Genomic DNA, 144,179 nt, shown 5'->3' with positions numbered 1-144,179 from the left:
TAGTAGATTGGCGCTTGTTTACATTATTGATTGGGTCTTGAAATAGGGCCCTAAGTCCGCAGCACACTACAGTTCCTCAAGAACCTACTGACCAATAAGAACACAGCCAATGGCACTGTCTATTAGATCAAGGGAAAAACTAGTGAGCAAGCTGAGGAACTCATGACAATCTACAAGTTGAAGGGTAATGTTGCACTGTGGTTCCTCTGTTCTAGTATTTATAGGGGTCCCAGTTAGCCCCTATGTTGCTGTTTAATGGCATATATCCATGCCATGTTTCAAGATATAAAAGGTTGTGCCTTTTTTTGTGGGCTGATGTGGAATGGAAAACTGACCCCTTCCTCCACAAGATAGGGGATAACTAGCCTACCAGAAGGGTCTGCCCGCTGGGACCTCCACCGATCCTGTGAATGGAGGTCAATTGTTCCCTGAGTAAATAAAACAGCAGCACCAATGCTCAGTAACTCTTCTATTTACTGTGTATGGGGCTTCTGAACATAGTTAAATTTAGTACTCCCATAAAGAATGATTGGAGGAGGGGTTGAGCTTGCATGCTGCTGCAGCATACAGACGGCTGTGTGCTTCCCCCAGTAGTATATACCCCTTGTGAGCTGCCCCTAGTAGTATATACCCATTGTGTGCTGCCCCTAGTAGTATATACCCCTTGTGTGCTGCCCCTAGTAGTATATACCCCTTGTGTGCTGCTCCAATAGTATATTTCCCTTGTGTGTTAGCCCCCTCCCATAGGCATCCTTAGTATTTTTCCACCAAAACCATTATAATTTTGCCCTGTCAGATTCCCTCCCCATTTGGTTGAATAAATACTGACGGAAATACTATGTGTGAACATAGCTTTATGCTCACCTGATGTCCATGCCTTTTCTCCTCTGGGCACACGGCGCTCAAGTGATGTCACTCAAGCGCCTGAACACCAGGAAGAGAGCGGCATTTTGTGACCGCAGGCAAAACACTACCTGTGGTCAAAAGAGTGACTGACAGGGAGGGAGCAAATGCCTCCTGCTCTGTCAGTGTTGTTGCACCTAACTATGAGTGCTCAGACCGAGCAGGTGCAGCATCAGGGGGCACTGATGTTAGCTCTGCAGAGGGCATCATGGATGGGTAAGTAGATGAATTAATTACCCTTCCTGAATGCGCCCCCCCCCCCCCACCCCCTCCATAGTCTGAAGGCCGACACTCTAAGCAACCGCACTGGTGGCACATAGCTAAGGCCGGCCCTGTTCTTTTTAAAGGAGCAGTCCGGCCCTTTTGAAAAAAACAGCAGGGGCAGGGGGAAAGTTAATGACAAGTACGAACTTACCTCTCATCGTTGAGAGTGGCGGGACCGGCCTCAAGACCCCCGCCAGGCTCCAGGATGTCCTCTGCTGTCAACGTCACAACCCAGTTGATTGCCAGCCTACACAGCCAGTCACTGACTGGGGGAAGGATGCTGCTCAAGTCACTGATTGGCTCAGTGGGCTGTCCAACAGCATTTTCCCCCAATTGACAACGTCATCACAACTCGTGGAAAAATGACTTCCGGTGGGGGTCCCAAGGCCGGTCCTGCCGCTCACCACGGGCACAGGGAGAGGTAAGTGCGCACTCGTTATCAAAATCCCCCTGCCCTGCTGGCTACCAGATTTTCAAAAAGGCCGAACTTTTCCTTTAAGCTTTCATTCCATACTTAAAGACCTCTTTAAATCAACCAATAGTGTTATATTTTGCTACAAAAGTGATATTCACTCCTGTAAGGCCCAGTTTATATCATGTTTTGAGTCTCTGCCACTGATATGCACTGGTATACATAGGAATACAATCAATAAGGTGGCCTCATGCATACCTATAGGCTAATGGCTGTACATCAATATGCATTTTAGTTGCGACAAACAAAAAAAACTTGGTAGACTCTGTATACTTTTGAGTACCTTAAATGAAACATAAACTAGCATATGACAAATATAGTAAATATTAGACTAATACATCTAGTAACAGGTATGAGTATAGCTTGTAAATTATACATTTCTGACAGTATCCCAACATACACCAGTGACATGAAACCTTGATAGTCCCTGCTGTAGTGAGGACTGTGTGCTGCCATGTGGTGGCTCGCTGCTCACATTATTAAACACACCTTCAGCGGAGAATGCAGCATCCAACTAAACATGGTCATTTGTTTTCTGTTGGTTTTGCTCATAAGCTCCATGCAGCACACAGTAGTAATACACTTGTGTGCATAAGGCCTAAATTGAGCTGTTAAGGTTGGACACCATTTGTATACAGATGGCAGCCCTCTGCTTGTCTTTTCGATATAATTGTTTTGTATTAATCCTATGTCAGCGTTTCTAGGGTTAACTCCTTCCCTAAGCATTTGGATACCTGACTTGTATATTTATGCGACTATTGTTAGAAATCACTAATTGGGTTTGATTAGCTCCAGTCATTAATATTCTGTCCATAATTTCACATGCTTCAATAAAATACCCTAAAGTTGTATAGTGATTAGATTTCAGGAATATGTGTTTTGCAATTACCTTCCTCTTGATTTTGATATGCAGATTAAGGAATGGTGGTCTCATTTAAGGGGAAAAAAATTGCCCTTATTAACTCAGCAGCAGACTCTGAAGATTAGCGACAAAGCCGACGCTTTCCTCTCTGTATATGTGTTTCAATCAAGTCTATGTGGGCAAATCAGATGTGATTAGTGGAAGTTCACCGTCATCCCATCTGAATGAATAATGTGTCACCTAACATTGCAAAAATGTGATTAATAGTTTATCAGTTAATTAAAAGGAAGATTTTTTTATTTTATTTTTGCTCTTTTTTTCAAAGTAATGCAGCGCAGGTAGTCTACATGTAATCATAAATGCTAATTATTTTTTTCTGTGAAAAAATGCAATTTATATATTACAGATGCTTGATGTGTGAAGACACAAATACATGTTATTCCAGGAGTTGTAAAGCATGATTATATGTTATCTTACGATGTTACATAAAATAATTTTTAGTAATATAAATGTTTGTTATGTAATACTAATACTAATGCTGGTTGTTATTCATTTTATTATTTTTATTATTTTATGATTATTAAATGATAGTATATTACAGAAAAAAATGTAGAAAAATTGCCCAGAGCTGCCCAAGTATAAAGTTTTGTCGTTTTGTGTATTCATTTGCATTGTTCCAAGGAAGCCCAGGAGGCCAATCCATGTCTTTGTTGTTTTATTTAGGGGAAATAGTCAGTAGCCCTATATACCCCATCAACTACACACTGTTTATTTAATTTTTAACCTCAGAACCTAACAGTCAAACTGGGATAAGATGGAGTCATAGGACTGGTAGGAGATAGAGTCATAGAACTCTATGGCACAGCCTGTTAATACAAATGTTGGTAGTTTTGTTATCACACTGTCCCTGCCTACCTGGACAATCTGCCCTAGGCAAAACCACCCAGGTACGGAAAAGCCACAAAACATACACCAAGGGATAGCCAATAACAAGCCAGAAGTCACAATCAGGAGAGCAATACCTACATTTACACATTCCTGAATTTTTCCAGACCATATATTATGTCTGCAATTGTGTGCAATCTTAGTCCACAATCCTAAACAAATACATCTGTAATGCATCCGTAATCTGTTATTTTTGCAGATCCATAAAAGCGGAAAGTCGCATGTTAAAAAGGCTGACAGGAGGAGCTATCCCTGTGATATCAGAATTACAGATCCATATTTTGAAAACATTACGGAAAATTCTTCCATAACGCCTGCAAATTACAGATACTCCCATAGATTTCTACGGAACAATCCATGGCGCCAATAGGGCCCATACTAGGTCTTGTCAGTAATTTTTGCTGCACGGATTACAGGCTATTTATGGATATGTAAAATTACGAACATGTGAATAGCCCAACAGCAATGAATAGGTCCTTAATCTTGCGGATCCCTAATTACGGACAAAAGTACAAAACATGACAATGCCTACAAAGACAATAGGAATAAGCAGAGCCCAGGTCAAAACACAGACATTAGGGTAGTACACAATAATGATCTAGCTCTGCCATAGGCAGAGAAATGTCTGTATTACTGCAAGTGCTTTTTGACCTTTTGAGCAGCATGGTGGCTCAGTGTCTGTCAGTTACTTATATTATAAAATAAACTAGTTTCAAGAGTTTTATCTGTTTTCGGTCTACAAACCGCACCAAAAACATACATGCTAGGAGTAGAGATGAGCGAACCGGCTTCGGCTTCGAGTCGATCCTAACCCAATCGTTCGGTATTTGATTAGCTGGGGCTGCTGAACTTGGATAAAGCTCTAAGGTTGTCTGGGAAACATGGATACAGCCAATGACTATATCCATGTTTTCCACATAGCCTTAGGGCTCTATCCAACTTCAGCAGCCCCCGCTAATCAAATGCTGAAAGTTCGGGTTCGGATCGACTTGAGCATGCTCGAGGTTCACTCATCTCTAGCTAGGAGTTGTATGTCAGGAATGTGCAGTAGCCTGGTGTAAACTGGGCCTAGTTTTTGCTTTTGTGTGACACACCCGATTGCTTCTCAGCTTCCGGCAATGCAAGAGTTACACTGAGCTCTGCTAGACATTGATATGGCTATTAGGGTTCATACCATGATCCCTGTCTATTCCTGCGATCCCCGTTCCTAATTCCACTGCTTGCTTGACCTGTTATCTGACCTCCTGCCTAACCTTGGACTATCCGATTGTTTACTGATTTTGAACTGTTGCCCGTTTGGTTTTGACTTTGGCTTGTTGACTTTCCTTTGTGTTTGTTTGTCTGTCTTGTTCTGTGTTTTACTTACACCAGAGCAGGAACCGCCTTTGTGGTTGTCGCAGCTACCTAGGGCCGTTTGAGGCAAGTAGGTAGGGACAGTGGGTGGGCTCAGCATTAGGGCTCACCGTTGTGTCTTGCCCCTACCTCCCCTGTCTTGACATTGTAGTCCTGGATTAGATATACACTACAGTAGCCATCCTACAGGTGGGTGGGGGTTAAACGAGCCAGGATTCTGTTGCAAGTTTCCCTCAGCAAGAAATAGAATAGATAGGTAACTGACATTAGGTGAAGTAGCATCTCTCCTCCATATTAGAGACATCAGCAGCACTACCCCACCAGTGTAGATCTTTACAGTAGAATTATAACAATATTGCGTGTTTATTTATATAGTGACAACCCATTGTGCAGTGCTGTACAGAGATTGTAGTCACTTATATTGGTCCCTGTCCCCAATGGGAATCACAATGTCTGGAGTGTGATCAAATCCATGCAGACATTAGGGGAAAAACATGTAGCTGTTATCCTTGGAGGCATTTGATCCCAGGACTCCAACATGGCTTACCTCTGTGCCACCCACATAGCTCATCAGCTCATCCTCTCCTCCATGCCATGCTGTCCTTACTGCTGCAGTTTGTACTGGGCTCAGACGTTGGCTCCTCCTACAGGGGTGGGGCTAAATCAGTATGGATGTGCCGAGGCCCAGGGTGCTGAGGTGATATACAGCAGGTGGGCTCTGGTGTTTTCACTGGGGCACTTTTCATGGTGGCCAGGACACCCCAAACACACTGGGCTGTGTAAGGGTAGGACAAGTGTGGGTGCAGGTGTGGTGGAGAAGAATGAGCACAGAGTCCAGCACTTAAACAATTAACAGCTTTAGAGCCAGTTCACACTGAGGAATCAGCGAGGAAAGTGTTCCGGTCAGAAAGTGTTCTCACAGAATTCTGCGCAGAATCCGTGAGGAAAGTGTTTTGCCCAGAATCACCTCTGGCGAAATTCCGTGCAAATTAATTTTTATTTAATCAAATTCATCAATTTTTTCCAATTCCGCACTGAATTTCCGTGTAGAATCTGCACTGAAAAATTTCAGAGCAGAAACTCACTGTTCAATTCATTTCAATGGGATTCCGCCAGTGGAAAGCGGATCCGCTGCGGAGAATTCCACACAGAAATTCTGAGTGCAAATTCCATTAAACTAGTGACTTATAGTAGAAGGTAGTAGAAGAAGTGTAGCATAACTAAAGATAGGTTTGGGGGCTGTCATGGAGACCTTGCCTAATTAGGACAGTACTCTGCTTGGATAGTGAAGGGTGTTTCTGAAGAAATCCTTATACTTATGGTTAGAAGTAGAGAGCTGTATTGAAGACCACCTTTTGCCAAACCAGGCCAGAGACTGTCAGGTGTGGTGGAATGAGTCCCAGGCTCTTTGTCCCACTGAGGATCAATCCCTTGACTTTGGCATACGAAGGTTGACCTAGGTGACATCTTTACTTATAACTTATAAGAAAAAACTGTGTCTCTGTCTCACACCAACTCCACTACTGACTAGAATCTAAAAACAGAGAACCCAGGGCCCTGGCCGAAGACATCCGTTATTTCAAAACCAAAAATCAAATAACAGTAATTATTTGTCACTAAATGGCGTCCATCCACTAAATTTCAACAGTGTGTGAACATAGCCTTTCTGCGTCTTAATCTGCTCCTGGTTTTGGTTGCAAAATACTGAGCAAAAATACTGTGTGGGAACATAGCCTTAGAAAACAATTTTTTTTCTAATAAAGGCAATTTGTTAAGGCTTTGTTCACATATATTATTTTGGTAATTAATTTCAACCAAAACCAGGAGCGAGTAGAAAACATACAAAAGGTGTCAATCTTTCTATTATAGTTTTTTTCCTTAGGTTTGACTCCTTACTGAAATACTGACCAAAATATTGAGCGACCCAGCCTCATAGTGATTGTGATTGAGATTACAAAACATGACTTCTTTCTTACAGAAACAGTGCCACTCCTCTCTATACTACTAGGTCTAAAGATAAAGAAAAAAACACACACAAGTTTCTTGAAAATTTGTTCACACAGTTCCATAATCTTGTTAGGACTGCGTGCAGTGTCTTGCTAGCTCCGGAGATAAACATGCATATTACTGGAGATAAATCCCCCATCATTTCCTTATAGTAAAAACAATCCTATGTTCACACACAGTAAAATAAATGAAAATATGACAGGCTGCTTTTTTTCCATAGACTTTAAGGTGATTGTACCATCTGGTACATTCGCTTTATGTGTAGCATATCAATAAAATGGCGCCGGCGTGGGGAAGCATGCATGTTCTAAACATCTCAGCTACATGGACCTTTAATCTGAAGCTATATTGCTGTTTTATGATCTACTGAAATAAACATTTTGGGTTTTATTTGTGGTTTTGGATTGTCTTTTGTTCTATGATTCTATTATTAGTACAACTTTAAAAGCAAACAGGAGTACATGTGCTTCAGGTCCACATCTTAAAGGGAATGTCTCGTCTATTTTTTTTTTACTGTTTAAGGCTATGTTCACACTACGTATGAGACCAGCCGTTCCGTGACCGTACTGTAGTACCGGCCGGATGATTTTTTTTGGCCGTAGTGTTCTGATGCAGGCGCATCAACGCGCGCTCGCATCAGAACTTGCCACTGCACACAATGAAGCAAGCGGCCATAGCCGCTCGCTTTCATTGTGTGAACTGACAGGCTTTCCTACGGCCGCAATTCACTGAATTGCAGCCGCAGAAAACTGACTGGGATCCCAACCAGAGCGTATACGATGTGTTTACGCTCCTGCCGGGATCCCATTGAAGTAGAGGCAGTGTTGCTGATGGCAACAACGGCCATACTTTTACGTAGTGTGAACATAGCCTAAAGACAGATACTGAAATGTTTTAATTTTTCTGATTGTAACAGATTGTACATTTCATTTATAAAAATAAGTTAAAAATATGTTTAACCTAAACCTTGATTTCAACAATAGGTCATTTCTGATGACACATTCCGTTTAAAGGGATTATCCAACAAACTGCTCTCCCATGTCATTTTTAGCCTTTCTTTCCTCCTCTGCAGCTCTGGTCTCTTCACTTTCTCTGGGCAACCTATGCGACCAGAAAAAGGCTGTATTTCCCAGGACTGTTTTGTAGTTTTCACAGCTCACCTTCAGGCTCCCTCCACTGAGCTGTATACAAAGTGGTTTCTAAAAGTGATATTACATGACCTGACCCGTGGTGGATCGCCAATCTGCTAGATCAGCACTTGATTACAGAGCCTATTACATGGCTTAATGATCGTGCGGCCAGTTCTGCACAAACATCTCTAGCAATGTTTGTGCAGCTCTTTCCATTAATGAGCTGTCGCCTGCACATCTTCTATTACACGGGACATTCTATGTGGGACATGGTCGATTATTTTTTGACAGGAATAAGGTATGCGATTAGCTGATGAGTAAGCATTTGGTTGCTCATCGACTGATCGTGGGCTCCATTACACGGGGCAACATATGCCTTATTTTGTATAAAGTTGCTCTGTGAAGGCGACATTTACACATCTGTAGCATTGTCAGCAGACTGCAAAAACTAGCAGCAATGCAAATGTGCACCTGCAGCTATCAGCAACCCGTCTGTATAGGCATGGAACCCTTCATTCACTATAGGGGATCTGTGATACAAAGTTATGGCTCCAGTATATTTTGTGGCATGGATGCTGGCCCCAACACACATCCATAACACACAATGGGCATTGTTTCAGAGATTGTGTCAGAGAAATATAGCTAAGGATAGCCTGGCTAATGGCCCTATTCCACGGGTCGTTTGCTCCTCGTTCGCCGCTCGCTGCCGCCGCTATTCAACGCGGCAGCAGCGAGCGGGTGAGTGCGGGAGGGGCGGCGGGGAGCTGCGGGGGGGCTGCTCGGAGGATCGCTGATCGTCCGGGCAGCCCATAGGATATAGCAGCGTCTGCTGCCGATGCTCCTATTCAACGGAGCGACGGCAGCAGATCGCTGCTATATCAGTCGCTTGTTTTTCAACATGTTGAAAAACAAGCGACTGCAACGATCAGCCGACATGAACGATGTCGGCTGATCGTTGCACTCTATTCCACGGAACGATTATCGTCCGTAGCGGTCGATATCGTCCGAAAATAGGGCCATTATCCACAGCTCCTGCTAAGGATACCGAATCAGTCTGAAGAAATTCCTCTTACTAATACCTTATAATTGTGTGGGCCAATACTCAAAACTTAATGTTTAGTAGATAAATTATAATACTAGCTAAGGGTGAGTTATAAAGTACACATGATGCAAAAACACAACTCTCTTACTATACATGTGTATACTTGATGAATATATTAGGTGTAATAAAACTTTCAGTGCAATTATAAATAAGGGGTTTCAACTACAGCTCACATTAGCAGCTCATGCACAGCACAAAGCTCTATTTCGGAATTTCGGCTGTTTATGCTGTAAAAACATGGCTGCAGTTTTTGTATTACATATACCCCTTATCGCACATCATTCTCATTTACTCTCATTTCTCATCTAATGGTGCGTTTACACAGAGAGATTTATCTGACAGATTTTTTAAGCCAAAGCCAGGAACAGACTATAAACAGGGTGCAGGTCATAAAGGAAAGACTGAGATTTCCTGTCTTTTCAAGTCCATTCCTGACTTTGGCTTCCAAAATTGGTCAGAAAAATCTGCCTGTGTAAATGCACCATTACACGCATTGCTGGGAGTGCATATTATAACACCATATACACTTTGCCCTCCTTACATTTTTTACCAAATAATTGGCTTAAAAAAAAAAAAAGAGGCAACTAAACCCAAAATGGTGGACACAATGGGGGAGATTTATGAAAGGGTGTAAATATACACCTGGTGTAACCTGCCCACAGCAACCAATCACAGCTCCTCTTATATTCTACCAGAGCTGAAAGCTGAGCTGTGATTGGTTGCTGTGGGCAGTTTACACCAGGTGTATATTTACACCCTTTCATAAATCCCCCCCAATGTGTTCATGTAAGTTAAGCCTATCATTATTGATGTGGCAGTCTTCCTATCACAATGCTTTCCACAGATTTACAACTAAATGTCAGCCAATGTGTTCAACTCACAAATACAACCATTGATATCTTTGCCACATACCCAATAAGTATTTAAAAATCAATCCAACAATCAAGACACCCATTCCTATATTTAAAGTGACACTGTCACCCCCTTTGTGCATTATAACTTATCTACACAGGTATAAAGGGTAAATTGTGCAGCTTTCATACCTTATTTTATATCATATGTCATGGTGCTTGTTCCAGTAAAAGTTGTTTTTTAGCATCTGCGGATTGCACCTGGGGGGGGGCTTCTCGGCCGAAGCGCCATTTAGCCACGCCCACAGCTACACCATATGTCCCGCCCCTGTGATGTCATCACTATATAGGCCCCGCCCCTCGTGGCAATCCCAATAGTCACCAAGGGGCGTGGCCTATGTATCAATAACGTCATGGAGGGGCCTACGTCGTCAATGTGGATGGGGCTAAGTGGCACCGCAGCTGTGAAGCCCCGCCCAGGTGATGCAATCCACAGATGATAAAAAATGATATTAAAAAAAGGTATGAAAACTGCGAAATTTACCCTTTACACCTGTGTAGAGAAGTCATAATGCAAAAAGTGGGTGACAGTGTCACTTTAACTTCTGACTGCAAGGACAGATGGGAATGTCTTGGGACGTAGAAGTCAGAGTGTTCGTAGTGCTACAATGTGCCTGTGCCCTGTGCTTATAGCTCTCTGAATCATTCTATCTCTGCACATAACATACTTCCGTACATGTGCACTAGCCAGTGGGGCTGGATGTTTTTTCTTTATTCGGGACTAGGCACCTGGGTCGCCCTTGCCCATACAAGGAGGCCAATGCTATAAATGAAGCATTTTAGTCGAGGAGCCCTGTGATGTATTTTGCACTGGGCCCACTGGCTTCTAGTTATGCGTCTGGCAAATACACTGACAAAAGAACCGCTGTACAAAAAAGACATACAGTGGTACCTTGGTTTAAGAGTAACTCGGTTTAAGAGTGTTTTGGTTTAAGAGCTCACAGTTTTTCAAAATTGTGACTTGGTTTAAGAGCATTGCTTTGGTTTGAGAGCTCCCTTTACTGGGTGGGAGCGCGAGTGGAGGAAGGGCATGGTCTGCATAGCGGGGTCTACAGCCCTGTACTTTGACCCAGGAAGTCTCCCTCACCTTCCAAATCATAGCAGATCCACTTCAGGCTGGGGCTTGCATCAGGGGACAGGACTGCAGTCTCTGTCAGCACTTGTGTTTCCCATCCTCTCCATTACTGTACAGTAACTTATAATATCACATATTCTGCTGTTTATGAATGTTTGTTTCATGTTTGTTTGTTTTACATGTTATTCAGAATAATAAATCATTATTTTTGGGGCATGGAACCAATTGTTTGCATTTCTATGATTTCTTATGGGAAAATTTGCTTTGGTTTAAGAGTGGATTTGGATTACAAGCACTGTCCCAGAACGAATTATGCTCGTAATCCAAGGCACCACTGTATTTGGTTTCATTCTTGCACCCGACCATCACATGCCCCTAAAAATGTCATCAGTCCAGACACTATGCATGGTGTGCCCCAATGGACCAACCACATTCATCATTTGTTCAGCCCCCTTTCACTGTGCCTGGCTAGAGGAGTGTGGGAGAGCTAGCGGAGCCACTCAAACCACTGTGACCACCACAAACCACCACCCTAATCATCTCAGTTATAGCCACTGGGCCTCCGGGCACTGCACCCTTCATCCCTGGGCTGCTATATTTTCTATAATACCACTAGGTGCCCAGCCATCTTACTTCCTCCCCCATGAATATAATTTGGTTGCCATGGGCAACACTGCAATTATTGTATGTCCTTGCTTTTATACTTGTCATGACAATGAATTCTGCCCAAGCAAGAATAAGGGCATATAATATCAATAAATGCATGTAAATACTGTAAGAATGACCCCCAGTCACCTCACATTAAGACCCGCACATGAGTTACTGGATTGCAGTTGCTCCAGTTTAAGCCCCCCTCTCCCAACCTCACACTGAGTTAATATATGTTAATTCACACAAGAGAAAGCAGCTGTAATTACAGGATCCCTGTCTACTAAATATGGGAAGCGTGGATCACGGGTTCATTACAAGCAGCAGCCTGACTGTGTATACATGAACCTTATTACAAGTAATCTATCATGGCAGATAGAATTCATTCACTATAGAGGTCTGCCAAAGCTTCCAGTCCCCAGTTACCTGCCCCAGTTTGGAAGTACAATTTGGTATCCTATATATAAAGGGGTTGTCTGCTTTATGCCTTGTTGAAACATATGCAGCTAATAAAGAGACTTGGGAGGGAATAAGCATCCACCTAGACGATGGGTACTAGAGATGAGCGAATTTACAGTGCAAACAAATCAAACTGCTTCTTTAGTTCTCCAATGGGCTTATCAGCCTGTTGCCTTTGAAGTCTGTGCCGCTCCACTCCAGGTGCCTGGGAAAGCTGGATAAAGTCCAGGGATCCAGCTTTTCCAGACACACGGCTCAGACCTCAAAGGCAGTCTCTACCATCAGTGTTAAAGTGCTACAGAAACATGGCCCCTTTCTTTCAAAGACAACAGGACGCTTGTCTCCACTTCAGGTGCGGTTTGCAATTAAAGGGGTTATTCAGCGCTAAAAAAACATGGCCACTTTCCCCCTACTGTTGTCTCCAGTTTGGGTGGGGTTTTGAAACTCAGTTTTATTGAAGTAAATGGAGCTTAATTGCAAACTGCACCTGAACTGGAGACAACAGTAGGGGGAAAAGTGGCCATGTTTTTGTAGCGCTGGATAACCCCTTTAAGCTCCATTCACTTCAATGGAACTGAGCAGCAAAACCCAGCCCAAGCTGGCGATATTGGTGCCATATCTAATTGGGAGGCTAAAAAAAATGGGAAGCTAAAAAAAGGTCCAATGTGGACTATCTCTTTCTTTTACAGGAGCCTCCTTGCAGAAGTTAAATCAGAAAGCAGTGTAGCTTTTTCCCCAGCGCGCGCACACACACAGGCACACACTCACGCACTTGTGCACACAAACATGCATGCACTCACACACATTTGATGGATTTTTGGTTGCAAATCGCACATGACTTTGCTACCATTGACTTCAATGCTAATGTGACTGCAATTTGCCTTGGTTCCACAACTTGGATGAAACTGGTGCTCATATCGCCATGTAGTCCCAGCCTTACCCCGTACAGTGTGTGGGATCAATCACATTGTCATTTTTATGTGACAAAGGAATGACTCTTTTATGCAAATTTTTTTTTTTTTTTACTTTTTGTTAAATACTGCATTTTTGGTCCCTAAAAACAGGGTAATATGTTTGGAGCTGGTCCTAATTGATTGTCTATATATGTGTTGATCCCTACAGGTTTATAGTTAACAAAGATGTCCTAGATCCACTGGCGGAACTACCGCCGTAGCAGCCGTAGCGGCCGCTACGGGGCCCCGCCGTATCGGGGGCCCGTGGCGCGGGCCCCCGGAGCTCACATAGCCTGTAGCACCCGGCGGCCGAGCAGGCCTCCCGGGTGCTACAGCTGTTTGGGGTCCAGGCAGTGGCCACGAAGGGGGGCCCGCGGGGCCCTCCCGATCAATCACTCTTGTGACCGCAAGCATTGTTTTGCTTGCGGTCACAAGAGTCGAGCTCCGTCTTCCCCTGGCTGCTGCGCGGCTGCCGGGGGTGTCGCGTCTTATCCCCGGCAGCCGCGCATCCCAGAACTCCCTGCGCGCCTTGGGCCCTGACTTCCGGTTCCGGCGCGCAGGGAGCTCTGGGATGCAAGCGCTGCCGGGGATAAGACGCGACACCCCCGGCAGCCGCGCAGCAGCCGAGGACAGACCAGGAGAAGTGAGGATCGACGTGGGAGCGTGTTGTCAGGTGAGTTAAGTTTTGTTTTTTTATCAGCCTGCAGGGTGGGGGGGAAGGATGGGGGCATCTATGAGGGTGGGGGGAAAGAGGGGGGCATCTATGAGGGTGGGGGGAAAGAGGGGGCATCTATGAGGGTGGGGGGAAAGAGGGGGGCATCTATGAGGGTGGGGGGAAAGAGGGGGGCATCTATGAGGGTGGGGAGAAAGAGGGGGGCATCTATGAGGGTGGGGGGAAAGAGGGGGCATCTATGAGGGTGGGGGGAAAGAGGGGGGCATCTATGAGGGTGGGGGGAAAGAGGGGGGCATCTATGAGGGTGGGGGGAAAGAGGGGGGCATCTATGAGGGTGGGGGGAAAGGGGGCCATCTATGAGGGTGGGGGAAAGGGGGGGGCATCTATGGGGGTGGGGGGGAAAGAGGGGGGCATCTATGAGGGTGGGGGGGAAAGGGGGTCATCTATGAGGGTGGGGGGAAGCAGGGGGCATCTATGAGGGTGGGGGGAAGGAGGGGGCCATCTATGAGGGTGGGGGGGGAAAGAGGGGGCATCTATGAGGGTGGGGGGAAGGAGGGGGGCATCTATGAGGGTAGGGGGAAAGAGGGGGCATCTATGAGGGTGGGGGGAAGGAGGGGGCATCTATGAGGGTAGGGGGAAAGAGGGGGCATCTATGAGGGAGGGGGGAAGGGGACCATCTATAAGGGAGGGGGAAGGAGGGGGCATCTATGAGGGTAGGGGGAAAGAGGGGGCATCTATGAGGGAGGGTGGGGGGAGAGGGGGCCATCTATAAGGGAGGGTGGGGGGAGAGGGGACCATCCATAAGGGAGGGTGGGGGGAAAGGGGGCCATCTATAAGGAGGGGGGAGAGGAGGCCATCTATAAGGGAGGGTGGGGGGAGAGGGGGCCATCTATAAGGAGGGCAACATGGGGGGAGAGGGGCCATCTATTTGGGGGGGGCAACATAGGGGGAGAGGGAATACACAGAGGGGGGCATATATTATTAGGGGGTCACATAGAGTCAGGGCTACCCACTAAATGAGAGTGTAAAAGGGACAGTACAGATGTGCAGTGTGTATAGAGATGAGGATGGTGACAGAGTGAGGAGTCTAATATGTCTGTCTGGCAGATTCTGTGGATTCGTGGCTCAGAGAAGTTCTCATAATGGCCCAGGACGGATGGAGAAGATGAAAAGGAAAGAACTCCGATCAGAGAAGACGTCCCCTGTGAGTCACTTAATATAACTGTACTGTAATTTATATGGTGTACAGAACCTGTGTAGAGCTGAGTGTGTTTATGGCGTAGTGGTCGATTGAGGGGGTTGGGGCCCCAATCAAAAGTTTGCTATGGGGCCCAGCCATTTCTAGTTACGCCCCTGCCTAGATCATTTTTAGGGTATGTTCACAACAGGGGCATTGCTAGAATCCTAAAACATCCGAGGCATGGGGAGTTGCATCGACACAGATAGTGGGCGGTGGGACACACTCAGGGACGGCCTTAGGGTAGATGGCGCCCACATAAACCCCCTTAAGGACACATTTTAAGTCTCCCCACCCACGATATAATGCCTCCCTTAGTGCATAATACCTAAATAACACTGCCACAACATGACCACTATAGACCCTATGCAAGTGTACAGTTACATCCAATGACTCACAGGTCAGTATTACATACAGGGCTGGCGTCAGCACCTCAGGCAAGGGATGGGGCCCACAGGGTCTCTAGAGGCCCAGAGAGGGAGGTAGGCTCAGTGCTCTAATGTTTAGCCTGCTCACTGTAGTGGGCGGACCTGTCAGCATCCTGCACAGAGAGAAAAAGGGGGTGAAGGACCTGATCACATGACCCGTGGGTCGTCAACCGTACAGTATGAAGATCAGCATTGAGAGAAAGATGGAGAAGACTGAGCTGTAAGTGCTGTGTGTCAGTCAGTCAGTAAGTGCCTGTGTCAGTAATGTCTGTGCCAGTAATATCTGTGTGTCAGTAGGCTCTGTGTCAGTAATTTGTCAGTAGGTGTCTGTCTCAGTAGGTTTCTGTGAGTCACTGTCTATGTTAATAAGGTGTGTTTGTGTATGTCAGTGGTGTCTCAAGTGATTGTGCATAGTCTGTGGATGATGGGTGCATAGTGGATGAGGGGCCTGCTGGGGCTCTTTCGCCCAAGGGCCCGCAAAAACCTGGGGCCGGGCCGGCCCTGATTACATTTGTTCCTATACATGCCCTGTACCCTGTACAGTGCATAGAAACATATGTGTTGTGCACAGGTCTTTGTAATTGCAATTGGGGAAGAGTGTGAGCCCTGCATTGTAATACACAACAGCCAGATACAATGTATTTTACTGACAAGTTATTCCTTGTTTAAGTGCTGGACTCTGTGCTCATCTTTCTCTGCCACACCTGCACTCACACATTTTGCTACCCTTTACAAATCCCAGTGTCAGTGTGTCCAGGGGTGGGAAATGCCACTCCTGGCCACCGTGAAAAGTGCCCCAGTGAAAACACCAGAGCCCACCTGCCATCTTAGCATCCCGGGCCACGGCATATATATATATATATATATATATATATATATATATACCTTCACCGGCCACTTTATTAGGTACACCATGCTAGTAACGGGTTGGACCCCCTTTTGCCTTCAGAACTGCCTCAATTCTTGGTGGCATAGATTCAACAAGGTGCTGGAAGCATTCCTCAGAGATTTTGGTCCATATTGACATGATGGCATCACACAGTTGCCGCAGATTTGTCGGCTGCACATCCATGATGCGAATCTCCCGTTCCACCACATCCCAAAGATGCTCTATTGGATTGAGATCTGGTGACTGTGGAGGCCATTTGAGTACAGTGAACTCATTGTCATGTTCAAGCAGAAATCGAGACTCATCAGACTAGGCAACGTTTTTCCAATCTTCTACTGTCCAATTTCGATGAGCTTGTGCAAATTGTAGCCTCAGTTTCCTGTTCTTAGCTGAAAGGAGTGGCACCCGGTGTGGTCTTCTGCTGCTGTAGCCCATCTGCCTCAAAGTTCGACGTACTGTGCGATCAGAGATGCTCTTCTGCCTACCTTGGTTGTAACGGTTGGCTATTTGAGTCACTGTTGCCTTTCTATCAGCTCGAACCAGTCTGCCCATTCTCCTCTGACCTCTGGCATCAACAAGGCATTTCTGCCCACAGAACTGCCGCTCACTGGATGTTTTTTCTTTTTCGGACCATTCTCTGTAAACCCTAGAGATGGTTGTGCGTGAAATTCCCAGTAGATCAGCAGTTTCTGAAATACTCAGACCAGCCCTTCTGGCACCAACAACCATGCCACGTTCAAAGGCACTCAAATCACCTTTCTTCCCTATACTGATGCTCGGTTTGAACTGCAGGAGATTTTCTTGACCATGTCTACATGCCTAAATGCACTGAGTTGCCGCCATGTGATTGGCTGATTAGAAATTAAGTGGTAACGTGCAGTTGGACAGGTGTACCTAATAAAGTGGCCGGTGAGTGTATATTTGTCTCATACAGTCTAAAAACATTAAAAAATATTTTTTTCAGTGATATTGTCCCTTTTAAAGCAAAACTAAATACACCCACTGGCGGACAACAAACCAATTCTTTAGCTGTATGGTGGTGGTAGTGCACAGAGGCTATGGAAACAGGCAATGGTCTCAACAAAGTTTCTACATTTCTATGCAATGCATGTCATGCAAATGTCTTATGAAACCCCCCATCTTCAAAAGGGTTTCCAATGTCCATCGATATTTCTTGCAAGCCATTTACAATGTCTGGGAAAGCTCTATCTGCACCTATTTCCAACATAGGCTATGGTCTTTAATAGGCTGTTTGACAGATATTTATTTTGTAATGACAGCCATTATTTGTATAATCACGTCCGTCATATTGAAATATTGGCCGTTATTCGGTCTCAAAGTGACGGCTGTCTTAAAAAACTTTGGTCAAATGTCCAAAAAAAGACCATATGGGAACATAGCCCTAGACTGTGTGGCTGTCTCAGGCCTGTTTGATGCAAAGCCTGATGAAAAACTGACTTCCTAACATGCAGCATACTTACATTCTGTGTAACATACCCTCCATTGCTTTAAGTCTGGTTTGAGAACAATGCCTGTGTACAGCCGTAGTTTCTATAGATATCTGATCACTATCGCAAATGACTGCATGGGGTTACACAATTTCAAGTACAACAATCCCTCCTTAATGATTCCTTCTCCATTTGTTTCTTTCAGGTTTCTCGCATTTTCAGTCTCATGTCAGACACAATTTTAAGTCTTGCATTTGACAAAATGAGCAAAAAAATGAAAAAAATAAAATAAAAAATTTTAATCACCCAAGACAGAATCAGTTCAAATGTTGTTTACGAAGAGTGAACACGATTCATCATGAGGCAGGTATTGTCACAGCGTTTATATCATCTGTAATTTGTGGACAGATGATGGTACATTAGGTTCCTGCTAACCCTGGGTGGCTCCGCATTAACTAACCATATCCTGTTCACTAATATTAATCATGCATCTGTTCACGGCTTGTAAACAAAGGCGATCAAAAATTACAGGGTCTGCCGGCGCACGTCTATGGAGATCACTGTCACAGGATTGTTTGTATTAAAGGATAAAAGCATGGTGTTTGTGTATGTGTGTTTGAGGACAGCAAAAATGGAGACCAACTCATCAGGCAATAGGCACAGGCCTGAGATTTTTGGCACAGTGCTGCCCCGGATATCAGGGTGACTGCCACTTTCTACTGCATCTGTGTTTTGAGGGCAGAGACACATCTGAATACTAAGGCAGGGCAAGCCACTTTAGGTTTGCAGCCTATAAGACACCAGGACAGACTATGGGATGATGCCGTGGTGTCACTGTATGGGCCTGCACCTGTCTGTGGATCCAATCCCAATGTTTCATGTTGTGGTATGAGAGCTACGTAAGTATTTTAGTTTTGGAAACATACAGATTGGTGTGCGTTAATGGGACAGAGATGCTGATTGTGAAAACTATGAGAGGAGCCATTATTGAGTGTTCAGCAATAAAGGGGTGCCAGTACAAAGTGGGGGAACGAAGAGGATGGGCAGTCACTTATCTCTTTCTCTCGCTACCTTCTTGCACTAAATAAAACAAGATTTTGTATACCATCTACTTTTCATTCTTGATATAAGTACAGGCCTTAATAAATATTAAGCAATTTTTGCCCGTTTTTGTGGCTCAAAAAGGCTAACAATCTACGCCAGGGCACAAAAAAAATTGCACATAAATCTGGCTAAAAAAATAGCTACTATAAACCAAGCCCCCTCCGAGGGAAAATTTTCAATAAAGAGTGATACATGTGCCCCTTAATGTGTATTGCCATCTTAAAACACAGCCAAAGGGTATGTTCACACTGCAGAATACGCACAGAGACTTCAAGTGGATTCCGCTGCGCAGCCTTTGCTTGAAGTTCTACCTGTCCCATAGACTAATAATATTTGCCTCTTCAATTCTTTAGGCTGATGTGGAATTCGCAGACGAATATCACTGAGCGCCTATGGGACAGGTGGAACTTAAAGCAGAGGCCATGCGGTGGAACCCGCTTCAAGCGTCCGTGCGTATTCCGCAGTGTGAAAATACCCTTATACACTCTGCTAAAGTAAATGTTGCCATATAGCATGCAAACATACAATACCCATATAACAGCTCTTACATAAAGTAGTCTAATAACAATGCTATATTCAAATTGTAGACACAAGCCTAAGGTGCTAGGCCATCTGTACTGACCCTTTTAGCAAATATGGCAGATGCTTCCTGTACTTTCTCAAGGGGCACACATATCTAACATCAACCCCTAGAGGGTAAACATAGTTAGCTAGAAATGAAACAAAAACTACTTATGACTATATAATTGCGAATTCTTATTCTTTTCTAGTTCTTGCATCTCTATAGAATGTTACTTTAAGGCCACTCTCTGCCCCCCCTCCCCCCAGTCTCTCTGTCAGTGCTATAGAGCTGTTTTATGACTAAACAATACTCTCTTGGTCCACATTTAATGTGCCATTTATGCATTTAAAATAGGGACGTGGGACAGTAAAAATGACACATGCAGCACATTAACACGCTCAGTTTATGATCAAATATCCCAACCGAGCTGTTTGGATGTGTGACCCTCCACCAGCGCCTCTGTGGGGCGTACAGCATTACTGAGGCAGAACGCAGCCTCGCAGGCTACATTTTGCATTTTTCCAATTAAAAATTTTGGGTTACAAAATAACAGCAGCATTATCATAATCAATGAGCGGCTGGAACATCACATTATGCTGGATTAAGCCAGGGCACAGGATCTGATTGTACAGCCCACACAGACTGCTGTGCTGCATATTAGTTGTATTCCTTATACCAAAGACAGACCACAATCCTATAGATCTAATGGAAATAAGACATGCTTTTTTTTTTTTGCCCCCTTCCAAGATAATTGCTTGGGAGTGCTTACAAGGGTAAAAGAGAAAAAGCGTCCGCTTTTCTTAATAAAATCACGTCTGTTATTACCGCGTTTTAATTTACCTTAATGGAATGCACACAGTTTATTAAATAACGGACATTGTTTGTACGGACGTCAAAATAATGATGACAATTATTCGTGGACGTCTTTTGGAAACACTGGACGTTATTTTTTAGTTGTTAACACACTGTTCACCAATTGTAATGATGTTCATTCAAAACGCCCCATCGATGGTTACTGCAGAGCATTAGGCTTGGACTACATGTCAGTTCTGGCAATGACAGGTTGGGCATAACTAGATAACTGCATGCCACACCTAATACAAGTAAATGGGTTACAGTGGCCACAATCTGATAGTCCCAAGAAAATCCATATATGTCTATGCTTAGCACATAAGGGAGCCGGGAGCTTTACCTACATTTCTGCTAACTGTATGATCAGTAATGGAATGTGCTGTTTGCCATTTATTGATCAGCATCCTTCTGTTCAGTGACCCTTTTTTGCTGTATGTCACTCATTGCCCATTTAGTGCCTTCCTGTTCAGAGCTGCTTTGGTGCCATTTTACCATCACCATCAAAATGATATGTAAAGGATTTTTTCCTGCAGAAGGAGATATAAGGCTAAGCTACCATCTGTGTTGGTGGCTCGGGGTGTGCCTTTGTCACAGATGCCCCTTTATTAGGTTGCACTTTGGGGTTATTTTTAGAGGGGTACACCAGAGTAGTGGTCACCCTTCTTATCTCTCCTTTTCCATATATATTATGTCCGATGGTGGTTATACTTCAACTTTGTTGGTGTCTCCAGCATTTGGCCATCAGTGACATGAGAGTCACGGTTGTTTTTTGTTTGCTTGTATTAAGTGGGAAACTGTGTGTTTTATTGATTAATACAAGTAAATGTTAAGTTTTAAGCGTTACACCCCAATTTGTGATTTTAAACTTAGCTTAGAGCTATTTAGATATGTTTTTCTGGGCCATTTTGGACTAACTACTGCGAGTGAGTATTCCAGGTGTGGTGTCACTAGGCCTCTATGAACTGGGATCATAATCTTCCTCTTCCTACTGGTTATACTTATAGCTATACAGCCCATTATTCAATTACCTTTCCCTACTAACAAAAAAAAACAGATTAGCTTTCCCTACTGCCTGGTTGCACTGGTGACTCATTGTAAGACTGAAATCACTACCCCTAAATCCTTCTCTTCAGAAGTCTTCCCTAACACAGAAATGCTAATATACTACTCTCCTTCTCCCCAAGTGCATTATTTTACATTTGAAAACAGTGAACTGCAGTTTCCATTATTTATACCACTTATCTAGTTATGCTAAATCATTTTCCATATTACAGACACCTCTAGGACCTTGTTTCACACTTTTGTGTCATCAGCAAACAGACAAACCTTACCTACCAATACTTCTACGATGTCACTTACCAACATAAGAAAGAATAGGCCCCAGAACAAAAGTTCCTAACCTGTACTGCTGAGAGTCACCCACCGCAGATTCCGCCCAAAGAATGAGCAGGTTCATTCTTCGGGCAGACGGCAGAATCTGCCAAACCATGGAATGAAGCCTATGGGACCAGCGGAGATGTGCACAGCGGCGAGCTGGGGTGATACGCTGGGGTTCCGTAGTGTGGACATACCCTTACTCCACAATCTTTTGGAAAGCATTACCAAATGAGTGGATGCTGTTATAGCTACAAAATAGGTGTCAAACAATATCAACAGCCATGATTTTGGAACAGGATGTCTGTCAGATTGATATAGGTGTAATGGTCAGGGGTTTAAATTCCTTTTTTCATATAGTGCAACATCAACTAAAACATGAAAAGGAAAAGTCAGGCTGTAGTTACCATTTTTTTAAAGTACAGTGTTTAGTATTGTCCCATGGACAAACATAGAAAGTAATGACAGGGTTCTTGAAACGAAATCTCAAAGTGCCAATATAATCAGCCACAGTGAGCTACTCACCAGTATGAACCATATGCACAATAAGAACTACTAGGATATTACCCTATGTAATAGTAAGTAATACATGTAGCAGTCCTCATTAATGATATGCATAGGACAATCTCTTCTGTCAGGTTGTTAAAAATTTGTACCTATATATTTTCCTGAGAAAGCCTGGTGACAATCATTACAGCTATAGGATCCTGAATGTCAAAACTGACCTGGATATTTAGGAGTTTGGGAAAGCTGAGTGACAACCCCTGAAAGAGGTGATATTCATGAATGTGGTTTTACAGCAGCGGGTGATTCTTCACTGCCCTAGTAATTGACCTGCATCACCCAAGGTAAATGCAATGCTCAGTAATGCAGTGTGTCCTGTATCCCAGGCCAGAAGTGCAGCGTTCCCAGCCCCCGGCATCTGACACTGAGCCTGGCTCCCACTATCCATGAGAAAAATAGAGCTGTGTATAATGGGCATGGAATAATTCAAGACCAGAGGGGAATTAGAGGCAGTGGTGGAATATAAGTGTGCTCTTGAATTAATGAAATGAAAGTAATCTTGATTGGCCTCATTTGCTGTAGTTCAAAAGCTGCCCATCATCACTAGGGCTGGAACGAGGGATCAGCGATGGCATGCCGCTCTCACCGCTCACCTACAACATCCCGAGTCAAGTATCCCAGAGTCCTGCTGTAGAGATGGATGCATACATGCTGCTATGTGGGGATGCTCCAAAACAAGGTGTATCACATGCTACAAAACTCACAGGCACCAGCTCAGCACACAGTATCACATGGATATGATTACAGAAGACTAGCAGATCATATCACACACGATAGGCTAAGGTCCTTATTACACAGGATGATTATCGTTATATCGTTTGAATTTAAACGTTAATCGTGTAGTGTAAATGCAGGCAGCGATCAAACGACCAACGAGAAATCGTTGGCTTGGTGCTGACACCAAAAATCATCATTAATTGTTCGCTTATTGTCGCTGTAATTCCGCATTTGTTCTCTAATCGTTCAGTGTGATTCCACATCGTTCTTTCATTTGCTGGGATCAGATGGAATAAATGATTGTAGTAACCATCACAAATAACATCTGACGTTCTGTGTAATATGGTGAACCATTTCAGATTATTGATAAACAATCTCGTTTGCGATCATTTATCATAAAAAATCACTTTGTCTAGGACCCAAGACGAATAGGACGTATAGGATCCTTAGATACACCAGATCAGCAGACAGTAGCACACGCAATAGATTTAGATACGGCAGATCAGAAGATAGTATCAAACACTATAGGCTAATGGTGCTTTTACACGAAACGATAATTTGCCCGATCGTACGATTAACGATGTCGGAGTAACAATTTTTTTTCCATAACAATCAGCGCTTAGACGGTACAATATATATCGTACGGAATAATCGTTTTGCGATCACGCCCCCGCAGCCCGGCCCGCCCGCAGCCCGGCCCCTCGCTCATCCGCAGCCTCCTTCGCCGGCTCAATCACCACCCCCGCCGCTCTGATCGCCACCCCCGCCGCCGCTACGGTCGCCCCCCCCCCCCGCCGCTCCGATCGCCACCCCCCCTCCCGCCGCTCCGATCGCCACCCCCCGCCGCTCCGATCGCCATCCCCCACGTCGCCGCTCCGATCGCCCCCGCCGGCCTGCGGGCATACGTTACCTGCTCCGCACAGCAGGTCTTCCGACATCCCAGGCTCCGCTCTTCAGTGCACTGATTGGCTGAAGAGGGGAGCCGCAAATTTCAAACTGCTCCTCTTCAGCACTGATTGGCTGAAGAGGAGCCGTTTGAAATTCCCGACTCCCCTCTTCAGCCAATTAGTGCAAGGCAGCACTGATTGGCTGAAGAGGAGGCAACTGAAATTCCCGCCTCCCCTCTTCAGCCAATCAGTGCACTGAAGAGCGGAGCCGGGGATGTCGGAAGACCTGCTGCGCGGAGCAGGTAACGTATGGTCGCGGGCCGGCGGGGGCGATCGGAGCGGCGGTGGGCCGGGTGGCGATCAGAGCAGCGGGGGGGTGGGCGATCGGAGCGGCGGGGGGGGGGGGGTGTCCGGAGCGGCGGCGGGGGTGGCGATCGAGCCGGCGCAGGGGGCTGCGGATGAGCGGGGGGCCGGGCTGCGAGCGGGGGGCCAGGCGGCGGGCGGGGCTGCGGGCGGCCGGACTATTTACTGTTCCGGACTATCTACTGTTCCGCGACTGTTTACGCGGAACAACGATTTGATGACATGTTGAAAGATCAAAAAGAACGATTTCTCGTTCGTCGTTTGATCGTTCGCTGCGTTTACACGTATGATTATCGTTCGAATTCGATCGTTATCGCGCAAATTCGCACGATAATCATTACGTGTAAACGCAGCATTAGATGCAGCAACTGAGCAGATGGCATCATACATGAAAAGCATAGAGACAGCAAATATTTTATAGGGAAATTCTTGCAGCAAAAGATGATTTATTTCATCCAATCCTGTATTGTTTTCCTCCTGAGCTAAAAAGTGCTGGATATGCGTGAATATACATTTCCAACTTGTCAAAACGACATGACGACTAGAGATGAAAACAACTTGAGCATGCTCGAGTCTGATTGACCAGTGGCCTAAGCAGCCCTAAGCTATGTTCACACAACACAAGCAAAGTATTAATCACGGCCGTTGTTGCCGATTTGCAACACGGCCATGATTAATACTTTTACTTACATTGTGCTGCAGCTAGAGGGAATCCCGGCTGGATTGTATACACATAGGGGGACATTTATTAAGTCTGACGTTTTTTACGCCTGACTTAAAAATGTCCCCGCATCTCCGGCGCTGCGGGGATTTATGTAGAGGCGGACTGCCTCTACATAAATCCTGTGCGCTCAGGTGCGCACGGCCGAAAACCTACGCCAGCTGAGGACTGGAGAAGGTTTTCAGCGTATCTTTTGGTGGAACGAATGGTGAATCGTGCGGAGTCTGCGCCCTCCGTTCCGCCCCCTTCACACCCGCTCTCCGCCCCGCTGCGTAGCCGGCGGAAAGTGCTGATTTGCGATGCGCCTGCATCTGAATTTAGCAGAAGTAAACATCATCCGGCCGGTACTGCAGGGATGATCTCCGGTAACACCGGCCATTCTATGATCTGGCTGGGTCACAGAACGGCTGGTGTTTTTCTAAATGTGAACATAGCCCTAGGCTGTATCAATGTTTTTCCAGACTCCATAGGGCTGCATCCAACTTTTTAAGCCATCGGTATTCAAATGTAGAACAATCAGACTTTTGAGAGTTACAGGACTTTATCCCACTAGATGATGATAAAGCTTTTTCAGTGAAAAGACCTTTGTCATTTCCTTTCTGTGTCACCATTTTTACTGCCCACTTTCATCTGTCATGTGACCCTCAGCTTTAGATGAAACCAGTTTCCACAGATAACAGTTGGCTAAAAGTCACTCCTGGTTGACGACTAGTCAGAAAACCGGGTCAGTGGCGCCATCACTTGGGGACCTTCTGCCATCTTGTTAATTAGTGAGTGACGCAGCTCTTCTAATCTCTAAACAACAATGACAAGTCCATTAGCTGAAATGTTAATGTGTGTGGCTGTGACAGTGAGTGGATGAGATGACAGCGGGGCTTCAGCCATACACATCCCCCTGCAGGCTTTACCCTTCTGTTGATTAAAGCTCTACACATCCAATAATTGCTCCATAGGGAACCAGGTCCGTGGTGTATTCACCGAGATACAGCTAGTCTGGCAGATGTAACAGAGCTGGTCACTATTCCATGGGTGGTCTGGTCTCATATGGTGCTGCCTTATCTATTCTGCTTTAGGTTTCATGCTGTAGAATCTTGTTGAAAAATGTATTAAAGATGCAAATAGTTAAAGAAGTTTTCTGTTTTTTTAGGGGCCCATTTCACACTGATTCCTCTAATAAGTTGATTAAGGTTTAGGAGTGTAGGGATGGGTAGGAAGCATCCTGACTGTTATCCTACACAGCCAGGGGCATAACTAGGATTCTAGGGGATAACTATGATTCTAGTGTCTATGGGGTAGTGTATGTGAGAGCAATGTTGCGCTGGGAGAGCCGCTTGGGGGGGGGGGGGGCCTTTCCCCATTTGTGCAAGCTGTGGCACAGGCCTCACAGCAGCTGCATGGCCTGCCTCCATGGTAGCTACGCCACTGTACACATCTGACATACGGTAAATGGAAAACTGATAAGATAAGGGTCAAACTGTCCTGGGTGTAGACAGCTCCATATTTGTGTATATACCAACTAGTCACATACCTGGTGCTGATGCCAGGTCAGGTATCCAAACAGAGGGACCACTCCCTTCTTTCATGGAAAACTATTCAAGAATGATGGAAGGTTATTTTATTTCTCCCAGTCCTTATATAACTAAACAAGCTAATACTAGGTCAAGGTGCATAACCTGCAGCCTTCCAGTTGTGGCAAAACTACCTTATCATGCCTGAACAACCTTTCTCTAAACAGGAATGATGGGATTTATAGTCTTGCAACAGCTCCAGGACACCCCTGCACTAAGCCGACAGTGTCCTGTAAAAAAAGGGACACTAGCATATACCGTGGTCGCAGACCACATGTTTCTGTCCCACAAAATGAATATATGTGTTTGGAAATGCATCATAGTTACCAATTTATTTGTACTGCTCCATGCCATTAGAGCAACCTGATTATATGCTGCATTATCCATTGCCACGAAACCCAGTGAATTGAATTTAGGGTCAAAAAATGATCCATGGTACAAGCAATGTGACAGTCCCTACAGTCTTTTTTATCAGATCAGGCCCTCTAATAGCATTTTATTAGACATTTAATGTTAGCAGTCCCTAATACAATCGGCTCCATAAGCAGAGCACCACCTTTAATTAGTTAAAAAATTGCCTGACAATTTTAAGTTTGTTTAATCCAGAAACAAAAAGACTGAAGTATCTGAGACTACAGGGGCAGGAGTGGGAAAGAAGAGAGAATCAACTTCTTGTCGCCATCTAGTGTCCAAATTGTAGATTACATACAGCTGTGCATAGAGGTTATTTACATTTCTTCTATAATATGGATATTGTTATAATAAACTATGTTATTTAATACAAAAAAAAAATTGGCAAGTATAGAATCCATCTGCACAAAATCTACATAAAAATGCTACTTTGCCTCTGTTTCAGGTCCAATTTGTGTAGTTGCAGGATCTAATTCTGTTAAAGTTTTTTTTTTTTTTTTTATTGAATTAAAAAAAAAAAAATCATGAGGGAGGAGATTTGATAACCTTTGACCCGCTAAATTCTGCTGGGAAAAATCTTCCTTTGAATCTAAAAAGGTCACAAAAATAGACTAATTAATGAAACTTTGTTTACACCTCTCCCTAAAGATTTGTCATCTTTACAGTCTGAAAATAATTATACCTATTAAGACTATGTTCACACACCGTAAATTTAAGGTAAAATACGTGATTTATACTCATCCGGTTTCCACGTGTCTCCTCTTCTCTGCAAGCAGTGCTCGAGTGACTTCACTCACATGCTGGAACACCAGGGAGAGAGCGGCCTCTTGTGACCACAGGTAACTGCCTGCAGCCACGAGAGTGACTGACAGGGAGGAAGCCAATGTCTCCTGCTCTGTCAGTGTTGCTGCATTTAACTATGCATGCTCATTCCATTCTAAGTGTTCCAAGCAGGAGTCGTTGAGTCAGAGTTGGAGTCGGAAAAAATATACCAACTCCGACTCCAGCTCTAAAAAAAACTTTCATAATTTTATAATTGAGTTTTCATAGGAATTTTATAAATGTTACTCATCAATATATTTTATGTTTTTTCAATCTAAGGACCTTTGTTCCATATATCAGTAATAAAGAACTGACCCTATTAGATAAGGGTAGTTGGGAAGAGGTTGTCGGTCACTATTTGGCAGTTTGTTTCTGAGCTGGAAGAGTCCATTGTGTGGGGGGAGATCGGTGTTCTTTCTTTCTGGATGCTGGATGATTGTATATAAGCAGCAGTGTAATATAAAGATATCCTGTGTAATATAAGAAGAAGCCATAAGTAATGTAGCAGTAAACTACTGCAGCCAATGTGGTATTTACTCTCTGGGAGAAGATTGTGTGTTTTCCTTTTGTGTTATATGGCTGCAGCAGGGTCTCTGTTCTCTGTTGTGCAGCGTCACCGCTCATGGTCCCCGGCGGGCTCACGATCCTGTGATGTCATTGCCTCACTCAGAAATGCCCGCTCAGCCAATCAGTGAGTGAGGCGGGGCACAGCTGTAGTCAGTGACTGGTTGAGCGGGTAGTTCCTGTGGGGACACGAGGATTCAGGAGTGCAGACGCTGACAGAGAACTGATAAATCTGGGCCTATGTCTGACCTTTCTTCATCACTATGTCTGACCCCTCTATATCACAGGTATCTAGCATTGTTAGCAGTGTTTCTTTGTGTATGATGAATATTTAGTTAGAAACATAGAAGATTGTCAGTAGAAAAGACCACCTGCTCCATCTGGTCTAGCTCTGAGTTCCTTAGGACATGGAGGCTGGAGACTGGCTGCATCCACTGCACACACACACACGAGAATTTGCTTTATATCTTCGCCTTATTTACTCAGATGTCGCCCCAGGATAACAGAAGACATTAGGAAGAAGCTGCTGAGCCAGATCTTCTTTACACCAGTGTGATAAATAACACCACTGGTGTCTGACTGGCGATTAATGAAGAAGCTGGAGTCGGAGTCGGAACCTGATAAAATGAGGAGTCAGAGTTGGAGCTGCGGCTTACCAACTCCACAGCCCTGGTTCCAAGCAGTGCTGGCCTTAGGGTACATCGTGTCTTGTGTGGAATTTTTCCCTTATCACCATACAGTGATTGCATATTGCCTCCAAACTACTCCAAACAAAATAGAAAGATATTTCCAGTGATACTATTACATAATACATACGTTTTCCAAAGTTTCCATTCTAAGTGTTTAGGCCATGTTAACATAACATATGTTTTTTATAAATCACGCAGTATACGCTCCGCCTGGGATTCCATCTGGCTGCACGAAAAACTGACATGTCAGTTTTCTGCAGCTGCTATTCATTAAATAGTGGCCGCAGAGAGCATGTCAGTTCACACAATGGAGCACGCTCCATTGTGTGCAGCGGTGAATTGGGATGCGGGCACACACAGATGTGCCCGCATCCGAATTCACCAGAAATAAAGATCATACGGCCAGTACTGCAGGTACTGATCTTCTGTAACCTGGCCGGGTCACAGAAAGGCCAGTGTTATACGTAGAGTGAACCCAACCTTAAAGTGTTCAATTCTATGTGTTCATAGTGTCCCATTCTAAGTGTCCCAAGTTTTCCATTGTAAGTGTTCCAAGCAGGGCCGGCCTTAGGGTAGATAGTGAATTTTCTCTTACCACCATACAGTGATTGCATATTGCCTCCAAACAAAACAGAAAGCTATTACCAATGACACCATTAAATAATACCTAGATATTACCTAAATCAGACCCCTGTGTGCAGCCCCAATGTAGTATAGTCCACTGTGTGCTTCCCCAGTAGTATAGTTCATTGTGTGCCTCCCCAGTAGTATAGACCCCTTGTGTGCTGCCCCAATAGTGTAGACACCTTGTGTACTGCCCCATTAGTACAGACTCCTTGTGTGCTGCCTCATTAGTATATACCACTTGTGTGTTGCCCCAGTAGTATATACCTCTTGTTTGATAGTCCCCTTCCCATATCCCCCTGGTAGGCATCCTTTATATTAAAAGAAAAAAAACAAACATTTATACTCACCCTGTTTCCACGTGTCTCCTCTTCTCTGCAAGCGGCACTCAGGTGACTTCACATCACGTCAGTGTTACTGCATGTAACTAAGAGAGCTTGTTACCAGCATTCATAGTTATGGTGCCAGGGGCGGGGGACGCTGATGTTGGTACTGTAGGGGGCAGCAAGGATGGGTAAGTAAATTAATCACTTACCCATACCAGTCTGGCACTTACCCCCCTGACAGTTGCCAGGCACCTGGCGCCCTAGGCAACTGCACTGGTCGGACATAGCTAAAGCCGGCCCTGGGCTTTTTGTAAATAGGGGCAATTTTAAAATGTCACATGTTAGTACATAAAAGGCAGTATTATATTATAGAAGATGCATGATTGTAATTAGGAGCCAGCATTTTAATGGTACAGTGTTGCATCTCAAGAGAATAGTTGACTGCTTTTGTGCCTCACAGCACAATGTAAATGACAAACCCAGCTCTGCTACATCTAAATAGATTAGAATGAAGGTCTTGTACAATATGTATATGGTATTTTTCCAATTCATCTTATTCCTATGGCTCCTCCTGAACCTACACTTGCTCCTAATATTTAAGGCAGAAAAAAAAAAAACATTTCTCATCAGAATTTTGTGCCTGAGAAGACAATTTGGCTTCTTTGCACGTCAGTCTTCATTCCTAATGATTCAATCTCCCCATGTATATTTTAAGAGAACTAATTAACCTTGTGAGATTTGCTGTGAAAATTAAAGTGGTTTTCATTTGACAGGAGATGTATGTTTGAAGTTCACTCTGTAACATATGGCATGTAGAAAAAAATGAAGATGATAGAAAAAGTAAAATCTTTTGGCAGAGGGGCTCAGCAAGACATGATTGTACTGAAAACTGATGCAAGTGGCCCATATCACTAAATACAAGACAATACTCATCTTATACCAGATATATATACAGAATAACATAGCATGATCCATATCATTGTACAGCTTACAGCAGCTGTACATATGCATTGCTTTCTGACATTAATCTGTTACCCTTAACCTTAACAGAAGCCCCCAAATGGGTATTAATACCCCTGTGTGATGGTCGGACTGGTGGACGTTTTAATAACTAAACTAATAAATAAGACACACACATTAAAAAGATACTATTAAAGGGGTACTCTGACATCAGATAAAAATAAACATAATGATAAAAATAAACATAATGGGGAGATTTATCAAACTGGTTTAAAGTAGAATTGTCTTAGTTGCCCCTAGAAACCAATCAGATTCCACTTTTTATTTCTCACAGACTCTTTGAAAAATGAACGGCGGAATCTGACTGGTTACTAGGGGCAACTAAGACAATTCTACTTTACACCAGTTTGATAAATCTCCCCCAATATTGCTCTGTCCGTCCCAGTTCTGAAATTACAAAATTCCATTTGTTCTGTACTACAATTTCCAGAATGCATTGCTTTCCCTCAGATCTTCATGAGATCTTCATGTTCTTCTATCCTGCTCATTCCCTTCTCACAGAACTCCCACCAGTTCCCCACCCAAAGCTACTGCAGAACATTTCAGTACCAGCAGACCATTACTCTGCAGGCATTAAATCTGTTGCACCTGTTGTATCCATTCCTGGGTCCGGGGTTGTCCACCGATCCTGGGTCAATGTGCCAGCTCATATCTTTATAAACGCCACATCTGTATTGGTTCCTCTGTGCCCTCATATGGTGTTTAGGCCCAACTCTGTGCCCCTAAATCATATTAGGTCCCCTTTACACCCACATATTGTATAAGGCCCCTCTGTGCAGCTGTCATATAGTAGTCATGCAGCTCATGCAGCTCCCATACATTATTACAGTAACTTTCCAATAATATAATGCCTCTCTGAGCAGGTACCATGTAATATTAGACCTCTCTGTGCAGCATCCATGTAATATTAGGTCCCTCTGTGCATCCCCGATATAGCAGATTTCATTTTCTGTGCACCTATAGTTTATGGCCCCATGTAGTTCTCCCTTTAGTAGGTGGCCCCCTGTGTAGTTCTCCCTTTAGTAGATGGTTGCCAGTGTACTACCCCCTTTAGTAGATGGCCCCCTCCTGTCTAGTGTTCCCTCTAGTAGATGGACCCCTTGTGCAGCCATCCTTCTTTAGCATATGGCCCCCATGTAGTCTCACTGTTAATATATGTCCCCCTGTGTAGTCTTCCCGTTACTATATGGCCTCTTGTGTAGTCTCCACAATACTATATGGCCCCTTGTGTAGTCTTCCCATTAAAATATGACCCCTTGTGTAGTCTCCCTGTTATTATATGGCCCCCTGTGTAGTCTCCCCATTAATATATGACCTCTTGTATAGTCTCCTCAATAATATATGAATAAACGTCCTCCAGGAAGCATCTGTTTGGGGCATTGCGGACAATATTTTTTTTATTTTAGTTTTGAAAAAGGCATATGAGGACTCTTTGGTACCACTTTGCAATGCACTGAAAATAATTATGGTTGAACTGCCATGGCCCACTTTTCTGCCCTACCATAAGTCCTGGAGTACTCAAAGGCTTTGTCAGAACCCAGAAAAAGCTCCTGCTAAAGGTGAAGCCTGATTCCGCAGTCTAGTGACTTGTCAGCGTTGGTACAATTATGAAATTAATTAGGAATGAAAACAGCATCACCCATGATAGGCTTAGATACAGTGCCTCAGCATAGTATCACCCACTTGGACGTAGATACAGCAGCTTAGCAAATAGTAAAGCACATTCTAATATCGCTTTTTGTTACTTTGTAGCTTTACACAAATTCTCTTACATTCATGTGCCATTCTCTGCACGCCACCAAGCTAACTCTAGCGGTAACAGGCTTATTGCAGTTATAATATATTCCCCTTATACGGTTGGAAGCCAATTTTAAGCTGAAATGCCTGGTACATTGTACTACTGATACATATTTACATCGTCCAATAAAACAGGATTTATAACCTCAAGAAAAAAAACACTTATCTTGGACACTGCAAGGAATAAGAGTGAACTAGCTCCCTGGAATGCAGCAAACCTGAGGCTTCATTTATCCAGAAGCCTAGCAGACAAAAGCTGGACCTTGGGTGCATATTACTATATGCTACACAATCCTATGTTGACAATAGAGAAAAACACCATGAATTTCTTTCAAAACATAAAAAACACAAAAAATAAAAAACACAAAAAAATATGATACTGTTGTTACTTCTCCCATTCTGGAATTTAATTTAATGGTGACTATTTGATGTTAATACACTGCTCAAAAAATAAAGGGAACAGGGGACGTGGCTTGCCTATGGCGGAGTGAGCAGCACGGCGGCTGAGCTCCTAGGCCCGACTTCACTTCCTCCCTCCCTGACCGCAGCTAACGGGTACTAAAGCCGACTAAATCTACCATGGGGAAGACAGGCAAGAACAGGGTGCCCCCCGAGACTGATCCCCCCGGGATTCAGCAGTTTTTCGCTGCTACGCAGCAAGGAGCCAGCACCTGGAAAGACTCCAAGATGGCGCCGAGGGCGACACGCGCTACTTCTCCTCACACCACAGCTAGCCAGCGCTTCATCTCTCCTGCACTGAGTAAGGACGCTGACAGCAGGGAAGCATTACCGGAGTCAGAAGATGAAGACTGGAGCCTGAGAGATTTGGGCAAGTACATTAAGTCGTTACCGACTAAGCAAGACTTTGAGCATTGTGTACATAGAATTGAGGAGACTTATAAAAAAGAGTTGCGCACTCTGAAAAAAGATATTGGCATACGCTTTGACGACATTGACAAGATCCATGAGGGATTTCACTCGCATTTGGCCGCTCAGCGCACAGTGATCCAATACCATTCTATGAAAATAGAGGAACTGTTAGTGCGTCAGGAGGATGCGGAAAACCGCAACCGGGGGAGTTTTGTTGGTTTTCTTTCCGTTTTGGTTTCCACAAACCCAAGGGCTTACTCGTCACTCTGACGAGTGTGGTGTTGAGTGCGGTGCTCTTCACCGTTCAAAATTTAGCCACGTGACACTGTATGTTTGTTGGTTCTATGTGTTTTGCATATGTTTCACCTACTTGTTCCTTTTTTGTTGTTTTGGGCCTGTCTGTCTCTTCCTCATGTTCCTTCCTTCCCTCCCCTCCCCCCTCCCTCTTACCTCTCCTCCTCCCAGCTTCCCTTTCCTCTACTCCGCTCTGCTCCTTTCTCCTTCCACTCTTGTCTTTCTTTGGAGCGCTACTCCCCTTTGGGCTTCTACTTCTCTTCCCTTTCTGAGTGATGGAGACGTTTAAGTTTTGTACTTTAAACGTGAAAGGCCTAAATGTCCCTTAACGTAGACGCCAAATTGCGTACTCACTTCATAAGCAGCGGGTGTCTGTAGCTTTTTTCCAGGAGACGCATTTCGAAACGGAGCATGTTCCCAGCTGTGCCTCGTTTTTCTATCCGACATGGTACCATAGTTCTAATCCACTGGGGAAGTCTAAGGGTGTCTCTGTAGCATTTCATAAATATTTCAACCCCACTGTTCTTTCTTCTCTTATAGATACTGATGGTAGATTTCTATTCCTTCAAATCTCCTGGCAGGACCGTCAATATGTGTTGGCTAATGTGTACTTCCCCAATCAGGGCCAGGACTCGTTTGCCCGAATGGTCCTGGGTAAGCTGGAAAGGTTTGCTGAATCCCTCCCCATCATCCTAGGTGGTGACCTTAACTGCATCTTAGATCCACGTCTGGACTCCTCCTCTGGTAAGTCCGCTCTTTCCCGTTTGGCAATACGCAAGGTTCAGGTCCTATTGCAACGTCTCCACCTAGTGGATTTATGGCGCACCTTACATCCGAATAAGAAAGATTATAGCTTCTATTCCCCGGTTCATTCCACCTACAGTAGAATTGACGTCCTTTTAATCTCTCATGGTCTGCTGGATGCCTCCCCTAAGGCCCATGTAGATAAGATCTTATGGTCGGACCATGCCCCGGTCCACGGTTCCCTCTGTTTACAATCTTACTCTAAACGCCCCTTTTCCTGGCGCCTTAATGAAAATTTGCTGGAGGATGTGGCGTGCATGGCAGACCTTCGGAAAGCTATTGCCACCTTTAAGGAGGCCCATGATACGGGTGCAACTGCTGCCCCTATGAAATGGGAGGCCTTAAAGGTGGTCTTGAGGGGAGTCCTCATTGCCCATGGCTCGCGGCTAAAGAAGGAGAGGGGTGCCACTGTACGTAAATTGGCAGACCGTATTGCTTCTTTAGAGGTGACCCATAAAAAGTCCTTTGCCCCTGATACTTATGCTGAGTTGTTACTGGCACGGAGTAAATTACGAGAGATCTTAGATCAGCGCTCCGCATGTCTCCGAGCCAAGCTACGGGCCCGGTACTATGAATTCGGGGATAAGAGTGGGCGTCTCTTGTCCAGAGCCCTGCATCCCAGAGTGCATAATACCTTTATTCCTTCAATTGCACGTCCTCAGGGAGGCAAGGCGTATGCTACTAAAGATATCCTAGTACAGTTTCGCGACTTCTACGCATCCCTGTACTCGCTGAAAGGTCGCTTGGCCCACTTGCCACCTGAGGAGGTGCAACGTCGGATTCGGTCTCATATGTCCAGATCTCCTATCCCTCGCTTCCCAGCAGAGATCATAGATGATCTGGAAGCTGATATTTCCCCTGTTGAACTGGCTTCGGTCATTAAAGAGGCAAAACATGGTAAATGCCCTGGACCGGACGGTTATTCCGCGAGGTTCTATAAACTTCTTGAGGGTGAACTTTCTCCCGTGCTTCTCTCTGCTTTTAATGAGGTATGGCAAGGTGGGTCCTTTCCCTCCTCGGCACTTCTGGCTCACATATCTGTGATCCCCAAACCTGGGAAATCTCCAGAGTTATGTGGCAATTATAGGCCAATATCCTTAATCAATCTAGATATCAAGTTCTACTCAAAGATTTTGGCGTCTAGATTGAGTCCTCACCTGTACCACATCATAGATAAAGACCAAGTTGGTTTCATGAAGCAGAGAGAAGCAAGGGACAATACTATCAGGACACTGACTCTCATGGAACGGGCCAGGGTGGCGGGGGCCCCCCTGTGCATCCTGTCACTCGACGCAGAAAAAGCATTTGACAGGGTACACTGGGGGTTCTTAAAGGCTGCTCTAGAACATATTGGCCTGGGACAAGCAATGCGAGGAGGCATTATGGCTTTGTATAAGGGCCCTTCGGCCCAGGTTAGGGTTAATGGAATACTTTCTGACCCCTTCCCGATCTCGAATGGGACACGGCAAGGATGTCCCCTTTGTCCCCTGTTGTATATCATAGTTATGGAATTTCTGGCTGAAGCCATTAGGAACAATGACTCTATTAAAGGCCCCGTGGTGGGAGGTTGGTCCCAGAAAATCGCTATGTACGCGGACGATGTTCTCCTATATATTTCTCAGCCACTGACTAGTCTCCCAAACATCATGGATGAAATTCATCGCTATGGAGAAGTCAGCAACTTTAAAATTAACACCGCAAAGTCTGAGATTCTCAATGTTTCCTTGTCTAGCCCTGCCGTGTCCCATTTGAGATCAAATTTCCCTTTTAAATGGCAGCTCTCCTCCCTCAAGTACTTAGGGGTCCACCTAACCCCAGACATAGGCTCTCTATATGCGTTGAATTTTGCCCCGTTACTAAAAACTCTGGAAAAGGATCTGGAGGAGTGGCGTCGCCTTAACCTCTCTTGGTTTGGCCGCCTGGCAGCAGTCAAAATGGATGTTTTGCCCAGGGTCCTTTATTTCTTTCAGACCTTACCGATGGTGCCTATAGGCCCATTCCTACGAAAGCTGAAATCGCTGTTAAACAAATTTATCTGGGGTGCCTACCCTATAGATTGCTTGCCAGGCCCAAATTGAGAGGAGGCACAGGTCTGCCTGATTTTAGAGTTTATCATCAAGCTGTGCTGGGTTCATGCATACTTGATCTGATCCACTCTAAAGCCTCTAAACAATGGGTATCTTTGCTTGAGGACTTGTCTGTACGTCCCCCTCTTGCTCTTCTCTGGAAGGAACCCGGGACTAGACCTGCTCTAGGCAACCTCCCGGCTCTTATTAGGGTCCTGTTGTCCTTTGGTGATAATGTGGTCAAGACACTTAAGTTGTGGTCTAGACCGGGCCCCCTGACCCCCTTGCTGGAGTATGGTGCCCTTCCTCCTGACTTAGAGACCAGATTCCGTCGTCTGGGCGAAAAGGCTTTAGATTTACAGTTTCGTCACCTGTGCACCAGCAGGGGGGTGCGCCCCTTCGCTGAGCTGGTTGAGGCGGCTGTTCTGCAACCCACGGAGTGGTTGGCTTATGATCAGCTCAGGGAGCTGTTTCTCACCATTAAAGATAGTTGGGGTGTCATGGGGGAATTGACCAGTTTTGAGAAATTGTGTGCTGGAACTGCTCATCCAGGGCACGCAGTATCTCTACTGTATGCGCTGCTTCTGGATGTCAAAGATGGTACTTACACGCCTGCGTATGTTGCCAAATGGGAAAGAGGACTTGGGAGGCAGCTCACAGAAGGTGAATTGAACTCGATTTTTAGTCTGGTTCATAAGTCATCCCTTTCCAGTTATGCCCAGGAAAAGAATTTTAAGATTCTGTCTCACTGGTATTATTACCCTGAGAGACTTCATAGACTGTTTCCTTCTGTGGCTCCTGAGTGTTGGAGGTGTGGTGTCGGAGAGGGAAGCCTCGAACATGTTTGGTGGTCCTGCCCGGAGATTTCTAATTTCTGGACCTCAGTCTTTGCCCTATACAATAAGGTAAGCTCTGATACTGTTTCCCCCTCTATGGGATTGGCCCTGTTATCCTCCCCGGTGGACTCCATAAAGTCCTTCCGAAAGGGCCTCCTCCGCCACTTTCTGCATGCTGCCAGACAGGCGATTCCACGTAAGTGGAAATCAACTGTACCCCCTACCTCTGGGGATTTCTTAGACTGTCTCCTGGATATTAAGCGTATGGAGGGTCTTTCAGCCCATTCTGAACGTGATAAAACCCTATTTACTAAGACATGGTTCTGTTGGGACGTGTTCAGTGATTCAAGTGACGTTGTAACCTGGATCTCGCACCATTGGCGCTAGCCTTCTCTCAGAAACGGTCTCTCCACTTTATCTGTTGCTTGGTAGTGCTTCCTCTTCTTTTTCATCCCCCTTTTCTTTTCTCTTTACTTCCCTTCCCCTAGTCCTACTGTATGTCCCCCCCCTCCCCCCTCTTTACCTCATGTTTCTAGTCTGATATGGCCCAACGTTTTGTTAATTTCTGCTAACTACTGCCTCTTATTATAAAGGCTGCTTAATCTACTGTGATATTGTGGAGCATACAGAGTGGTTCTGTGTTGCTTACTCAGGTCTCCTATTTCTTTAAAGTGATTATTGTCATCTTCGTGATATGATGTGTCATACTTTTCTGGCTATCCTGATGATGTTCTATCTGTTTGACCTTTTATGATGCTGGTCTTTCAATAAAACTAGATTTACCAAAAAAAATAAAGGGAACACTCAAATAACACATCCTAGATCTGCTTGAATTAAATATTCTCATTGAATACTTTGTTATGTACAAAGCAAAATGTGCTGACAACAAAATCCCACAAAAATCATCAATGGAAATCAAATTTATTAACCAATGGCCTGGATTTTAAGTCACACAAAAATTAAAGTGGAAAAACACACTACATGCTGATCCAAATGTCCTTAAAACCAACTTTAAAGTCAAAAAGAGGCTCAGCATTGTGTGTGGTCTCTACATGCCTGTATGACCTCCCTACAACGCCTGGGCATGCTCCTGATGAGGTGGTGGATGTCTCCTGAGGGATTGCCTCCCAGACCTGGACTAAAGCATCCGCCAACTTCTGGACATTCTGTGGTTGGTGGATGCAGCAAGACATGATGTAAAAGACATGCTCAATCCGATTCAGGTCTGGGGAACTGGTGGGCCAGTCCATAGCTTCAATGCCTTCATCTTGCAGGAACTGCTGACACACTCCAGCCATATAAGGTCTAGCATTGTCCTGCATTAGGAGCAACCCAGGGCCAACCACATCAGCATATGGTCTCACAAGAGGATCTCATTTTAATACCTAATGGCTGTCCCACGACTGCATATGATGTGGGAATGCGACCAGTTGGAAGACTTCTGGAAGGGAGTTGCGGATGTAATTACCAAAATTTACGGTATTACTGTGCCAATGGAACCCAAAGCTTACTTGCTGAGTATTCTTACCAGGTTAGACCTGGAGGACTGTGATAATGTAGCCATACAGAGAATTTTGTATCAGGCCCGAAAGACCATCGCCTCCAGATGGATTCAGACTGACCCCCCTACTATACAGGAATTTATTGCTAAGACGAAATGCATAATCAGGTTGGAGAGAGGAGTGTATATTAAACGCAAGTGTGTGCACAAATTTGAAAAAATATGGGGACGTTGGATAGATACGGCAGGGCTGCCCACTAGGACCTTGTGGGATAGCTGCAGGAACCCGATACAGGTTATGTTGAACCAGATGCGAAATAGTCGCTAGCGAATTGTGAGTTAGTTGGGAAACGCTACAGCCTCACTCACACCCACCGTAACAACCTTTTCATTAATGTTTTGAAATGTAATAGCACTGATGTCTTACTCTCCCCCCTTCCTCCGGTACTAAGCTCTATGACTTTTGGTTTTGTATTCTTCCTTTCCCCGGCCTTTCTTTTCTTACCGGGGCATGGTTCTCTGGGACACTAACTGATGACTGTTGACCGTTGTGTATCCTTATGCTGTTGATTCCCCCCTGATAAGGGGTTCCAACATTGTATGTTTCCTTTTAGCGACTATTGTCATATTGCCATGGTGTCCTACCTTTTTTCATACGTGACCTTGCTATCAAACACTGTTATGTTTTTCTTTGAAAAATAAAAAAATCTAATAAAAACTATCTGATTAAAAAAAAAAAAAACTAATGGCTGTGAGGTTACCTCTGCCGAGCACATGGAGGGCTGTGCGGCCCTCCAAAGAAATTCCACCCCATTACTGACCCACTGCCAAACTGGTCATGCTGACGGATGTTGCAGGCAGCAGGTCACTCTCCACAGCGTCTCAAGACACTGTCACGTCAGTCACATGTGCTCAGTGTGAACCTGCTTTCATCTGTGAAGAGCACAGAGCGCCAGTGGCGAATTTTCCAATCCCGGTATTCTCTGGCAAATGCCAATCTGTACGGTGTTGGACTTTGAGCACAACCCCCATCTGTGGATGTTGGGCCCTCATACCATCCTTGTGGAGTTTCCACCTCATACCATCCTTGTCGGTTTCTAACCATTTGTGCAGACACATGCACATTTGTTGCCTGCTGTTGGTCATTTTGCAGGGCTCTGGCAGTGCTCCTCCTGTTCCTCCTTGCACAAAGACGGAGGTAGTGGTCCTGCTGCTGGGCTGTTGGCCTCCTCTACGTCTCCTGGTAATGCCATACCAACGATCTCCTGCCTAGTGTGAATGGTGTTCAAGGAGAGCTGACCAAATTTGTCTTTTTTTCTGTGTTCCAGATGGGGGGAGTGGCTGCCTCTACTTGGTCATGCACTCCACCCATCCCACCCAGGTTGTGCAATTATTTTTGCAGGTTTAAGACGGATCTTGCATGCCCAGAGCACAGGCGTATCGTACGCCATGGAGAGGCTATAGTACAGTGTAGGGTCCGCCCCGAGCATGAGGCTACCTTATCGTGGTGGGGTGGTTTACACTGTTTGCAAATGGTAACCAAAAGCCTTATTATTTTTGTGGGAATTTTTTTTAGCAGTTGGGAGGGCTGCTTTTTTTTTGCAGTTGGGGGGGCTGCTTTTTTTTTGCAGTTGGGGGGGATGCTTTTAACTATTTTCATGTCTGTATTAGGTCTACATCTTGCTATGGCAGTGAGCTGTTGCATTTTTTTGTGTTTTTGTGTTTACAATTTCAGCCATAGCAACGTGCTCCTGCCTAGTATGAATGGTGTTCAAGGAGAGTTGACCAAATTTGTCTTTTTTTTTGTGTTCCAGTTGGGGGAGTGGCTGCCTCTACTTGGTCATGCACTCCACCCATCCCACCCAGGTGGTGCAATTATTTTTGCAGGTATAAGACGGATCTTGCATGCCCAGAGCATAGGCGTATTGTACGCCATGGAGAGGCCATAGTACAGTGTAGGGTCCGCCCCGAGCATGAGGCTACCTTATCGTGGTGGGGTGGTTTACACTGTTTGCAAATGGCAACCAAAAGCCTCATTATTTTTGTGGGAATTTTTTTAGCAGTTGGGAGGGCTGCTTTTAACTATTTTTATGTCTGTAGTGGGTCTACATCTTGCCATTGCGGTGAGCTGTTGCATTTTTCTGTGTTTTTGTCTCCTGGTAATGCCTCCAGCCTCTGGACACTACGCTGACAGACACATCAAACCTTCTTGCCACAGCTCTCATTGATGTGCCACGCTGGATAAGCTGCACTACCTGAGTTACTTGTGGGGGTTGTAGAGTTGTCTCATGCTACCACAACTGTTAAAGCACCACCAACATTCAAAAGTGACCAAAACATTAGTCAGAAAGCATAGGTACTGAGAAGTGGTCTGTGGTCCCCACATGCAGAGCCACTCCTTTATTGAGTGTTTCTTGCTAATTGCATGTGAAATTGATTGTCAATCAGTAAAGGTGCGTTTACACGAAACGATAATTGGCCCGATCGTACGATTAACGATGTCGGAGTAACGATTGTAAACGCACCATAATGCTTCCTAATGATGCGTATACACAGACAGATTTATCTGACAGATCTTTGAAGCCAACACCAGAAACAGACTATAAACAGGGATCAGGTCATAAAGGAAAGACTGGGATCTATCCTCTTTTCAAATCCATTCCTGGCTTTGGCTTCCAAAATCTGTCAGATAAATCTTTCTGTGTAAACGCACCCTAAGTGGACAGTTTGATTTCACAAAAACTTGATGTATTTGGAGTTATATTGTGCTGTTTTAATGTTCCCTTTTTTTGAGCAGTATATGTTATATTGATTAACTGATTGATAAAGTTGTAGTGAGGGTGTTTTGCTCTATTGTGTTTTATTATATGAGTCAATCTTTGATTAGATCATAGTATATAGTGTAATGGCACTACAGTATCCTTTTAACAAGGCCAGTCACAGAGCCTTATACAGTGCCAGCTGTGAAGGTTGATATAATGCCATGCAAGAATCTCCCTATCATAGAATGCCAGCTGCTACAGAGACCCATACATCTGCAGCTGCAAAATTAAGCAGCTATAGCCTGAAAACACGTTGAGGCACAGTGTTTTAACAGTGAGGTCAACATGGCTCCCTTGGGTGCAAGAATAGTGCCGGTTAGGAGAAGCAGCTAAAAAACTAGTTCCATTTTAAAAAATCTTTGTCTCTTTCTGCCACTAGGGGGAACTTTCTTAAAGACAGATTTATACAGCTACGTATTAGTTCAGTAAGTGTTTGCAGTGCCTGCTAGCAATTTTATTTGAAGGGAATTTGTGATTATATAACAATCTATTGTAGACTATCATTAAACATATTTTTCAAGAATAAGGCCTTATTCACACATCTCGCACAGTTGCCTGTGAGTGCGGAATCAAAATCATAGATCACCTCAGTGGCGTAGCTACCGCAGTGGCGGCGGTCGCGGCGGGCCCGCCACGAAGGGGTGGCCGGGGGGCCTGCGAGGCCTTCCCGATCAATCACTCTTGTTCCGGCGCCCAGGGAGCTCTGGGATGCGCGTGCTGCCGGGGATAAGACGCAACACCCCTGGCAGCCGGGGACAGACCAGGAGGAGAGAGGATCAACGTGGGAGCGCGTTGTCAGGTGAGTTAAGTTTTTTTTTTTTTTAATCAGCCTGGGGGGGGGGGGGGAGAGGGGGGGCATCTATGAGGGTGTGGGGAAAGAGGGGGGCATCTGAGGGTGGGGGGAAAGAGGGGGCCATCTATGAGGGTGGGGGGAGAGGGGGGCAACTATGAGGGTGGGGGGAAAGAGGGGGGAAACTATGAGGGTGGGGGGAAAGAGGGGGGCAACTATGAGGGTGGGGGGAAAGAGGGAGCCATCTATGAGGGTGGGGGGAAAGAGGGGGGCATCTGAGGGTGGGGGGAAAGAGGGAGCCATCTATGAGGGTGGGGGTAATAGGGAGCCATCTATGAGGGTGGGGGGAAAGAGGGGGGCCATCTATGAGGGTGGGGGGAAAGAGGGGGGCCATCTATGAGGGTGGGGGGAAAGAGGGGGGCCATCTATGAGGGTGGGGGGAAAGAGGGGGGCCATCTATGAGGGTGGGGGGAAAGAGGGGGGTCATCTATGAGGGTGGGGGGAAAGAGGGGGGCCATCTATGAAGGTGGGGGGAAAGAGGGGGGCCATCTATGAGGGTGGGGGAAAGAGGGGGGCCATCTATGAGGGTGGGGGGAAAGAGGGGGCTATCTATGAGGGTGGGGGGAAAGAGGGGGCATCTATGAGGGTGGGGGGAAAGAGGGGGGCATCTATGAGGGTGGGGGGAAAGGGGACGATCTATGAGGGTGGGGGGGAAAGAGGGGGCCATCTATGAGGGTGGGGGGGAAAGAGGGGACCATCTATGAGGGTGGGGGGGGGGGGGAGAGGGGCCATCTATAAGGGAGGGTGGGGGTAGAGGGGGACATCTATAAGGAGGGGGGAGAGGAGGCCATCTATAAGGGAGGGGGTAGAGGGGGCCATCTATATGGAGGGGGAGAGGAGGCCATTTATAAGGGAGGGTAGGGGAAGAGGGGGCCACCTATAAGGAGAGCATCATGGGGGGAGAGGGGCCATATATTTGGGGGGGCAACATAGGGGGGAGAGGGAATACACAGAGGGGGGCATATATTATTAGGGGGTCACATAGTCAGGGCTACCCACTAAATGAGGGTGTAAAGGGGACAGTACAGATGTGCAGTGTGTATAGAGATGAGGATGGTGCCAGAGTGAGGAGACTAATATGTCTGTCTGGCAGATTCTGTGGATTCGTGGTTTGGAGAAGTTCTCATAACGGCCTAGGACGGATGGAGAAGATGAAAAGGAAAGAACTCTGATCAGAAAAGAAGTCTCCTGTGAGTCACCTGATATAACTGCACGGTAATGTATATGGTGTATAGAACCTGTGTAAAGCTGGGGCCACCTCTATATGACTGGATGAGGTGATTTAGTATACTGGATTTGGTCAGTAACAATATGGTGGTGATGGTAGTGGTTGTGGTGTGGAGGTAATGTTTCCTTCCTATATACTGGTATTACTAGTCTCAGTATACAGGATTTGGTCGGTAACAGTATGGCGGTAATATGTACAGTGATAATACTTTCTCTTCCAATATGCTGGTGTTATTGGTAATATCTGTCTTGGTGTGTGTGTGTGTGTGTGTATATATATATATATATATATATATATATATATATATATATATATATACACACACACACACACACACACACACACGAATAGCATTACTTGGTCGTGAAAGGAGGGGGGGGGGGGGGGGCCTCTCGCACCAGGGCCCAGGAGACATTAGCTACGCCCCTGGATCACCTTATTGTCCATTGATTTCTATTGGGCTATTCACAAGGTCGGCTTTATTGCAGATTATCAATAGAAGTCTATGGTATCTGTGTTTTTTTGCGGACATCACAGATGTCACATCCGTGGATCAAATCTAAGCTAACTTGTTACATTTTTTTAATCAGTTCAACATTTTTGCAGATGCAGATGCAATTAAGGACAATTTTTTAAGGATCACAGAGTACAAATAGCAAACCTATATGTGGACCAGAAATATCACTAAACGTGTAAATAACCCGAAAATCCTGCAGTTTCAATATGGCTGCTAGGTCTAATATTAAAGAAGAAGCCTCAGTAGCAAGCTTGTGCACATACTTACCCAACGTTATTTACATTTTCCAATGCCATTTGGGTCCTGCTACTGCCCATGTTACCTCTCCTCTGGCTCTCCCAAGTCTACAGAGGCTAGAAGTCACTAGTGGCCACTCAGCTGACAGGCCACTCAGACGCTGCTGCTGCCACCGGGATCGGGAAGCTGTGGAGCACAGGAGAGAAGACTGGGAGTGGGGAGAGGTAAGGTGTCAGGTGTTTCGGCAAGTGCTAACAATGTCCATGCAGCCCTTACTTCCCGATTATGTCTAGTAGACCTAATAGGTCTAGCAGATCGGTCCATTAAAACAGCTCAGGTAAGATGATTCCTACCTTAACTCATGTACGCCCTGGCCGCCTGTCACCAGATGACCCTGGGCGTAGATGTATGTCTTGAGTGTCTAAGGTTCTTTAAAGCGCACTTCATAGCAGGTGGGGGGCGGCTGTCAATCAGCAGCCGGACCCTCACAGTTAATGACAGGCTGCACGGATCATGCTGCAGCCTGTCATTAACCCCTTAAACGCTGCAGCGTTTTTTACATGACTATTTTTAGGGTGTCTTTTAGGGCAGCGGATCTCGCTTCGAATCCGCAGAAGTGAAATCAGCTGTGGATCCGGTAGGTGTGAAGGCACCCTTAGACAGTTTTGCAATTTGTTAGACCATAGAACATAGAAAGTGTCACAGTCGTTTTAAAAAACTTTTGACATGTCAACAGTTTTGATTGGTCTGCGTCCAAGTTAGGGCTGGGCGATATTGGCCTAAATCAATATCGCGGTTTATCGCACATGTAGCCGCGGTAACGATAATTGAACGATAATTATGACACACCCCTTTTTTGAAAACCACACCCACTTGCCGTGCCAAACTGGCGATATTTAGATTCAAAAAAGTAAAATAGAACTCACTGAGCAGCAACCCATGGTTAGTCTATTATCATTATTATTATTATTTGTCATTATTAGGGGGTCTCAGCAGAGACCTGGACATTTGTGTATACAGGTATACAGCCTCTACAGGGTATACACAGGTCACAGAGGGATAGGTGTGTATGACTATATGGGGGGGATGAATTGGGGTGTATTACTATACAGGAGGTTGGGACCAGGTTACAGGACTATACAGGCAGCGCATAGGGATAGGGGGCGGATAGGGGTGTATAACTAAACAGGGAGGGCAGATAGGGGTGTATGACTATACAGGGGGGGCGGATAGGGGTGTGTGACTATACAGGGGGGCGGATAGGGGTGTGTGACTATACAGGGAGGGCGGATAGGGGTGTGTGACTATACAGGGAGCGCGGATAGTGGTGTGTGACTATACGGGGGGGCGGACAGGGGTGTATGACTAATAGAGGTGTATGACTATACAGGGGGGGGCAGATAGGGGCATATGACTATACATAGGGGGGCGGATAGGGGCGTATGACTATACGGGGGGAGGACAGGGGTGTATGATTATAAGAGGGGGCGGACAGGGGTGTATGACTATACGGGGGGGCGGACAGGGGTGTATGACTATATGGGGGTGGGGGTGGACAGGGGTGTATGACTATACGGGGGGGGGGGTGGACAGGGGCGTATGACTATACATAGGGGGGCGGATAGGGGCGTATGACTAAACAGGGGGGCGGACAGGAATGTATGACTATACAGGGGGGGCGGATAGGGGCTTATGACTATATGGGGGGTGTGGATAGGGGTATGTAGCTTTACAGGGGGCACATAGGGATGGCAGGCGGATAGGAGTGTATTATACAGGGAGGTGCATGCTGGGACCTGCAGTCCCCTCAGTAACAATATAGAGCTGTAACTAGAGCTGGGCGATATGGCCAAAAAATAGAATCTCAATTTTTTTAAAAAAAATTTGGACGATTCTCGATTTAAATCTCGATTTTTTTCTTTTTGCTAAATAAACAGAACATTTTTCTCCCTGCAGCGTCAGATACTATTTTAATGACGTTTGAGACAACAACTGTATTGCTTCCCAGTGTAACAGTGCTCCCCATGTAGTAGACAAGTGTATAGGAGATATAGTATAGGAGATCTTCTTTGTGCCTCCATCTAGGTAGGGTGTAGTAGTGGAGGTATAGTGGATAAGTGGTGTAGTAGTAGTAGTACAGGTAAAGATGAGGGGTGTTTTAGTAGTACAGATGAGGAGGATTAGTAGTACAGATATCGATGTGTGCTGTAGTAGTACAGGTAAAGATGAGGGGTGTAGTAGCAGTACAGGTAAAGATGGGTGTAGTAATACAAGTAAAGATGAGGGGTGTAGTATTAATACAGGTATAGATGAGGGGTGTAGTAGTACAGGTAAAGATGAGGGGTGACTGGGGGAAACTGAGGGATCTGCGGGTGACTCGGGCAAACTGGGGGGGGGGGGGGACTGAAGCAAACCGAGGTTGACTGAAGGGGGACTGGGACAGGAGTTGACTGAAGGATGGCTGGGGCAGACATGGGGGACTGGGGCAGCTGGGGGGGACACAGGGGGACTGGAGCAGACACCAGGGGATTGGGGCAGCTGGGGGGGGGACACAGGGGGACTGGAGCAGCTGGGGGGGGGGACACAGAGGGACTGGAGCAGCTGGGGGGGGACACAGGGGGACTGGAGCAGCTGGGGGGGGACACAGGGGGACTGGAGCAGCTGGGGGTTCACAGGGGGACTGGAGCAGCTGGGGGGGTCACAGGGGGACTGGAGCAGACACCAGGGGGACTGGGGCAGCTGGGGGGGGGGACACAGGGGGACTGGAGCAGCTGGGGGGGACACAGGGGGACTGGAGCAGACACCAGGGGGACTGGGGCAGCTGGGGGAGACACAGGGGGACTGAAGCAGCTGGGGGGGGGGGGGGACACAGGGGGACTGGAGCAGCTGGGGGGTACACAGGGGGACTGGAGCAGCTGGGGGAGACACAGGGGGACTGGGGGGACACAGGGGGACTGGGGCAGCTGGGGGGGGGGACACAGGGGGACTGGTGCAGCTGGGGGGGACACAGGGGGACTGGAGCAGACACCAGGGGGACTGGAGCAGCTGGGGGGGGGGGGGACACAGGGGGACTTTGCCCTCCTCTTATTCAGGCACACAGGTTCCCCTCCCGGCCACACATGCAGGTCCCGGTCTCTGGAGGAGGCTGCAGAGACTCTAATGGTGATACCGTCGCTGCCATTACTGGAGCTGTAGAGCGGGATCGGGGGATGCAGATCCCGCTGTTCAGCTCCAGGACCCGCAGGACGCTATCACCATTACAGTCTCTGCAGCCTCCTCCAGAGACCGGGACCTGCATGTGTGGCCGGGCGACGGGACGCGATATGTACAGCTGGTCAGCCGACCTGCACCTCACTTCCCGGCACAAGTCCCGTCCGAGCGGGGCGGGGAGGGCAATGCTGTGTGTGCAGGGACGCCGGACGGGACCGGACTTGACGGGTGGGCGCATGGATGGACAGGTGTGGCGGGACGGGATCAGTGAAAAAGTCAGGCTCCATAGACTTACATTAGGAGCCCAACTCATCACGTTACACTGCTTAGCACAGTCTTCTCCCGACTCGTTCCCGCATTCGGTGCAGGTCTGAACACTCAGACCCAGACCAATCAAAACTTTTGGGATGTCTCTATGACGTCAAAAAATTTTTAAACAACCGTGACATTTTAAACACACCAAATCTTGGTATACAATTAAACTAACTAATAAACTGTGCAAACAACAACGGCAATAAATTTGTAAATAAGTTTACGCTGTTAGGGTATGTTCACACTAAGCAAATGGGGCGGAATTTCGCCTGCTTCAGTGTCAGACCGCATCTCTACGGGAGGGCTTGTGCGCCTCGGTTCTCTGCTCAAAGAATTGACTTGTCAATCCTTGGAGCGGAGAGCAGAGGCGCCAGAGCCCTCCCATAGAGATGCGGTCTGACACTGAAGCAAGCGAAATTCTGCCCCATTTGCTCAGTGTGAACATACCCTAAGAATTAGTGTAAGAAAAATGTAAAATATGGAAACTGGAAACACACAAGTTAAAGGGGTTTTCTGGGCAAAATGGACTGATCTATACACAGTGCTACCCCAGGTCTGAGCTACCGAGTGCACCTGCAGCCTCGCCACTACTCACAGAACAGACCCGGTGGTCGATAACCTAGGCAAAGAGCTGTCAACAACAGCAGCAAAACTAAGCAATTTTGCAACTGAAAGCATATGAATTATCTGTTAGTTTAAAAACAACTTTACAGGGTTTGTCCCGCATAAAATCATAGACAGCACTCAGCACTATACTGTGTTATCGCAGATTATGAAATTATGTTAGACAACCCCTTACCTAACAGGTAACACCTTTAAAGGACCCCTCGATTATCACCTGAAAATCCAGTAATTAACCACAAACTGGCTAATTAATTGATGGTCAGATCTGGAAACTTGATCCAAAGAAGGCAGATATAAAATATGATGTTAACAGTAGGAAAGTGTTCAATAGCTATATTCACACATTCATAGTACAGCCCAAGGACCACACTAAGAATTGTGCATCCGTAGTGCTACGTGTTTCACAGAGCACTACATTGAATTAGTGATATGTGCTGAAAATGTGGGTCCGTGCTACAACCTGTACTTTTTTTGTAGCACGGATCACAGCCCCGTACAAATGTACGGACATATGAACAGGGCCATTAAAATACATTGGTCCAATGTTCTGTTCGCAACTGCAGCCTTTCTCTTTAACTTCTGTGGCAGTTTTACCTTAGGAGAAGGAGAATTGTTTACATTCGGCCTGTGATAAGGATTTATTTATTCATACATTCAGTGACTCTCTCTCATGCCTGATTCCCCTCACTCCAGTCTGCTACATATACTTTATTGGCGCCTCTGTGTGTGCGTCAGTGGGTATGTTCTAGAGTTGTACCCACCATAGGCAGTAAACATAGGTAGTAAGCACTTTCGTTTTAATGTGACACAGTGCTCTCTGCTGCCATCTCTGTCTATGACAGAAGCAAATAACCACAGAAAACCTCTTCTTCTGTGAACAGTTTCTGTCTCGGACAGAGGTGGCAGCAGAGAGCAATGTGTCAGACTGGAAAGAATACAACACTTCCTGTAGGACATACAACAGCTGGTGAGTATGGGAAAAGTTGAGATATTTTAATAGAAGTAAACTACAAATCTATATAACTTTCTGAAACCAGTTGGCTTAACTGAGGAAAACACGTGGAGGACTTGCGGCAGATTCTGCCGCCTGTCCCCTGCGCGCTCTTGCTTCACTCTCTGCCTGTGCCATAGACTCTATTCTATGGTCAGGCAGATTCCACTGTCCGCCCAAAGAATGAACCCATTCATTCTTTGGGCGGACAGCAGAATCTGCCTGATCATAGGCACTCTCCCAACAGGCACACACTACAACTCTCATTCATACATTCTGCAAAAAAAAAAAAAAAATCACTTCAATTCAGACACATTCACAGACAAACATAGACTTAGGGCCCTATTACAAACAATTATCGGCTGTTCCAGCTAAAATCACTTGGTGTAGTTGTGCATGACCCCACAATTAGTGCAGGGATGGTCTGCTGCTCGTCGCTTCGTGTAACAGGAGTGGCAGCAGCAGACTGCCACTGATTTTAGTGGGCAGCCCAGACCATCTTAGGATCATCCGCACAGCCCCTCCCACTGCTCCCCACTTGCTGTCTGCATGTAATAGTATAGGAAGTGATCGGAGAATGAGGGGGAAGTGAGCGTTGCGTGTAATAGGGGCTTAAGTACCCGATTTAAACACCATATGGTTGCACTTTCAGGATAGGGACCAGCTTTGGAAGGAAGGTGCTACCATTCTAGTTTATTCTCTCACTGGTGCTCTCAGACACATAATGGAAGTGTGACACTTACCAGTAATTGGTCCTCTGTGAGCTCATGACATTGCCTTTTATATTTCCAATCTTTTATTGATTGATTGTTATATTATTTTATTTTCTATTGCTGATGGTGGCAAAAAAACACTTCTAGTAATGGGGTGGTTCTCTGGTGTATATCATGAATTGTTAGTTGTTTACATGTTGTCCTGTTAAATAGTGTCATGGATCTTGTTGTAAACTGAGGAGAAAATGAGTGTTGACACAGCGATCATTCCTGATTTCTTTCCAGGGTCAAAGATGGTTTCTCTCATCTGTCAATATTGATGTTTTATGCAATTTTTTTATTTACAGATTATCATGTTTAGTATGGAAACTAGAGAAGAGGGAGGGTATGTATTATCCGGCTCTGCCTCTTCTTTCTCATGTCTTCCCTGTATATGGGGGCTTTTGAAGATGATGAAAGTTTCACCTAAGTGATGGATCTTGTGGGTGCTGTGCCCTCGCTGTGCCGCCTCTGCTCTGAATCATTGACTTGTCTTTTTTCTGCAGTGATGGAAGAGACGAGCAGCTTATCTGAGCCAAGTAATTAGGCAGCAGAGTGATGAGCGTCTGATAATTAATGTTTGCAGCTTTATTGGAGATCACAATTGGTTTTGAATGTGGAAATATAAACTTGGTCTGGTCCATTACCTTTATGATCAGCTCCAAACTCTGTACGTTTCCCTGCAGCCTTTATAATCCGCACGAGAAGACATTGAGTATGACATTATGGAGGTGCTTACACAATGTGCAGCGGAGCGGGTGTACACCCCCATTGTGTGTTATCCAGAAGCCATCTCCTCACATCATAACTGCAAAATAAGAAGAAATGGACCTTTTACAGTGGTTTACAGGGTTAATGCCCCCCCTTGCAGGTGATAAGTATCCCAGATTCAAAAAGAGTTCAGTGTTTGTCTGCGATCACTTATAAATGACTGTATTCTAAGTTATGCATGCCATTCACATTAAATTAAAGTAGAATTCCCTTAAAATTAAAAAACAGTAGGAATTAAGGTGCAGGAAAATAATAAACAAAGTATTCTTACCCGTCCCAATGTTCCGTAGTGCCGCTCCCAGGTCCCGCTGACAACTGCCGGCTACTTGCAGCTCTTCCAGCTGCAACGTCACGTACCCGAATTTCAGCCAAAAATGACATTGTGTTGCAGTCAGCATGACCCGGGAGCGGCACTATAGAGGCACAGGAAGGGGTGACTTTACTTTGTTTATTGTTTTCCCACTTCAACTGCCTTCCTCCTCAATTTCACAGGATTTCTCCTTTAAAGCGGCACTATCAGCAGGTTCTGCCCAGAGAACCTGTTGATATGCCGCAGAAGCTGAAAAAACCTTAGGAGTAAATTGCTGTTACTAATAGTCTTCTTGCCCTTGCATTCTTTGTTAATTCCCTAATTGCCCTTATGCAAATGTCCTGCCTAAGAGCATTTGGGGCGTCACCCTCCGGCCCTGAGCACTACCGCATCCCGCCCGGTCCGCCTCCTCCTGTCCCTATATGAATATGCATAGTGGGCTCTATATACTGCGGCTGCGCATGGTAGATGTCCCATCGGAGACGGGCTCCTTCCTGAGCATGCACGATTCATCCGGGCCGCTGCCAATCCTCCCAGAGGTCACACAAGATGTAAGTATAAGGGCCCTATTCCACGGGCTGATCAACAATGTAAATGAGCGTTTACTGGGCATATTCCACGGCCCGATTATCGTTTTCTCTATTCCACCAAGCGATAATCGGCCGAATCGGGCCGATCTGGCCGATTATCGCTCCGTGGAATAGGCCCCTGAGATGCAGAATGTCATCAGGCCTAGTGATGACATTGCTGCGCTCAAAGATAATTCCCGCATACACTAAGGTTCCTATTAGACAAAGCAATTTTTATTGATTACCATCACAAATCAGAGCTTTTGGGGAAAAACCTGAAATCATTCACCATAACACATGATAGTCAGTAGTTATGATCATTACTACGATCATTAACACCTTCTGATCCCAGCAAAAGAACGAAAAATGTGTACATTTGGTGAATATTTGCGAACCACTATATGATTTTATGGTCAGTTTAAAACGTGAACAACGACACACGAACAATTTTTTGATCTTTGCCTGCATGCACACAAAACGATTATTGTTTGAATTCAGACTATATAACGATTTTTCACACAATAATTGCAAAACTGTTAACATGTCACAATAGGGCCTCAGCCAGCAGCTGGAAAGTCCCCAATCCAGAATTGTGGATGTGTCACAATGGTCCCCAGCCAGCAGTGGTCTGTTGCATGTCTCCCTCTAATTTTTATTTTTAAGAATGTTGATAAGTGCAAGGGAGGACAGAGCGAAGATTATCCTATGGCTATGTTTGATGTCAGAGATGAGCAAATCTGCTCTCCACTCATCAAACCTCCGGCCTTTCAGCATTGCTCCTCCCAGGATGCCGGGAAAACCTGAATACATACCTGGGAAAGTTTTCCAGGATTGGATCCAACTTTTTCCTGGCACCCAGGAATGAGCAACACAGAGTGAAGCAGCGCTAACAGGCAGGCGGCTTGATGAATGGATCAATAGGTTCTGCCATAGATCCAGAAACTGTTTTCTAAAGAGCCAATTATGCATCTGTAGCTGAGGTAGTTGCATTTAACAGCCTGGAAAGTTGATTGTCCGGAGACATTTCAAAATTAAATACCGGGTTTATCAGCAAGAGTCAGAAAAAGGGGATAAGACTATAAAGATAGATGCTCAGACAGAATTTCTTGGCGATCTACATTTACATGTAGGGAAACGGATCTCCGGAAGGGAAACAGCAGGTCTGTGCCGATAACTTCCTGCACCTCACCTTTCCGGCAATGATGTTCTTTCCTTTGTCGGCTCCTGCGTTTTCAAGAACTTTTATCAAAAAGAAATATGTCAATGAGCTCATTAGGAGCACTGGGGTTTTTCCTCAGCACCCCAGTGCATCGTTCAGCCACCTACCGCCTCCTTCCGTCACACCTGGCCTGCTTATGCACAATTGAATATGCATAGGGTATGCGTGACCTATAAGAAATCCAATGCCCAAACAGTTTTGTTGTGCTTTTTCATCTTTGCATTCTAAGGCTATGCTCACACTACGTAAAACAACGGCCGTAGGTTTCACCACAAAACTACGGCCGTTGTTTTGAGGATGGGACGATATAGCAATTCGTACGAACTACAGTCGTACAATGCACATAGCGTGTAAGACTACGGCCGTAGTTCGTACGGACCAGTGAAAAATTAACAGATCATTTATTTGCGGCCGGTAATGTTACTACTACAGCCGTGAATTTCAATGCGGCCGCACGCTTAAAATTTACTTCGGACAAATTCAACTTGATTTTAATGTAAAAAATTTAATGATTGGTTTATTCGGCTAGTCGCAGTGTTTCAATTAAATGACATGTTTTAGCCCGATTAAAAACATGCTAGGAAGCAATATTGAACAACGGCCGTATGCTCTTAATTCTACGGCCGTTGTTTTGACCGCAAAATTCCAGCCGGTGAAAACAACGGCCGTTGTTTTACATAGTGTGAACATAGCCTAATGGTGTGTTTACCCAGAGAGATTTATCTGACAGATTTTTGAAGCCAAAGCCAGGAACAGACTATAAGCAGGGAACATAAAGGAAAGAGTGAGATTTCTCCTCTTTTCAAATCCATTCATGGCTTTGGCTTCAAAAATCTGTCAGATAAATCTCTCTGGGTAAAGGCACCCAAGGGGTATATGTATCATTAGCGGATTTTTTTTTTATTTTTTTTTGCGACTACACAATTTTTCCATGCTGCGCAAAAATCTCCATTCCATGCACAAAATTTGTCATCAGGCATATGGGCTTAGATAAATCTGGCTAAAAAGCTAGCCTAAACCACGCCCCAAACAAACTCCACCCACTCCCAGCTAAAAATCTATAAAAAAAAGGCACAGCCTCTGTAAATTGCACAAAAATAGGGCAAACAGCTTGATGGGAAAAAGTATATGTTATGCACAAAAAAAACGTTGCGCCATCGGCTCCCTCCCTGTCAGTCACCCCTCACTGGCCGCAGCGGTCACAAGAGGCCACTCTTTGCCTCTGGTGTCGGCGCTCGAGTGAAGTCACTCCGCCGTTGCCAGGGCAAGGGGTGAGCGGCCTCTTGTGACCCCTGCAGTGCAGCCACAGGAGGGAAGAGAAGAAGAAAGCAGGGACCGAGGTGAGTATAAGTGTTTGGTTTTTTATGCTATATGGGAGGAGGAGAGCGCACAGGGGGCTATATCGGAGGGGGAGAGCGCACAGTGGGACTATATACTACTGGGGGAGAGCGCACAGAGGGGCTATATACTACAGGGGGAGAGAGACCAGGGGGGCTATATACTACAGGGGGAGAGCGCACAGGGTGCTATATACTACTGGGGGAGCAACAGGGGGGCTATATACTACTGGGGGTGAGAGCACAGGGGACTATATACTACTGGGGGAGAGCGCACAGGGGGGCTATATACTACTGGGGGAGAGCGCACAGGGGGAGAGCACAGAGGGGTATATACTACAAAGGGAAAGAGCACAGGGGGGCTAAATACTAGAGGGGGAGAGAGCACAGGGGGGCTATACACTACAGGGGGAGAGCGCACAGGGGGCTATATACTACAGGGGGAGAGCACACAGGGGGGCTATATACTACTAGGGGAGAGCACACAGGGGCGCTATATACTACTAGGGAAGAGCGCACAGGGAGGCTATATACTACTAAGGGAGAGTGCACAGGGGTCTATATACTACTGGGGTAGCAACAGGGGCTATATACTACAGGGGGAGAGCGCACAGGGGGGCTATATACTACTAGGGGAGAGAGCACAGGGGGGCTATATACTACTGGGGGGGAGAGCACAGGGGGGCTATATACTACAGGGGGAGAGCACACAGGGGGCTATATATTACTGGGGGAGCAACAAGGGGCTATATACTACAGGGGGAGAGCGCACAGGGGGGCTATATAATACTAGGGGAGAGCACACAGGGGGGCTATATACTAATGGGGGAGAGTGCACAGAGGTCTTTATACTACTGGGGGAGCAACAGGGGGCTATATACTACTGGGGCAGTCACCCTCTTTGTACCTAATTTCAAAGGGCTGGTGAGAGAGAAAAAATGCCAGTTTTCCCACTAATAAGCATCAATTCTGTATGCAAACAGTTCAACAACATTTGTGAAAAGTTGACAAAACACGTTTACTACTGATGTTCAGCTCGGACCTTCACCTGACAAAAGACCCCGGTAAGTGGACCTTCACTAAAAGTTGTTGAGTACCCCTGTACCCATCATAACCAAAGCAGATGCCACATTAAGTGACTGGGCACAAGGGCAGCTTCACTATCAAGTTTAACCAGCAAAATTAATTTGGGGGAGATTTATCAAGCAGTGTTACAGTAGGAAGACTCCTTGCTGCCTAGAACAACCAATCACAGTTCAGCTCTCAAATACTCATGAGCCCTGGTAAAATAAAAGCTGAGCTGTGATTGGTTGCTATGAGCAACAGAGACCGTTCCTACTGTAATGGTGTGTTTACACAGAACAATTATTGTTCAAATTTTTGCAATAACGACCGCATTTGAGCAATAATCGTCTCGTGTAAACAGCGACTGATCAAGCGACGAACGAAAAATCGTTCATTGTGATCTTTCAACATGTTCTCAAATTGTTGTTTGCTAAAAATTCACAGATCGCTTTGTGTAAACAGTCTTTTGCCAATTCAACTTATGTGTGAGATGGACCTAAGCGATCTTAACCCCTTAAGGACAGAGCCAATTTCGATTTTTGCGTTTTCGTTTTTTCCTCCTAGAAACCCGTATAAGCCCTTATTTTTTGCGTCACTAATTGTACTTTGCAATGACAGGCTGAATTTTTGTATAAAGTACACTGCGAAACCAGAAAAAAATTCAAAGTGTGGTGAAATTGAAAAAAAAAAAACGCATTTTGTTTATTTGGGGGAAATGTGTTTTTACGCCATTCGCCCTGGGGTAAAACTGACTTGTTATGCATGTTCATCAAGTCGTTACGATTAAAATGATATGTAACATGTATAACTTATATTGTATCTGATGGCCTGTAAAAAATTCAAACCATTGTCAACAAATATACGTCACTTAAAAACGCTCCATTCCCAGGCTTATAGCGCTTTTATCCTTTGGTCTATGGGGCTGTGTCAGGTGTCATTTTTTGCGCCATGATGTGTTCTTTCTATCGGTACCTTGATTGCGCATATACGACTTTTTGATCGCTTTTTATTACAATTTTTCTGGATTTGATGCGACCAAAAATGCGCAATTTTGCACTTTGGGATTTTTTTTTGCGCTGACGCCGTTTACCGTGCGAGATCAGGAATGTGATTAATTAATAGTTCGGGCAATTACGCATGCGGCGATAGCAAACATGTTTACTTATTTGTTTACTTTTATTAATAACCTGGGAAAAGGGGGGTGATTTAGACTTTTATTAGCGCAGGGGGATTTTTATTATTAACACTTTTTTTTTTAACTTTTACACTTATACTAGAAGTCCCGCTAGGGGACTTATACTAGTATAAGTGCTTTGATCTCTCATAGAGATCTCTGCAGCATAGATATGCTGCAGAGATCCATGAGATAGGCACTCGTTTACTTCCGGCTGCTGCAGCCGGAAGTAAACGAGTGCCGAGCTGGGGACGGCGCCATCTTGGAGCGGTCCCCGGCCGGCTTCAGTTACGAAGATCGCTCCTCCAGGATAACATCCCGGAGGAGCGATCTCCCCACTAGACACCAGGGATGACGCTGCGTCCGGTAATCGGATGCAGCTGTCATGTTTGACAGCTGCATCTGATTACTGTTATTAGCGGGCATGGCGATCGGACCGTGCCTGCTAATACCTGCGGTCCCGGGCTACAAGCGGCACCCGGGACCGCCGCGGTTCATATACGCCCTATGTCGTTAAGGGGTTAAAAATTATCGCAATAACAATTTTTTCTAACAATTTATTCGTCTAAACGCTGATCGTTATAAAAACCAAATAGTTGCTTCAAAATTGTTAAACAATGGATTGGGCGAATTATCGCTTCGTGTAAAACGTAGCATAAGGGCCCTATTCCACCGGACGATTATCGTTCAGATTATCGTTAAATCGTTCGAATCTAAACGATAGTCGTTCGTTTGAATAGCAATTCGCGATTAACGACTGAACAAGAAATCGTTGATGGCTTTATGAGGGCCCTATTCCACAGGACGATTATCGTTCGCATAATCGTTAAAGATTAACGATCTCAAACGACCGCTATTGCGAAAGACCTGAAAACGTTCACTCATTTCCATGGAACGATAATCGTTACTTATGATCGTATTTGCGATTGCTTTTTCCGCGCTATTTCTTCGCTATTGCGTTCGTATCTTCTGCGAACGACCGAACAACGTCTTAATAAATGCGAACGATTTGCAAACGAGCAACAATAAAAGTAGGTCCAGGTCTTATAAAGCGATCAACGATTTCTCGTTCGGTCGTTAATCGTTAACTGCATTTCAACCGAACGATTATCAATTCGATTCTAACGATTTAGCGATAATCTGAACAATAATCGTCTGGTGGAATAGGGCCCTAAGACCTGGACCTATTTTTATTGTTGCTCGTTCGCAAATCGTTCACATTGACGTTGTTCAGTCGTTCGCAGTAGATACGAACGCAATAGTGAAGAAAAAATATGATCGCAAATACGATCATAAGTAACGATTATCGTTCCATGGAAATGAGTGAATGTTTTCAGGTCTTTCGCAATAGCGGTCGTTTGAGATTGTTAATCGTTAACGATTATGCAAACGATAATCGTCCGGTGGAATAGGGCCCTCAAGGCCCTATTCCACAGAACTTTTTCGAACGATTATCATTCATAAAATCGTTCAAACGACCGCTCGTTAACGATATTCGTTCTGTGGAATAGCTGTAAACGAGCGAACGACAACAGCGAAGTTGTTCACTATTTTTTTTCAACATGTCGAAAAAAATATCGTTGGTCTTTCAACAATAATTCACGAATCTTTTCGTTCAATAAAAAAATCTTTCAGTCGTTCTTGAAATGTCTACCTACATTTCCCGTTTTAAACGACCATGTAACGACTGCAAAAAAATCGTTACACTACAGATATCGTTCACGTTCCCACACCTATTATGTGTTATCGTTCGCTTAAAAAAATCGTTAAGTGCTCGTTAACGAGCGGTCGTTGGAGCGATAATCGTCCAGTGGAATAGGGCCCTTAGACTGCTTGATAAATCCCCTAATGTGCTTATTTCCTTACTTCAGTCTTTCCAGCATGCCTCCATTTTCTATCTACAATGTAAATGCTGGTGTGCATTCCCTCCGTGCACTGCACTTCCACTAGACAGGCATGCTAAATATACAATATTTTTCTACCAGTGTAAAGCGCTAACCATCCCCCCAGCCTCTCCTCCGTGTACACAAGACAATGCAAAGTAACGCAGCTCTGCCGGATGGTTTACACCTTTAAATCTACCCGCCCGCGCCTCTTTCAAAAGGCGCGCAATACAGGAACCATACGATTTACTGACGCGCTTCTCTACCGCTCTTTTTCTATCGACCCACGTCACTGCGAGACAGCGGCGCAGGAAGCCGGGCTTATATATGCTATGGCCGCTCCCCTTCAGTGACGTAACCGGGAAAGGGGCGTGCACGCAGGTTGGCGCTGTCAACAGCTGTCAGTGCAGTCACGTGAGTAAACAGAAACACGTTGCTGAGAACCACGTGCTGACGCGTCTAGCCAGCGGGGGAGGAAGAGCCGTCTATCACAGAATACGGAAGTGGCTCAGCCAGTTAAGTTGCTGGGAAAGTTTACCAGCCAATCAGAAGGCAGGAAAATGTGACATCGCGCTAGGAGCCTCAGTGAGTACCGCTGTGCTGACGTCATTGCTGCTGAGCTTTCTGCTCACGGATTATTCTCGTCTCACTGTAGATTTAGATAGGTTTTAATGGTGACTGAGGGGGCTGATTATGGGCTAGTGCTGGGGAGCTTTCTTATCATGGATACAACTTATAGTTACAATTATTGATGGGAACCTCAGTCTTTCCAAACTATAGAAATTCCATATAAACTATAATGTAATGTGTCCATATAGACTATAATGTGTCCATATAGGATGTAATGTGTCCATATAGACTATAATGTGTCCATATAGGATGTAATGTGTCCATATAGGATGTAATGTGTCCATATAGGATGTAATGTGTCCATATAGGATGTAATGTGTCCATATAGGATGTATTGTGTTCATATAGGATGTAATGTGTCCATATAGACTATAATGTGTCCATATAGGATGTAATGTGTCCATATAGACTATAATGTGTCCATATAGGATGTAATGTGTCCATATAGACTATAATGTGTCCATATAGGATGTAATGTGTCCATATAGGATGTAATGTGTCCATATAGGATGTAATGTGTCCATATAGGATGTAATGTGTCCATATAGGATGTAATGTGTCCATATAGGATGTAATGTGTGCATATAGGATGTAATGTGTGCATATAGACTATATAATGTGTCCATATAGACTATAATGTGTCCATATAGGATGTAATGTGTCCATATAGACTATAATGTGTCCATATAGGATGTAATGTGTCCATATAGGATGTAATGTGTCCATATAGGATGTAATGTGTCCATATAGGATGTATTGTGTCCATATAGGATGTAATGTGTCCATATAGACTATAATGTGTCCATATAGGATGTAATGTGTCCATATAGACTATAATGTGTCCATATAGGATGTAATGTGTCCATATAGACTATAATGTGTCCATATAGGATGTAATGTGTCCATATAGACTATAATGTGTCCATATAGACTATAATGTGTCCATATAGGATGTAATGTGTCCATATAGGATGTAATGTGTCCATATAGGATGTAATGTGTCCATATAGGATGTAATGTGTCCATATAGGATGTAATGTGTCCATATAGGATGTAATGTGTCCATATAGACTATAATGTGTCCATATAGGATGTAATGTGTCCATATAGGATGTAATGTGTCCATATAGGATGTAATGTGTCCATATAGACTATAATGTGTCCATATAGGATGTAATGTGTCTATATAGGATGTAATGTGTCCATATAGGATGTAATGTGTCCATATAGACTATAATGTGTCCATATAGGATGTAATGTGTCCATATAGACTATAATGTGTCCATATAGACTATAATGTGTCCATATAGGATGTATTGTGTCCATATAGACTATAATGTGTCCATATAGGATGTAATGTGTCCATATAGGATGTAATGTGTCCATATAGGATGTATTGTGTCCATATAGACTATAATGTGTCCATATAGGATGTAATGTGTCCATATTGGATGTAATGTGTCCATATAGGATGTATTGTGTCCATATAGACTATAATGTGTCCATATAGGATGTATTGTGTCCATATAGACTATAATGTGTCCATATAGGATGTAATGTGTCCATATAGGATGTAATGTGTCCATATAGACTATAATGTGTCCATATAGGATGTAATGTGTCCATATAGGATGTAATGTGTGCATATAGGATGTAATGTGTCCATATAGACTATATAATGTGTCCATATAGGATGTAATGTGTCCATATAGGATGTAATGTGTCCATATAGACTATAATGTGTCCATATAGGATGTAATGTGTCCATATAGGATGTAATGTGTCCATATAGACTATAATGTGTCCATATAGGATGTAATGTGTCCATATAGGATGTAATGTGTCCATATAGACTATAATGTGTCCATATAGGATGTAATGTGTCCATATAGACTATAATGTGTCCATATAGACTATAATGTGTCCATATAGGATGTAATGTGTCCATATAGGATGTAATGTGTGCATATAGACTATAATGTGTCCATATAGACTATAATGTGTCCATATAGGATGTAATGTGTGCATATAGGATGTAATGTGTCCATATAGGATGTAATGTGTCCATATAGGATGTAATGTGTCCATATAGACTATAATGTGTCCATATAGGATGTAATGTGTCCATATAGACTATAATGTGTCCATATAGACTATAATGTGTCCATATAGGATGTAATGTGTCCATATAGGATGTAATGTGTGCATATAGGATGTAATGTGTCCATATAGACTATAATGTGTCCATATAGGATGTAATGTGTGCATATAGGATGTAATGTGTCCATATAGACTATAATGTGTCCATATAGGATGTAATGTGTGCATATAGGATGTAATGTGTCCATATAGACTATATAATGTGTCCATATAGGATGTAATGTGTCCATATAGGATGTAATGTGTCCATATAGACTATAATGTGTCCATATAGGATGTAATGTGTCCATATAGGATGTAATGTGTCCATATAGACTATAATGTGTCCATATAGGATGTAATGTGTCCATATAGGATGTAATGTGTGCATATAGGATGTAATGTGTGCATATAGACTATATAATGTGTCCATATAGGATGTAATGTGTGCATATAGGATGTAATGTGTCCATATAGACTATAATGTGTCCATATAGGATGTAATGTGTCCATATAGGATGTAATGTGTCCATATAGACTATAATGTGTCCATATAGGATGTAATGTGTCCATATAGGATGTAATGTGTCCATATAGACTATAATGTGTCCATATAGGATGTAATGTGTCCATATAGGACTATAATGTGTCCATATAGACTATAATGTGTCCATATAGGATGTAATGTGTCCATATAGGATGTAATGTGTGCATATAGGATGTAATGTGTCCATATAGACTATATAATGTGTCCATATAGGATGTAATGTGTCCATATAGGATGTAATGTGTCCATATAGACTATAATGTGTCCATATAGGATGTAATGTGTGCATATAGGATGTAATGTGTCCATATAGACTATAATGTGTCCATATAGGATGTAATGTGTCCATATAGGATGTAATGTGTCCATATAGACTATAATGTGTCCATATAGGATGTAATGTGTCCATATAGACTATAATGTGTCCATATAGACTATAATGTGTCCATATAGGATGTAATGTGTCCATATAGGATGTAATGTGTGCATATAGGATGTAATGTGTCCATATAGACTATAATGTGTCCATATAGGATGTAATGTGTGCATATAGGATGTAATGTGTCCATATAGACTATAATGTGTCCATATAGGATGTAATGTGTGCATATAGGATGTAATGTGTCCATATAGACTATATAATGTGTCCATATAGGATGTAATGTGTCCATATAGGATGTAATGTGTCCATATAGACTATAATGTGTCCATATAGGATGTAATGTGTCCATATAGGATGTAATGTGTCCATATAGACTATAATGTGTCCATATAGGATGTAATGTGTCCATATAGGATGTAATGTGTGCATATAGGATGTAATGTGTGCATATAGACTATATAATGTGTCCATATAGGATGTAATGTGTGCATATAGGATGTAATGTGTCCATATAGACTATAATGTGTCCATATAGGATGTAATGTGTCCATATAGGATGTAATGTGTCCATATAGACTATAATGTGTCCATATAGGATGTAATGTGTCCATATAGGATGTAATGTGTCCATATAGACTATAATGTGTCCATATAGGATGTAATGTGTCCATATAGACTATAATGTGTCCATATAGACTATAATGTGTCCATATAGGATGTAATGTGTCCATATAGGATGTAATGTGTGCATATAGGATGTAATGTGTCCATATAGACTATAATGTGTCCATATAGGATGTAATGTGTGCATATAGGATGTAATGTGTCCATATAGACTATAATGTGTCCATATAGGATGTAATGTGTGCATATAGGATGTAATGTGTCCATATAGACTATATAATGTGTCCATATAGGATGTAATGTGTCCATATAGGATGTAATGTGTCCATATAGACTATAATGTGTCCATATAGGATGTAATGTGTCCATATAGGATGTAATGTGTCCATATAGACTATAATGTGTCCATATAGGATGTAATGTGTCCATATAGGATGTAATGTGTGCATATAGGATGTAATGTGTCCATATAGACTATAATGTGTCCATATAGGATGTAATGTGTCCATATAGGATGTAATGTGTCCATATAGACTATAATGTGTCCATATAGGATGTAATGTGTCCATATAGGATGTAATGTGTCCATATAGACTATAATGTGTCCATATAGGATGTAATGTGTCCATATAGGATGTAATGTGTCCATATAGACTATAATGTGTCCATATAGGATGTAATGTGTCCATATAGGATGTAATGTGTCCATATAGGATGTAATGTGTGCATATAGGATGTAATGTGTCCATATAGACTATATAATGTGTCCATATATGATGTAATGTGTCCATATAGGATGTAATGTGTCCATATAGACTATAATGTGTCCATATAGGATGTAATGTGTCCATATAGGATGTAATGTGTCCATATAGGATGTAATGTGTCCATATAGACTATAATGTGTCCATATAGACTATAATGTGTCCATATAGGATGTAATGTGTCCATATAGGATGTAATGTGTGCATATAGGATGTAATGTGTCCATATAGGCTATAATGTGTCCATATAGGATGTAATGTGTCCATATAGGATGTAATGTGTCCATATAGACTATATAATGTGTCCGTAGTCACATTATAGGTGAATAGTAATACTAAATCACAACTTCACTTCGTCCATGTTCCCACAATTGCTTTTAAGAGCTGCAGAGAGAATATTCTTTAAGGGCGCCTTCACTCACACCGGATATGCAACTTTATTTTTCTTGCCATAACTGTAGTGTAATTTCTGGGCTTTGGTTAGATGGTGTTACAAGGTTCTGAAGTTGGATGACTTGGATAGACACCTCCATAGGTTTGATCTGTGCGGCCATAAAACTATAGACCTAGCTACATCAATAGGAAAGGTCACCTGCAATGTCCTTATGAATGTTTGGACTTCAGTGTGACATTCAGTATAGTTTGCAGCATAATTTGTGATTGGCCACTGCAGTCATGTGATGTAACGTTTTTATGGACAATAACTCATTGCATTAAGATCATGGAGACCGGTGGTGGGAAATGGGTGACAATTGTATTATTATCATAATTGTCAATATTTTTCCGTGTTAGAGTTTTCCCAGTTGTCACCTATGAAAACCCCTTTAATTGCAGCTTGGTGACAGTAACCTTTGTGGAGGAACCAAAATTAACTGATTCTATTGCTACACCGATCCTAAAGGGGGGAATGTATTTAGAGTCTATTACTTGTTAGCACCTATCTTCACAATGATGCTTGCTAAACCAGGAGTCATCAGGGTGGTCCGTGGCCGCTTCTCCCCCCTCCACCACCCCACTGTCCCCATCGGACAGATAATTGAAGCCAAAGGAACAGACTATAAGCAGGGAACAGGTCATAAAGGAAAAGGTACGTGCACACTACAGAATGGCGGCGGATAATCCGTTGCGCATTCTGCAGCTCGCACCCACTCGCGGACTGTGACTGGCGTGTGTGTCTCCATTCTATGCACGGGCTGATTCCGTCGTCCTTCAAAAGAATGAACAGGGCGGAGTCTATGACACAACAATCCGAGAGCGGGTGCAAGCTGCGGAATGCGCAATGGGTTTTCCGCCGCCATTCCCTAGCGTGCACATACTCAAAGACTGAAATTTCCCTTTCCAAATCCAGTCCTGGCTTTGGCTTTAAAAAAATCTGTCAGATAAATCTCTCTGTGTAAAGGCACCCTTAAAGGACAAGTCAGGCAAAAAAATTTATTTAAGTACTGTATTGCCCCCAAAAAGTTATAGAAATCACCAATATACACTTATCACTGGAAATGCTTATAAAGTGGGTTTTTTTCCCTGCACTTACTACTGCATCAAGGCTTCAGTTTTTTGGATAAAATGGTGATGTCACGACCCGACTCCCAGAGCTGTGCGGGCTGTGGCTGCTGGAGAGGATGATGGCAGAGGGATGCTCAGTGTCCCTCCAGTGCCCAGTGTCCCTCAGTGTCCCCCTGCCACCATCATCCCTCTCTCTGCCATTATAAGCATTTCCAGTAATAAGTGTATATTGGGGATTTGTATAACTTTTGGGAAGCAATACAATACTTCAATAAAAATTTCCCGCCGGACTTCTCCTTTAATCTGTACCTGTTTTATTTTTGGAAAAGATCTATCAATAAAGGCCAGTGGGGTTGGCAGAAACCATCAAGGACAGCCCCAATTAGAGCATGAAGGGGGTGGCAAGTGACTTTTAAAGGGGTTAAAATTACACTCCAGGCACACTCCTCCTAGGTCTCATCCTCAGTTTTTACAGCATAAGACCATGTTCACACAACCTATGTTTGCATAAATCACGGCTGTTGTTGCAATTTGCAACAATGGCTGTGATTTATGCTAAACATCGAATAGCGGCCGCACAAGGCATGTCAGTTTACACAATGGAGCATGCGGCTCCAGCCTCTCGCTCCATTGTGTGCAGCAGTGATTTGGGTTGCGCCCAAATCCAAATTCACTAGAAATTAAAGGGAACCAATCACACAGAAATTGGCCATAAAAATAAGGAAACGTGCTGGTACATCAGCCAGCACGCTTCCTAACCATCCCCCTGTCCCCTCCGTCCCATGAACATTCAGCCCGCAAAGTTAGTTTAATAGTGTCCCGCGCTGTATGCAAATTACCATCTAAGTAGTCAAGGTGGGCGGGCGGCTGGTCAAGTAGTCACGGTGGGCGGGGGCTTCGTCATGTAGTCACAGGCTCCTGGGCCGCCTCCGGTGCTGTAATCACGCCCCTCCGGGCGTGTTGTAAAGCGGCTCCTGGTGACGTCACTCGGGGGGGCCGGCATTGCACGTCGGCAACGCCGACGTCTTTACTAAGCTGCGCATGCGCAGTGCAGCCTGAGAAGACGCTGCTGTACTGCGCTTGCGCGGCGTAGTACAGCAGCGGCTTCACCCACTGTACTGCGCATGCGCAGCTTAGTAAAGACGTCGGCGTGGCCGACGTGCAATGCCGCCCCCCCCCGAGTGACGTCACCAGGAGCCACTTTACAACACGCCCGGAGGGGCGTGATTACAGCACCGGAGGCGGCCCAGGAGCCTGTGACTACATGACGAAGCCCCCGCCCACCGTGACTACTTGACCAGCCGCCCGCCCACCTTGACTACTTAGATGGTAATTTGCATACAGCGCGGGACACTATTAAACTAACTTTGCGGGCTGAATGTTCATGGGACGGAGGGGACAGGGGGATGGTTAGGAAGCGTGCTGGCTGATGTACCAGCACGTTTCCTTATCTTTATGGCCAATTTGTGTGTGATTGGTTCCCTTTAAGGTAATCTAGCTGAGATGATATGTAGTAACACTGGCCGTTCTGTGACCCGGCCAGGTCACAGAACAGCCGGTGTTATACGCAATGTGAACATAGCGTAAAAAAGCGGAAGGCTGCTGTAGTCTGTTGTCTTTGAGAAGCTGCCCTGTGTGTATATCAAACATTTGATTCTGGGAAAGCTGAGTGACAACCAGTCTTACCTCTATCACATGGGTTGGCATCAGCTTTTACCAGCCAGGGGTGTGTGGGGTGCATAACATTTGACACTCAGAACCTTGGAAGAGTTGGGTGGCAACATGTATATCGTCTGTACTTCATGTCATCCAGTATTTCCAGGTTTAATGTCTGTTCCAGTGGAGTATGCTCTTTTAGACTTCCCAGAATTCAGGAGATGACTGTTGAGTAATAAACCTTCCTCCCTGAGGAGCAGCAGCCATCAGGCAGTGTTGTCCCCTTTGTATGGGCTGCATACTTGAGGCTGCAGTGATTAGCGAGGAGCCGGCAGCAGCATTGTGTGCTCCCCTTTGAAGGTGGATGACACACCTGCTGAACGCCAGTCACTAAATACTTATTCTATAACTGACTAAGACTCTCCCCTCGACAGCTGCTTCCATAATGGGTGCAGTCTCCGAGGCAACAAAATCTATACAAAGTTGGATTTGTGGCCGTACTTAGTTATGCAAATACAAATTAAGAGGAGTTTAGTTGTTCTGTCTGTGCAGCGGCCACTTACTTATCCCTCGCTGTCTTCCTATGATAACTGTGGAAAAGGGGACTCACACAAGACCCTACATTATTATTTAAGAATCATTACTGCCAGAAATCTCCTTAGTCTCAAGCAGCACAGAGTATTATAGGAGAGAAGCTTAAAATGTCCCTGTCGTTATAACTATCAAAATCTAAATCAACAGTATGTGTGAAAGAAAGCAAGTTTGCAATATACATTTATTATTTTTCTGTTGTCATCATGCTGTAAAACAAAGCTGAACTTACCAGAAATCCAGGTTCAGTCTCCTGAAGGCAGATTGAAAAAACAGACTAAACACAGGAATTCCGGCCAGTACAGAGAGTCACGGCTCCATGTGTCCATCAGTCACATGACTGCCTTCTCTCTGTGAGCGCTCAGGTGGCCTGGGATACACTGTCTGGACTTCCTGTTTTCTGACTCTTTGAGAGAGAAAAAAAAACTGTCAGAAAACAGGAAGTGTAAAACTTGCTTTATATAACACCTACTGCTGATTTAGATTTTGAAAGTTGTAATGACAGTGACACTTTACTGTCCACTTATTATGTCTATAAGGATGCGTACAGTGTTATGATGTGACACAGATCATAGAAATAAAGTGAAAGGTCAAAGATTGCTATTGGAAGAAGCAGCATTGCCTGCAGTACAGAGTATTTCAGAAGAAAGACTGATTAATGACTGCTTATTTGGACAATTTTGCTAACATATAGAAGACAGGAGAAATCTTACACTGAGAGATGCCTGGAGCAAAATCCCAGTAACATATAGTATTTTAGGGAATTTGGTGAAGTGCCATTTGGCACTAAATGCTGGCTTTTCCTGGCCTGACACGTCTAAATTGACGTATCTAGTGCTGCATTTACACGGAGCGATAATACGCACGATCGTATGATTAACAATAGAAACAATAGAAAGAACAATGTTTTTTTTAGAACGATCAGCGTTTAGACGGAACAATATATCGTACGGAAACATCGTTTTGCGATCGCTTAAGCCTATCTCGTACATAAGTAAAATCGGTGAACGACTGTTTACACGGAACGATCTGAGAATTTTTTGCGAAAAATTTCCCGCTCGTCATTTGATCGTTCGCTGCGTTTACACGTACGATTATCGTTCAAATTCGATCGTTATCGTGCAAATTCAAACGATAATCGTTCCGTGTAAACACAGCATAAGTTTCCTAGACAAGTTTTCTCAGAGACCTTTGAATAAAGCTAAGACTGGTGGAGTGCTGTTTCACTCCTCTTAAAGGGGACCTGTCGCCCCCCCTGTTCCAGGGTGAAGGCCGCCCGACCCCCAGCTAGAGCCCTTTATACTTACCTCATCTGTCCAAGTCCCGCTCCTGGAGCCAGGACGGAGATATCCTTGTCGGAAGCCCGGCGCTGCTGATGAGATGAGTCCGACGCCCATAGTGAATGACGTATCCATTCATTCTCTACAGGCGTCGGACTCATCTCAGCAGCGCGCACAGGGCTTCAGAAAAGGATATCTCCGTCCCGGGACCGGCTCCAGGAGCGGGACTTGGCCAGATGGGGTAAGTATAAGGGCCCTATTCCACCGGACGATCGTTCAGATTATCGTTAAATCGTTCGAATCTAAACGATAATCGTTCGGTTGAAATGCAGTAACGATTAACGACCGAACGAGAAATCGTTGATCGCTTTATAAGACCTGGACCTATTTTTATCGTTGCTCGTTCGCAAAACGTTCGCAAATCGTTCGCATTGAATAAGACATCGTTCGGTCGTTCGCAATAGATACGAACGCAATAGCGAAGAAATACGGAAGAAGAAACGATCGCAATTACGATCATAAGTAACGATTATCGTTCCATGGAAATGAGTGAACGTTTTCAGGTCTGTCGCAATAGCGGTCGTTTGAGATCGTTAATCGTTAACGATTATGCTAACGATAATCGTCCGGTGGAATAGGGCCCTAAGGGTTTCTAGCTGGGGGTCGGGCGGCCTTCACCCCGCACCGGGGGGGGGGGGGGGGGGGGTCAGGTTTCCTTTAAGGCCCCATATACACATTCAGCATGTGTTGTCTGAACCCACCAATTTGTTGTGTATGAGGGCCATATGTGGCTCCCCTGACAGATGATGTATTAGAAGGATTGGGCATGTTGTATTACAACTACCCAATCATTTTGTTCTTTGAAAGATAAGCTGCTGGCTGGCAGAGTAGTCTGTTAATGTAAATGGAGGGATTGGGATACATACCGTAGTTGCCAGTCGTTCATCTGACAACTTTTGTTAATGTATGGCCTGCTTGCTTTCCCCTCTTTGGATTCTTTTTTTTTTTGCTTCCTCCACCTTCATATTAAGTATTATAACAAAGTAATTAAGCTTTTTTGTGCTCTGTGTTAAAGGGGAACTCCGGACAAGAAAAACTTGTTTTCTATTAAAAGTACATTAAAAGTTATATAGATGTGTCTATACAATGTATGTCTGATGATGCAGACAGGGGGCAGGGAGTGATGTCACAGGAGGCTTGGCAGGATCCCCAAATCCCCTGAATGATCCACCACCTCTGACTGGCCAGAAGCAGGTGCAGCAGTAATTTTACTGATTGTGATGGGTGGGGGACTGTGATGACCAGCTGAGGGAAAGCATTGCATTCTGGGAACTGCTCAACCAGGAAGGACAGAAACACAATACAGAACAAATGCCCCCGAACAAATGGATTTTTGGTAGTTTCAAAACTGGGATCGACAGGTAAATAATGCTATATGCTTCTGCAGAAGTTTAATTTTTTTAACCTCTACCTGAAGTTCCCCTTTAAGCTCACATCATTACCATTTCTCCCCATGTACTGGCTTAGCTCGCCATGACGGAAAACTGCTCATTCCACCAGAGGGCCAAACAATAGGACAGCAGCCATGGCTGATATCTGCTACACGTATCTGCCTAGTCAGCTATGACTGACTTTACTTTGAACCAGAAAATGAACTGCTTTCCATAAGGTATTTACACACAGGTCATTTAATGCAGTTTGTAATGTGCATCTTCTCTCACTGGATTGACATGTGTTTGTAAGGCTCTCAAGCTACTTTTGGGTAGTGTACCTCTTGATGAAAGATCATTGACTGCCAGACATGCAGCTATGAAGCAAATACATTGACATGTGGCTGGGTTTACACTACGTATATTTCAGTCAGTATTGTGGTCCTCATATTGCAACCAAAACCAGGAGTGGATTGAAAACACAGAAAGGCTCTGTTCACACAATGTTGAAATTGAGTGGATGGCCGCCATTTAATGGCAAATATTTGCTGTTATTTTAAAACAACGGCTGTTATATTGAAATAATGGCAGTTATTTACTGTTATATGGCGGCAGGGTGGATAAAAATCAATGATTTTTTTAAAAAAATCAAAAAAATCGGATTTTTTTGATTTAAATCGGATTTTTTTGATTTAAATCGGATTTTTTTCAATAAACTGCTTTTTGAGGAAAATATTTTACCATCCAAAGGTTCTTCCATCATGAGATAAAGCGGAGTTGTTTAACTCAGTAGAATAAAGGCTGTATATGTTCTCAAATGTTACAACATGAACAGAGTTGAGAAAAAGACCTTAATCCTATTGTTCTACAAACCTATGAATACAGAATCATCCCCTTCAGTACCAAGTCCAAGAAGTTAGACAATATGTTTCTGATTGTTTGGACTTTTTTTTTTTTTTTTGTTTAGCCAAATTAGTTAACATGGATGTTTGTTTAAGCAAATAACGTATGCTGTAATGTTGTTATTGTTTCAGTTGAATAAATCCATTTAAATTGTTATTAAGTTCAGGATTATTTTTCTCCTTCCTAAGTACAACAGAACAGTGGTGTCCAAATATGAATGATTAACCCATTAAACTGGGGAGAAAAAAGTAATATAAAAAGTGATTCTAAAAATCTTCATCTACTTGCATGTTAAAGTAGCAAGAACTAGTTTAGGTAGAAACTTTGATTTAAATCACTGATTTAAATCAAGCCTTCCTGACTAGTGATTTAAATCGTGATTTAAATCGTGATTTAAATCAGTTTGATTTAAAACAAATCCACCCTGTATGGCGGCCATCCACTCAATTTCAACATTGTGTGGACAGATCCTTTCTGTGTTGTTATTCCACTCCTGGTTTTGGTTGCAATATGAGGACCACAATACTGACTGAAATATACGTAGTGTGAACCCAGCCTAAGTTAGACTGTGAAAGGGGGCATCACTGAGAAAAGCAGGAAGGTGCTTTCGACAAATTGTTCGACCTCTAGGGCCTTCTGACCAACCTGTTTGGAGGTTTTAGGATCATACACGCATGGCAAACACACCCCAGATACACAAAAAGCTTCTATAGTTTTCTTGTCCAGTTTGCGGACTCAGTGGTCACCTACATCACATACCCATCTCTGTCCGGAGCATTACCATGTGCTTGTTAGAATGAAATTTGGTGTCACAGAGCCCTTTATACATTCTGCCTTCATCACCACCGTTGCCTTAATTTAATTTGCAGTCATATTATGAACAAGAAACCTGGACTGTGGTGCCTCTCATGGCTTTCTACTGGTATCAGTTTCTCTGCAAAATAATGCTGTCACACATACAGCAAAGGTTGCCCAAAGGTTTTGCAACACTTTCTTGGCCTGCCTGGTCACCAGATTTATCACCAATTGATTATCTATGGGACCAGCTGAGATGTCAACTTTGGCAATTGTTCAGGATCTATAACCCAGCTGTTGGCAAATATGCTGCAGGATGCCATACAGAATCTGTACGCCTCCATGGCAGAAAACATTTTTTGTAAGGGTATGTTCACACTGAGCAAATACGGCTCAGTGTCCCGCTGTGAGTGCATTAGAGAGTGTGCACTCTCCGCTGCCGCCACTCTCCGCTCAGAGAAGTGACAGCTCAGGAGCGTGGGCTCTCCCATAGACAGGCTATGGCACACTGAGACAGGAGGAATTCCGCCTGTTTTACTAGGTGTGAACATACCCTTATACAGGATGTTCCAAAAGTAGGTGGACAGTATGTGTAATAGGGTTATGAAGGGGGAGATTTATCAAACATGGTGTAAAGTAAAACTGGCTCAGTTGCCCCTAGCAACCAATCAGATTCCACTTTTCATTCCTCACAGACTCTGGAAAATAAAAGGTGGCTGCAAGAGGCAACTGAGCCAGTTTCACTTTACACCATGTTTGATAAATCTCTACTTTTGGACCACCCTGTATATAGATTTTTCACTACAAAGGTAATAATGGGAGGTTGTGTTTAAAAAAAAAAAAAAGATCTGATGTGTCCTCAGCCATGTTTCCTGTCACACAATGCGGCGCACACCATGTGTAAATAGCAGCCGCCATCTCCGCACATCACTCTTTATAATTAAACGGTTTCCTAATTTCACAGGTCACCACATGAATCTGCATTTTGTCACATCTCAGCCCAAAGGTTAATGGGGGTTTTCACCTACAAAACCAATCAACCTGTATGAAGAACGCGCATTTCACATTGTTTCTTTGTTAATTACCTCAGCAGAAGATAAAGAGCTCTATTAAGACAACAGAAAGGAGGGGAGCATGGTGTTTATCACAGGATGTGCAGACAATCTTGGCAAACTTGAAATCAGAAACACCCCCCACCAATACAGCGTAAACACCACCATCATTTCAAGCAACTTCTATTCATTTGATAGCCTGTGTAATCAACATATTTGTAAGCCACATTCCAAAAATTACTCCTACCTCAGAACAGCTCTAAAATCTTGGCCACTAGGTGTTTCCCTTCTCTGCAACCAGCTGTCCACTGCCCAATAAGGAAAATCTAGTAACAGCTAGATCAGGACAGAACTCAGGGCTTAGCATGTGCTATGTGCAGAAAAGGGGCAGTGAGGATTGGCTGTGTACCTGCCTGCTAAATATTACACACACTGTTCCTAAAAGGTAAAACAAAGCTCCACTCTCATAACCTTCTTACTTCTAAGTTCTTAGCATGTGTCCCTTCTGTAAATTCCAGTGTAACAACTGCTCTATGTGCAAAGGGCTGAAGTGCAATTCTCCCTCCTTTTAGCTCCTCTGTAGCAGCAACATCTGAGTAGTGTGTATAAACCCTTGCATTTCCACACACATAGCATCTCACAAACCCGATGCATCAGTAATCTTTTCTCTCAATCTTTTAGCATGTGCTGTAATTGGCCAGAGAAACAAGGGAAGGGAGTCCATATGTACTAGTGGCAAACAGCCCAGATGTGGTTGCTCTTCCCGAAATGTAGACTGAGAAATACCTGCACCAACATCACCTTGTCACAACTCTCAAGTAGGCTTTACCCTTGTCACCATGGGTGTTCCAATCATGCCAGCATTAAGAGGCTACAGAAAGGGTTCACAACATATCAACTGACAGCAGCATTTAAATGCCATAGTTGCAATAGTTGATGAAGAAAAAATGAATAGTTTTATTGAAACCAAGTTTTACATATGACTTTCTGAAGCAGATTGATAAAATACAGCAATACTGGCCCTTTTTAACAGCTTGCGTTATTATGGATGCGGCTATACCAAACATGTATAGTGTTACTGCTCTGGGTAGTTACAGCAGGAGATCAGCTGTCATACGAAAACATTTATTCTGACCCCTTCATAAAAAGAAAGAATAAATTGACTGATGTATCTGTCACTAAGGGGTTAAAACACAAGGGGGGGGGGGGGGGGGAGAAACAGAAGTGCACGCACACAAAGTGGCGTGGTCCTTAAGGGGTTAAACAAAAGTTTAATGCAGGTGGACATTTCTTCCTGCATCAGATTGCTGTAAAATGCCGATAGAGAATACCACCTGAGGCCACATTCACATGGTGTAAGACACCAGATGTACCGGCCGGATGATCTTTGCGCGCCTACATCCCAATTTGCCACCGCACGCTCTATTGTGTGCACTGACAGGTTTTCTACTATAGGGGAGATTTATCAAAGGGTGTAAAATTTAGACTGATGCAAACTGCCCACAGCAACTAATCACAGCTCAGCTTTCAGCTCTTGTAAAATGAAAGGGGAGCTGTGATTGGTTGCTGTGGGCAGTTTGTAACAGTCTAAATTTTACACCCTTTGATAAAATTACCCCCTATGTGTAAACACTCTGGCCAGGATTCCCTTAGCCTGCAGCACAATGTAGGTAAAGGATCACGGCCGTGTCACAAATTGCCAACAGCCGCTATTAATTTACTTACATTGTGTGAACATAGCCCAACAGTGTAAGTTCTGTGCAAAACTGGTCATGCTAGCTTCAAAGGGTTATTTCGGTGCAATAAAATTCCCTGCTATTATGTCCCATTTGCAGAATTATAAAACTTTGGAATGTAGTATAGTCTTTATTTTGACTCAGCACAGCTCTGCATCTTAGGCTACGTTCACATCAGCATTTGACCATCCGGCACCATTCAGTCTACCTTTTCTGTTTTGGAGTAAGCAAAACGGAAACTGTCGGCTCCGTTAAAATCCCCATAGATTCCCACGGTATAAGTGTGCTCCGTTTGCCCTAATTGTGCTCTGTTTGCATGCAATCCGTTCAAGATCCCTTTTTTTGAATTGAGGGGAAAAAAAAAAAAAAAATCGTGTTTGCAGTATTTTTCTTTCAGTTTCAAAAAACTGATCACAAACGGAAAGTGCACTTCCGTTTTTTCTTTTTACATTGTAGTCAATGAGGACGGATCTAAAACGGAAGGTATTTTCGTTCACATCAGTTTGTTTTCATCCGTTTATGCACTAAGCATGTGCAGAAGCAGCAAGAAACCAAAGAAAAATAAACAGATAGAAAAACGGATGCAAACTGATGTACAAAAAAAGTCAGCTTTTTAAGCCAAAATACGATGTGAACGTAGCCTTAGGGCATTTTGTTAGCTCCACTGTGCTTTCAGTCCAGTCTCCTACGTAACGACAGCAAATAATATGTGGAGACTCCGCTCTGATCCGTTTAGGACAATCATTGCTGGTCCTATGCGCGCACACACATACACACAGCTTCAAGGCTGCTGGACAGATATACAACAGTCAGGAGCAGGTTGTAAATATAGATGGGAAGTTCTATAGGGGCATGCTAAATGCCCCTGTCAGATAACTCCTTTATAGTGCGTTCACACCTACAGGATCTGCAGCTGATTTTCTGCAGCAGATTTCAGTTAAATAACAACACAGCATCAAATCTGATGCTGTGTTCAGTTATTTAACTGAAATCTGCTGCAGAAAATCAGCTGCAGATCCTGTAGGTGTGAACGCACCCTTAAAGTGCCAAAAAAAAAGTTTGCAGATGTGTTTATAACTGGAGAGTGAAGTGCACAGCTGCATGCTTCTCCTGGCTACAACTAGCAATCAGTGAGGATCCTGGCAATGTAATAAATCAAAGTTATTTTTGTCACATTACAGAAACCCCCACCGATCATTAGATATGGTTGGTATAAGCCAAGGTTGTGCACTTTCCTCCCAGTGTCCACAAGTCTTAGGAAGAGAGGGGCTCCGTAAGTCTATGGAGCCTGTCTCCTGCAACAGGTCAGACCGACTAGCAAGCCGGGAAGCGTACTTCTCCCTACTGTATCCAGTGATTGGTAAGGACCTCAGCACTGACCAATCAAATGTGATGCAGATATACACAGAAGTTGACATGGAAGACTACAACATTACTTATGTGTCCTTGCTGCCCTTGTAAGGGTTCCATGTGTGCCTAGTTTTCTACGCTGCAAAGCATTTTGGGAGACATTCTAGTTTGCCATGTTAACGGAAAACCTCATATCTGCTCTGGGTTACCGGAATGTAGGATTGAGGACACTCAAGCAGAATTGCATGTGCGTTGATAGAGGTCAGAATAAAAGTTAAACATTTCTTTAAAAACCCTGCCATCTTTTAGACAGCATCTTTATTTAAAAAGACATAGCAGCATTTCTAACAGGTTCATAAAAACATACAGACTGTAAAGGAGACAGGAGATTGCACACTGAAAAGTAAACCTGACACCAAGCAGGACTCCCAGAGTAGTCACCCCCTCCCCCATTACATTTCTTGGCGTCCAGCAGCATTTTCCATAGCAGCAAAATAAACACTTAGGCTTTCACAGCCATTAGTTTAAAAAATAAAAATAAAAAAAATAAAAATAAAAAATAAAAAGCAATCAACGGTGAGAGACATAGAGCAATGCCAGGACAGGGACCCCAAGGAAGTTTATAAAAGCATATAATAAAATACCATGGTATTATAACATGTCACATGAAGTCCATTACACAGCAAAGTGTCATTCAGAGTCACCAGTCCTCTGTTTCTTGTCACTCTGTGGGGGAGTCAGGACACCACTGGGCACGGCAGTTTCTCCATTCTTTTCTTCCAACATTTCCTTTTTAGTTTGCGCTTTTTCCTGAAAATAATGAAATATCAAATATAAAACATGGGAAATTTTAATATTGCATATGACTGATAGCAGCCTATGTGGTTGTGGGGTCCCATTATGAGGTTACCAGTATACATTCAAAAGGGTATTCCAACATATACCATGGCTATAGACCAACAGCCCACACTGTCTACTAAGGACTACACTTTGTCAGACATTTTGTTTGGAGGACACAGACACAATTCAAGACACCATGTAAGCAAACCATCATACAGAAGATTCCACCACTACAAAGATGGAATGGTCAGACAAGTAGTCGTCAAACATTCCTGCAGAAGAGAGCATGGACCTTACCTATAAACAATGCTGACATGGTGCTACCTCATTGATTGTGTAGTGGTTTGTCTATGCTACACTAATCCCCGCACCATCGCTAAAAAACACTATATGGTCCAAGATCAGTTAGCGACTTTGAGATAAAATGAAATATTCTCATGTCCTACCCAACCCAGCAAAGTTATGCAAGTCATTTATAGCTGATAACCCATATAGCAGCTAAGACTATATACACAGTGGCATGCCAAGGGTGTGTATCTCAGTAAAATGTGTAATATCAGATAAAAGTAGTAACGCGCATTGACCAGTTATTGGTCTGCAGAGCCACACTAGTCATAGCTTTTAAGAGCAAGCTTCTCACGAGTCAGGGAGGAGGTTGGAGTTGTTCACAAGTGTTCTCTGACTACATACAGGGGAGAATGCCCATTTTGGCAACATATTTACCTTCAATTCAATAATAAAGGCTAAGGCGTGTCATTTATAACCCATAAGACATCCCCCGGCAGAGTGCACGACAAGGCGATCCCAAAATGGTTCTCTGCATGTGTATAATCTCTATTCTAAGATTAGCACACAGATAGGGAAGCCACTTACCAGCAAATCTAAGCAGCCTGTGTGTGTCTGGAGATTGTGCATGTCTTCAATGTCCACTCCTTTGAAATACTTTAATTTTGATTGTTTCCCTGCGTCTCTTATCGCCATTGCAAACGGTACCACATAATTTATGCAAGGTTCAAGTTCTGTCCATTCATAGCCTGAAATCAAGCGAGAAAAGAGGTTTTAAAAAAGTACATATAAAGGGACATTTCCACAACCTCTTAGGGTCCATTTACACAGAAAGATTATCTGCCAAAGGTTTGAAGCCAAAGCCAGGAATAGATTTAAAAAGGAGAAATCTCAGGCTTTCCTTTCTGACCTGATCTCTATAGTCTGTTACTGGCTTTGGCAGATAATCTTTCTGTGTAAATAGACCCCAAGTGTGCTGTATGTCTTCGTTTCTCAACACCATCCTGCTTTGTGACTAGAAACCCATACAGTTCTGGGCCATAACTACCAGCCAACACCTAGATGAAGTCATGAAAGCCTAGAGCTGGTCTTGACAATATTGAGAGTCAAGCACTAAAGGACCTATTACACGGGCTGACAGTGAGGAGCAAACAAGCGCTGTCAGTGCTCATTTGCTCCTCGTTTCCCGCTCGCTGCCGCTATTCCACGCGGCAGCAGTGAGCGGGTGAGTCCGGGGAGGGCCGCCTGGGTAATCGATGAGCACCCGGGTAGCCTTAGGATATAGTGGCACAATGTTATAATGAGTGGATGGCCGCCATTTAATGGCAAATATTTGCTGTTATTTTAAAACGGCGGCTGTTATATTGAAATAATGGCCGTTATTTACTGTTATATGGCGGCCATCCACTCAATTTCAACATTGTGTGAACAGATCCTTTGTGTTTTTAATCCACTCCTGGTTTTGGTTGCAATATGAGGACCACAATACTGACTGAAATATACGTAGTGTGAACCCACTCTTAATGCAACTTAATTAGTAAAGAGTAATTATGGATGGGGAAAAAATAAAAATTTAAAACCAAAAATCACACCCAGTGCAATCAATCCTAACCCTAAACTAGGATAGGGGATATACACTGCTCCAAAAAAATAAATAAAATAGGAACACGTAACCACCACAATATAACTCCAAGTAAATCAAACTTCTGTGAAATCAAATTTTCGACTTAGGAAGCAACACTGATTGACAGTAGAAGTTGGCACCTAGCAAGAAACAATCAATAAAATAGTTCTGCAAGGGGGGGGGGGGGGGGGGGGGGGGGACACCACAGACCACTTCTCAGTACCTATGTTTTCTGGCTGATGTTTTGGTCACTTTTGAATGTTGGTGGTGCTTTCACACTTGTGATAGCATGAGACAGACTGTACAACCCACACAAGTGAAGTGGTTTAAGTAGTGCAGCTCATCCAGGATGGGACATCAATGCGAGCTGTGGCAAGAAGGTTTACTGTGTCTGTAAGTCTGAGAGTCCAGAGGCACTACTAGGAGACAGACCAGTACACGTGGAGGCGGCCAACAACCCAGCAGCAGGAGCGCTACTTCCGCAACGAGGAACACTGCCGGAGTCCTACAAAATGACCTCCAGCAGGCCACAAATGTCGGTCTTCATGAGGGCCCGACGCCCACAGATGGGGGTTGTGTTTACATCCCAAAACTGTGCAGGATGCTTGGCATTTGCCAGGGAGCACCAGGATTGGCAAATTCGCCACTGGCACCGTGTGCTTTTCACAGATGAAAGCAGGTTTACACTGAGCACGTGTCAAGAGTCTGGAAACACGATGGAGAGTGACCTGCTGCCTGCAACTTCCTTTAGCATGACCAGTTTGGCAGTGGGTCGTAATGGTGTGGGGTAGCATTTCATTTAAGGGCCGCACAGCCCTTCACGTGCTTGCTAGAGGTAGCCTGACTGCCATTAGGTACTGAGAGGAGATCCTCAGACCCCTTGTGACACCATATTCTGGTGCGGTTGGCCCTGGGTTCCTCCTAATGCTAGACCTCATGTGGCTGGAGTGTCAGCAGTTCCTGCAAGATGAATGCATTAAAGCTATGGAATGGCCCACCCGTTCCCCAGACCCGAATCCAATTAAGCACATCTGGGACATCATGCCTCACTCCATCCACCAAAGTCACGTTGCACCACTGACTGTCCTGGAGTTGGCGGATGCTTTAGTCTTGGTCTGGGAAGAAATCCCTCAGGAGACCATCCACAACTTCATCAGGAGCATGCCCAGGCGTTGTAAGGAGTTCATACAGGCACACGTGGAGGCCACACAACATGGAACATTTTTACTTCAGATCCAGGCCTCCATTGGTTAATAGTTTTGACTTTTACTGATTTGGGTGCGATTTTGTTGTCAGCACACTCAATTCAATGAGAATATTTAATTCATTTAGATTTAGGAGGTATTTGAGAGTTCCCTTTATTTTTTTGAGCAGTGTATTTCCCCCTTCCAGTATCTGTGATATGATAGTCTGTAATATGATCACCATATCGCTGTTACATGAACAGCGGTCCACGAGCAGGTTGGAGTTGCAGTAGTCAGACGTACCTGACACCTTTTCAACAAGTTCAGCATTAGAGAAGTGATAGAGGGCAGAGGCAGCCAGGACACTGTACGGGTATTCCAGACAGTTGACATCCAAGATACATAGATCTAAGAGCTAGAACGAGATGCAATAGTTATTAGGAAGCCAGACAATACAAAACCCCCTGCACCCTCAATCACACAGGAGACCATCTTACCTCTATTATCTGAATGTATGTCTGCTGAGGGTACTGAGGGAGCAGAAAATGCTGCAGTTCTCTACTGTATGCGACTTGTAAGAAGACGTTGAGCCAAGAAACCACAGTCATCGGCGTTAAACACCACTTAAGTGCCTGACAAGAATAAGTTAACTCATTACTTGAATGGCCGTAATAGTGTTATGTGCATCCCCAGTACCACCCATACCTTCATGATTATCAGTTCCATACTCAGAATCTCATCTTCTGTGCAAGCACCATCTGTAATGTAGGCAAACTGATTGAGCTTGGGAGGGTAGATTTCCTAGAATGCAAGGTTTTGGAACACTTCAGAAATCATACAAAACAATTACTGCGGGACACATTACAAGGTGCTTTAGTCAGTTGACTAGGCAAATTATGTGGAAAACCCTGTTAATCTTGTTGGGCCCTGGTTTGAGCCGTATGGGAGGACATAACTAAATAAAATACTGGAGCCAAGCAATGTGAAATACCAGAGGTGCTAATTTTTCACTGATGTTTCCAAAATGTATGGGGTAACAGGGGCAACCAGAAAACGGAGACAAATAAGGATACCAACCTCTAGTTTGGCAGCAATGAACAATGAGGTGATTCCAATGAGCTGTAGCCTGGTCTTAACTACATTCTCTTGTGTTGCCATAAACCGGTCAAAGAAGTCTTGGGCTAGATAGAACGTCTCTCTGTGCAGCTTATAAACCTCACACACCTAAAAGAATTTTAAATAAATTTGTCATTTTCAGATACAGTATTTTAAAGGGGGTTATCCAGTGCTACAAGAACATGGCCACTTTTCCCCCCTACTGTTGTCTCCAGTTAAGGTGCGGTTTGCAATTAAGCTCCATTTACTTTAATGGAACTAAGTTTCAAAACCCCACCCAAACTGGAGACAACAGTAGGGGGAAAGTGGCCATGTTTTCATGTTTTTGAAGCGCTGGATAACCCCTTTAAAACCAAATAAAATCTTTTCTTCAAGAGTTGCATTCAAATGCAGTAGACAGTACCAAAGTTTTAGCTATTTGCTCAATTACACAGAAACAAGGGGTTGGCAACATTAAACAATCCTTTCACTAATGAACGTTCCTCTGACCAAGGCCAACTGCTGATGGTCTGGTTGTTGCAATAGGCTTGTATATAGTGCAGATTATAGGCTAGAAGAGCATATCATGTCACCACCACACTTAGTGTGGGGCAGAAAACTTCACTGTCATTCCATCATAAATTGTAACTCATACTGAAGAGGTTACCAACCTCCATAAGCCAGTCCAGCAGGATGGACCTCATGTTCTGCTGCAGCTCCGGATGTCTGCTAAAGAGATTTTTGTCCCTCACATAGGTTGAATCTTTGTTCAGCATGTTCCTCCATACATCATCCTGGTTGGCCCAGCTGCAAAACAGGACAGAAGTTCACCAAAACAGAACACTTACAGGACTCTCTAAGCATGCATGGTGCCATTAAGGTCTGGAGACAGCCTCACATAATTGTGAGTTTTGAGGCAAAGCCTGGAATGTTACCATGGTGACCAAGACAAAAGGAGAAGTTACCGGGCACAACTTCAGCTTTTATTTTTAAGAAAAAAGTTAAGTTGCAAAACCCCTTAAACTTTTAGTCTAACCATTATGATATGAGGAGCTGATGATCAGCCAAATGTATGGCTGTAAAGAACCTTAGAGAAAGTTGTGATCATGGGGACAAGGGAGCTTTTTGGTGTGCAGCAAAAGGTAGAAACTCAAGGTGAGTGAACTTAAAATACAAGCAAAGCTAAGCGCTTAGTTAGCTCAGCAATCTGCCTATCATGCTGCCTGGAAAAGCTGGTCCCAGCCCTGGGAAACGTCTCACAGGACTGGATCCAGCTTATCCAGGCACCAGTGCTGGAGCAGCACGGACTGCAATAGGCAGCAAGATGATAATCAGGTGTAAATTCATCTCTAGTAGAAACCATTTCATAATGGTGTGTGAGCGTTACCAAGTGTGTCCAAATATAACGGGGCACCAGACTATAGGACCTCTGTACAGTCTTCTATTTCTACAAAAATGCCTTTAATAAATAGCTGCATACCTAAGCTGAGGAAGAGGCGAAACTGTGGATGGTCGAAATTTCAGGCAGGCATATTGTGGATAGGAGGCAACATCTGGAGTCTCCGTCTCTTTCTCAGGTGTAGGGATAAACTTGTAGGGGCTTTTCCATGAGTTACCACAACTCCAGTTACCCTAAAATGAGAGTTATAAAGTTATTGTAGCCTTCCTGTCCCTCTGCTTTACTGGCCTTTCAACATCAAATGATCTCTAGATCAGGCTCAGTGCTGTAACATGAGTGTTCAGGCCCAACTAATGCAGGACATTGCTATTATACAAGATACACACCTGAACACACTCCTAGAATTTTCTTACTTGACTTTAAAGGGAACCTGTCAGCTTTATCATGATGCATGACCTATGGGCTGACCCCGAGAGATGTGTCACCATATACACATATGGAGAGACATAACTTAGCAGGTGGGCAGCAGCCATCAGAAAACCCCAATGACTAGTTACCCCAATCCCAGCAACTTTTAGAGGGAACCTACCACCATCAAATTATAGAGACTGAAGAGCTGAGAGGACTGATATATATACACCTTTGTGGGAAGAGATTCAGTATAATTTAGTAACATGATTGAAATTGCTGCTCCTTCTGCGTTAAGGAATCCTGTGAAAAATCTCAATGGACTGGACTCCAGCATGGAAACAGATTTCAATCAAGTTGTAAGTTTCATCTTTTCGCATATAGACATATACCAATCTGTTTAGTTCCTTTTAGCTTACCTAGCATTTTCACAGTGACTGGTTCCTTTTAAAATCATAGTATAAAGATTGCACTCCAGTGTCACAACTGCAATATTCTCCTTTCACACTGTACAAGATTGGGAGAATTGACCTAGCAGAGTCAACACCCAAACTTTAGCTATGCAGCTTGATGGGCTATACAGTGGGAGCAGTGCTGTTCCAGCCATACAGCGGAGACTCAGGGGACCGGATCGGCATGATGCGGCCACCAGCGCTGGAGCAGGGGAGGTAAAAGCACTATTTTTTTCTCTTCCCAAGCACTTGCTTAAAAAAAAAAAAAAAAAAAAAAAAAAAAAAAAAAAAAAAAAAGGGTCTGGCCAGATTTCTCCTTTAAGAGAATGGGTTATTGAAGTCAAGTTACTAAGGTCACTATAAACAGCAGATTTTCTGTAGTGTATTAACCTGGTTGTCTCACGAGAGGGCACCCATTCCAAAGTGCGGCTACTGTAAGTCAGCTGTTTGCTCCAGGTGAATGGAATTAAAAACAGTTGTTGCTTCTGTCTAGACATGCAACACGGCCTTGTGCTTTATATTATAGAAATGCATGTATATAAATAGGCAGTGAGGATCAGCAAAATGGTGGTTCTCTTGTAGGTGGTAAAGTTATCTATGTACAGGATAGGTGATAACTAGCTGATCGATCACCGCAGTGCCAGCCGCTGTTTCCTGGTAATCTGAGCAGTGGAGATGTCCAGCAAGACCCATTTTTTAGCAACTGCTGGAGAGGGGGAGGAGAAAAGAAATTAAATGATCTTACCTTCCCCGCTTGGTGGCCACATCGTAATACTGCGGTCTCCAGGTCATGACACAGGGGGGTCCGCTCAGCAGCCGCAGTGGAGGTCCCACCTTGGCCGCTGACTGAGCGTACCTTACACACCATGACCTGGGTCCCAGCTCAGACAAGAAAGCATCCAGGGATGGAGCGGCAGTATGCTGCCATCAGCGCTGGAGCAGGGGGAGGTAAATGCATGTTTTATCCTCCCCAGCACTTACTAAAAAAAACAGTAGCATAATGCAAAGTGCATCCAGTAATTGTAACTAGCCTTCCAGCTGTTTAACTACAACTCCCAGCATGCCTCCCTGATCACACATGCTTGGAGTTGCAGTGTCTGAGGAGCTATCTGGACACCTGAATAGACAAACACAAACTTTTTTCAAAACAATTTGATTGTATTTATAAAGAGACTACAAAGTACGGTTGTTACCCTGTGCTCGTATTGCTTCTTCTTGGTCATCTCCAGTTCAAAGTTTTCATCTGGGTTCTGCAGAAACTGCACAGGGAGCAATGAATGAAGAGTGAGCAGAAAGCAGCCGCAGCAGCCCCCCATACACATGGCTCTTTGTATGCACTTACAATGGCCACATCTGCCTTTCTCTTCCTGGAGTGCTGTGATGTCCTCTCGCCCTTTGTATGCTTCTCTTTTGTGCAATTACTGAAATTAATATGAAAAATAAATATCATGATTGCTGGAGCAGATGGCACAGCAGGGGGAGGGGTGACTGCCTAGTGCTAGGGGGGGGGGCACAGGGCATCAGGACCAGGGGTCTGTACCTACCTCATAATGGGCATTGCAGGGTCCCAGAGGTGAAATGGAGAGGAGCTGCAGCTGAAATGAGGAGAGTAAGGTGAGAGGGGATAGGGGAGAGGTGAGGAGCTCACATTTGGCCTGGGATGTTGCAGGAAAGGACTCCCAGCCCCCACTGAGAGGGAGGAGGGGAAGGTGCTGGATGGTGGAGCAGTCCCGTGCCGCAGAGCCGACCCCCTCTATCAGCCCTCAGCCCCCCGCAAAGTGAGCCCGGCCGGAGAAAATGGCTGCAAAGTATCTACAGGGAGGGCGGGGGCGTGCTTTCCATCCCCCCGAGCCCCACACATCTCGGACCATCCCCTACCAAACTACCCCGACAGCTACCCCAGAGGCAGGGACACGGCCTACAGCGCGGGGTTCCCCAGCAGGCCCAATGCCTAGTCAGCAGCTACTCGGTGGATAAAGGAAGCAGAGTGCCCCCTGCTAGCAGGATGTAAGGAGGACCCCCGCCTATACACAGGCCCCATCTGCACCCCAAAGTGTGAAGCCTAATGCTGCAAAACCCGCGACACAACGTGGAGCCAGAACTCACCTGAGAGGTCGGGGGCAGCAGGGTACAGTCAGCTAGAAGGTGGGAGTCAGGGGCACAGGAGTGGGGGGCACTACATACAGGTGGGGGGACAGGAGTGGGGGGCACTACATAGAGATGGGGGGCACAGGGACCTGCATGACTCCCACAGGAGAGGATAGGGTCTCCTAACAGAGGCTGGGGGTGACCGCTAGGAGCACCCCATCCGGGGGGGCAGGAGGTCAGTACAGCAGCAGGCTCCTCCGCGCCACAGTGTGGGGGTGCAGGTGGATGGAGGGCAGCGGTCCCGGCTCAGCTGGCTGCTCCGGGGGAGGGGGGCTTTCTCCGGCCTTGGTTATCACAGTCACACCTGATCCCCGGCCTCCCCCGTTATAAACGCTGCCTGCCGGGACCCGGGGATCCGAGGAGGGAGGGAGGGACTGGCGCCCAGGGCGTGGCCTGCGTGTAACCGGTGGGCGGGGACGGAAACCTGGAAGTGAGTGGAACACGTGGGGAGCTGGAGCTCAATGTAAACACAGACGTGTCGGGGTGAGCGCTATTGTTACACTATTGCGCAGGTATCAGTGTATGTGCGCGCAGAGGAGCGCCCGTGACGTCACCGCGTCCTGCTGCTTGGTACATGGTGACTTCCTGCGGCTGCTGCGGCGCATCTCCTCCCTGGGTGTCCTGTAGCCGCTCCGGCCTGTTCGTCATCCGACAGGAAAGAACATCTGGGTATTTCCGTATATAGTATATGCCGGCCCATTCATTTCTATGGGTCCTAGATACCTGCAGACCTACAATAATATGATCATGTGATTGCAGCCATAGACCACGTGCACCTGAAGTTACAGGAGATTTGGAGCAGAATCACAGGAATCCAGAAGTTGAAATCCAACATGTCCGATCAGTTTCTCCTCAGACACCTGTGGGGGCAGGGGGTTGAGAAGACACCCTACACCATACTAGATGGTTGTCAAGTTCTGCTAAAATTGGTGGTTTTGGCCAAAATTTTATCTTTATGGCAAGATAAATGTAACAATATGCACCTGCCTCCCCGCCTCCAGCGCTGGGCTCCGTCATCCTCCGCTTCAGTTTCCGTTGCCAGACGCTTTCTGGTCTCAGTGGGGATCTGGGTTATTACCAGGAAGCATTCTGGGGGCCAGGAACCAAAGCAGGGACAGCGGACCCTTGTGCTGGAGCCGGGGAGGTAGGTGCATGTTGTTACATTCAGCCACCTCCTCCCCAGCTCTTTTGAAAATAATGTCAGACACCAGACTTCCACTTTAATATAGAACGAAGGCTGAGGGGTGTTTCTCCAGCCAGAAAACTGTTTTTAGGGTATGTGCACACTGAGGGAAAACACGCGGATGCAGATTCTGCCGCTTGTCCCCGCACGCTCCCACTTCACTCCACTTGTGCCACAAACTCCATTCTATGGTCAGGCAGATTCCGCCTTCCGCCCAAAGAATGGACGGCTTCATTCTTTGGGCAGTGTGTGGAATCTGCCTGACCAAAGAATGGAGTCTGTGGCACAGGCGGAGAGTAAAGTGGGAGCGTGTAAGAACAAGCAGCAGAATCTGCAGCAAGTTCTCTGTGTTTTCCTCAGTGTGCACATACCCTCACAGTGTGGTGGTCGGCAATGTAGACAGTAATGTAGATGTTAGCATTGCGAGAAAAAAAGAGGGCACACAAGGAGAAGGAGGCAGGTTTGCTAAATAAATGTATTTGTGAATACAAATATTAATAGGAATACCCCTTTAGGGTCTGTTCACACGTACAGACTTGCTGCATATTTATCACTGTGAGTTTCTCGCACATAAATCCACAGGTACACACCGTATACGCAGCGTATTTACTGCTGCGATATGCAGCAAATACGCAACAGATTACATCTAAATAACTGAACACAGCATCAAATCTGCTGCAGATCTGCTGCGTATCTGCTGCGTATACGGTGTGTGTGTGTTTGTGCCCTCATACTGATTGCTATCAAGTCAATGTATGTGAATTCTCACTGCGTGTTTGATGCGAGTTTTGATTTTTACAGGCAAGTTCAACACCACAAAAACGCAGCTACTTTCATGCGAGTTTGATCCAAGTTCTGTGCAAGCTTTACGCAGCGAGTCTGTACGTGTGAACAAAAAAGGAAAGCCAAAAAACATGGAGAGCCTTTAAATTTCATGTAGATGTTTCTTTTGATGGATTTGTGTTGACCATATTAGATGTCGGCTCTGAAGTTTAGACACATGGGGGGAGATTTATCAAACATGGTGTAAAGTAAAACTGGCTCAGTTGCCCCTAGCAACCAATCAGATTCCACCTTTCATTTTCCAAAGAGTCTGTGAGGAATGAAAAGTGGAATCTGATTGGTTGCTAGGGGCAACTGAGCCAGTTTCACTTTACACCATGTTTGATAAATCTCCCCCTAAGGGTCCATTTACACAGAGAGATTATCTGCTAAAGATTTGAATCCAAAGCCAGAGACTATAAACAGAGATCAGGTCATAAAGGAAAGCCTGAGATCTCTCCTCTTTTAAAATCCATTCCTGGCTTTGGCTTCAAATCTTTGGCAAATAACCTGTCAGATAATCTTTCTGTGTAAATGGACCCTTATGCAGACCGAATAAGCTGTGACCCATTCATTTCTATGTCCCCATACACACACCTGTAGGCAATACAGGTGTTGGGGCTAGGATACATGCTGCAACACAAACAATGGGTAAGCCGTTGTGTGGCGGGCACAACCCACCTAGTGCTGTGCGTAGTTGCGGATTTGTAGACAGCTTTATGGATGTGTGTTATGTTGCGTTTACACAGACAGATTTATCTGACAGATTTTGGAAGCCAAAGCCAGGAACAGGCTATAAACAGAGAACAGGTCATAAAGGAAAGACTGAGATTTCTCCTCTTTTCATATCCATTCCTGGCTTTGGCTTCCAAAATCTGTCAGATAAATTTCTCTGTGTAAACACACCATAAGGGTCCATTTACACAGAGAGATTATCTGCTAAAGATTTGAATCCAAAGCCAGAGACTATAAACAGAGATCAGGTCATAAAGGAAAGCCTGAGATCTCTCCTCTTTTAAAATCCATTCCTGGCTTTGGCTTCAAATCTTTGGCAAATAACCTGTCAGATAATCTTTCTGTGTAAATGGACCCTTATGCAGACCGAATAAGCTGTGACCCATTCATTTCTATGTCCCCATACACACACCTGTAGGCAATACAGGTGTTGGGGCTAGGATACATGCTGCAACACAAACAATGGGTAAGCCGTTGTGTGGCGGGCACAACCCACCTAGTGCTGTGCGTAGTTGCGGATTTGTAGACAGCTTTATGGATGTGTGTTATGTTGCGTTTACACAGACAGATTTATCTGACAGATTTTGGAAGCCAAAGCCAGGAACAGGCTATAAACAGAGAACAGGTCATAAAGGAAAGACTGAGATTTCTCCTCTTTTCATATCCATTCCTGGCTTTGGCTTCCAAAATCTGTCAGATAAATTTCTCTGTGTAAACACACCATAAGGGTCCATTTACACAGAAAGGTTATCTAACAGATTATTTGCCAAAGATTTGAAGCCAAAGCCAGGAATGGATTTGAAAACAGGAGAAATCTCAGGCTTTCCTTTATGACCTGATATCTGTTTATAGTCTGTTCCTGGGTTTGGCTTCAAATCTTTGGCAGCTAATCTGTCAGATAATCTTTCTGTGTAAATGGACCCTCAGGTCTTACCGTTTTCATACAAACTACTCATATTCCATTTAGTATATGTTTTTTAGATGAGTGGGAGCAGTTCTCACGGCCCGTTCCAAGATTACCTATGATGACCAACAGCCTTAGGGGATGCCAGAAAAATGCTTCCCGGGCTATGACACTGCCACTACCGGACTGTTGAATCCCAATGCCATGTGTTCAAAGTCTAGTTATGTCTTTCCCTGGACCACCATCGTTTGTGTTGCTATCAGTGTTATCCTTGTTGATGTTTAGCTGTGAAATCCCAGTTGACGCCAGGTACCCACATGTCTTCATGCTTGTACTGCTGGATGCCAAATGTTCTTCCCAGCGCTTGCCTCCTGGATCAGTTAAGGCTGTCTTACATCCCCCTCATGTAAATGGTCCAATGATCAGCCGATGAGCGAGCAAACACCCATGCATTGGCTGATGTGATCCTTTTATGCAGCTGCAAAAAAACAGGAGATTGTGTGGCCAATAGAAGTGCATTTAAATGACCACACTTGTAAAGGCACGGCAGGCAAACCGTACAGTATTGCGCAGTGTAGAAGGACCCTTACACATGGCCTATCCTGTTTGTCTTCCGTATGTCTGTGCGCGGTTCGTTCAGCCTATCTATCATGAGGCACAGTAATGCTGCATTGCCAAGAGGCTGAGATCTGATTTTTGCAGTGAATATTTTTGGTGATTACAAAAAATCACTATGGCACCAACTTATCACCCTTCCTAAAACCAAAACGCTCTGGTTGTGCATACAGCAGCCACACGACCCAGCTTTTAATACAAGCTCTGGTATTTGTGATTGGGTGCTGTAGGCAAAACCAGACCATTTTAGTTTCAGGCTGATAAATCTGGGGCTATGTGTAAATGGTTGTGATATCAATGGTACAGCCTCAACATGACCATGATATCATGGAAACTGTGATCAGAAGCAATTTCTGGGGCCTGCAGATGCTTTGTTTATTGGAAGTCCCTTGTGCAAGACCAGTTTCCCTATATTTTGTGTGCAGTTTCTACTGGAAATGACGGGGGGCAATGTACCCACTCTATAGGGGCCATATAGGCTGCTTCTGTTGTATGTTCCAGCCTCTCATGGAAGATGAGGCAGGTAGTTCCTGTACATTTTGAAATCTGTTTCTGGATGCAGGCGCTTTGTTTGTGGTCATGTGTTTTTTTTTTTCTTAAGGCAATGGCGTTTTTGCAACTCTTTGGCAGACTAAGGTCTATTGTCATTGGGATGGTGCATCTGAAAGCCTTACCAGGTAGGTGGGGGCCTGGACTGGGTTGAATGTTGTTGGGCTTGATTCACTGTATGTCTATATTTACCATATATGTTTTTATACTTTTCAAAATGTTAAACCGATGTTGCTGTTTTGCCATACAACACAATGCGTTTCCCATTGGCTGACATTAAAGGGGTTATCCAGCGCTACAAAAACATGGCCACTTTTCCCCCTACTGTTGTCTCCAGTTCAGGTGCGGTTTGCAATTAAGCTCCATTTACTTCAATGGAACTGAGTTTCAAAACCCCACCCAAACTGGAGACAACAGTAGGGGGAAAGTGGGCATGTTTTTGTAGCGCTGGATAACCCCTTTAAAAAAAAAAAAAAAAAAAATCAATGCAACATGTATATAATAGCCTGGATAACTGTTTTTTTTATACAGCAAATTTACACATGACGAAATGGAACCAAAAACCGCAGTGTGAACCGAGCCTAAAGAGGATGTACCACCAAGTACGTCCTCTTTAACCTGACACAGGGATAGAAAGGCGCCGTCACGGGGAAGCCGGTGCCAGGGTCCTTTCATTCTAATGGAGCCGCGTCATAGAGGGGAGGGAATCCCCTCCCACTGGCGGCGGGCCGGCCTACCTCCAGTGCTTGAGCAGCGGCCGGTAACCGTGGAAAGAAAGACGCCGTACAGGGGAACGGGGCCGCGGTTCGAAAAAAAACGGACCGCGGCACCGGCTTCCCCGTGACAGCGCCGTTCTATCCCTGTGTCAGGTTAAAGAGGACGTACCTAGTGGTACATCCTCTCTAAGTGTTATTTTTGTGTTAACCCTCTTTTTCTGGGATGACTAGGCACACCGCGCAGCACGTTACCAGTGGCCCAGATTCTGGAGGATGCTTGTAAGGAAGCTGAGATCTACAGAAAGGCTGGGATTGTAAGGGTTAATGTTTCTCTTGGGATTCATGCATGGTGTGTACATTGTCACCAGATGTAAATTTGGGAGACTAGTTTGTAGACTAATGCACTTCCCTCTTATTAAGATGCCCACATCTCTTAATTCTTCTCTTCTTATGTTAATATGAATAAATATTATTAATTGCAAAATCAAATATTTGTTCACAATTTCAAGATGTCTGCTTCTTGTCAGTGAATAGAAATAGTAATTGTTTATATCCAGAAGCTGTGAACCCAGGAATAGTCTGTGAGCTAAACATGTCCTTTCTTTCTGATTTGTTACATTCTACCTACACTGATATATATTGTATTAACCTGGAGTCCAGACTGGTTAGTTTACTGGATACAATTGTATTGAACTCTAAGCTTAGGTCTGTATGGATTTTTAAAGAGTACCTGTCATGAAATCTAACCATTGACATGTTATTAGACGTGTCAAGCTTTTGGTCCAACCGGATGAGGAGATATAGGAGAAATAGCTAGGGAGAGGATGCGGCAGCAGCACGATCCACTCCCCGTCCTCCTTCTCTGGCCATCAAGTTAGTCTCATAGACTATCATTGACGTACTCCGCAATAACAGAGATACAAACAGGGAGTAAATGGCATGGCTGCTGCCGTATCTCCCTGGCTGTATCTCCTGATCCCACCAGGTCTCAGCAGTGTTAGGGTCATATTACACAGACCGATAACTTGAAATGAGTGCGCTTACTGACCCTATATACAACCCAATAGTCGTCCAGCAAGGCCTTTATATATACATAGTTGGAGATGACCGTGTAGCCCTTGTAGAATAATAAACTATACATACCTCTCCGCACTCCCTGATGTCCTGCTAGCTTCAGCCCTCTCCCGTTAGTGTCTGAAGTGACAGGCCGCTCAGCCAACCACTGGGACCGTTCTGCAGCCAGTAATTGGCTTAGCGGCCTGTCACTTTACTGCGGGGAGTGGGCTGAAACTAGCAGGACATCAAGGAGCGCACAGATTTTTGAAGCCAAAACCAGGAATAGATTTGAAAAGAGGAGAAATCTCAGTCTTTCCTTTATGACCTGTTCTCTGTTTATAGTCTGTTTTTGGCTTTGGCTTAAAAAATTTGGCAGATCGATTTTTAACGATAAACGATTGCAAACGAGATTGTTTATCGTTAACCTGAAATAGTTCACCATATTACACAGAACGGTAGTCGTTAGTTATGATCGTTACTACGATCATGTACTCCTTCTGATCCCAGCAAAACAATGAACAATGTGCAATTACACTGAACGATTAGTGAAAAAATGTGGAACTTGAGCGAAAAAATATGGAATTACAGCGAACGATTAACGATCATTTTAGGTTCAGATCTAAATCAACGATTAACGACATACAAACGATATTTCGATCGTTGCCTGCAATTACACATAACTATTATCGTTTAAATTTGAATGATATAACGATTTTTCACACGATAATTGCCCCGTGGAATAGGGTCCTTACACAGAGTAATGATCTGCTGAATAAGCCTGATTCAGCAGATTATCGCTCCGTATAATAGGGCCCTTGCATGTCTAAGTTGTATTTGGTGACAGGTACTCTATGTTTTTACATAAAGTAAGAATGTAACAATTCCCAGACAGCAAGCAGAGGTTTTGTTAATAGATTTGTCTTTCACACATGTAAGTGTCTTGGCTTGTTCACCTCAATTATATTTCCAAATAAATGCTTCACTGTAATGCTAAGTTGAGGTTTTTAAAGAGTCACTGTCGTATTTTTTTTTTTGCAGAAATCAATAGTCCAGGCGATTTTAAGAAACTTTGTAATTGGGTTTATTAGCCAAATCTGCCATTATCTGCATGTAAAAAGCCTTTTCCCAGGTCCCCCCCTCCTTCCTCTTTTTCATCCACTCTGAAAAATCTGAAAATTGTGACTTGTTGCAGGAGTCGTCCCCTGTCTGCTCTAGGGAGAGGGGAGGGGGGAGGAGGAAGGAGGGAGTTAGCTGGCAGCAGAAAGCAGATAACAGAGGATTACAGGCACGGAGCTGGGTGACAGCTGTAATCCGAGCTTAGACAGGTCACTGGTGACTGTCACAGCAGATATCCCGTGAGGGATTTGTAGATTAACTCTTTGTTGTCCTGTTTTGGTCTTTTCTTTAGCTCTCTCCATAGGAGAACAATGAAGACAGGGGGGAGAGCTTCAAACTGCTTTTTCATGATAAAAATGCATTTTTCGGATAATAAACCCAATTACAAAGTTTCTTAAAATCGCCTGGACTATTGATTTCTGCAAAAAAAAATTTCACGACAGTGACACTTTAAGGACAAACTCAGTTTAAAGGCAAAACCACCTAATATGTATAGAAGCCTGCTTTCATAGAAACATTACCACCGAGGGCACCATTGTATTATTAAATGACCTTAAAGTGAAGCTTTGCCCCAGAAATGAGCACAGCTTTCAGTTAAATCCTCAGTAATCCCGAGAAGTTGATGTCTCACCTCTGCTGGTCCCCTGTGATCCTGCTCTGCTTGGACTTTATCTGTTTGCTGATTCTTGGTGCTGTGACATTGGACACTAAATGACATGCACTTTGTATTGTTTGAGGAGCTGCTGAAGCCTGTGATGTTTCTCTTGTCAGGATGGCCTCATGGTGGAGAACATGAATGACATCCCTTACACCCTTAATGTTGGACCAGAGGTCACAGCATCCATGGCCACTGTTTGTTATGCAGTCAAGAAGACATGCCAGCATCTCCCTCTGGGGGTTCAGGTTCTCGCCTGTGCCAATCAGCAGGCTCTGGCTGTGGCACTTGCAGCAGGTAAACATGTACGAATATTATAAGGCTCTCCATCCACCCATACCCCTTCCCTGCATCCAGCTCCCCCCCCCCCCCCCTTCCTGGTTGAACTTTATGGACATGTGTCTTTTTTCAACTGTACTATGTCTGTCTCCTGCTAGTTCCAGGTATAAGGGCCCTATTACACACACCAATGTGTCTGACAGATCATTGAAGCCAAAGCCAGGAGCAGGCTATAAACATAGAACATGTCATAACGGAAAGACTGAGATTTCTCCTCTTTTTAAATCCATTCAAATGTGTATGTGTGTGTAATAGGGCCCTACAAGCCAGGAATGTTTCCCTATTTACAATATCTGAGTGTCACATCCCGTGAGGGTTGTGCTAGAGTCTATGTTAGTGATGTCTCAGCTTTTCCAGACCCCTGAATACATATGCAGGGGTTGATAACAAGCCCTGTTCCTGCATTTCTGTATAACTAGGCAACTGGAAAAGCATGAAGCCCACCTCGGTGGGAGCAATAGAGCATTCATTGGTTGTTACCGAAATTTTCTAGCCGTCAGAATAGCAAATCTGTCTGTATATGCAGCAATACAGGAACAGGGGAACATTTTATTGTGTAACCTGAATTTGGGAAAGCTAGATGATATCAAGTATATCCTTGACTGCAGCTTTTTACTTGTCATCCATTATTTCCACTTTTATAAGTAGACAACTTTCTAAATTAGAGAGGGATATGGGGGGGGCTTTTAAAAAGAACCTGTAGCTAATTTCATGCTGCATGAACCACAAACCGCATAAAACACTGACATGCTCCTTAATCAAAATGGTAGGTGACCCACTCTGAATGACTATGCTGTTTCAGATAAATCATAATTGTAATTTCAACTAAAAACCAGGCTCTGAGTCACCAGGGCAGGCGCTGGCCCTCATTGTAAGGGGTGCAGGGGGCAGGGCTTAGCTGCCATGAACTGCTCTGATGACTTAGAGGCCCATACCTGTGTAAAGCTACAACTTTTCTCTGACATGGGCACAGCCGTTCAGGGTATTCCATAGATCACTGTGATATGACTGGGGTAGCATGAAACTAGTGATATGGTCCTTTCAACAGTGGTTGGCTCATCACTGACATTGGTGTAATACCACAAGGATCTGCTTCCAATAATGCGAGTAAGAGTTCCATCCACCTGTGCCACTTCATCTTCTGTCTACTCCATTTTACACTTTTCAGGCATTTGCACGGACACCTATAATAGTCAAGAGGGAAGGGGCAAGATTTAACAATATTTCACCATTATCTGTATGAGACAATCCCTATATTACTCTTTGCTTTTTTTTTTTTTATACCTTTCTATAGGTGAGGCTCATGTTGGGTGGAGATTTAACGATGGTTTTCTTCACCTCCCTGCTGCTGGCACTATGTTTTGTCTCTGATTTTTTCCAAAAACCTGTTTCTCAGGTTTAACCTTGTTTTTTGTGTGGGAAGAAGCATGGAGCATGCATAGTGTAGACGATGCAAAGATTGCTCCAGATTCGGACAATCTACAGACTGAATTCTTGTTTTACTCCTGGATTCTCAACACCTTACGGCTATGTTCACACAACGTAGAAGTGAAGGTGGTCATTTAATGCCAAAAGACGTCCAGAAATAATGATCATGAACATTATTTGCGACCGTTGTTATCAAAAGACGTCCGTCTTTTGCCGTCAAAATGACAACCATCCAAAAAGAAAAGACCATCATTTTGACATTGTGTGAACATAGCCCAATGGTGTAACCTCTCAGAAATTATTTGCAAAACTGTCGGTAGAATCCACTGCCATTTTGGTTGTCATTTTTGTGGTGGCTTCTCATCAAGTGTTGTCACTTAGTCTTAGACTGTCAGACATTGACAGGCAATATGGTGGGGGATAGCTGTTTTTTCTTCTGATTTACTCCTATAGTGGCACTGGTATCTTTTGTGTGGGAATGCTCAAGTCTTCTGTAAATAACCTTACTAATCATATAAAACGTTCTCCATTTTTCTAATATAATTTGTGTTTCAATTTCTTTTCAGTTTTTTTTCATTACTACTGTTTGTTGTCATATTCCATCTTTCCCTAGTACTGCTGACACAGCTGCAGTTAGTAGCAGTTCAGACAATCCTCTGTGAACGATGCCAGCAGCACAGCTCTGCCTCCTCTCCTTGTAGAGTCACTGACACATTAGCTGGGTGAGCAGGACCAGATCAGGATAGTTTATAGGTGTACAAAACATTTATTATACAATGACCAAGCTTTACTAAAATAAAATTGGAACCCACTAGACTAGACCTTCCGCCTATTACACTTTTTAGTTCTATCTGGGAAGCTGGGTTACAACCAGTACGGCTGCCACAGGGATTTTTTCCATCTGTCTCTTGAATTCAGGAGAAGGGAATGTTTTGCTGTAGAGTAGATTTCCTGATGAGAGGTCCAAGAATTCTGGCAACCTATGGCTGCCATTACAGCGCTTGTCACCCCTCTTTCCATTAAGGCTAGGTTCACACAGCGTTATTGCTGTCTGTTTAACGGATCCGTTTAATGGAAAATGGATGCATTTTTGTGCATCCGTTTCTTCCGTTGACTTTCACAATAAATAAAAAATTGAAAAAAAACGGATCAAAATGCATCAGCTTTTGTTAGTGTACACAAAAATGTGGTTGACCACATTTTTGTGTACGCTAAAAAAATGGGTGCGTACATGTTATGTATATTTTATTATTAAGAAGGAGGAGAAGATCCACAGCGTCCAAAAAAAGTTTTGTTGTCTTTATTATGAGGCATATAAAAAGTTACAAAAGATAAAAACGTAGGCCTACGTTTTTATCTTTTGTAACTTTTTATATGCCTCATAATAAAGACAACAAAACTTTTTTTGGACGCTGTGGATCTTCTCCTCCTTCTTACTATTATCACCGGGTGCGGCCCGCTACTACTCCACTTGCTCCTGCCTGAACGTCCACCATCACACAACAAACCACCTATGGTGAGCTGAGTTTTTTCTTTGTTCATGATATTTTATTATTGCTGGTCAGTTTTCAATAAAAAAGAAAAGGATGCATTTGGATCCGTTTTTTTATCCCATTTTTTTTAATATGGAAATGACTGGAAAAACAGATGTACACACATGTATCCATTTTTTCATCAGTTTTTTTTTCCATTAAATGGAGCGCAAAAATGCAGCGTGAACCCTGCCTAATCCTAAATAGTAAATCTAGATCCCTGCAGCACAACTAGGGAGAATTGATCATCATAAGTTATAAAAACTGGATGACGGCCCTTGTAAGTGAAGTAATGGTAGATACCTGATTGTCACCCAGCTTTCCAAGAGGCAGATATTAAGTTCACTTGCATCATTTCAGTGGAAACCAGTAGCAAGGACTATCAGAGCTCCCTTGTGTAGATGCAGGAGACTCCCAGTACATGACCCTCAGCATGGCCCCTCATCTCTGCTGTTGTGCAGGAGCGGACTTCATACGAGCCGAGAGCTTTGTCTTTTCTCATGTTGCTGATGAAGGTCTGGTGAACGCCTGCGCTGGGGATTTGCTGAGGTATCGCAAGGCCATTGGTGCCGACCACATCCAGATCTTTGCCGACATTAAGAAGAAGCACAGGTCAGTCAGTCATCTCATCAATGCCCTTCTCATTAAGAGGTGATCATTTAATCTAGTGGACGTTGATATAATCCTTTGTGAATTACACAGTCTGCATTTTACCTGCACTGTTCCACTGAACCAAATTCGCAGAACTGGAGAGAAATGTATGTTGGTGATGTTGGATTGGCTACACTGAATATAGGTGTAGCAATCCATCAGTAGTATTGGTGAATTTTCAGCCTCTAGATGTCCTCAGCAGGCAGTGATTCTGAAAAATGTAAATACAAAGGGGGAGATTTATCAAAGGGTGTAAAATATACACTGGTGTAAACTGCCCACAGCAGCCAATCACAGGTCAGCTTTCAGCTCTGGTAAAATGATAGAGGAGCTGTAATGGGTTGCCGTGGGCAGGTTACATCAGTGTATATTTTACGCTTTTTGATAAATGTGGGCCATAGTATATAAAAGTGTGAGAACAGTTTATTCTACAATGTAATTACCTGATGCTGGATGACTCCTGTTAATATCTGTCTGAATTTCAGCTCCCATGCTGTGACTTCTGATGTTTCAATATCTGAGACGGCAAAAGCTGCAGAATTCTTCTTAGCAGATGGTGTTATATTGACCGGGGTTTCTACTGGACGAGAAGCAGATCCAAGAGAACTGAAAGGTAAAGTATCTGCCGATCAATGAGCATTGTGGTTGCTCCTTGTAGCAGGTGACTACACATAGACCTTATGTATTTAATAGCCCTTGTATGAGAGTCTATTGGAGCTATGAATCTTGTGTGGAATTTCAAGCAGAGTCCGCGTCGCAGACTCTGCTTAAAGTTCCGCCTCTCCCAGTGAAACATTCTATTGAATAAATGGGACAGGCGGAACTTCAAGCATATTCCGTAGTACGAATGGACCCTAATGCAAAGTCTGCAGTTTTTTTAATACTTTATTTTCCATCTTCTTGCCATTATCAATGTCTCTGCCTGCTGTCAACAAATGGAAACTTGCATTGCCCTAACAATTCTAACTCTATGGATTTGCTACATTTGCATAGTGTAGACCACAGGCTGTCCATGCATGATGGGAATTGTAGTTTTACAACAGCTACAGGGCCGTGAGTTTGACACCCCTTGTGGAGACTATCCTATTTGAGCTAGACAGCCTGAACTTCAGACTGATACATTTCTCTATTTTGTACATAACAAAATCAGGACTGAAGAAAAATTTGTGCTGGTCATGTGTTTAGCTCACAGAGCATTGTCTACACTGGAGCTATCTGTAGAAAATCCCCAGCTGTGACATATGTCAGATATGTACTTGTAAAGGAATGTTCACATACTGCCACATTGACTTGAATGAGCAGGACAGAGTCATTATGTTACTACCTTCTGCTCATTTGCCGGACGTACACTGCTTTTATGCAGGACTCAAAAGTCAATGTGGCCGTCGGCCGCATGCCAGGCTGCATGTCAGCATCCTTTTTTCACTGATTCCTGATGTGTAGCCAGACGTGGGGCCAAAAACTATATGTGAACATACCCTATGCCTCTCGATGTAAACAGGAGACTTTCTGTTCACTGGCAGCATATAGAGAACATGGGAATTATTAGGAAAATAAAAGTCGAATTTATTTTAAGACAAAATTATTACGAACAATCTGGGTTTTACAGCTAAAAGTGCTGCGGAAATAAATCTTTTCTACACTGCAGCTCTCAGTGTTGAGTCTACCACTTATTCTACTTCTACACAATTTTGCTATACAAATAAATAATAATAATTAATAAACTAACAAAAGGATAAGGAAATTCCTTCCCCCCCAGAATATTTCAATATACTGTACTTTGATTTATATAGGATCAGTTCACATTGGGCTGTTGTTCTGTTATCTGTAAATAATCTCTCATCTCATCCTAGAGGTCCAACGCACTGTCCAGATTCCTGTTCTTATTGGATCAGGCGTTACACTGGATAATGTGGACAAATACACAGACGCCAATGCCTTAATCATCGGCTCCCACTTCAAACATCATGGAGACTGGAGAAATAACGTGAATTACGATAAAGTAATGGCATTTATGGATAAGATCAGTAAGCTGCGGGACTAATGTGTCAGTCACATACCACTACGGGCCATCTCTTGTGTTCCATTGTACAAGGCAATGGGTAATAACACTTTTAGCATAATAGTCGTAGAGTAAAAAAGCCCCCTATAAATTAGCACAACAAAATGGACTGCACATGGATATCTGCCTATGATTTTGAACAAACCTGATTTTTTTTGTATTTTTTTCTGGAATAATATAAATAAAAATTATGTTTTTCTTTAGCATTTAAGAATGCGAAAATCTCAAATTTAACATCACTGCCTATATATCTTGGTAATACTGACTCAAATAATGATCATTAGGGCATTTGGTGCACGGGCGGCATTTCTAGGTGCACTTAAAGCGACTGTACCCACAATCTGCCCCCCCCCCCCCCCCCCAAAAACCGCTTGTACCTTCGGATAGCTGCTTTTAATCCAAGATCTGTCCTGGGGTCCGTTCGGCAGGTGATGCAGCTATTGTCCTACAAAACAACTTTTAAACTGGATAACCCCCAGTGTTTAAACTGGCAGCCCCGTGCCCAACCGCTGGGGCTTAGATTGTGTATGCATTAGGCTGGCACAACCTCTTTGTCCCTCCTCCCCGCCCTCATCATTAGGAATGCTCCAGGCTGATTGTCTCCTATTCCTCAGCTATGTGAATACAGAACATGGGCTGGATCGTTAAGACACCTGTGCAACGTTCAGACAGGAGAAAATGTTCCAGTGGCATTCCTAATGATGAAGAGGGTGGCAAGGAGGGACAGAGGGGTGGTTCAAAGTTAGGGCACAGGTACTCTAAGCCCCGGCCGTTGGGCACGGGGCTGCAAGTTTAAAAGTTGTTTTTTAAGACAATAACTGCGTCACCCGCCGAACGGACCCCAGGACAGATCTTGGATTAAGAGCAGCCATCTGAAGGTACAAGTGGTTTAGGTGGACAGATTATGGGTACAGAGTCGCTTTAAGGCTGGGTTCACACTACGTATATTTGAGGCTGTATGTTTGAGGCTGTATAGCAACCATAACAGGGAGTGGATTGAAAACACAGAAAGGCTCTGTTCACATAATGTTGTAATTGAGTGGATGGCCGTCATTTAATGGCAAATATGTGCTGTTATTTTAAAACAACGGCTGTTATATTGAAATAATGGAAGTTATTTACTGTTATATGGCGGCCATCCACTCAATTTCAACATTGTGTGAACAGATCCTTTCTGTGTTTTCAATCCACTCCTGGTTTTGGTTGCTATGAGGACCTGACATGAGGACCAAATACAGCCTCAAATATACATAGTGTGAACCCAGCCTTACTACCAATCCACCTGCTGCTGAGCATTGGATGGATATTTATGGGAAGGAGCTGTTACAGCAGAGGGTGGATCAGTGCACCTGGGGTATAGTAATGCCCACAGTGCACAGAACATTTGAATTAGCCTATTCATTAAAGATGTATATTACACAAAACAGGCACAACTGAGAAGCATAATAAAGGTACATAGTATCAGTGTCCCTCGCCTATTATCAGCCCATTATTCTCCTAACCTGCTGATTAGTTTCCCTTTTAAAGTTGGAGTCTGCTTTGTTTTTGCCATTATAACGCATACCAACCTCCAGTAGTCCTGCAGTGTCATCTGTTTCACATTTTATTTTATTTTTGTTTAAAAAAAATTACATGGCTTTGTGTGTAATTGGTCTTTCCTGTGTCAGCTAACTTCCTGTGAATTACAAGATTACATTATTACTTATTAGACCCCTGGGGACACATCAATATCTCAATGCTGCTGTGGCTTTTCTATAGGACTAGTTGATTTCCTACAGCTGGTCCACCGACAGTGCACTTAAGTATAATATGGGCTGTCTGGACGACTGCCCGGATTGCCCATAATATTATCTTTTGCAGGGCACACCCAGTGCAGGCAGCATGTGTGATGATGTCACCATGCTGCCTGTGCAGTGATGTGGCGCCACCTTCTATTACTCACATCTAGGCTGCAGGCCTAATGCTGACTGCCTCGGGTGCGTTCTTTGGGCGGAGGAACTGCTGGGGTAATTAACTATATGGGACACTATTGAGGGGGGACTGGTTACTATATGGGGCACTATTGAGGGGGGCTGAGTCTTTCAGTTTTCTAGAAACCTTTCTAAAGAAGAAATATGTGATCAATGTATTTAAAGGGACTGAAGCCTTAGACCTTGTCTTTCTAGTTCCATACAATGCACATATAATCAAGCAAATACAAACATTGTCACATTCCATGCTGACAAGACCTGACTTTCCGATACCGGCATCACACGCCAGTGCTCAGTCACAGGGATGGCTGATGTCACCCCCAGGTCACCTTCATGCACAGCTCCATCAATTGCTGAAGTGTCTGAAAGGAAAAGGCAAACTCCTCTGCACCCCTGTATCCACAACACTGCATTATATATCTCTTTACAGATAGTACTGGAAGTACTGTACCTGGTTGGGCACCACAATACATAAGACTTGTAACCTACTTGAAGCGTTGCAGTATCTGTGGGTTTGTGGAGACTCAATTCTTGAGCAATTGGATGCGGGGGGCACAAACACCTGAAATAATAAGGAAAACCTAATATTGATATCTCTTCTCTCTCACCTTCTTTGTCTCTGTGAAAGACTGGAAACATACCATCAGCATACATATATATTAAGTTTATAAAAATGTAAACAAGATTAGGTATGGTGCACCAAATTAAAGTTCTGTAATCTGTATATAGAGAGGTCCAGCTATTGGTGCACAGAAGCTTGGCGGATAGTGAGTGGGTGGGCATCCAAAATAGAAAGTGTGGGGATCCAGAACCAAGCAACTTAAATATCCAAACTTTCCTCATAATAATAATAATTCATGTATATTGGTAGTTTCCGGAAGCTGACACATTGTGAGTCTTTGCAGCTCTCAATCACACTATAATTAAGAACCACAAGGGATCAGATTGTAATATATGTACTATACATGGTTTATTATGATGGATTTTAAAAATCCGGAATAAAGCCTGGCCATTTAACTGCTTGGTGCCGTGTCCCCACAGAGGTTCAGCAGACTGATGGGTGGGTGAACCAGGAGTAATGCGATCCTGCTGGCTGTGATGCCTGGAGCTAGGCAACAACATGAAAACGAAGTTCTATGAAGAGGAGGTCCCCATCCCAGTCACTCAAACATGTGATTTATGTTCCACAATAACCTATTGTCTAAAGGGAACCTGCCAGCACCTGTAATGCCAGTCATGCAGATTGTGTTCATGTCCAGTAAACTCTATGGAGGTCACAGGAGAAAATAAAGATAGTAAAAATGTTACTGGTTACAGCTGAGTTAGGGCCCTATTCCACCGGACGATTATCGTTCCGATTATCCTTAAATCGTTCGAATCTAAACGATAATCGTTCGGTTGAAATGCAGTTAATGATTAACGACCGAATGAGAAATCGTTGATCGCTTTATAAAACCTAGACCTACTTTTATCGTTGCTCGTTCGCAAAACGTTCGCATTGAATAAGACGTCGTTCGCAGTAGATACGAACACAATAGCGAAGAAATAGCAAAGAAAAAACTATCGCAAATACGATCATAAGTAACGATTATCGTTCCATGGAAATGAGTGAACGTTTTCAGGTCTTTCACAATAGCGGTCATTAGAGATCGTTAATCGTTAACAATTATGCGAACGATAATCGTCCGGTGGAATAGGGCCCTTACTGTGCATGTACATTACTTGTCCCACACTGGGTTACATCTTATACTCCAGAGCTGCACTTTAGCTGGTGGTGTCACAGTGTTCAAACAATTCTCTCTTTACTAATCCTGTCTGACACTCAATAGCTACACTCATTGTTCTTTAGGTGGTTGTGTTATTGTGTATGTAGGTTCATTCTCTTTCACCCATCCTTACATATTTTATTAGACTCAAGAGCTGCACTCACTATGCTGTCAATGGTGTCACTGTTTCCAAGGTACATGTTACATTATACTCCATCTACCCTGACTATTCCACTGCTTTGTACCAATAGCACTGTGCATCTGCACTGGCTCAGGGAGAGTGGGGGACCAGGAACCGCTTGGGCAGCCCTGCAGTTCCTGACATGAGTGCTGGTGTTGGCGGAGGGGCCTGTTGCCTCTTTTTTTTTTTTTTTATATTTTATTGGTTTTCGGCATTGTAACAAAAATTAATATATTGTACAGTATCTCATGCATCACATTATGAGAGGATGTTAGTTACTTAACAACATAAGACAAAAGAAAAATATTACATTTCTGTAGTGTAAAAGTCAGACATAAAATGTCCCAAAAAGAGTCCCTTAGTATGTTCTGTAGAGGTTGAGAAGTGGGAAAATTGTAATCCGTAGTCGGAGAACGTTACCGGATACATATAGGTTATGTTGTTAGAATGCCGTTAACAAAAGGGGGATATATTATCCAATAGTAGAACGGTTTCTTACACGTACCTAATAACAGAATACCTTGAAGAGACAATAGATTGAGGAACTAGACAAGACAGATAAATGATATAAAATAAAGAGTAAAATTTACTGAAGGACATAACATAAAGCACAAGACATACACAACACAAGACACACGACCAGCCCGCCGCTCCCCCGTCTGAAGTCACAGATAGGTGCTCAATGAATAACATATTTTAATTATTGGAAGCAGGAATTTTCAGTTTTCCTAGTGTATTGGCGGCATCAGCTTCCATATACCATTTTGTATTTTTAAAACAGGACGTGAAGGTGATGATTTTAGTGGGAGATAATAGTCCAGCTATTATTAACCTCCATTTTTTGAAAAAATTCTTTAGAGATGAATTCGGACTATGTAATGCATTGATTTTCTCCAAATGGAGGAGATATACAATGGTATCTTTGACTTTAGAAATAGTGGGAATAGAATCCATTGTCGTAATATACATTTCATAGTAACAAGTAAAACAACATGGATTCCCTGCGGTAAAAATATGCGGGTTTCTACACCATCCAAATTCATTGAATGATAATGGAAAATACATGGGAGTGGATCGTTGGGTAGCACAATACACCAAATGGAGTCTATTAGTTCCCTGATCTCTGTCCAATATTTATGTAGTTTTGGACAATGCCAGAGCCCATGAAGGAGATCAGCTTTGTGAAGACTACACTTAGGGCATTGTTTCAGAAAATGTTCGGGTGCGTTTTTCCAAGACCGGTCAAACGCGTATGTGGCCTTGTGTAGAATTTTTAGGTGCATTTCCCTCCATTGTTCATTTATTATAGAAGCTCTAACTGCTTTCAGGCCTGCTAGAAGTTTGTTTTGTAGTTGAGGGATAGGAAAGTCAGCTTCCCATGATTTAAAAACTTTTAGTTTATTGTTCATTTGAGTGTGGTTTTTGAGAATATCATATATGTCCCGTAGTGGAAGGTGAGACTTATCAGACGGTATAAGTTTATGAAATGTATCGGAAGAGAGAGTGTTATGGTCTCTTCTAGTATGAGACATGTAAAAGGATTTAATATGTTTGTATTGAGCTTCTTCGGATGTGGGTAGGAAAAATTTACTGCAAATTTCCCCCCATTACATTAAATTGTAATCATCTTTTCTTAAGATGTCTCCCAAGTGCATGATTCCTTGTTTTTTCCAAATTTGGAATAAGTTGCTCGAGTAGCCCAGGGGGAAAGAACTTGTTTCCCATAGGGGAAGCATTGTAGAAACATGCATTGGGAGATTAAATAATTTCCTAATAGATTTCCTAGAGGCAATCATATCTTTAATGAGAAGCCTGTTGCCTCTTACTGCTACCACTCAATATAAAATGCTGTATAATTAAAATATATATTTAATTTATTTTAATGAAGTAAAAGTAACATAACTTAAAGCAATGTATTATTAGTATTTTTATTAAATGTTACTCTCCGGAGTGCCACTTTAATTACTGCCCATCGATGAGTTGGACATTTTCCAATAACTAGTCAGAATAATGAAAGCTTGCCTTCTGTTTTGAATTTAAAATGTAATAAAATTTAATGTTAAAAAGAAAAATTTATGAATGCAGCTCCGAAGTACAAGACTAATTTATATTACAACCACGTCAGCATTTATAAGTGTGTAAAATGGAACCAATCACAGCTCAGCTTTCATTCCGCCAGACCTGAGCTGTGATTGGTTGTTGTTTGCAGTTTACACCAGTTCCTTCTTATGCACTTTGATAAATCTGGGCTTTGTAGTGAGACTTCAGGTCTGTATCATGTTCCCAACATTACAGCCCCCGCTGCCTGTGAATCCTGCTGCTACAGTGAGGAATCCAGTCTGCAGCAGAGCGGGAGAGCGGTTATTACACACAACTACCACCGGGTGGCACTGTGCAGCATCTTGACACCAACAAAAAAAAAAGCACAGGAAAACTTTCAAGCGGGCAACGCCAGCCAACAACAAAGTTCTTGCAGCCGGAACCAATCAGTAGACGCAATGGTCTCGTGGCCCCGCCTTCTCTGTTTCGCCGGGTACGCTCTGGGTCCCTGAGCCCGTAGTGTTGCCTGCTATACCGGAACATACCGGCGCCTGTCTATGTCTAAAGCAAAAGGATGATGCAAACGGGGCAGCTGATCATGTGTAACTGCGCCCCAGGACTCTATCACTGCATCCTAAAGACCTGGCGCATTGCTGCATTCACTATCCATGGAAGCTGCGGCAGCTGAGCGCTCTACTCCCACAGACCGCGGGGCAGTGCGCATGTGTGCTCACCGCTCCATTCCTGCTGCAGTCCTGCTCCCTCATGGCAATCGCACTGTGGATATGGGAGAAGTGGTGAATGGGTATTCCACATGGTGATGCTGCAGTAACCAGGCGCAGCCACCTAGCAGTACATGGAGCTATCTGCTTCCGGCCCCATCCAGCACCCACATCTGGGCACAGCAGAACAGCTGGTCAGCAGATCAGATATTGATGGTTCTCACCAAATGGTGAGTGACAAGATTTCTTCCTTAGTGCATTAATGTTTTACACTGTGCACCACAAAGCTTATCAGGTGCCTCCCATATCCCCCAAACAAGCTAGAGCAGTGCCTATCTTCTATGCTGGTTAAAGGGGTATTCCACCCAAAAAGTAAAAAAAAATTTAATGCTCCCAAACCTAGCTGTTCTTACTCAGCCTTGAGTATTTTGAGCCGTCTCCTGTGTTTCTAGCTGCCATCGTTCCTGAGTAACTTGTTTTTTTATAAAGGCCAGTCTAAGGGTGCCTTCACACATACAGGAACCGCAACAGATTTGATGCTGTGTTCAGTTATTTAGATCAAATCTGCTGCGATAAGGTATGTGTGAAGCTACCCTTAATCCAAGATGGTGCCTTCCGGGAAACTGCATTTCCCATCATGCAATGCTTGTTTCTATGTAGCAGAGCCAATGATGTAGCGGAGCGGATACCCACATGATGAAACTGATTTGATGATGTAGCAGAGTTGATCATGTAGCAAAGCAGATGATGTAGCAGAGCAGTTGATGTAGCAAAGCAGATGATGTAGCAGAGCCGATACCCACATGATGAGGTGCTGTGGCAGCAGGTGACTGGGGTGCTGGGATTTTTGAGATGGTGGCTGATGGGGGGGGGGGGGGAAGTGTTGGAGCGGATCTGGTTAGAGGAGGATTTCTTCACCTGAGAGGGAGAATCAGAACGGCAATCTGAGGAACGGTGCAAAAACGAAAAATTGAAACATATTGCAGAATGCAGGTAAGTATGCTTCTTTATTTTATTAGAAGTTTTGAGTTACCCCTTCAATTTCTCAGATATTGATGGCCTATTCTGAGGAATCAGAAAATCCCCCTCAGGCGCCTGGCCACGATCCTGCCTGCCTCTCCTCTGGCCGGCGTGCATGTCCCTGCCTCCTAGGGCACGCTTACATCGCACACTCCTGATTTAACCCCTTTCCTCTTCAGCCTGTTTTGGCCTTAATGCTCGGGGCCTATTTGTCAAATCTGACCTATGTCTCTATATGTATTGATAACTCTGCGGTGCTTTTAACTATCTATTCTGAGACAGTTTTTTTCGTGACATATTCCTCTTTATGTTTGTGGTATACTTTGGTTGATACACTCAGTAGTTTTTTGTAAAAATCACAACATTTGCGCAAAAATGTGAAAAATTTACATTTCTTTATATTCAAAGCTCTCTTTTTCTAAAAAACATAGTCATTCCACATGAACTAATTAATAATGCAACATCTACAACATGTCTGCTTTATGGTGATGTCATTTGGTGACCGTCCTTCTACTTGTTAGGATGTTAGAGAGCTTCGAAATTTTGCAGCGATTTTTCAAATTTTTATGAAAATTTCAGCTCTGATTTTATTAGGGACCAGTTCAGTTCTGAAGGGGATTTGTGGGGCCTGTATGTAAGTTACCCCTATAAATCTCTCCACTGTAAAAATTCCCCCCCTTAAAGTATTCAAAGTAACATTTCATAAGTTTATTAACCCTTTAGGTCAGGGGTCTCAAACTCAATTTACCCTGGGGCTGCTGGAGGTAGAGTCTGGGTGAGGCTGGGCCGCATCAGGGTTTCCACAAGAAAAACAAGATAGCAACCCTCCATAGCCACTCCCCTACAGTCACCACATGCTGCTGACTGAATAGTACCCCATATAGTATCCAATCCCAATTATAGTGCCCTATATAGTATCCAATCCCCCCATATAGTGCCCCACATAGTATCCAATCCCCCCATATAGTGCTCCACATAGTAGCCAATGCCCCCACATAGTAGCCAATCCCCCATATAGTGCCCCACATAGTAGCCAATCCCCCATATAGTGCCCCACATAGTAGCCATTCCCCCTATATAGTGCCCCACATAGTAGCCAATCCCCCCATATAGTGCCCCACATAGTAGCCAATCCCCCATATAGTGCCCCACATAGTAGCCAATCCCCCAATATAGTTACCCACATAGTAGCCTATCCCCCAATTAGTGCCCCACATAGTAGCCAATGCCCCCATATAGTGCCCCACATAGTAGCCAATCCCCCATACAGTGCCCTATATAATATCCAATGCCCCCATATAGTGCCTACATAGTATCCAATGCCCCATATAGTGCCCAGATAGTATCCAATGCCCCCATATAGTGCCCAGATAGTATCCAATGCCCCCATATAGTGCCCACATAGTAGCCAATGGGCCCATATATGCCCCACATAGTATCCAATGCCCTCATATAGTGCCCACATAGTAGCCAATGCCCCCATATAGTGCCCACATAGTATCCAATGCCCCCATATAGTGCCCACATAGTATCCAATGCCCCCATATAGTGCCCACACTATCCCACGTGACCCCCCCACACACTACCCCACGTGACCCCCCTACACACACTTTATCACCTTACTCCCCCCCCTACACACACTACCCCACCTGGCCACCATCCCCCCACACACACACACTGCCAACCCCCCAGCCTTTCCACCCCCCGGCCGCCATCCCCTGGGTTACAATAGAATACTCACCAGCTTGGATCCGCTATCGCCGGTCGTGGGGCACAACTGCCGGTTGACGTAATTCCAGCCCGTGTAGACTAGAGGCAGGAGAGAGGCGCCGCAGGAGCGTGGAGCCGCCACGGACGTCTATCCAATGAATGAGGGGCCGGATAACGTCACTGAGCAGCGCGTCCTCAGCGTGCTGTACGTCCGTGGGATCCGGCCTCAGGGGAGAGAGGGCAGTGCTGACGCAGTGAGTATCGGGGCGGGGGGGGATGTTCTGGGGGTGATCGCTGTCGGGCCCCAGCACTGCCACCTGTAGTTTGACGTCGGTAGGCAAAAGATTCAGGGCAGTGACTTTCCTGGCCCTGAATCTTAATGCCTAGTGACGTCGCTGGGTCGGGCCACATATAATGCGGGACACTGGGTGAGGTGGGGGCCGCAAACTAGTGTCCCGAGGGCCGCAGTTGGCCCGCGGGCCGCGAGTTTGAGACCCCTGCTTTAGGTGTTTCGCTGAAATTTAAGTTGGAGGGGAAATTTAAAATGTTAATTTTTTGGGCAGATATTCTATTTTAATAAATTTTTTTCCTCTTACACAGCAAATACTAACTGAGAAATACCTCTCACTATTTATTCCGCTTATTCCAGTGTTTCTAGAAATCCCCGATATGTGGCCGCAGTGCGTTACCTGACTCAACCACAGGCCGCAGACATGACAGAGACCTGGTGAATTTTGGGTCCTTTTTTTATTTCAGTTTTTTTTTTTAGCCATTATACTATGTCACAGAGGCCTTGGGGTGCCGAAATATTTGTGTAAGACGGGTTGACGTTTCCATCGGTACCATTCGGGGGGACATGTGACACCCTAATCATTTTTTATTAAATTTTTTTATGAGGTGGTATGAACAAAAAACACAATTTAGCAGCTGTTTTTCACCATTTTTTTGTATGCCGTTTACTATACGTTACATATGACATGTTATCATTATTTGTCAGGTCGGTACGATTACAGAGATATCAATTTTATATAGCTTTTGTTATAGTTTATGGCATTTATACTATAAAAACTGTTTGTGTCTTGCATATTGTAAGGGCAGTAATATTTTAACATTTTTGTCAATGGAGTTATTTTCATTTGCGGCATAAGCTGACATTTTTAGTGGTACACCTTTTGAGTACTTGGGACGTTTTGATAGCTTTTATCTATATTTTTAGGGGGTGGGATTAACAAACATTTGTAATTTTGATTTTTTTTATAAAATTTTTTTGCTGCGTTAATTGGGTGGGATAATTAATGTAACTGGTTAATAGATGGGGTCATCACGGACCCGGCGATACCAAATTTATGTCTCATTTATAGGGGATCATTTATAAAGGGGAATGGGGAATGGGTATATTTATTTATTTATATTTATTAATTTTATTTATTTATTTGTGTATTTATTTATTTACTTATTTGTGTATGTATATTTTGTATTGTATTGTACTTATTTGTGTATGTATATTGTGTATGTTTCGCTTTCACTTTGCAGGTACCACTATAACACATTATAGCACATGATCTGTGCTGTAATGCATTACAGAGAATGAATCAGCTGTCAGAATCTGACAGCTCATTCATTTCATCAGGTCCCCTCAGTGCAGGGACCTGATCACTCTCATCTATAGCAGCCCAGACGCAGAAAGCAGCGTCTGGGTTACTATGGTAACTGTGAAGGGGGGGGTCGGAGGGAGTGGATCTCCCCCCAGCTGCCCCATAGACACTGTGGTCGCCCTGACCGCGGTGTCTATGGGGTTAACTGCCCGGGGCGGGAGCGCGGCTGACCCCCAGGCAGAGCCAGCGGGAGGACGCTGTGTGGAAGAAAGTGGCCATGTTTTTGTAGCGCTGGATAACCCCTTTAAGTGCTGAGTTGACTGGAGGTAGAGGAGATTCTTGTGGTCAGTAAAGATGTTAATTGGATGCTTCACCCCCTCCAGGAGATAACGCCACTCTTCAAGAGCCAACTTAATCGCCAGTAGATCATGATCCCCTATGGCAGTGTTTCTCAACCTGCGGTACCATACCCAAGGGGGTACGTGCTGCAAGTTGAGGGGGTACGCAGGAGGGGGGAAAAACAAACAAACTTTGGCTATGGGTGCCAGGACACTGCCATCACTGAGCAATGTCCCGGCGTCAAGCACAGCAGCAGGGCTCTCCATCATTCCCCCAGCAGCAGCTCAGCAGCGTTCTGTGGGGACGGGAGATGCTGCTGGGGGAAGCAAGAAGAGTCAGGGTGATCGCATGGGACCCAGCGCCTGGTGCATGCTGTCCCCCTGCGGCTGCCGGATCCGGGAGCAGCGGGAAGGTGATTGAGGAAGAGAGGAGGTAATAGGGCTGTGCCCACCCTCCCACACACCCCCATGGTTCCCTGACCTGGAGGTCACCGGACTCCTCTCAGTTCCTTACAGCACCCTCCCACCCCGATTGTGCCCACAATGCAAAATCCACCCCTGTCAGCATCTCTCCCCCCCATCACCTCCTCTGTCCCCCATCAGCATCTCTTTCCCCCATCACCATCTCTGTCCCCCCATCACCATCTCTGTCCCCCCATCACCATCTCTGTCCCCCCATCACCATCTCTGTCCCCCCATCACCTCCTCTGTCCCCCATCAGCATCTCTGTCCCCAAACACCTCCCCCATCACCTTCTCTGTCCCCCATCAGCATCTCTGTCCCCCCATCACCTCCTCTCACCCCCATCATCTCCTCTGTCCCCCATCAGCATCTCTGTCCCCCCATCAGCATCTCTGTCCCCTCATCACCTCCTCTGTCCCCCCATCACCTCCTCTGTCCCCCATCAGCATCTCTGTCCCCTCATCACCTCCTCTGTCCCCCCATCAGCATCTCTGTCCCCCCATCACCTCCTCTCTCCCCCATCATCTCCTTTCTCACCCCCATCACCTCCTCTCTCCCTTATTATCTCCTCTCTCACCCCCCTCACCTCCTCTCTCTCCTCCATCACCTCCTCTCTCTCCCCCATCATCTCCTCTCTCTCCCCCAGAGAAGTAGGTGGGAGCACAGGCAGGTAAGCATGATCTGTTTAAAGCGACTCTGTACCCACAATCTGACCCCAACCCCCCCCCCCCCCCCCCCCCCAAACCACTTGTACCTTCGGATAGCTGCTTTTAATCCAGGATCTGTCCTGCGGTCCGTTCGGCAGGTGATGCAGTTATTGTCCTAAAAAAATACTTTTAAACTTGAAGCCCGTCCCAAACGAGAGTATCTGTGCCCTAACTTTGCACCACCCCTCCGTCCCTCCTCCCTACACTCTTCATCATTAGGAATGCCACTGAAACATTTTCTCCATGCTGAACATTGCCCAGGTCCTTAACGATCCAGCCCATGTGCCGAGCTGCCACAGGTGAGGAATAGGAGGCAATCTGCCTGGAGCATTTCTAATGATAAAGAGGGCGGGGAGGAGGGACAGAGAGGTTGTGCAAGGTTAGGGCACAGATACTCCTGTTTGGCACGGGCTTCAAGTTTAAAGGTATTTTTGTTAGGCCAATAATTGCATCACCTGCTGAACGGACCCCAGGACAGATCTTGGATTAAAAGCAGCATTCTGAAGGTACAAGCGGTTTGGGGAGGGGGGTCCGGTTTTGGTAACAGAGTCACTTTAAGGCCCGGCAGCTAATTAGGTAAATAGGCAGTGGCTACATTCTCACAGCAGAATGAAAATCCGCTGTGAGAATGCAGAGCCATAAGCCATAACATTACAGAGTATCACAATGTATTTAGCTGCGAAGCGTATGTGTAAATCTACCCTGGGCAATGTTAATAATGGATGGCATCCTTGGGGGTACTCGGCTGGAGCATCTCGTTGCATGGGGGTACTTGACTTGAAAAGTTTGAGAAACACTGCCCTATGGCATAATTCCTTTCAGCTAAAGAAAAGACACATGTATTGGTACTCCCAAAAGAGTCCATCTGGGTGACATTGGCTTCGGCCAAAAGTATTTTTTATTATGTTATTACTTATGAAAAGTAAGACAAATTTCTAATGTACATTATTTATGGGAAATGCACATATAGGGCTATTTCCCTCAATTTAGTAGATCATGGAGTGTTGAAATTCTCTCAAAATTTGTGACGTCATGAATCAGGGTGTAATTCCTATGGTGAGTACAATTGACTTCTATATATAGTGTGCCCCTGCTGGACACTCTATGGAATCAATGGCTGTATATGTAAAACGTCTGTCTGTACACATATACACTGTACTACCCCCCCCATCACCTGCTCATACTATGAGCAGATGATGGGGAAGTAGTACCAGGGATATCCCCATCACCGCCGATGCCGAGCCTGCCACTGCAGTTCACCTGATCCTGAAGCAGCATTCCGGAGCTCTGGATCACTATTCCCGCCGCGGCCTACTTCCTCCCTTAGGCCTGGGTCTCAATTACAGCAGCGGACCTGCCCAGACCCCCTGCACTGCCACTGATGCCTGCCCCTGCTGTCACTCAATGCATACCTCTGACTTGTTTCTGCTGGCTGCAGCTCCGGCTTGCCAGGTGGGACCGCTGCTGTAATTGAGGCCCCGGTCTCAAGCCTACTTCCTCCCTGAGACCAGAGCCTCAATTACAGCAGCAGACCCGCCCGGCAAGCTGGAGCTGCGGTCAGCAGAAACAAGGCAGAGGTATGCATTGAGTGACAGCAGGGGCAGGCATCAGCGGCGGTGCAGGGGGTCCGCTGCTATAATTGAGACCCCAGTCTAAGGGAGGAAGTAGGCCGTGGTGGGAATAGTAATCCAGAGCTCCGGAATGCTGCTCCAGGATCAGGTGAACTGCAGTGGCAGGCTCGGGATGGGGGAGTAGTACAGTGTATATGTGTGCAGACAGACGTTTTACATATACAGCCATTGATTCCATTGAGTGTCAAGCATGGGCGCACTATATATATGTCAATGGTACTCATTGAATTCTATATATAGGGCACCCACTGCTGGACACTCCATAGGAATTAAACCCTGATTTGTGACGTCACAAATTTTGAGAGAATTTCAACACTCCATGATCTACTAAATTAAGGGAAATATCCCTATATGTGCATTTCCCATAATTAATGTACATTAGGAATTTGTCTAACTTTCCATAAGTAGTAACATATTAAAAAATACTTTTGGCCGAACTTCTCCTTTCATCTAGCAAAGGCTTGTTCAGCCTTGGGCGGTCACCTCTTGGGGTTTGCATTCTTTTTGGTAAGAGCCACGATCAGCGTGACCAGGGTGGAAAAATGTGGAATACACTGCCAACTGTAAAATAATTGGCAAACCCCAGGAACCATTGTATTGCTTTGAGACCACTAAAGAACTGCTGACAGTTTTGCTGGATCCATCTGCACACCACTATCTGAGACAATGTATCCAAGGAAGGGAAGGCTAGACTGATGGAACATGCACTTCTCCAACTTGGTGTAGAGGCAATTGGCTCTTAATTGTCGCAGCACCTGACGTACATGCCCCGCGTGAGTCTGCAGATTTGAAGAATAGACCAGATTGTCAACCAGGTAAACGGTGACACAAGTGTAGAGGAGGTCCCAGAAGATATCATTGACAAACTCCTGGAAGACTGCCGAGGGAGTTGCACAAGCCGAAGGGCATGACAAGGTATTCCAAGTGCCTTGAAGGCGGTCTTCCATTCGTCTCCCTCACAAATTCGGATTATACGCACCCCTGAGATCTAATTACCGCCTCCTGCCAGTCCGGCTTCTGATGCCACCGTGGAGAAATCGTTGCCCGCTCATCTGTGCATCCAACATGCAAATTGGAAGGGATAAGTCCGATGTGCATTGGAAATAACTGCTCCAGGAGTACTATAACATTGACCCGGTGTACAGGGATATATCTACTATAATCCTGTTCCCTATGTGCAAGAATATAACTGCTCTAAAAGAATCTGTGTGGAATCTGATTGGTTGCTAGGGGCAACTGAGAATTCTACACCAGTTTGATAAATCTCCCCATATGTCTTATTTTCAGGGTATGTCTTATTTCTCACCCCCCGGCCAGGGGAGAGAAATAAGACATCCTCCCTGAAATACTCACATCCTTGCGGGATGGGTGGCGGCATGCAGCGGGACATGCCGGCAGGCCGTGCAGTGGCGTTGTGCGTTGGGTGCGCGGAGGACATTAGAGGACATGGACCAAGCTCCCTGCGGCCCTAGAAAAGGCAATGGTGGGGGGTCCCTTCTTTTCGGGGTCTTACTTTACTGTAGGGGTGTCTTATTTTGAGAGGGCGTCTTATTTTTGGGGAAACATGGTAGTGCCCACTATGAACTAGAATACAGTAATGACATTGTTGTCCTTGGAGACAGTATAATAATATATTCTTATCTGTTTTATTATAATAGATGTTAGGTTCCAGGCGCTTCCTCCATTCTGGCAGACTTTTTATACAATATGTATAAATCAGTAATGTAGGAAAGGTTTATAAATTCACAGTTTATCCAGATGTCATTTTTATAATGGGAAGGCTGTCACTACACCCTGCTTCCACTGGAGGGCACTCTGACTCATCTAGGATCAACGTTCTAGCAAACGAGCTGTCACGTGCACGAGAACAGCCAATCACTGTACGGCACATTTACTTTAGTTGTGCATAATCAATCCTGCCGTACGCTAACACGGCCCGCGTACAGTCTGCGCATGGAGCCGAGTACGAGCGCAATATCGGGGGCTAAATGCAATCGTGAGGACGCGTCTCAACCTTTATACCCGAGCCACATGACGTCACTCGCTCCAGACACGAGTGATGTCGGGATGTCACACTCTATTGATTTCCACCCAATGGGGAGCGGCTGATTCGTAGCCCCGCCCTCTTCAGCTGTCACATGGCTGATCGTCTTTTTGTGCCGTCAGGCCGGTGACCGTGAGGTTTGCACTGGTGTCCGGGACGCGGTGAGTGGCGATGTGTGCGGTAACTGCCTGCGACTTGTAGTTCTGTGTATGACTGTGCAGTGACTATACTATAGCAGTAATAGGCTGATTCCTTCTATTGGCGAGTATGTGATGGCAGCCTGCAGGGTGTGATGGGACTTGTAGTTCCTTGTCAGATGTCCCTTAGTATATTCAGCTATGTGACAGCATGCTGAGTGTTGTAGTTCTGCAGCAGCTGGAGACATATTGCCATCCCCATCTCATAGCTCATACCCTGATGGTTATAGTATGGCTTCTTCTGGTTTATACTCCCCCTGTGTCTAATCCAGTTGTGTCCTCTGGGTGGCTGTGGGCTCAGGTTGTATGCTCTGGGTGGCTGTGGGCTATGGTTGTATCCTCTGGGTGGCTGTGGGCTATGGTTGTATCCTCTGGTTGTATCCTCTGGGTGGCTGTGGGCTCAGGTTGTATCCTCTGGGTGGCTGTGGGCTATGGTTGTATCCTCTGGGTGGCTGTGGGCTCTGGTTGTGTCCTCTGGGTGGCTGTGGGCTCAGGTTGTGTCCTCTGGGTGGCTGTGGGCTCTGGTTGTGTCCTCTGGGTGGCTGTGGGCTCAGGTTGTGTACCGAGTGTCTATGGGCTCTCGTTGTGTCCTCTGGGTGGCTGTGGGCTATGGTTGTGTCCTCTGGGTGTCTATGGGCTCTGGTTGTATGCTCTGGGTGGCTGTGGGCTCAGGTTGTGTACTGAGTGTCTATGGGCTCTGGTTGTATCCTCTGGGTGGCTGTGGGCTCTGGTTGTATCCTCTGGGTGGCTGTGGGCTCTGGTTGTATCCTCTGGGTGGCTGTGGGCTCTGGTTGTATCCTCTGGGTGGCTGTGGGCTCAGGTTGTGTCCTCTGGGTGGCTAAGGGCTATGGTTGTATCCTCTGGTTGTATCCTCTGGGTGGCTGTGGGCTATGGTTGTATCCTATGGGGGGCTGTGGGCTCAGGTTGTGTCCGCTGGGTGGCTGTGGGCTCTGGTTGTATCCTCTGGGTGGCTGTGGGCTCTGGTTGTGTCCTCTGGGTGGCTGTGGGCTCTGGTTGTATCCTCTGGGTGTCTATGGGCTCTGGTTGTGTACCGAGTGTCTATGGGCTCTGGTTGTATCCTCTGGGTGGCTGTGGGCTATGGTTGTGTCCTCTGGGTGGCTAGATAAGATTATACTGTCTGCTCCAAGAACAACAATGTAACTACTGTCCACAGACACCCAGAGTACACAACCATAGCCTGTACACACCCAGAGTACATAGCTGTGGGCTCTGGTTGTATCCTCTGGGTGGCTGTGGGCTATGGTTGTGTCCTCTGGGTGGCTGTGGGCTCTGGTTGTATCCTCTGGGTGGCTGTGTCCTCTGGGTGGCTGTGTGCTCTGGTTGTATCCTCTGGGTGGCTGTGGGCTATGGTTGTGTCCTCTGGGTGGCTGTGGGCTCTGGTTGTGTCCTCTGGGTGGCTGTGGGCTATGGTTGTGTCCTCTGGGTGGCTGTGGGCTCTGGTTGTGTCCTCTGGGTGGCTGTGGGCTCTGGTTGTGTCCTCTGGGTGGCTGTGGGCTCAGGTTGTGTCCTCTGGGTGGCTGTGGGCTCAGGTTGTATCCTCTGGGTGGCTGTGGGCTATGGTTGTGTCCTCTGGGTGGCTGTGGGCTATGGTTGTGTCCTCTGGGTGTGTACAGGCTATGGTTGTGTCCTCTGGGTGTGTACAGGCTGTGGTTGTGTACTCTGGGTGTCTGTGGACAGTAGTTACATTGTTGTTCTTGGAGCAGACAGTATATTCTTATCTATTTTATTATATCTATTCTGTGTACTCTAGGTGTCTATGGAATATGGTTGTGTACTCTGGGTGTCTGGGCTATGGTTGTGTACTCTTGGGGGGAGATTTATGAAAGGGTGTAAATATACACCTGGTGTAAACTGCCCACAGCAACCAATCACAGCTCAGCTTTCAGCTCTGGTAAAATGTAAGAGAAGCTGTGATTGCTTGCTGGGGGCAGTTTACACCAGGTGTATATTTACACCCTTTCATAAATCTCCCCCTGGTTGTCTATGGGCTCTGGTGGTGCACTCTTGGTGTCTATGGGCTATGGTTGTGTATTCTGGGTGTTTGCGGGCTATGGGTGTTTATGGGCTATAGTGGTGTACTTTCGGTTTCTATGGGCTCTGGTTGTGTCCTCTGGATGTCTATGGGCTATGGTTGTGTACGGGCTCTGGTTGTGTACGCTGGGTGTCTATGGGCTCTGGTTGTGTACGGGCTCTGGTTGTGTACGCTGGGTGTCTATGGGCTCTGGTTGTGTACGGGCTCTGGTTGTGTACGCTGGGTGTCTATGGGCTCTTGTTGTGTACGGGCTCTGGTTGTGTACTCTGGGTGTCTATGGGCTCTGGTTGTGTACTCTGGGTGTCTATGGGCTCTGGTTGTGTACTCGGGTGTCTGTGGGCTGTGGTGTACTTTTGGTTTCTAGTGGCTATGTGTTCTCTTGTATAATTATGGCCGGCTCTCAGGATGTGCAGTAGCTCCTGGTGCAGCCATCTCCTTGCTCCTCTGTAGAGCTGAATGGGATGGCTGCTAAGCATGCTCCAAAGTCACCCTGTACCTGCCACAGCATTTCTGAGCAAAGTACAGCAAAGCCCTCGTCCTGGCTCCTGTGGCCTTCGCTATCATGGACTTTCATCCCCAAATAACCCTATTAGACAGCAACCCTGATCTGTCTTTCAGATCAGTTGCATAAGTAATTTAACGTACAACTGATTTTCCGAATTGCTTGAATCCTGTCATTTGTACACTGGACTGCTACTTCATTTACACATTGTACAACTGCTCAAGATAGCCAGAGGCTGTAATCATGTCCCTTATCCGCTATCTTTGTCAGACCCTTAAAGTGTTAATAGGATGGCAGTATGCATACGTGACTGCTGCTTTAATCAAATGGGCACTCTGGACACTTGTTCTTGTGATTTGTGGGGTTCTAGCAGTCAGACCCCTATCTGGCAGCCTCTGCTTCTAGCACACTGAGTGGTGATGGCAATCATTGCTCGCTGTACAGAGGCTGACGAACACCAAGATTGTGTCGGGCAGTCTCCTTCCCATGTCCTTATATAAGAATATACAGTTGTGGGGGGGATAATGTGGCGGCATCCTGCTCCGCATATCGCTGCTCATTGCAGGACATCAGGAACTGATTAGAGCCCTGCAATTCCCAACACTAACAAAGATGGCAGCAAAGGGGCTGTGTCGCCCCTTTAGGGTATGTTCACACTGAGTAAATCAGGCGGAATTCCACAGCGTCTGTCTATGGGAGAGCGTGCTCCTCCGCTGCCGCCACTCTCCGCCCAAGGAAGTGACATGTCATTTCTCTGAGGGGAGAGCGGCGGCAACGGAGGAGCGCGCGCTTTCCCATAGACAGGCTATGACACACTGAGACAGGCGGGATTCCGCGGGGAAAGGTTCTGCCACGGAATTCCACCTGATTCAGTGCCTGGCAGCAGTAAGGGCATGTTCACACTAAAAGAACATCTATAAATTTAAAAACTATACTTTAAAAAAATAAATAATAAAAATAAAATATTACAATGCAAAGCCATGGGAGTTTTGAACAGGGATCCTGCTGTTCGCACAAAGTGGTAGGTATCTTTTTAAGTTCTTCAACAGATTTGGGAGGGGAACTGTCAGGGACAAAACAAAAAGATATTTTGTACTTTCAGAACTGGGGCAGACAGGTAAATGCTGCTTCTGCAGCATGTTTATTTATTTTTTCCTTGATGTCAGAGTACCTCTTTTTTTTGTAAAGTCCTAATATGTTGCTAGTCATTAAGGGGTTAAATCGTCATTATTGGCCACACAATCAGCCTTCATAAATAGGGGTTGTGCAGTCCACAGTGTTAAACAATCCAGTGTTTCTTTATGCAGCCTTGTTATAATTCTCCAGAATGTACAGCATCATACCTCCTAAGCTTGCTTCTTTTAGAGGGACGCTTCCTACTTTTGACCTAAATCCCTCTGTCCCTCTTTTCTCCTTATCTATCCTTCTTTATGAACTAATAGATTTTTATTACCACATTTGCTAAAATTCTCCACAATATATTCATGAATATACAGCCATTCATGCAACAAATCCAGAGATGTTAGGAAGGAGGGAAAGAGACGCATGGATCTGTAAAGGAGTGATGATCTAAGAGATTGGGGCTTGTTTACTGATGGGCTCGGGCTAAGGGTATGTTCACACTACATAATTAGCGTGGCATTTCAAGCGGAGCTCAGGCCGTGGACTTTGCTTGAAGTTCCATCTGTCCCATTGATTCAATTCAGAAATGGCTGCACATCGCACCCATGGTTGATACTAAAGCCTACCAGCTACATTAAAAACCAACATCAGGAGGTAGTATATAATTTGATCAAACCATATTGCCTCATGTACCACGTGCAGGTCTTTTGATACACATGAGTGCCTACGCTAAACGGCCCTGCAACCCCACTGTCACAGGACAAAACCCCAAGGGTCCCCCCCAAACCTCGCAGGCGCCGCCGGCGGAGAAAGCAGCCACCAAGCAACACATGCTGGTCTTCTGACACACGAGTCCCTACGCTAAACGACACTGTGCCGGTCAGCAACCGCCAACCCATTCTACTGGTGGTTTGGTGAGTAGTAACACCTTGTTCACACTTGTGTTGCTTGGTGGCTGCTTTCTCTGCTGGTGGCGCCTGTGGGGTTTTGGGGGGTCCCTTGGGGTTTGGTCCTGTGACAGTCGGGTTGCAGGGCCATTCTATGGCCCCACTTCCCTTCTTGCGCTTGTTTTGCGGGGTTGGCGGTCGCTGACCGGCAGTGTTGTTTAACGTAGGCACTCACGTGTATCAGAAGACCTGCACGTGGTACATGAGGCAATATGGTTTGATCAAATTATGTTCTAACTTCTGATGTTGGTTTTTAACCCCTTAGCGACCCATGACGTACCTGGTATGTCATGGTGTCGCAGGGGGTGTTCAGAGCGGGGTCCCCCCAGGGGCTCTGAACGGCACTGCTCCCGGCTGCAATCTGCAGCCAGGCAGTGCCTCTATTAGCCGTCGTGGGTCCCGTTGCCGCGTCGGCTAATTAAGCACTTCAATGCAGCTGTCAAACATGACAGCTGCATTGAAGTGCTTTGTACTGCACGTCCCTGGTGTCTAGTGGGACGGATCTCCCCCCCGTGATGCGATCGCGCGGGGGGGATCCGTTCTTCTGGCCGGCCCGGGCCTCAGCAGTGACGCTGACGCTGCAGCAGGCCAAAGCAATATATGACCGATCTAATCGATCTTTGCTGTGTATATACACAGCATTGATCTCTATGAGAGATTATTGCTGTGTATATATAAGTCCTCCAGGGGGACTTCTAGTTGATGAAAAAAAAAAAAGTGTTTTTATTAATAAAAAATCCCCTCCCCTAATAAGTCTAAATCACCCCCCTTTTCCCATTTTATAAATATAAATAAATAAATAAACATATTTGGTATAGCCGCGCACGTAATCTCCCGAACTATTAATTGATCACATTCCTGATCTTGCACGGTAAACGGCGTCAGCGCAAAAAAATCCCAAAATGCAAAATTGCGCATTTTTGGTTGCATCAAATCCAGAAAAAATTTTATAAAAAGTGATCAAAAAGTTGTATATGCGCAATCAAGGTACCGATAGAAAGAACACATCATGGCGCAAAAAATGACACCTCACACAGCCCCATAGACCAAAGGATAAAAGCGCTATAAGCCTGGGAATGGAGCGATTTTAAGGAACATATATTTGTTAACAATGGTTTGAATTTTTTAAAAGCCATCAGATAATATAAAAGTTATACATGTTATATATCGTTGTAATCGTAACGACTTGAGGAACATGCAAAACAAGTCAGTTTTACCATAGGGTGAACGGCGTAAATGCAACACTCACCGAAATCAAAACAAATTTGTTTGTTTTTTTTCAATTTGACAGCGCAAATTATTTTATTCCGGTTTCGCAGCATATTTTATGGAAAAATAATGCCTGTCATTGCAAAGTACAATTGGTTTCGCAAAAAATAAGCGCTCATATACGTCTCTAGGTGAAAACATGCAAGCGCAATGGCCTTTTAAGCATAAAATGGAAAAAGCAAAAGAGCAAAAACGAAAATTGGCTTTGACCTTAAGGGGTTAATGTAGCTGAACAAGCTTTAGTATCAACCATGGGTGTGATGTGCAGCCATTTCTGTCCTCCAGGCTTGTCCACCATTTGGCTATGTTCCCACACAGTAACCAGGAGTGGTTTGAAAACACAGGCTATGTTAACACACTGTTGAAATTTAGAGGATGTCCGGCATTTAATGGCCAGTAATGGACATTATTTTAAAACAATGGCCGTTGTGTTGAAATAAAGAAGGTTGTTTGCTATTAAATCACTCCATGGAATGGAAACGTTCTTCTTTTCCATTTCATGTACGGATTTTTCTGCTTTGGTGTTTGGTTTTCCTTGGTGTTGTACACATGCAGCAGGAAAAAAAAAAGCTGTCATCAGTGTATCAGTCATGAAGATTACCATTAAACCATGACAATGATGGGGTCCCATGATTATCAAGCACATTTCTTATTTATAAGTCTATTGTACAGGTCAATACTGTTTAATATTTATTTGTATAGCGCCAACAGATTCTGCAGCGCTTACCAGTACATTTGTTACTTATTGTGACCATTATGTCTTGGTTTCAGCACTGAAAATGCCGATTAACGTGGAAGATATCATGCGCCTTTTGTGCCACTTGTCGACAGAACAGAAAATGAAGGCTGCTGTAAAGCACTCTGCCAGGGGAGCCATGGCTGCTGGTGCTGGAGCCTTTGTAGGAGGATTGCTAGGAGGACCCCCTGGAATAGCCGTGGGTAATAAACACATTACATATTCCTGGATCAGTCGAGCCGACTGTATCGCATTCTCAGATCAAAGTCATTAAAGGGTCATTTCAGCAATAAAAAAAAATTATATTTGGTTTAAAGTGCTTGAAAAATAAAAGTGCAAAGCAGGGCTGTGGAGTCGGTAAGCCGCAGCTCCGACTCCTGAATTTTTATCAGGAGTGACTCCTGCTCCTTCATAAACGGCCAGTCATATACCAGGGGAGTTATTTATCACACTGGCTCAGCAGCTTCTCTCTAATGTCCTACATGATCCTGGGGCGACTTCTGAGGGAATAAGGAAAGATATAAAGCAGCTTCTCCTGTGTGTGCAGTGGATGCAGCCAGTCTCCAGCCTCCATGTCCTAAACTAATAACTAGACTAGATGGAGCAGGTGGTCTTTTCCTGCTGACAGTCTTCTATGTTTCTAACTAAATATTCACCATACACACAGAAACACTAACAATGCCAGATCCCTGTAATATAGAGGGGGTCACACATAGTGATATAGAGGGGTAACTGGGTGTGGGGGCATGCCATATCGGCGTGCACACACACACACACACACACACACACACACACACACACACACACACACACACACACACACACGCACGCACGCACGCACGCACGCACACACACACACACACACACACAGCCTGCTGCAGCCATAGTACCTACACACACACACACACACACACAGCTGCAGCCATAGCATACACACTCACAGCCTGCTGTACCCATAGCACATACACACAGCCTGCTGCAGTCATAGCGCCCGTGCACACACATACACACACACACACACACAGCCTGCTGCAGCCATAACACACACACAGCCTGCTGCAGCCATAGCATACACACACAAAGCCTTCTGCAGCCATAGCATACACACAGCTGCAGCCATAGCATACACGCACGCACACACACACAGCTGCAGCCATAGCACACATACACAGCCTGCTGCAGCCATAGTGCACACACACAGCCTGCTGCAGCCATGACACGCACACACACACAGCCTGCTGCAGCCATAGCATACACACACACACACAAAGCCTTCTGCAGCCATAGCATACACACACACAGCTGCAGCCATAGCACACATACACAGCCTGCTGCAGCCATAACACGCACACACACACACACAAAGCCTTCTGCAGCCATAGCATACACACACACACACAGCTGCAGCCATAGCACACACACAGCCTGCTGCAGTCATAGAACACTGAAGAAAAACAGCACATTGAGGACAGAGGTTACTGCTACACTACTTATGTCTTCTTCTCCTCCTCCTCTATATTACACAGGATATCTTCATATTACACTGCTGCTCATATACAGTCATCCAGCATCCAAAAAGAGAACAGTACATATTTCCCCCCACACAATGGACTCTTCCAGCTCAGAAACAAGCTGCCAAATAGTGACCGACAACTTTTCCACGACCACCCTTATCTAATAGGGCCAGTGTCCTATTACTGATATATTACTTGACCACCCTTATCTATTAGGGCCAATGTCCTTAGAATTTTGCTCATAATATATTGATGATCAAAAATTCATATGAAAACTCAATTCTAAATTGTTCTAAGATTTTTTTTTTTTTTTTTTAAAGCTGGAGTCAGAGTCTGTACATTTTTTCTGACTCCAACTCCAGCCAAAACTAACTCCGACTCCAAGACTCTGACTCCACAGCCCTGGTGCAAAGATACTCGCCTGCCCCATTTCCCTGCCATTGCTGTTAAGATGGCTTCTGGTCCCTGGTGTTCTACACTTCTTCCTATGACTTGTTGCCCCTCTAGGAACTGCCCACTCAGTCTCTGACTGAAGCAGGTCACCTATGCTGTCAGTCAGGGCCGCCATCAGGGCAGTATTGGCGGTACAGCTGTCAGGGGCCCGGGCTAAAACTAGCATCCAGGGGGGCCCGGCAGTTCAGCATACCTGTGTGTAAGCTCCTGTCAGCTGTACCGCACAGGCAGGAAGACACAGGGCCCCCTCCTCTTCCTCACTCTCCCTGGGCCCCCTCCTCTTCCTCACTCCCCCGGGCCCCTCCCCCGCCCCACACAACCTTCTCTGTCAGCTTTCTCCTGTGCTGCGATGTCGGAGGAGAAGGGGGAGAGGCCTGGAGCCGCTGTGTGAGGACCAGGAGGAAAACAGGAAGCACGTGGGTCCTGGAGCTTCCCTGCAAGTAAGTGTAGATGTGTGTGTAATCATGTGTGCTGGGGGGGATGATGTGTGCTGGGGGGGATGATGTGTGCTGGGGGGGATGATGTGTGCTGGGGGGGATGAGGTGTGCTAGGGGGGATGATGTGTGCATGTGTGCTGGGGGGGGATGTGTGCTGGGGGGATGATGTGTGCTGGGGGGGATGATGTGTGCTGGGGGGGATGATGTGTGCTGGGGGGGATGATGTGTGCTAGGCGGGATGATGTGTGCTGGGGGGGATGTGTGCTGGGGGGAATGATGTGTGCAGGTGTGCTGGGGGGAATGATGTGTGCTGGGGGGAATGATGTGTGCTGGAAGGATGATGTGTGCTGCGGGGATGATGTGTGCATGTGTGCTGGAAGGATGATGTGTGCATGTGTGCTGGGGGGATGATGTGTGCTGGGGGGGATGATGTGTGCTGGGAGGATGATGTGTGCATGTGTGCTGGGGGGGGATGATGTGTGCTGGGGGGGGGGGGGTTTAATCCCTGCACCCTGTCTGCCCCCACATCCCTGATCCCTGCACCCTGTCTGCCCCCACATCCCTGCACCCTGTCTGCCCCCACATCCCTGCACCCTGTCTGCCCCCACATCCCTGCACCCTGTCTGCCCCCACATCCCTGATCCCTGCCCCCTGTCTGCCCCCACATCCCTGCCCCCTGTCTGCCCCCACATCCCTGCCCCCTGTCTGCCCCCACATCCCTGCACCCTGTCTGCCCCAACCTCCTTGCACTCTTGTCAGCGCTCTGTTTGCCCCCACATCCCTGATCCCTGCACCCTGTCTAACCCCCCATCCCTGATCCCTGCACCCTGTCTGCCCCCACATCCCAGCAGTATTATTTGGTACCAATGCGTAGAAATATTTTGTGGCCATGTGTAGGGGGCTTGTGCTCCTGATCTTTTAAGACCCTAGCAACACTCCTCTCAGACCACCTTCTTTATTTAACTATGACTGTGTAGTGGTTTAATGTCTAAGCACTTGGGGCCCCACTTTTAAATTGTGCCCAGGGCCACATTTGACCTAAAACCGGCCCTGGCCCTTGGGTTCCATAGTTTTTATTTTAATTAATAGTGCACGGAAGTTGGCTGGCGTGGGATGTATCCAAAGAGACCCAGCTTTCCAGAATTATCCCAAAGCCACCCAGTTACTTCAAAGACATCAGTCAAAAATATGTCCCATGTTTTTTTGTTAATGGGGGGCCCAGACACTCCGGCTGTATGGGCCCCCGAAATTTCTGATGGCGGCCCTGCTGTCAGTGATTGGCTAAGCAAGCAGCTCATGCAAGGACAACACATGAGAGGAAAAGCAGGGATCAGGATCTGTTTGAACATGGTGGTGGTGGATCAGGACAAGTTAGTATGGTTGCTACCGTTGCTTTATTCTTTTTTTGCAATATTTGTAAACCTTGAGACAAATATAAATAAAATATGATAGCTGGAATACCCCTTTAACTGGCAGCTTTCCCAGTCTCCTGAATGGCAGTGATAAATCTATTGTTTTGGATTCCTTTATAAGTAAGCAGATTTATGTGCTGACAACGCTCCTTAGAAGTCATAATGGTATCTACTATTGTTGGCACCCAGGTTTCCAAGGAACAGATATAAGTATATAGATGTAAGCGACTATAGACACTCCCTAGAAGAGGAGGACTTATTTCTATTTTCTACTCTTAATGACCCATCACCCACTGATGTGTTTTTCAGGTGGTGCCCTAGGAGGGGTCCTAGGAGCCTGGATGGCAAATGGACAGTTCAAACCTATACCTCAAATCCTGATGGAATTACCTCCTGTGCAGCAGAAGAAACTGTGTGAGGAGATCTACGTCATAATCAGAAACCTGGACTGGACTGATGCAACCCATCTTATCATGCTGGTAACAGGCAATGCTGCTCTACAACAGCGGGTGGCAGCAGCGCTCATCAGTTACGTGACACAGGAACTGAGAGCAGAAATCCAGTACGGAGACTAGAATCCAGCATGGGTGGTGACATTACTGACCTGCAATGATCTATTTCAGAATAAGGACTATGAAGGCTGATGAAATAGGAAAGTGCTATTTGCAATCTCATAGTGTGGACATTGCCCAGAATAGCTAAAGGACAATGTGACTGACATAGTTTATTTTCTTTGTGGTGACTGATGGAATTGTTGACCTTATGTTAGACTCAGGTTTAATAGTGAATTTGGATACAAAACACCTTAATATGTGTTACTGTTGCATCCTTAAAAAAAACAAAGGTGATTTATCAAAAAGGTGTAAAGTAGAATTGCCTGTTGCCCCTAGCAACCAATCAGATTCCACCTTTCATTCCTCACAGATTCTTTGAAAAATGAAAGGTGGAATCTGATTGGTTGCTGTGGGCAACTAAGACAATTCTGCTTTACTCCAGTTTGATACATTTCCCCCATAGTGTTTACTTTGGTTGGCTGAGTAGCAATGAATGGCAGCCCAGACTGTCACTAGACCTTTGCTGTTCCCTTTTTTTTTTTTTTTTTTTTTTTTTGTGACACAACACTCTTTTGGCCTTTGGTCATGTGGTCTTACAATGTCTTGTGAAGCCTTTTTAGGATTTCTTATAGAGTTATATATATTTTTATTAGAGTGATTACTTTGTGATATGAACAACAGAAACAGAAACTGTACAAGCTGTGGGCTCGTACAGTTAATAATACTCTAAGGGCCCTATTCCACCGGACAGTTATCGTTCAGATTATCGTTAAATCGTTTGAATCTAAACGATAATCGTTTGGTTGAAATGCAGTTAACGATTAACGACCGAACGAGAAATCGTTAATCGCTTTATAAGACCTGGCTCTATTTTTATTGTGCTCGTTCGCAAACCGTTTGCATTGAATAAGACGTCGTTTGGTCGTTCACAGTAGATACAAACGCAATAGCGAAGAAGAAACGATCGCAAATACGATCATAACTAACGATTATCGTTCCATGGAAATGAGTGAACGTTTTCAGGTCTTTCACAATAGCGGTCGTTTGAGATCGTTAATCGTTAACGATTATGCGAACGATAATCGTCTGGTGGAATAGGGCCCTAATCCAGCATTGATGAGACTGCAGAAGTACAGGATATGTCTTGCAGTTCTGTTCAGGTGTTCATTCATGAGCTGTTAGATTCCGGATTATAGGAATTATTTTTCTTTTTTTGAAGCACTGACAGTCCTCATTCGTTTTGTCTTAACCTACAGCCTGTGTGTGGCCTGTATCAGTCCACATACATTAGGATTTCTGCTGTATGATCTTAGTACAAGCACAATGGTTGCAGTTTGTTATGAAGTGCATTACCCCGTCTCTGGCTTTGCTTTACTGATGGTTGTTTTATACCTCCTAAATTTTGTAAGTCAGTCACCTGTAAGGGTGGGTTCACACTGAGGAATTCTTGCGGATAAATTCTGCGGAATTCTGCCGGCTATATGCACGCACGGCCGCGCGCCTTTCTGCCGACTCCATAGACACCATTCTATGGGCTGGCTGATTCCGCATTCCGCCGAAAGAATTGATGTGTCAATTCTTTTGGCGGAATGCGGAATCCACCCGGGCATAAATTGGTGTCTATGACACGGGCGGAGAGGCGCACGGCAGTGAGCGCATACAGGCGACAGAATTCTGCATATTTTATCCGCGAGAATTCCTCAGTGTGAACCCACCCTAACCTGGTATTACCCAGCTGTTGGAATAGCTTGACATTTTGCATGCCTTGACAGCCCAGGTAGGAAGTAGTAGTCTGGCAACAAGTGAGAGACCAGGACACCATGGGACACTTAATGTCTAGGTATAATATGGGTCTAGGACCCCCAGGAGCGTGTTTGGAGACTGGCACTAATGAAAAACTGTCTGAGTGAATGCACCATGATTTTTGTTCCGTGATCAGGACATGTTTCTCATTACTCCCCCTTATGGCAGAGAGAGACACCTTTGCTGCTAACTCCACAGCAGTTTCCGTTAGTGCATTGCCTTGTACCCAGTAGTGGATTATAATAGGGACGTTTCAGGCGGCAGCCCGGGGCCCTGAGCTCCTGGGGGGCCCATGACCACCCAAAAAGACTTATACTTTCAGTGGTGTACTGTCTCCTGGCTACACTTCCGCCATGATTTGCAAAAAATCACTGTTTTTTTTATGGCAATTTTGCACAAATCAGGACATAATGACATTATCTGTCCTGTACTATGAACGCCAGGCTAGTGCTGCCATAGTTACAGTGGGGTGGGGGGCCCAGGCTTGGTGAACAGCCCGGGGCCTATGGTAAAGTTAATCCGCCCCTGCTTGTACCATTATGTTTTTCTTCTTTTTTGTGGCCATATTTTCATTACAGCATGTAGCGACACGTAACATACTAACTTACAGACAGCATCATCTCAAAAACGTTATAGGATATAAGCAGGGGTGCTCCGAACTTGCAGCCCCTCTACCAGTAGCTGGAAATTGGGGCTCCTCCTTTGTTCTAAGGGACAGCCATATACACTTCTGTGCCACTAGGGGGCGCTAGACCATAATAAGCAGTGCCCAATATTCTCAAGTAATAGGCTTAGTTTTACACAGCTGCCTTTTGATTTTTAGTGGTTATAATGCATTTTGGAAGTGGACTGTGACAACCTCTTAACGGATATAAGCTATTAGCTATAGCATTTTTGTCCTCAATTTAACATATGTGCTGAGAGAAGCTCCCAGTAAGTAATGAGCTTTTCATGACTTATCTGTTAAATTAAAGGATTAGTTGTCAAGGATTAGAAAAATATAGTTGCTTTCCTTTCACAAAATAGTGCCACAGCTGTCCCCAGGTTGTGTGTGGTATTGCAGCTCCGTTTCATTGAAGTGAATGGAGCCAAGTTGTAATACCACTCATAACCAGAGGACAGGGTGGTACTGTTTTAAGGATAAAGCAACTATTTTTTCCCTTTTTCTAATCCTGGACAATTTCTGTAATGCCATTGTAGCATATTGCTGGTGGATACCACTGTTAGGCATCTCTCACCCTTAGGCTACTACAGCAGGTTAACAAATATGTCATAACATGTTTAACATATGCCTGAAATAGATGCCATAAAGTGGCTTCTGTCAGCCATAGGTATATAAAATTGCATTGAGGGATGCAATGGCATGGTTTATTACACTCTGTTTTGTTTGTTTTTTTCTGTCTAGTGGATTCTTATAGACACATTTTGCATATACAAGAGTTTTCATGGCGTACCCTCTGAATGTAAACCAAAAAACGCAGTGTGAACTAATCATTTATGGTTCACATCCAACCCTGCATTCTTAAAGGGGTTGAAGGGTACCACAATGATAAGCTGGTCACAGAATGCCTCCTGCCAGGACCACCAGTGATCAAATGTAATGCCACCATATGTGAAATATATTACACGACTGTCCATGTAATCCACAATGTACGGGATCTTCCCTGATTGAGAGACTCTCTTCTCTCTGCTACGTCTGTTGCCAGGATTGGAGAGGCCTTCATTACTGTCCATTTAACCCCTGGGATACAGTGGTCAATATCAGGAGAGGTTTCCTCCATTAAACAATTTCACTTTGTACATTAAATGAAGCCACTGAAAATAAACAAGCCATCTGATGGCTATGTCAATGGAAAAATAAAGGGGTTAAAAGGGAAATAGATGTTTAGATTTAGGAGCACAGGGTTAGGTGTCAGTATCATTATCATAAGTTACTGATCAGAATGTGACAAAAGCGAAGTGTTATAAAAGAATGATTTGCTTTATTTACCTCTTGGCCTGAAGTAGCAGCTGTAATGGTATTACTATGTGGACATCATACACTGCCTTATTTCTTGTGTGCACTTCCAATTTCATTTTGTTCTCTCTACTCTAAAAAATTTGTAATGGTTTCTATCATTTGATACCTCAATAAAATATAGACTTATATTTATGGTGTCTGGTTGCATGTTCATAGTTTTAAAATAAGATACAGATATTCATGGCACATCCTGAAGATTGGCCAAGTTGTTATGGGACATTAATAGTTTTTAGAAACTGCGTTAAAGGGACCCATCCTGGCCAGGCCAGGCCCTAGACTGGCCTTCCCCTGCTTTACACACCAAGAAGAAGGCGGTGGTCACACCAGTCTTCTTCCTGTACTCAGGGTGTGTGCACACTACGGAATTCCCGCGTATGAACCGCGGCTTATTCCGTCGCTCGTACCCGCACACGGCGGCGCACATCTCCGCCCGTACCATAGACCTTATTCTATGCAAGGGAGGATTCTGTATTCCGTCAAAAGAAGTGACATGTCAATTCTTTCAGCAGAATGCGGAATCCGCCCATGCATAGAATAGTATCTATGGCATGGGCGGAGATGCGCGCCGCTGTGTGCGAGTACGAGCGCCGTAATCCACTGCGGGAATTCCGCAGTGTGTACGCACCCTTATTCTGTATTTTAATGTGTGCACCCTTGGATACGGAGATGAATTGTCTGCACATAATTCTCTGATTTAGTGAAAAGTCACTTCTTTTGGGCTCAACAAAAACGACCATAAAATTGCAATTTGTAAACATTTATCATTCCCAGCATCTTCTGTGTGCTAAGCATCTGCCCAGAGAGATCCGCAGTGCTGGATGTAGACTCTGGCAATGGGAGAAGACAGCTCCTAAATACCTGTCCAGCTGTTCAGTGCCGGAGCTAGTTGAGAAGAACAGTCATTGCCTTGGAAACGGGCGAAAAAAATCGCCAACCGCAGCACAGCCGCCATCCTCTGGAAAGTCCACACGCTGTTTATAAAACACAACCATCTGTTTCTCTGTCATTTATGAGTTCGGGTATCAATGGAATGCAGCAGATGGGGGTGAATTCTCCTAGTTTTGTTTTATTTGCCTTTTCTTTTTATAGGAAATTAGCATTTTTATAGTTAACCCCTAAGATGCCAGAAAATAAACAAAAGTTTTAGAATTTTAGATGCAGTTCATCAAACTACAAAGTTTGGCTTTGGGTTTCTTTTTTTAGATAAATAAAATGTATGGCATTTTTGGGGGACAAGACCTCTGGAGTGACCTTTAATCATATTAGGTATGGCTATGAGGTCTGTGGCACCTGGTTTTAAAGCGATACTGTATCCACCAACCCACCTCCCCAAACTGCTGGTACCGTCTAATTGGTGAGGAGGAGTCCTGTCTAGCCGTGTCTTTAAAATGTGCCCAGTTGCTTGGTTAAGATAAAAAAAAGTATCTTTTAATCTGCAGCAGCTCAGTCAATGAGGCATGGCCTAGAGTGTCTGTTTCCTAGGCCTGTGACGCCTTTGCTTTCTTCCTCCCCTCCCTTCTTGTCAGTAGGAACATCCCAGGGTAGGATTTCTCCTTGCCTAAACAGTGCTCCTGCACTGTAGCGATCCAAAGCAGGGCATGCACACTGTTTACACAAGCAATGAAAAGGACAAATCCTGCCCAGGGGCATTTCTAATGTCACAAAGGGAGAGGTGCCACAGGCCTAGGGCACGGATGCTCTAGGCCACGCCTCATTGACTCGGCTGCAGATTAAAAGCTCATTTTCTATCCAACCTAGGCACTTGGTGCATTTTAAAAGACACAATCGGTAGGGACTTAGTCTTATCAAATGGACGGTACCAGCAGTTGGGGGGGGGGGGGGGTTGGTGGATACAGAGTCAATTTAAGAGAAGGGATCTTTTGCAAGGTATAGTAGAACAATTGTAATTGCCAATACAGTGGTGCCTTGGATTACGAGCATAATTCATTCCAGTACTGTGTTTGTAATCCAAATTCACTCTTAAACCAAAGTACATTTTCCCACAAGAAATCATTGAAATGCAGACAATTGGTTCCACACTACAAAAATTATCAATTTTTTTACTGTACAGTATAGCAATCAGCATGTTGTATAATGTACAGTAAGTGCGTAAACCTGAAGAAACAGCAGCAGTTGGTAGGCACCAGGAATTGAGAATCACAGTGCTGTGCAGGAGGACAGTGACAGAAACTTTTCTATACAGCAGTGCGTGTAGCTGAGTGTAAGAGCAGGCACATTATAGAAGGAATGGAGAGGATGGGAAACACAAGGGCTGACAGAGACTGCAGGGAGCATGAAGGAATGAGCAGGGCAGATGTGGGCACATATATGCAGCACTCTTTGTCCGGGGAGAAAAGGGTTACAGCTAGGAAGAGATTGCTTCCACAGTCCTGTCCCCTGATGCAAGCCTCAGACTGAAGTGGATCTGCTATGATTTGGAAGGTGAGGGAGACTTCCTGGGTCAGAGTACAGTGCTGTAGACCCCACTATGCAGACCATTGCTGGTCCCAATGTCAAATGGATTAAGAGCCCCAACAATTACATGCTATTCAAAATACTGCTATCCTCTTACCATTCCACTGCCCCCTATGCTTTTCATAAAGCCCCTATTACACGGGGCGACTTTGAGGAGCAAACGAGCGCTGTGAGCACACGTTTGCTCCTCTTTCCCTCCTCGCTGCCGCCGCTATTACACGTGGCGGGTGAGAGCCGGGGGGGCTGCCCAGGTGATTGCTTGGTCATCCGGGCAGCCCATAGAGGATAGCGGCAGTCTGCTGCCGCCTCTCCTATTCCACGGAGTGATGGCAGCAGATTGTTGCTATACGAGTCATTTGTCTTTCAACATGTTCTATTACACAGGAACGGCTGATTTTGGCAGAATACGTCCGATTATTGTTCCATGGCATTGGGCCTTTACATTTTATGCCCTGTAGCTCTTTGTAGGCCTAGAAAGAAGGGTTAACACTGCATACTAAACCATACAATCCTCTGTGGGATTTGCCTGGAAAGTTGGAATGTTCTGGCTGCTGCTATATGTAGTGTTTTCTACTTGGACTTCTCAGGGTAATGGTGACCTGGCACAGAGCCTAAGCTGTATCGGCCCAAATCTCTTTCATAGAGCAGATCTTGTGACACATGTAATTCCAGCCAATTCTCAGCAAAACAAAACAAGTTTATGGAGTTGCTAATCGAGATGCAAAACGAAGCGGGCCAGATCCACAGTGATCCTGTCTCTACTGATCTCATCATCAAAAGAACAATAATGACTTCTTCAGTCACGTGGCAAACTTGATGATTATATCTTGTTAGGAGCCAATTTTATTTTATTCTGAATGTTGTTTCAATTATTTCCTAGGGTAGAACAACCATTTTCTTCTCTCTGGAAGGAGGTTTATCCTCCCTCATTGTCTGAGACAAGAAGATGAGTGGGAGAAAGGGGAGCGGCAACTGATTAGAATAAGGGCCCTATTACACTAAAAGATTATCATGCAAAAAATTGTACCGTAAGCGATAATCATTCCATGTGTATGCAGGCAACGATCAAATGACTAACGGAAATTTCGTTGATTGCATCTTTTAAGCTAGCCATAAAATTATTGATAATCATTCCTTAAAGGGAATCTGTCAGCTCCCGGACCTTTCCTAAAGCCCCTATTACATGGTGCTGTCAGCAATAGCTTGCTTCTCGTTCCCTGCTCGCTGCCGGCGCTATTACATGCTGCGGGAAGCTGCAGAGGGGCTGCCCGGGTGATCGCTAAATTGTCCGGGGCAGCCGCCCATAGAAGATAGCGGTGGTCTGCTGCCGCCGCTCCTTCCGTATTCGTTTGTCTTTCAACATGTTGAAAGACGACGACAGACAACTACTTACTACTGCATTGAGGCTTTACTTCCTGGATAAAATGGTGATGTCATGACTCGCTTGATCTCCCATGGCTGTGTGGTGGCTGCTGGAGAGGGGCGCAGGGACACGGGGCACCAGAGGGACACTGAGCATCCCCCTGCCATCATCCACTCCAGCAGCCCGTACAGCTTTGAGAGTTCCAGCGGGTCATGACATCATCGTTTTTTCCAGGGAGTGAAGCCTTGATGCAGTAGTAAGTGCAGGCTCAAAAGCACTTTATAAGCATTTCCAGTAATAAGTGTATATCTGTGATTTGTATAACTTTTGGGGGACAATACAATACTTTAATAAAAAATTTTGCCGGACTTCTCCTTTAAAAATTATATAATAATGAGAAAAAAATATGAACTGCTGGCAGGTCTCTAGACAGGTCAGTTACCCCTAGACCACAGCGCCAACACATTTGGCTTCAGAGATTCAACTATATGGGTATGTTCAGACTGAGGAATCCATGTAGAGAAGTTCCACCAATCACGGCCGCGCACAGGTTCATACTTTGGATGGATGGCAGAATCCGCCCGAGCGACGGAATCGCTGGACCGTCTCTACTTGGATTCCTCAGTCTAAACATACCCTATCCAACAGACATAAACTGCCTACAGAGGACTGATCTGCAATCAGAGACACTGGCTGACAGGTCAGCGAGCAGGAGGCCGGGCAGCATTGATTATTCATGAATAAGAAGGAGAAGAAAGGAGGGATGAAGTGTGCCAGAGTGTGGCACAAACAACTCCTTTTTGACTCTTAATTACAGTAGGATTGTGCATCAACTGCACCCACAAATTACCAGAAGGTACCATGCTAACTAGGGGACTGCCAGCTACAGCACACTGTCACCACCTTAGGTAGGGCCCGGGAGCTGACAGGTTCCCTTTAATCATTTGCTAATCCTTTAGTGTATGTACTTATCATTCATTATTATGGTCATTCTTGTATTGTTTACAACCGTTTATCAATAATAGGAGAAAAAGAAAGATTCATCTAATAAGACCCAAAGGCTGAGAAAAACAGTTGTCGAGCCTGATCAATTGTTACCCACACAAAGTAATATAGCAACATATAGGTACATGCGGGGCTGTGATTGACAGGGTCAGGAGCCAACGGGTCTGGCCTTGCCAATCACTCTAGTGTCCGGAGGCAGCATGCTGTCTCTGGTCACAAGAGCTTGCTCCCTCCCCCTGATGGAGCAAATAGATGTGGAGGATGATGATGCATGAGTGAGGAGCCTAAAATGTTTGTCTGGCAGATTCTATGGGGACAAATTTCAACTGAGAAAAACCCTCATGATGGCCCAGGCCTGATGTAGAAGAAAAGGAAAAGCGAGCAACCCCGATTGTAGAAGAACCCCCCCTGTGATTCACTTAATGAAGACGCCTCCTCTGAGCTATTTGCTGTAACTGCACTGTAATCACTTATGGTGTACAGAGCCTGTGTTTAGCTGATATTTGCTTATATATGGTCACTGGTGATAATGGACTGTGGACTGTTTACTGTAAACTATATTTCATAGCAGAGTGGTGAAATTAGTCAGTGAGAGGTGGTAATATTTGTATACTTTTTGTATTATTCATCTTAGTATACTGGATTTGGAAGGCAACATAAGTTTAGGACTACACTTCACAGCTCAATTGTCAGTCGGGGGGGAGGATCAAAAGTTTGCTATAGGCCCAGTCATTTCTGGTTACGCCCCTACTTTACATCACCAGCATTACCCACTATCATACTCCATCCTATACATCAGAATATAACTACTGTAAGACTGGCCGTCTCTACAAGATTATGAATACTATTAAAGGGGTTGTCCGGCGCTAAAAAATTATTCACAGAATAACACACATTACAAAGTTATACAACTTTGTAATGTATGTTATGTCTGTGAATGGCCCCCTTCCCCGTGTCCCACCACCCCCACCCGTACCCGTGTACCCGGAAGTGTGGTGCGCTATACATACCTGTCACGTGCCGACCATGGTCTCCGATCCTCAGCAGTGACGTCTTCTTCGGGAGGCCGGCGGATCTTCCCGAGTGCCGGCCGCCCTCTGCAGCGTCATCCGAAGCTCAGCCGCGATTGGTTGTATAACTTTGTATAACTTTGTAATGTGTGTTATTCTGTGAATAATTTTTTAGCGCCGGACAACCCCTTTAATACTAATTCTACTACCTACGCCTCATCACAAATGCTGTGACACAAATGTTAACATAGCAACCTAAAGGAAAGCATAGCATTAATGCATCACTAATAATATATCACACTTTCACCTATATAGTAAAGGGAGCCTAAACCACTATATTGCCCTAGCAAACCATGCGGCAGATTTTTGTAAACCGTGTTGCAGGTAAAATACTGCAATTCAAGCAATTGTTCTGAATAAATATTTAATTATTTATTACCTAATTGAAAGCTTGTGTCTATTGTGTCCCTGGCATGAAGCATATATGGCTGCCAATCAGATTACAAGCGGGTTTCATAGAGAATTAGACTGAACATTTGTAACAAACAACTCTCACTCCAGCCAATCCAGAAGCAGGCAGGTGGATAATAGAGACTTCTCTGTTATTCTGTGACCCTGCACACACAACAGGAGATGCTCCATTAAAATGGTGACTGGCCAAGGCCAAAAAAGAAGCGTGTTTCGTATACAGAGGCAGCATTCTTTTTAGTCTCTATAGTGACATGTCTCTATGACTTGTCATAAGTTTTTTTTATAACGACAGGTACACCTTAAGTGGAAAGGAATAGCTGTACTCTCTATTGGCTTGCCTTCCTCCCATATTGAATCATGGTGTCATCTCTTTCCCAGATTAGCAGTGCACACATACAGCCATGCTTCTGTAAAATAAAACATGAATCATGAGACTAGGTCATCTTTCCCACCCACTGCTCCATGGTCAAGTTTTGACGCTCTTATCGTTGAAGGTTAGCCTATTCCCCCCCCCAAAAAAAAAGTTGATTCTTTGTCCTTTCTAAACCACTTTTGATAGGTATTAACTAGAGATGAGCGAACCGGGTTCGGGTTCGAGTCCATCCGAACCCGAATGATCGGCATTTGATTAGCTGGGGCTGCTGAACTTGGATAAAGCTCTAAGGTTGTCTGGAAAACATGGATACAGCCAATGACTATATCCATGTTTTCCACATAGCCTTAGGGCTTTATCCAACTTCAGCAGCCACCGCTAATCAAATGCCGAAAGTTCGGGTTCGGATGGACTCGAGCATGGTCGATGTTCGCTCATCTCTAGTATTAACCATTGTATACTGTCACGGCAGCGGCGGCGTACCGTGCTCCGGGCCGCCGCCGCGACTCCTCTCTTCCCCATGCAGCAGCCGGTGTCCTTAGGCAGGGACCCGGCGCTGCTGTTACTTCGGCCCCGGGGGGCGCCTCACCTCTCCACGCTCCTGTCCGTCGCTGTGCCGGCCGGCGCGCGCGTCCCCGCCTCCTAGGGCGCGCGCGCCGGCTGTCTCAGATTTAAAGGGGCAGTGCGCTCCTAATTGGTCTTGCACACAATCACTCCCTATAAATTCCAGCCCTGCCCCACTACAGGTGTTGGAGCCTCTACATGCTTCCCATAGCGTTTGGCCCAGCTCCCTAGTCCTTGTTCCTGATTCCTGTCCGCTACCTGGTCCCTAGTCCTTGTTCCTGATTCCTGTCCGCTACCTGGTCCCTACTCCTTGTTCCTGGTTCCTGCTTCCCCGTTATACTTTAGTTCCTGTGTTCAGCCTGTCACCTGCGGTTACGCCTACAGGCCTCTGCCAGTACCATCTCCTGCCTACTGCTCCTGCCACGCCTCGCCTGCCGTCACCAGCAACCAAGCCAGGGGTAGCGACCTGGGGGTTGCCTGCCGCAGCAAGTCCATCCCGCCTTGCGGCGGGCTCTGGTGAAAACCAGCGGCCCCTTAGACTCCGCTCCCTGGTGAGGTTAGTGCCATCGCTGGTGACGGTCCAGTGGATCCACTACTCCAGGCGTTACACATACTGCGCATACCCCATGGGACCATCAAGTAACTAGCCACTGAAAACAGCTTATCGCTGGGGTCCTATCAGCTGGATCCAGCCATAATTTGCTTTTGTAAAATTAAAAAAGATGAATCAGTGAATGGGGATGGGAATTAGTAAATGGGGCAATACTGTACTCAACCTATGGTCAGCGATGATATTGTTTTTGAAAGAAAACATTCACTTCTAGAGATGAGCGAACTGGGTTCGGATCGACTCGAACGATCGGCATTTGATTAGCTGGGGCTGCTGAACTTGGATAAAGCTCTAAGGTTGTCTGGAAAACTTGGATACAACCAATGACTATATCCATGTTTTCCACATAGCCTTAGGGCTTTATCCAACTTCAGCAGTCACCGCCAATCAAATGCCGAAAGTTCGGGTTCGGATTGACTCGAGCATGCTCAAGGTTCGCTCATCTCTATTCACTTCTGAAAAACCATTCGATATAACATTATCCAGTGATTTCTTGTCTGCTGCTTCTTCTTGTGATTTCATTTCCATTCCTCAGAAATAGTAATTGCTGGGATTGTAAAATACATTTGTTGAAAACACTAAATAATAGGATACATCTGCTGGCCAGATGTGAGGGTTAGCTATTACTTTCTGTGCTAACGTCAGAGCTGGAGCATTGTACAGTGAGGCAGACTGTGATTTAGATGGCTCTACTGATAGAGACTATTGATTTTCTACAGAATAAAAGCAGAGGGACATGTTCTGAGGTTAGAAACGTCAACTCAGGGACTCTAACTTTAGATCTAGTTACTAAGGGCCATATAACACAGCCCGGTCACTTTAGTAAACAAGCGTTGATCCGCTAGATTGGTGCTCATTTACTGAGCCTGTTATGTGGCTTGATTATCATGCTGCAAGGGCTGCACGGACAATTTTAGTGATAATAAAGACAACGATCATTGGCTGATCATGTCTTTTGGTCTGGACCTAAAATCATTGGCTGCCGACCGCACAAACACTACATGTGATAGCAATGCACGGCTGACGGCTAATTAATCTGTAAAGAAAATAATAAACTGTTTCTCCACGCTTTCCGCAGCCTCCAGTGGAACTTTAGAAAAAGTCTCTGAAGTAACAGGCTACTCAGCCAATCACTGCCCACTGCAGGTGTCCCGGCCAGTGATTAGCTGATTGAGCGGCCTGTCACCTCAGAGACTGTCTCTGAAGTTGTATCGACGGCTGCGGGGAGCATGGAGAAACCAGGAAGACACTGAAGAACGTGGAGAAGGAATGTATAGACCTAATTATTTTCTTTAAAGATTCATTAGCCATCGGCCGTGCATCACTATTACATGTAGCGATGGTTTTAGGTCCAGACCAAAAAGACACGATCAGCCAATGATCTTTGTCTTTATTACACAAAGCAAAAATCTGCCAAATCGGTCTGATTCAGGAGATTGAAAGTTCAAATCTCGGCACTCACCATTTTCATGCTTCCATAAATCTTTATTTTAGAAAATTCATCAGATTTTTACAGCGGTAAAAAAAAACAGGACGTTTCGGCATCAAGCCTTCCTCAACTGACAGTTGAGGAAGGCTTGACAACGAAACGTCCTGTTTTTTTTACCGCCCAAAAAGAATTTCTTTGATTCAGGAGATTATCGCTCTGTGTAATAGTACCCTTATGCTACGTTTACACGAGGCGATTATTGGCCCGATCGTACAATTAACGATTTCAAAGTAACGAGTTTTTTTTATAATGATCAGCGTTTAGATGGAACGATATATCGTACAGAAAATTCGTTTTGCGATCATTTTGCGATCGCTTAAGCCTATCTCACACATAGGTTAAATCAGTGAACGACTGTTTACATGGAACGATCGGCAAATTTTTTGCGAACGACGATTTAAATGTTAAAAGATCAAAATGAACGATTTATCGATCGTTCGCCGCGTTTACACATACGATTATTGTTCGAATTCGATCGTTACCGCGAAAATTCGCCCGATAATCGTTCCGTGTAAACATAGCATTAGGGTCCATTTACACAGAAAGATTATCTGACAGATTATCTGCCAAAGATTTGAAGCCAAAGCCAGGAACGGATTTGAAAAGAGTAGAAATCTCAGGCTTTTGTTTATGACCTGATCTCTGTTTATAGTCCATTCCGGGCTTTGGCTTCAAAACTTTGGCAGATAATCTGTCAGATAATCTTTCTGTGTAAATGGACCCTCAGTCTACTGATCTGTTGATCAGGTGAAAGCAGGACTGTGTGCCCAGTACCAATGATGCTGTTCGGGTCCTTCTAAAAGTGTGTATTCAGCCATGATGTACATAGAGGAAGTAATATAGTGGTTACATTCTTAGTAGTAGTTTGTAAGGCAGACTCTCATGGGATCTCATCTTTCATTTGCAATCAACACTGTGAATAATATTTTAAATAACTATAATAGTATATTCACAAGGAGCAAATTTCATAGCAAGCTTCTTTCAAGAAGATCCATGTCCTTGACACAAAAAGCCCCATTCAGATGCAACTGATATTTAACAAATCTGCCACTTGTGAATATACCCTAAAGACACTAAGGGTGCCTTCACACCTACCAGATCCACAGCGGATCTCACTTCTGCGGATTCGAAGCGAGAACCGCGGCGGATCCGGTATCAATTCACCCCTATGATAGCACATATTCGCAGCCGGATTAACATCCCGCTGTAAATATGTGCTTTAACTCCCTGGTGCTCGCAGCTCCGCCGTCGCATCCCCCATCCCCGGCGGCAGCACATCCCCCCATCAGCCCATCTCCGGCCCGCCGCCGCGAGCATAGATTACCAGCTCGGCGGCGTGGCTGCAGTGAGGCTCCCAGTACCGCCGAGCAGTTACTGTATGCTCTCGGCGGCGGGATGCGATGGCGGGGCTGCGGGCACCAGGGAGTTAAAGCACATATTCACAGCGGGATGTCAATCATAGGGGTGAATGGTACCGGATCCGCAGCGGTTCTCGCTTCGAATCCGCAGAAGTGAGATCCGCTGTGGATCCGTTAGGTGTGAAGGCACCCTAAAGCAATCATCTGCTGAATCAGGCTGATATCGATCCGTGTGATAAAGACAACAATCAGCCGCCAATATTCAGCTGATCGATGTCTTTCAACAAGTTTAAATATCATCAGGTGCTGGCAACACCTCACTCTGTAATAGGTGATGTATGACAACTGGCAGAAGAAAGGTATATAGAAAATAATAAAAATAATGCTTACCTCTCCCACTCCCCACTATCCTCCTGCCTTTTCCCTGCTGACTGCTGCCTCCAGTGACACTTCCGAACTAAAGATGATCAAACCTCGGAATTTTGCAGGTTCGATCGAACTCGAACATTCTTGAACCTGCAGCATTTGCCTTCCTGTTCCGTGGGGAAGGAGGAGACAGCCCGAGTACCGCCTGGAAAACAGAGATACAGCCTAAGTAATAGGCTGTATCCCGGAATTCCAGGTGGTACTCGGGCTGTCTTTTCCTTCCCCACGGAACGGGAAGGCATCAGGAATCAAATGCTGCAGGTTCGAGAATGTTTGAGTTCAATCGAACCTGCAAAATCCTGAGGTTCGATCATCTCTATTCAGAACGTGTTTCTGCAGTGACAGCCCACTCAGCCAATTATTGGCTGCAGCTCTGTCCTTTCTTTGTCAGTGACTGGCTGAGTGGCCTGTCACTGTAGAGATGAGTTTGGAAGAGACTGTGGTCTGCAGGGAACGCAGAGACAAGCTAGGGAGGCACTGGGGGAGAGTGGAGAAGGAAGTATAATCTTCAAGCTGTGTAATATGCTCAGTAAGGAGCGCCGGCCTAGCAGATTGGCGATTGCTTACTTTGTGCATTGGGCCCTGTAACAGGGTCCTAAGGTTCTATTCGCACATACAGGATCTGCAGCAAATTTGAAGCTTTAGAACTGATGCTACGTTTTTAGGTGGTGTTTAGGTGGTTAATGACGTCAATCATCACTCCGCAGACCCCCCCCCCCACACACACACACACCTTGTCAGCGATGCCGACTGAGTCCCGGGAGGGGATGCGGCGGGCGGCATTACTTCATTCATAGCTACCAGGCACCCGGCCGCCCGCCGCATCCCTTCCCCCCAGGGACTCAGGGTCGGCATCGGTGGGGAAGTAATGTGTATCGGCTGCTGATCCCCCCCCGGCCCCCCCTCCCTGTGTCAGCTGAGTACAGGTGCCTGAGACCAGTGCTGAGATCGGGGCCAGCAGCACGCTCCGGGGGGTGGGGGTGAGTGATCTCTGACAGGGACACAGGGAGGGGGGGCCGGGGGGGATCAGCAGCAAATACACATTACTTTGCAGGACTCCCCCCTCCTCCCTGTGTCCCTGTCAGAGATTGCTCACCCCCGGAGCGTGCTGCTGGCCCCGATCTCAGCACTGGTCTCAGGCACCTGTACTCAGCTGACAGGCTCTGTGTGAGTGAGGCAGGAGAGATTTCTGTCTTGCCCCGTACACAGCGCCTGTCAGCTGAGTACAGGGGCTTCAGACCAGTGCAGAGATCGGGGCCAGCAGCACGCTCCGGGGGTGAGCGATCTCTTACAGGGACACAGGGAGGGGGGGCCGGGGGGGATCAGCAGCCGATACACATTACTTCCCCACCGATGCCGACCCTGAGTCCCTGGGGGGAAGGGATGCGGCGGGCGGCCGGGTGCCTGGTAGCTATGAATGAAGTAATGCCGCCCGCCGCATCCCCTCCCGGGACTCGGTCGGCATCGCTGACAAGGTGTGTGTGTGTGTGTGTGGGGTGGGGGTGGGGGGGAGTGATGGGGGGGGGGGGAGTGGTGTCTGCGGAGTGATGATTGACGCCAGACCCCGCATTCACCTGCTGTAGTGCAGTGCCGGCCCATGTAACTGGTGACCGGCACTGAGCCCGACGACCCCTGATAATTTACTGCAGCCTCAGGGGACCCCCACTCTGAAGCGCGTGGGGAT

The 144,179-nt window shown here is 44.9% G+C and overlaps 3 protein-coding genes across 12 annotated transcripts; 2 read left to right on the top strand and 1 right to left on the bottom strand.

Annotated features, from left to right (window-relative positions):
• The first annotated feature begins 59,278 nt into the window (after window positions 1-59,278).
• Window positions 59,279-100,491, top strand: LOC138788396 (uncharacterized protein F13E9.13, mitochondrial-like). Of its 7 annotated transcripts, none has more exons than XM_069966219.1 (7): window positions 59,279-59,551; window positions 90,644-90,719; window positions 91,539-91,621; window positions 94,251-94,431; window positions 97,895-98,045; window positions 98,570-98,697; window positions 99,938-100,491. In XM_069966219.1, exons 1-7 carry the CDS (start codon window positions 59,294-59,296, stop codon window positions 100,126-100,128), a joined length of 1,068 nt encoding a protein of 355 aa, XP_069822320.1. In that variant the 5' UTR covers window positions 59,279-59,293; the 3' UTR covers window positions 100,129-100,491. The 7 variants fall into 7 exon arrangements, with proteins under 7 accessions (XP_069822320.1, XP_069822321.1, XP_069822326.1 ...); XM_069966225.1 differs by lacking the exon at window positions 59,279-59,551 and adding an exon at window positions 85,396-85,413; XM_069966224.1 differs by lacking the exon at window positions 59,279-59,551 and adding an exon at window positions 85,625-85,642.
• CCNE1 (cyclin E1) lies at window positions 76,892-86,324 on the bottom strand. The gene is made up of 12 exons (XM_069966218.1): window positions 85,742-86,324; window positions 85,180-85,230; window positions 84,978-85,056; window positions 84,829-84,894; window positions 82,857-83,008; window positions 82,048-82,183; window positions 81,359-81,505; window positions 80,987-81,082; window positions 80,779-80,913; window positions 80,585-80,696; window positions 78,062-78,222; window positions 76,892-77,158 (listed from the first exon to the last, which is right to left on the bottom strand). The coding sequence occupies exons 2-12, from the start codon at window positions 85,191-85,193 to the stop codon at window positions 77,039-77,041; spliced, it is 1,218 nt and encodes a 405-aa protein (XP_069822319.1). The 5' UTR covers window positions 85,194-85,230; window positions 85,742-86,324; the 3' UTR covers window positions 76,892-77,038.
• A 6,456-nt stretch (window positions 100,492-106,947) lies between the features above and the next one.
• C4H19orf12 (chromosome 4 C19orf12 homolog) lies at window positions 106,948-131,479 on the top strand. Of its 4 annotated transcripts, none has more exons than XM_069966216.1 (3): window positions 106,948-107,055; window positions 123,194-123,361; window positions 127,284-131,479. In XM_069966216.1, the coding sequence occupies exons 2-3, from the start codon at window positions 123,202-123,204 to the stop codon at window positions 127,547-127,549; spliced, it is 426 nt and encodes a 141-aa protein (XP_069822317.1). In that variant the 5' UTR covers window positions 106,948-107,055; window positions 123,194-123,201; the 3' UTR covers window positions 127,550-131,479. The 4 variants fall into 4 exon arrangements, with proteins under 4 accessions (XP_069822317.1, XP_069822316.1, XP_069822315.1 ...); XM_069966215.1 differs by lacking the exon at window positions 106,948-107,055 and adding an exon at window positions 116,183-116,512; XM_069966214.1 differs by lacking the exon at window positions 106,948-107,055 and adding an exon at window positions 116,184-116,493.
• The last annotated feature ends 12,700 nt before the right edge of the window (window positions 131,480-144,179 follow it).

Source organism: Dendropsophus ebraccatus, chromosome 4 (genome assembly GCF_027789765.1).
Source record: "Dendropsophus ebraccatus isolate aDenEbr1 chromosome 4, aDenEbr1.pat, whole genome shotgun sequence".
Classification (NCBI taxonomy): domain Eukaryota; kingdom Metazoa; phylum Chordata; class Amphibia; order Anura; family Hylidae; genus Dendropsophus; species Dendropsophus ebraccatus.
The sequence above is the reverse complement of the archived record's forward strand: the minus strand, read 5'-3'. Positions and strand labels throughout refer to the sequence as shown.

Excerpts from the sequence above, each read along its gene's own strand:
- LOC138788396 (XM_069966219.1), top strand. The coding sequence starts at position 59,294 with ATGCTATGGCCGCTCCCCTTCAGTGACGTAACCGGGAAAGGGGCGTGC. Across the intron at positions 98,046-98,569 it reads GACATTAAGAAGAAGCACAG|CTCCCATGCTGTGACTTCTG; the intron begins GTCAGTCAGTCA and ends TCTGAATTTCAG. Across the intron at positions 98,698-99,937 it reads AGATCCAAGAGAACTGAAAG|AGGTCCAACGCACTGTCCAG; the intron begins GTAAAGTATCTG and ends ATCTCATCCTAG.
- CCNE1 (XM_069966218.1), bottom strand. Across the intron at positions 81,083-81,358 it reads TCATTGCTGCCAAACTAGAG|GAAATCTACCCTCCCAAGCT; the intron begins GTTGGTATCCTT and ends CTTGCATTCTAG. Across the intron at positions 80,697-80,778 it reads CATACATTCAGATAATAGAG|CTCTTAGATCTATGTATCTT; the intron begins GTAAGATGGTCT and ends ATCTCGTTCTAG.
- C4H19orf12 (XM_069966216.1), top strand. The coding sequence starts at position 123,202 with ATGCCGATTAACGTGGAAGATATCATGCGCCTTTTGTGCCACTTGTCG. Across the intron at positions 123,362-127,283 it reads ACCCCCTGGAATAGCCGTGG|GTGGTGCCCTAGGAGGGGTC; the intron begins GTAATAAACACA and ends TGTGTTTTTCAG.